Genomic DNA, 125,146 nt, shown 5'->3' on the forward strand with positions numbered 1-125,146 from the left:
TCCCGAGTCCCAAAGTGGTTTTCGACCAAATAGAGGCATGATGGACATGATCTTCACTGCTCGTCAACTCCAAGAAAAGTACAGGGAGCAAAATTTACCATTATACATGGCTTTTATAGACCTTACTAAAGGCTTTGACTCTGTGAACCGTCAAGCCCTTTGGCAGGTTCTTGCAAGGTTTGGATACCCAGAGAGGTACATTCGGGTACTGAGACTGCTACATGACAATATGTCAGCTACAGTCCTCAGTAGTAGTGGAGATGAAACAGAGCCCTTCAGGGTTGACACGGGAGTGAAACAGGGATGTGTCATTGCCCCAACCCTGTTCTCTATCTTCATTACTGCTATCCTCCATCTCACGAACAAACATCTTCCCCATGGAGTTCGGATTATGTACAGAACTGACGGGCGACTTTTTAACATCAACAGATTTAGGGCCAAAGGTCGAACGAACACCATATCCATTATGGAGCTACAGTATGCAGACGATAACGCCCTTGTAGCCCTCTCAGAAGAGGACCTACAGTGTACACTGGTTGCCTTCACGAGGGCGTACAAACAGCTGGGACTAACAATTAATATAAAAAAAACCCAAATCCTCCATCAATCACCACCAAACAGTACTCCATCGACAACGCTAGACTGGAAAATGTGGACCACTTCCCATACCTAGGTAGCATCCTATCATCAAAAGCCAACATAGATGATGAAATACAACACCGTCTCAGCTGTGCCAGTGGGGCTTTCTCAAGGCTAAGGAAGAGAGTATTTGAGAACCGTGACCTTCTGGCAAAGACCAAAATCATGGTATATAAAGCTGTCTTGCTGCCCACTCTTCTCTATGGATCGGAGACCTGGACCACATACAGGAGGCACGTAAAAACCCTGGAGACGTACCACCAAAGATGCCTCCGAAAAATCCTCAGAATTAGTTGGAAGGACCGACGCACCAACACCAGCGTCCTGAGTGAGGCTGACATTCCCACTATCACCGCTACTGTTGCTCAACGCCAGCTCAGATGGACTGGTCATGTTGTCCGAATGCCGGATCTCCGCCTCCCAAAACAGATTTTTCACTCTCAGCTTGTTGAGGGAAAGCGTGCCCAGGGTGGCCAAAAGATGAGGTATAAGGACAACATCAAAGCAAATCTAAAGCGGTTTCACATGGACCTTGAGACATGGGAGGACGTGGCTGGGAACAGGTTGGCATGGAGGAGTGCTGTCCACAAAGGTGCTGCGCTTTATAGTAGTGACCTAAATCAAGCTGCTGAGGATAAACGCAAGCACAGAAAGGACAGATTATTAACCAGACACACCCAACCCCACCCCACCACCACTACCTTTATCTGCCCAAATTGCACAAGACAAATTGGGTCTAGGATTGGGCTCTATGCTCACCTGAGGACCCACAGAAGCCACAACGGAGGACAGTCTTACTCGGACACGAGTGACCGCCGATGATGATGATCCAGGCCTCCATAATCTAAAGTATCATTTTTTTTTTTTCTTATTTATTTATTTATTTTTTGATTTCGCTATGCAAATCTATAGAGGGATATAAAAAGTTGGAATTCAGGCACTTTTCTTATAGCAAATTATCCTGAATCTTATTTAGAGGAAAAAAATATTTGGTTTAAGAACCTTTAAAAAAAAAATATATATAATGTTTTATCGATCGAGACAAAAATGGCAGTGAATGGTGGTGGGGTATTTTTTTTTTGGGGGGGGGGTGGAATTTAAAATTGAAAATTATTAAAAATAGTAGAAAAAGTTTTATATTATTCTGCTTTTCAAAATCCAGGCTTTTATCTTTCTAGAAAAAAAAAAAATTTGCTCAAGAATAATGGATTTTAATTTCTTTTAAAAACAACTATTTGTTTATTTTTCCATTTTGTTAGCCGTGCCCAAAACTTATCACTGCCATCTTCGTGGTTTTCTTCTCTTGACATGATCCTAAAATTTGTGGAATGTAGCTCAGACTCTGTTAATTAGATCGATTTTTTTTTTTAACCTATGACTTGCCATTGGAGCCAGGAAGAAATTTAAATTCTTCTTCGTATTTGTAGCAAAAATCGAAAATTGAAAAAGTAAATTTCAAGTCGAAACCAATGGTATCTACTGAATTGTCATGTCGAAGTAATGAAAATATCCAAAAATTACGAAAAACGATAAGATAGAAAATTGATTATATTCGTAACACCCTCCCCCTGACTAGAGAAACAAAACTAGAATCAGACGACCAGGCCTTTATGTGCGTCAGACTAAACATGCAACAAAATATTAACTAATTGTATTTTCTCTACCGCTGTCCCTCAACCCAACTGAGGTAATTAAATGTTTTTTATGTAATGAAGGAGACAGTTCTATGACTGAGGTATTAAAAGTTCTATATGTGTTTGAACATGTTTTTCTTCACATATACACACCCACATGTACGCACACACACACAGACGCATATACACATCCTCATACACACACCCACATGTACGAACGCACATACGCACAGACACGTACATATACTCACGTTCACGTACATACACTCACATTCACGCGTGCACACACACACACGCGCGCTAACATACATGCATATGTGTGCACAGGCGAAACGTACGTCACTTCCTTTCAAGTGAAAACCAGACATGCGCACCCAGAACACTAACTCCAGTATAAAAGTCAACAAAACCTGTTAACTTCCCTTTTTTTCGTCCGGATCAGCGTTCGAGCTGCTTAGTCGACGAATCGACCGCGGGCTCTAACGTCACTCTATCTCCCCTTCGCTTTAGTCGATCAAAACAGACATGTGTGCAACGTTCTACTGAGCTTAACCTTCTCTTTCTACAGGCCAGCTTGCCACTTCGTGTTTCTCTATTGCATTCCCCCTTTCCTTCCACGCGCGTAGTCGTCAACGACTGAATGAACACATGTACACCGAAGACTTTCATTTCTCAACAGAAAATAAACGACATGTTTATTTTATTCCAGCATTTGAGTTCTTTGTTTCTTTCATTCAATTCGTTTCATTATTTTTTCTTGTAGCGAGTTAGGGTATTTTATATCCTGATCCGCAACATATGTCATGGAATAGAAAAGTCCTGTGACTGAGGTAATTGAATGTTTTTTTTTTTTAATGTAATTAAATAGCCAAGAAAAGTCGGCAGATTTGCCGTTTAGTTGTACAAATATCCTCAAACAAGGTAATCACTAAAAGGGACACGTAAAGGCCGACACCGGTATCTAGCAGAAGGTTTTTTTTTGTACATGTTTTACAAACTTTAAATGGGTAAAATATAATAAAATAATTATTGAAAATGTGATCATGTGATTAAAATTTAATTTAAATAAACCACGTTGTTTAACAAATGTCAAAAATAATGCAAGATGAAGTTTTAAAATGATTAAATATATTTTATTTTATAATTTAACTAGCATGGGTGCCCGGCGTTGCCCGGGTGTTTGGAGTTGTATGCTGATAAAAAAAAAACGTCTTTTTTTTTTAACTTTGTCCCCTATTATGACCCCTTAACATTTATTGTTTGGGGCTCAAATCCAGTTATTAAGTTAGATCCATGTCCACGGAACCTATATATAAAATTTCACGTGTTTTGACTCCAAATTGTAGGAGGAGTTTGGTAGAGTTTTCAAAGGTCAAATCGTAGAACTTTGACCTCTTAATCGGAGGTGTATGCTGTGCCAAAAAAGCAAAAAAACAAAAAAAAATGGTTAATTTTTTAAAACTTTGACCCCTATTATGACCCTTTAAAATTTATAGTTTCGGGCTCAAATCACTTTATTAAGTTAGATCCAGGTTCAAGGAACCTATATCTAAAATTTCAAGTGTCTAAACCCAAAATTGTCGGAGGAGTTTGGTAGAGTTCTTAAAGGTCAAATCGTTGAAATTTGACCCCTTAACAGCCAAATTTCTGGCTGACACCCGTCACATCGATTTTCCCAAATCTCAGTACCCGGTATTTCAAATTTCGAGGCTATAGACTAAAAATTGACAGAGTTATTGCGTAGGGAAATGTACACAGACGGACAGACACACAGACAGACAGACAGACAGACAGACACGTTCACTTTTATAGATATATAGATATTAAAAACATTGACCAATATAAATGAAATTTTGGGTACTTATGTATTTTTTGTTACTATGCTGAAATAATAATGTTATTATTTTGAAAGACATTCTTAACATGGGGAGGATGTTTTGTAACTATTCTGTGCTTACACCTTACAGTTAAAAAAAAAAGAAATAGATATTGTGAAACTTTAATTTAACCTGAAAAAAAAAACTATTTAAAAATAGCATGGCATTGAAAACGCATAAGCACCAAATTTTCGTATTTTACAGTAGATATTGTTCTTCAATGTATACGATGGTAGAGTGTACTGTGCTATCTATTTATTTATTTATTTGTTTTCAGTTTAAATTCAAGTTTCACGATATCTTCTTTTTTTTTTTTAATTGTAAGGTGGAAGCACAGAATATATATATTATTCCTTAATTGGAATTCATTTTTGAGATGAGCATTATATATATTAATTTATTTTTTATTTCGGACTATTATTCTCATCTTTATTAGTTGTTGTTTTTCATCTTTTATTGGTTTGCTTTATTCACAACGTTTCGGCCAACTATTCCTCTGGCCTTCGTCAGGTGGTAACCGCGACGGATAGGAACTTCGAATCTCCTAACTGCATTCTCAGCCATCACTGCCATCCGTAGTTGTTGTCGTGTCACCACATTTTGGCCAAGTAAACCTTTGGCATGCTTTGGGTGGGATTGAAACCGCTATCTTCAGACAATGTTCATCTGGAACTGTAGAGATTCAACATCTCTATCAACTGCGCCACGGTTCCAGATGAACATTGTCTGAAAATAGCGGTTTCAATCCCACCGAAAGCATGTCAGAGGTTTACTTGGCCAAAATGTGGTGAGACAACAACAACTACGGATGGCAGTGATAGCTGAGAATGCAGTTAGGAGATTCGAAGTTCCTATCCGTCGCGGTTACCACCTGACGAAGGCCAGAGGAATAGTTGGCCGAAACGTTGTGAATAAAACAAACCAATAAAAGATGAAAAACAACAACTAATAAAGATGAGAATAATAGTCCGAAATAAAAATAAATTAATAAGCACAGAATTGTTACAAAACACCCTCACCTCCTCATATTAAGAATGGCTTTCAAAATAATAACGTTATTATTTCAGCACCAAAACTACATAAGTACCCAAAATTTAATTTTTATTGGTTAATGTTTTTAATAAAACACATTTAATCATTTTAAAACTTCATCTTGCATTATATTTTTTTAATTTGTTAAACAACATGGTTAATTTAAATAAAATTTTAATCACATGATCACGTTTTCAATTACGAGGGGTGTGCAATAAGTAATGCCCCTGACCCACTTCCAGTTGTCTGATCTCGCTGAAATTTTGCACGTGCAATGATTTATACCTCTATGGGTTATGTGGCAAATTGGCAAATTACAGCTCTGAACTAATTGTGGCTTCTGTTTTACAGGTGTTTGAACTGACTCAGGTGTGAAATGGAGCCTGTTGAATGCCGAGCAGTGATCCGGTTTTTGTATTTGAAAGGACGCACATCACAGAAGACTTTTGATGAAATGAAAGAAACTTATAGTGATAATGCCCCATCATATGACCTTGTAAAACGCTGGTATCGTGAGTTCAAACATGGCTGGAAGTCTGTTGAAACAGCTCCCAGACCGCCCCCCCCCCCTTCTGCCATTGATGAGGCATCTGTCCGTCAAGTTGAGGCTGCCATTTTGGAAGATCGTCACATTACTATTCGCCAAATAGCCCAAGATGTCAAGATTAGTAGAGGGTCTGTGAAAACTATCATTCATGACCATTTGCATAGGCATAAGGTGTCTGCCAGATGGATTCCCAGGTTGCTCACACCATTCCAGAAGCGAGAACACGTCAAGTGCTTGAGGATGAATTTGGAGATGTGCTAAGAAGACTGATTACACAGGATGAAACCTGGGTCCATCTCTATGATCCAGAGACCAAAGCCTAGTCAATGCAGTGGAAGCATTTGGACTCACCACCTCCAAAGAAGGCAAGGGAGCAGCCCTCCACTGGCAAGGTCATGCTCACAGTCTTCTGGGACCAGGACGGAGTAGTGATGACAGATTTCCTAGCAAAGGGTACCACAATTACAAGAGCCTATTATGCTTCACTTTTGAGGAAATTAAAGGAAGCTATCAAAATCAAGAGGTGGGGCAAGATCAGCAAAGGTACCCTCCTCCTGCAGGACAACGCTCTGGTCCACAACTCGCATGTCGCCAGATCAGAAGCACGGGCGTGTGGTTATGAAATCCTTCCCCATCCTCCCTACTCTCCTGAGCTTGCACCCTCTGACTTTCACCTCTTCCCACCTCTATTGTTGACATCTCCCTAAACAGTAAAAACCACCATGCCATGACAGTGGAAGTAATTAAGGACCTGCTTATTGATATGATTCTCGGAAAAAACCTCCTAAAACAATATAAAACTGTGACCCTGAAATTCGATGGTCCTGGGTAAGAGGACAGTTTTCCATGTATCAAAATTTCTCCTCCTCCCCTTTTCTCTCATCTTTCTACACGGACGACTCCTATTGCCACCAAATCTCGTTGTCACTCATTCACTGACAACATATTTATTAGAGAGGAAACTGCCAAAATGTTGAGGGAAGGCATAATAGAGCCCTCTATATCTCCTTGGCGAGCCCAAGTGACCTCTAACGAGAATAAAAAAAAAAGAATGGTGGTCAACTACAGCGACACCATAAATAGATTTACAGAACTGGATGCCTATCCCATGCCTAACATTAATAAAATGGTTGATGACATAGCTCTATACAACGTTTTTACAACGCTCCTGAAGTCTGTTTATCATCAAATCCCAATTAGTCACGCCGATCGGAAATACACAGCATTTGAAGTGAATGGAAAACTTTACTAATTTACTTGTATCCCTCTTGGTGTCATTAACGGAGTAAGTGCCTTTCAAAGATGCATCGATGGCATTGTAGAAAGAGAAAAATAAACAGACACGTTTGTGTATGTAGACAATGTCACAATATGCGGAAAGGATCAAAAAGAGCATGACTACAACCTTCAAAGGTTTTATAATGTAGTGAAAAGATACAACATCACGATCAACCAAAGTAAGAGCATCATTTCTGCTACTTCTATCATACTTCTTGGTTACACAATCCAGAACAACCAAATTGCTCCTGATTACCTGAGGCTAAAACTACTCCTTGAAATGCCACCGCCTCTAGATTTCCGGTCTCAAAAACAAATAATTGGTATGTTCTCTTACTATAGTAAATTCATTCGAAACTTTTCTGATAAGATGCTGCCTCTTAACCATAACAAGGAGTTTCCACTGCCCCCATCTATTCTAAATTCTTTTCAGATGCTGAAGACCAACTTAAGAAATGCTACCCTTATAAATGTTGACTCGGATAAAGAATTTGTAGTAGAAACTGATGCCAGTAATTACTGCATTGCTACTACTCTAAACCAACAGGGTAGACCTGTTGTATTCTTTTTGCGGACACTAAACCCGAATGAGATTAGACATCATGCTGTCGTAAAAGAATTGTCAAAGCTCTCTGAAAGTGGCGGCATTTCCTACTTGAGAAACATTTCAAATTTATTACAGATCAAAAGAGCATCAGTTTTATGTTTGATAATAAGAGGAAATCTAAAATTAAAAACGATAAGATATGTCGTTGGCGGATCAAACTGTCACAATTCAAATTCAGTATTGTTTACCATCCGGGAATGGAAAATACAGTTGCTGACACATTTTCTCACATCTCTGCATTAACGCACACTTTGCAAGACCTCCGCGACTTGCATGTTACACTATGCCATCCTGGTGTCACGCGACTCAGCCACTTCATCAGGACAAGAAACCTTCCTTTCTCTTTAGAACAAATTATTAAAAATATAACAGACTCGTGCTCCTCCTGTCAGTATCTGAAACCTAAATTTGCCAGTTGTAACAAAGGAACACTCATACTACCTTTCCAGTGATTAAACATCGGCTTTAAAGGCCCTTTACCTACTTCTGTGCATGGTAACAAATACTTACTCACTATAATTGATGAGTATACTAGCTTTCCCTTTGCCTTCCTCTGTAAGGATATGACTAGCAAAACTGTGATCCACTGCCTATGTTACGTTGTTGTGTCATAAAATGAGCGTTTGTTGTATATTGATTGAAATTGGAATGGAGATGATATATTAAAATTTGTCTATTTATAAAAGATTGGTATGTTGCGTGTGTGTTCATCTAGTGGTCTTTCTATTCCATATGTTCATATGCTGTTAAGTGTGAATATGTGTGACATGCATTTTCACATACCTTTGCTTCTTCGTTGGTCCATCTGGAAATTCTCGTCTGGGAGGGAGACTTGATACCTGTTTTTGGGGACGAAGATTTATTTCACACCAAGACAAGAAATTGGTTCTATAGTTTATTTCACTTTCCCAGATATCTTGCAGAAGGTGGAAAGTGAATTTGGCCTGTGGTTTTTTCTTCTAGGTCTTATTTCTACCACGTCAGAGTTCGTTCCCCAACCCCAGCGAAGGGGAGAAGACAACGGCAAAGCCGTCCGTTCGGTTCTAAGTCCAAATCAAATCTCCTCGATTCAGCTAACCTGATCACATGACTCACATGCAATCCAATCAGCTGATCTTAACTTCCTGTCAACGTGTCTACACTATAATTCACACACACACTCTCTCTCTCTCTCTCTCTCTCTCTCTCTCTCTCTCTCTCTCTCTCTCTCTCTCTCTCTCTCTCTCCATTCTCTAACACCTAAACCAACTATTTTCAATTTTTGGTATGTCCGATATGATACACACTGACCGAGCTGCTGACTTCCTTGCAGGAGAAATCAAAGATTACTTATGTGGCAATACCTTTGCCACCTCTAAAACAAGTAGATACCACCCTGAGGGTAATGGACAAGTTGAGAAACTCAATGGAATTTTATGGAAGGTCATCCAAACGACCTTACACTCTAGCAACATGAAACTGCCCCTTTGGGAAGATATACTATCAAACGCTCTCCATTTAATTAGGTCATTACTATGCACTACCACTAATACGACTCCTCATGACAGAATGCTCAAATATAGTCGTAAATCTTCCTCTGGAACTTCTGTTCCCACTTGGGCGAAACCAGGCCGAATATATGTTAGAAACCATACTAAGTCTCATAAGCTCGACCCTCCGGTAACCCCTGCTACCCTATTAGACATCAACCTCTACTATGCTCATGCACGACTACCCTCTGGTGTGGAAACTACTGTCAATATCCGAGATCTGGCTCCTAACTCCTCAAATCAAGACGACCAACACAATGAAAACAATCCTGCAAGCCCTGAAGCCCATAAAGAACCGCCAACTGACGAAAACAATACCTACGTGAAGGAGAAGAATCCCTTACCTGATCCTGAAAATATCCATGCTCTTATAGATGTGGATGCTAAGGACCAAAATCCCTGTGAGTCAGTGCAAAGGTCGTCCAGAATGCGACGATTCCAAGTAAATATAAGAACTTCTTAACCTAGTACTGAACAGACTAAATTTAACTTCTGTAATTCCATACTTAATTATTGTTGAAGGGAAAATGTTAGAATAAATTGCTTTGATTCTTCCGGAAATAAAGGATCATAGTTATTCACCTAGGCCGGAATTAAGGATTCCGCCATATTGATTTCTCGAAAACACGTGTATACTTTTAAGTTGATAAAACCTTTACGAAAGCAGCTGATTTCTCGTATCTGAGAATTTTAAAGGGTGTCCCACTGGATGCGGCTTTCCAGTCAGGCACAGTTGTGACCTCCGATTTTTAGCCCACATATTCTAGGGCCTTCCGTATTCAGGGTGGGCAGCGGTTGTCCTCAATAGACCTGCCCAATCATAGATGCAGCACCGAACCTCCGAATAGTCACAGCTCCAAGAGAGGGCGACCATCACGCATCCACCACCAGTGTGCAGGTCCAGACTAGGAACTCCGAGTTTCACCAAAACCTGCTCCCTTCGCCCTTGTCCCGTCGCCACTGGACTTATCATAAAAGAGAGTAAAAGAGGGAGTTAAGCAGTAGAAAAGAGAGAAAATCAAACCAGAGGAAAGAAGGAAAAGCCATTGGCACATGAATTTGTTTAGGGTGGGCATCAACTTGCCAGGAAGAAACCCACATACTGTGGCTCCTGAACCTTCCTTCGCAGCACTTGTGAGGGTAACATGCGATATCAGGGAAAGAAGGTTGCAACGAACAGCCAGAAAAGAAAACAATTTATTTGTTTGTTAACCGCTTCATAGCTAGTCCGTTTGGCTATTGGGATTTTTTAAAGTCAGAGTTTTACTTCTCCTAGCCTTATCTCAGCCAAGGGACCCGCAAGGCAGCGGAGCAGGGGTTGGTGGTGTGTCAGGGCATGTCCACACGTTGGTGAGCGATAGCATAGCACCTCTGCAGACCCCTGCTACTCCAAAATCCTCCGACATTTAGCCTGGTGCTGCAAGGCAGCAGTATCCGTGTGTGGCCACAAGAAGGCATGTCAGAGGTCTTAACACTGGAAAGGCTAATTTTACTGGCAGAGAAGGCTTACGCATTCTGCTTCTTATTCACGGGAAGGCTAGTGAAAAGCATGTAAGCAAGAACTTAGCACTAACGCTGCTGCACTAGATGCATCACAGTTCCCTGAGTTTTTATACACGCACACACAATTAAGTAGATATCATTGATTTTAATTGAAATTGACAACAAAAAGTCAGTAGACATTGTTTCTTTTTTTTAAATCAATTTTTTCGTTTTCCGTTTTAGTGTAGTTGCACAAAAAAAAAGTAACATTGAAAAGTATTTTTTTGTTTTGAAAGTTTTATTTGTTGCTGGAAATGAAATCGAAGAGAAAATACTTTGTTCTCTTTGAACCTCTTTAAAAAGTTAAACCAAAGGAAAATATGGTAATGGTCAGATGTTTCCCTTTCGGGAGTATTCATGCGGCATTCGAGGATTTAACAGTGGTGTCCATGTTCTTTCCAAGTAACATGTGGTTAATTATATTTGCTGATTTCACGGTACCAAAGGGAGATAAGTCTTAATTCTATTAAAGCAAATCGGTGTTTCTGCATATAACGGACTTTCAGATGGATGCATTTCAAGTAAAAACACGATTACATACAAATCAGTATAAATTACAAAAACAATTACGAATAATGATCCTATAGAAGATGTGCTAGATCTATTTTTCACAAAAACTCATAGACCCTAGCGGTTGAACACTTTCTATTTTTGAAAAGGTGGATTTCAAAGAAAGAAAGCAAGGGAGATAAGTCAGGTTGTCATACAGAATTGGTTGCATAACTCTCCAACATTAAAACATACGATAGTTCGATAAATTATATTTTTTTATTGGTAATTATTTTGCTACTTGTAATTATTTTTCTACTGGATCATTTTATTCATTTATTTTATTTATTTATTTATTTATTTAATTTAAACTAATTTCGACGTATTTAATATGTAATGGTGTTGGTGGTCTGACTTGAAATGCATTTGTTCGAAAACCCACTGTACGAGGCAAGCAGTGGAAGCACCTGCAAATTTACTCCAAATTATTTCCTTCTTGTTTGGACTGGCGGAAAAGTGATTCTGAAAAAGCCAAGAATAAAATGCAATGTAAACAAATGTGTTTTTGGTACAATGTGTGTCTGCGTGATGGCGGTTAAGGTTGGTGAATAAAGAATGAACTTTGAGAGAAGTAAGCAGTCATATTTTGCCATCAATATTGTGAATAATGTGTTAAAAATAGATTACATAACTGAAGTTGTGGATATTTCTTTTAATGAAAATTGCGGTGCTTCTATACTTTATCGCCGAAACTGGAGACGCCATTTTATTTCACGCAGCTGCTGCTGAATCGTTCGACTGGTATTAATCGTGACACCTTGCACTGAAGATTCCCGAAAGGATGAAACACTAATGTCATTAGGTATTTAATTATTATAGTAAAAAATAATTATGACAGCCCCTTTAAGAAATTCGTTTCTTATCGTTGAGCACTTTCAGTTGAATTAAAGTCGGTCAATTTAGCTCTTATGCATAGATCACCGTATAACGATTAGATCACTGTCTGGTTGACGTAAATGAACATTTAAAATTAAAATGTTTAAATTTTAAAATTAAAATGTTTAAATTTTAAAATTAAAATGTTTAAATTCAGTGTTATTTGACGCGGTTAATGGTAGCCGAATTGATCCGGTCTTTGCTAATCGTTGCGGGATTCGAATCGTTCGACTGGTATTAATTGTGACACCCTGCACTGAAGATTCCCGAAAGGATGAAACACTAATGTCTGTAGGCATTTAATTATTATAGTAAAAAAAATAATTATATATATATATATATATATATATATATATATATATATATATATATATATATATATATATATATATATATATATTTGTGTGTGTGTGTGTAGGCTGCTTCTCTAGGATCAATGTATAGTATCTGTTCTTTCAGAGGAGAAGTAATCTTCTTAGATTAATGAAATTTTTAATTTTATCTCGAACCGGAGATTTTGTAAGTCACATAAAAACGAGAAACACGAAATGGTTGCAGTTTTATTAATGATATAGGGAATACTAAAACAGGGGAAGTAATTATGTTTAAAAAAAATAGAGTTGTCTTCCCTTGCAGTAAAAAAATACTGTTTTGAATCACTGTTAAAAATGAAGTCGCTTGACATTGAAATAACAATCCTCAAAAAGTGTAGTAAATACGATTCAGATTTCATCCTAACTTTGAATAATTTTTAAATGAGGCTAAAAACCAAGTTTTAAATGTCTCGTAGAGTATAAATTTATATTTTCTGATTATGTCGTATTCATATCGTACACACTTTTTCTGGTTTTGCTTTTATGTTGTTTTGCCACTATGACTTAGGATTCGTGGTAGGGGATCGAAAGGCATGTGATTTTATAATTTGTAAGTTTTTTTTTTTTTTTTTTTTTACAATTGAGTCACTAATTATAAAGACCCGGGGGCTACTTGAGGATAAAGGTTAACCGAAACAACAGAATAACGTAGTAATCGTTAGTGATGGAAATTTGGTATAATTTGATTATTTAAGGGAATGGCTCAACAAGAACTTGTTTGCATTGGATTTGAAGACGACCACATTGTAGTCAAGTGGAAAGCAGGCCAGTGGAACAGAATTCCACAGGCGAGCAGTTCATTGAATTTGTATGGGCACAGATAGATTTCTTTCAGTTTCAGTTTTTACATAAAACTCGAACTTAGTGGCCATTTTGTTTCTAGGACACTGTCTGCACGTTACTCTGCCGCCATATCTGGGAAGCTTCAGCTGATAAAACTCTTTCTTACCTCAACGGAGAATAAAATCGACTTCATAAACCAGTGAGAGTGGAGTAATCTCTTCTCTTCCTACAGTTTTTCTTTTTTCTCACAAAAGAGATGGGGCTAGTCTTTCTCTGCTCTAACTTTACGAGGGTGTGCAATAAGTAATGACCCTGACCCACTTCCCATAGCAGTAGAGCAACGAAACTTGGCACAGTTATTAGTCTTTCTCTACATAGGAACCACCCAGAGTTATGCATTTCTCCCATCGTTTGATGCAGCTCTGGAGACTGTTTTTGTAGAACACCCCAGGTTGATCCTCCAACCACGACGTAACTTCAGAAATCAAGGCTGCATCATCTGGGAAACGCTTTCCTTTCAAAAACAACTTTATGGCTGGAAGAGGTGAAAGTCAGAGGGTGCAAGTTCAGGAGAGTAGGGAGAATGGGGGGGCGTCATAACCACATGCCCGTGCTTCTGATCTGGCGACATGCGAATTGTGGACCAGAGCATCGTCCTGCAGGAGGAGAGTATCTTTGCTGATCTTGCTCCACCTCTTGATTTTGATAGCTGCCCTTCATTTCCTCAAAAGTGAAGCATAATAGGTTCCTATAATAATTCCTTTGCTAGGAAATCTGTCGACACTACTCCGTCCTGGTCCCAGAAGACTGTGAGCATGACCTTGCCAGCGGAGGGCTGCACCCTTGCCTTCTTTAGAGGTGGTGAGTCCAAGTGTTTCCACTGCATTGACTGGGCTTTGGTCTCTGGATCATAATGATGGACCTAGGTTTCATCCTGTGTAATCAGTCTTTTGAAAAATTTTGACTCATCTTCTTGGCACATCTCCAAATTCATCCTCGAGCACTCAACGCGTTCTTGCTTCTGGAATGGTGTGAGTAACCTGAGAATCCATCTGGCAGACACCTTATGCATATGCAAATGGTCATAAATGATAGTTTCCACAGATCCTCTACTAATCTTGACATCTTGGGCTATTTGGCGAATAGTAATGTGCCGATCTTCCAAAATGGCAGCCTCAACTTGACGGACAGATGCTTCATCAATAGCAGAAGAGGGGGGGGGCGACCAGGTCTGGGAGCTGTTTCAACAGATTTCCGACCATGTTTGAACTCACGATGCCAGTGTTTTACAAGGTCATATGATGGGGCATTATCACCATAAGTTTCTTTCATTTCTTCAAAAGTCTCCTGTGGTGTGCGTCCTTTCAAATACAAAAACCGGATCACTGCTCGACATTCAACAGGCTCCATTTCACACCTAACTCAGTTCAAACACCTGTAAAACAGAAACCACAATTAGTTCAGAGCTGTAATTTGCCACATAACCTGATAACCCGTAGAGATATAAATCATTGCATATGCAAAATTTCAGCTACATCAGACAGCTGGAAGTGTGTCAGGGGCATTACTTATTGCAAGCCCCTCGTATGTTTATAATGGGTTTTCAACTGTTTTCCTTTTTTTTTTTACAAGGGAGTCACCACTTATCAAAGCGCAAAGGCAACTCGAGGATAATGGTTAATGAGTGTACCATAGTCATCAGGATACCCGTGTAGTATTAGTGGGAATTTGGTATAATTTGATTATTGAAGGAAACGACGCAACAAGAACTTGTTTACATTGGTCTTGAAGACGACCATATTCTAGTCAGCTAGAAAGCAGGCCAATGGAACAGAGTTAACATGTGGACAGTTCTAGGAAAGAAACTTTGTTCATGGAGTCTGTGTTTAGATTTAGGCACAGATAGAAGGTAGGGGAAATTGTTGATAATGGTTTTAGCTAGACGTGTGTTTTTTGTGAAAGTTTGACAAGTGGGGATCATAAATTGAAACTCAGACGAGCATCTGCCATGAAAATAACAATAGAGCAGAGACATGCTAGCAACGTTTCTTCTGCGAGAAAGAAGTTGCAGGGAAGAGAAAAGAATATTGCCTACTGGGTTTCAAAGCCGGTTTTGAATTCTGTCAAGGCAAGACAGGGTGATCCAAACAGCTCCTGCCTATATGTAGCAACAGTACTCCATCCTAGGACATACTTGGCTCTTATACATTTATAATATACCATTTTTCTGTCGACCATTTCAATGGATTTGATGTATGTGTTCCATTTCAGATTAGGAGTGAAGGTCAGATCCAAAAGCTTGTCAAAATATGGAACCTTCCCAAGACGAGAACCATTCATTTAAATTGGGGCTAGATAGGGATCAGAGCGTTGATGACGTTTAGTTTTTAATGTATTAAAAGTAGGCTGGTTAAGCACCACGTTTTCAAGATCAGAAGAGAGAGAATCAGAAAAATCTTGGTCATTGCTGGCCTTTGAAGTGTTGCCATAGATTGTGGTGTCGTCTGCATAAATGTCTACGAATGATGTAAGAATGTGATTTGAGACATCATTGATGAAGATCAGGAAGAGCGTTGGAACTCTGAGGGACGCCAGGGTTAATACAATGAGCTTCTAATTTTTGCCCATCAACCACTACTTTTATAAGCCTATCAGAGAGAAAGGATTTAATAATTGAAAGGACATTTCCAGCTATTCTGTAGCTGGAAATCTTGTGAAGTAGACCTTTATGCCATACGCTATTAAAAGTCTTTGATATGTCAAGAGCAATTACCATAGAAACAAAGCCCCGATCAAGATATTCACTAATCCTGTGTGATATTACAGTTAGCACATCAGTTATATGTCTAGCAGAACAGAAACCATATTTCATGTCACTGAGAAGGTTATTTTTGCTGAGGTGGCTTGACCATTTCTCTATTTAACTTCCAGCTCATGACGCACAGGAGACTGATTGGTCTGTACTAAGAGGGAGATGACTGATCATCTGAACTTTTAAATACAGGGCAGATTGATGAGGTTTTCCAAGATGTTAGGAAGCATTTCTCCTTAAGACAACATTTAAACAGCTTTGTAAGTATGGAAGTTAGCTCTAGTTGAAGCTTTTTGAGTGCTATAACCATGGGCAGTTGCTTTATTGAAGTTAAGGTTTTTGATAAGCTTAGTAACATCATACACAGATATTTGCCTGTCACATAGCATGTTTTCAGACACAGGAGGAAATATGTAGGGTAGGCGGCCCTGATCACAAAGGGAAGAATTAGGTGCAAAGTTCTTGGCAGAGAGTTTGGCTTTGTCATGTGCTGACGAAATTACCTCAGGTCCATTGATGATGTTTAGGATAGAGAACATACCTCCACTCAGGACCTTGTTTATTATTTGCCAAAACTTGCGGGAATCAAGCTGCTACTCAGCTACTTTGGATTTGACAAACTGAGTATACAACTCTCTCGTGTACTTTATTACTCTTTTATAGTGGTTGCTGGCAGTCCTAAAGGTGGCTTTAGTTTCAGTACATCTATTTCATTGCAAGCAATGAAAAAAGTGATTTCAACTGTCATCCATTGTTCTCAACTCAAAACTGTCGCTAAACTAACTCCAAATATATTGTCCAGTCTTTTGTCACAGTTACTGCCACACCTATCTTTTTTTCTGCTGATCAACTTATTTTCTCTTTTTTTTTTTTTCATAGTTTTTCCTCTTTCTTTTTTTCACTACCTAACACTTTATATCACAGTAGTCTGAATAATCCAACAAATACAAATTATTAATCCTCGTCTCCAAAAAGCAGAAACATAATATGGATTTTGCCCTGCAAGATCAGCAGCTGATGTGCTGACTGTAATGAATAATGCAAACAAGATGTTCAATTGGCAATTATAATTTCCGATTTAAAAAAAAAAAATCTGTAAAAAACGTATTTTACTTACGCACGAGACAAAAAAACAGAACTTTGTTTCAGATTAGCTTGATTTGCCTATAAATAAAAACAAAATAATTAAAACATTTGTTTGTAGATGTGAAAGAGTATAAGAAAACTATAGCAATGCTGGAAAATGAGTGTTGAAATGATGTGATGTATGGACAAAAATGGACAAAAGAAAGGTCTCGTAAAGGTGTTTTTTTTTTAATTCTGGTTTTACAATATTTTCTATTTCTTTTTTTTTTTTAAACATCTCTTTTGGAGGTCTTTCTTTTTGAAAAAGAGATTATTTCTCGAAATATCAAAGATTTCTGCCATCCCGATTATCTCAAGCAGTAAGTCTATTTTATTGCTTTGTATCTATGACTGATCTGGAAAATAAATGAATATATGGATATATAAAAAAATAAAGAAGCTCTACAAGACCCTCTTTCATTTGTTCATTTTTGTCTTTACATAACATCATTTTAACATCCAGTTCTCTGCATTGCTATAGCTTTCTTATACTCTTCTATGTTTATTTGCCAGCAATGCTTCAAGCAAACTACCTTTCCCTCTTATTTGTTTGTAGCGTTTTTTGTTGTTTTTGCTGTTTAACGGCATATCAAACTTTTCTTCTTTTTTTTTTACTAATGCCAAAGCATGTTGATAGTTCAAAACAATTAGACAAACTCCACTCATAAATTTGTTCCACACCATTCATGCACGGCAGATTTAGAAAAAAATTAAGTACACTATATTTAAAAATACATAGAATAACTGCTTCATACCTGAGGTCACAAAGATGTCTTCAAATATGAAATAAATTGAAATATGTATACTTTATGTTGGTTAAGAAAAATAATTACATTAAACTGGCAAAGAGACCCGACGTTGCCCGACATTGAATAATGATCAATGAATGTTTCACACTTCCTTATTTTTATTGTCATCAAAATCGATGGAAACGCCAATTTTTCAATTAAATCGATTGCTTGCCTGCTCTTGTCGGAAACCCATCATGGTGCACTGGGAGGAAACTTCACATGCTTCACCACAGTGACTTAGTTCGCAATATATTGCACTGTAGAGAATCTACTGTTGATTTTATATATATATATATATATATATATATATATATATATAATAGCTTCACTTAAAGTTTAAAATACAAAAGTCAAGTATCATGGTCCAATTTTGAATATGCCTCCATCAATCTACTGTTGATTTTATATGTCGGAACCTTGGCTTGTGTGGTAATAAAACTTCTCAAATGCACTTGTGATGTTAGGCTGTGTATGGTGTTAACTTTGGTCACAATCACCTGTTCCTTCTTTCATCGGATTTTTTTTATTATCGATACTTATCGAAGACATTCCAGTACAAAGCCTATCTAAGAACACTGCCAGGCATATGAAGTACTTTTATGTAAAATTTCATAAAAATCTGCCCAGCTGTTTCGAGTTTAGAGGGAACGAGCTCACACACACACGCCCACACACACACACACACACACACACACACACACACACACACGCGCACACACACACACACACACACACACACACACACGCATAAGGTTTCTTTTATTTAATATTAAAGATATTCGTCCAATAATATCGTATGTATTACTTTTCCAAGAAGATCTTCATGCCAAACCTTGTCAAAGACTTTGGATATATCAAATTCTACGAATCTAGCTTCATCTGTTTCATCCAGTGCATGATATATGAATTCAGACATAACTCAGGATATCCGTAATAGAACGAATTTGTCTAAGTTCATACTGTTGGCCAGAAAGGAATTTAGTATTTGTTGTAGATAATCACTAGATTGATTAATGATTCAAAAAGCAGGAGGAGGTTGGTGGGGGATACATTTGCAGGTCAATTATTTCACCAGAATCATTTTTAACCCTGGTACCACAGAAGCAATTTTCCAATTATCAGCGAAGCAAGATTTGGCAAGGAATTTGTCAGAGTTTCGAGAGGACAGGAGCTAGCTCAGCTGGACATGTTTTTTTTTTTATTACTATAGCAGGGATCAAATCAGGCCAACTCGATTTGGACGTGTCAAAATTTTTTTAATGATATCCAGACTTGGGAAAGAGTGATGATCCTATTATTAAGAGTATTTCCTATCTTTAATATGAAATTTGGAAGGGAGTTTAAAGTGAACTGCTGGGCGGGCAGTTCATCCTGATTAGTTGCTGTACAATCGACATCATGATAGTTGAATTGTGGCGAATTGTTGATTTTCCACCGTTGACCACAATATTATTATAGGCTTTCCAGAAATTGTGAGCTACGAATTTCTGTGACTCAATGCATTTTCTCGTCATCTCGTTATACTTACCTTTAGTATCAGTTATCACAATCTTAAAATGTTTTCTTAATGTCATAAATTTTTGCCTATTTGGTGTTGACTTACGGCAGTGTAATCGTATAGTATACATGTACAAATTTGTGACCTGCAAATAATTTTGAAGATTGTATCATGGCATTCTATACTATCGACCACTTTGTGGCACATCTGAGAAGCACAACTGGACGCCTATTGACAAATGTTTGATTTTCATAAATTTTTTTTAAAGGAAATTACAGCAATTATATTTGAAAATACATCGGATAACATCATGACCTATAACTGATATGTTGGAAGATAAATATGAGGGACGTTCCCAAAGTAATACCTCCTATTTTTTATTCCACTCGCATGGATCAGAGGAGATTGCAAATTGCATTGTTATGATGACCTGAAAGTTTCATCTCTCTCTGTTGTAGGTATTGACGGTGTGAGACTCTAAGAAAGCAACCCTGCCATGGATGTGCGTCAGAAGCAGAGGTGTGTCAAAAATCCATTGAGAATTGTGATGACTATGTAGAAAAATACATTCTGGGGCAAAAAAGTTGCTTATTTTAATGATATGAGTCTCATTTTCATAGCTCATAAACTTTTTGGAGGAAAAAAAAATAGGTGGCTTTACTTTGGAATGACCCTTGTACATAGAAAATACATATTTTTTATTGCAGAAGCGGACAAATGTTAAACAAAACAAAAAAGTATTTAAAATGTCTGGTAAAAATATGATCCACACACTATTTTTTATTTCTCTTTCAACACATTTTCTCATTCTACAGTATGGGTCAAAACATTATCTCTATATTTATAAAGGTAAGCATATATATATATATGTATATATATATATGAAGAATAAAACATGTATAAATACATTTGAAGCCAAAACTGCAACGCAAATTTCTTTATAAAATAAACGGGTGTTTATTTTTAAAGAAATATATTTCGAAGTAAGACTCCTATATCAATCTTTTTTTTTTCTCTTCTTCCTCGACATGATGTAGTGGAAGATAGTTCGATGAAGAGTCCAGTTTTGGCTTCAAATATATTTATGCATGTTTTATTCTTCAAATTTCACTCAACGCTTCTAACGGATATACACAAAAATAACTACCCACATATATATATATATATATATATATATATATATATATATATTTTGTTATTGTTGTTTTTTGTTTTTTTCAAGCGATACATACGGTTAATATTGGCTCCGCCTCGGAGCTCATTTTTTTATTTACTTAGAAAGTCGCCCTTTTTAATTTGGACGTATATAACATTTTTATTTATTTTATTATTTTTAAAAACAGTAATCTACGTACACGCGTGTTTCAAGGTCGTTACCTCTCGTCAGCGTAGTTCAACTGTTTTTAGGGATCGAACCTCAGACCATGTTTACCACAGTCCGGTGCCTTAACCGTTAGGCCATAATCGCTAGATTAATTATACTGTTTATTTTTATCGCTTATAAATTTAGATTTTGTTATTGTTGTTTTTTGTTTTTTTCAAGCGATACATACGGTTAATAGAAATCAAAATTGCAATAAGTTTACCAAGGTAATCAAAATGGTAAACTTAAAATATATTATAAATATTAAAGAGTTAATATTTACAAGTAAAGTAATCTCAACCAGATGTAAAAGCTCAATAAAACCGAAAAGGAAATAGAGCTTATAATATGAACAAATGATTAATAAAACATGTTAAAAAACATCTTGAAAAAGAGTTAAGAAAATATTTAATTTTAAAAAGGAAACACAAGATAAGTGGATAGTCCTTAATCCGCGGAGTTTCGAAGAAATACTCTCCTTCTCATCAGAGGGCAGGAATTAGCAAAATGCGGGATCGAATTTTGCATGTAAAAGTATTTAATGAAACCACAAGTAAGTCACAGATCTTACTTGGTTAAAAAAAAGGGGTGAGGTAAGGGGAATAGGAGGTAAAAGAAAAAATGATGAAAAGATTTCACATAAATGGATAGTCTGGTGAAGGGGAAAAAATCCAAGAATGGTAAAATCCAAACATGATCGAATTAAAAACTTCCAATCCAACAGGTAAGTTCTAAAGGAATCGCGTAACTGGAAGATGGTCCAAAATGATCCAAAAGGCAGAATTCCTTGGAAAAAGTCACAAATGGAATGAGTTCAAAATCATTAAAAGAAAAGTTCAAATGTGCACAGAAAAAGCACTGGAGAGAATGTTTAAAACACGTCTGCCAAGGCCGGAAGAATCAAGTAAATTAAGGTTTAAAAAAAAAAGAAAAAAAAAAAAAAGGAAAAACGGTAAAAGTTTAAATTTGAAAAAGCAAGGTCAAAAAGCGCGAAAGTTTGCGTTAATAATTAGGTCAACTTAAATACGCACGTGAAAGTCCCAGAATGAAATTAAGAAACATGAGTTAGTGAAACAGGTAAATGGCTAAGTTTATGAAATGGAGCGTCTATTATATTAAGAAGAGTAAAAAAAGTGAATAAGTAATTAAAAAAATAAAATAAAACAATACAAAAATAAAAAAATAAATAAAAATGAAAATAAATAAATTAAAAATTAAATTTCACGTGCGTATTTAAGTTGACCTAATTATTAACGCCAACTTTCGCACTTTTTGACCTTGCTTTTTCAAATTTAAACTTTTACCGGTTTTTTTTGTTTTTTTTAAACCTTAATTTACTTGATTCTTCCGGCCTTGGCAGATGTGTTTTAAATATTCTCTCCAGTGCTTTTTCTGCGCACATTTGAACTTTTCTTTTAATGATTTTGAACTCATTCCATTTGTGACTTTTTCCAAGGAATTCTGCCTTTTGGATCATTTTGGACCATCTTCCAGTTACACGATTCCTTTGGAACTTACCTGTTGGATTGGAAGTTTTTAATTCGACCGTGTTTGGATTTTACCACTCTTGGATTTTTTCCCCTTCACCGGACTATCCATTTATGTGAAATCTTTTTATCATTTTTTCTTTTACCTCCTATTCCCCTTACCTCACCCCTTTTTTTTCAACCAAGTAAGATCTGTGACTTACTTGTGGTTTCATTAAATACTTTTACATGCAAAATTCGATCCCGCATTTTGCTAATTCCTGCCCTCTGATGAGAAGGAGAGTATTTCTTCGAAACTCCGCGGATTAAGGACTATCCACTTATCTTGTGTTTCCTTTTTAAAATTAAATATTTTCTTAACTCTTTTTCAAGATGTTTTTTAACATGTTTTATTAATCATTTGTTCATATATATATATATATATATATATATATATATATATATATATATATATATATATATATATATATATATATAATGCAACCATGAAGCAGAAGGAATGCCTCTTAGGTTTGAGCGTGATTAGTTTCTAGGATCTTCGAGTAATATAACGTTAATGCGTTTTTTTTTTGTTCCCCCTCGCCTATACATAATGCAATGTTATCTATACATAATCTTGATTCCCACTCGTGTCTCCCCCCCCGCCTTTTTTTTTCACTCAAATCCCCCTTTTTTTTTTCTATCTTCTCTTAATCTACTTTTTTATTTTATTACATTCCGAACTCTGTTCACTTTTTTTTTTTTCTTGTTCTGGTTATATTACACTTCGTGATTTTTTAATCGACTGATGTATTATTTATTTATTTTTATTTTTTAATTTTTTTTTTTAACATTCGATTATTGTTCATTTATTTCTCATTATTTTAAAATTTTGCTATTCAAATAAAGATATATATATATATATATATATATATATATATATATATATATATATTATGTACAGAAAGTTTTTAGATGAGACAAATCATTGGTACCGTCGGTTTCAAGCCCGATAATAAGAACCGTTTAAGGTATCCTTATCAAGCTCTCTTCAGACAATATTCGTCTATTTTACAACCGGAAGTGTGAAATATATATACACCTCGCGAGTTCACGTTTAAATCTCGTTTTGTTAAATCTCCCCCCCCACCCCCGCGTTTATTTATCAGATGATGATGATTTCATTAACTTTAAACTTTGAATTATTTAAATTTAAAATCAAATTTCGAAAAAAATTTTCCCTTATATAAATCGATTTTAATTTGAGCCCAAATTAATTTAAAAATCTAATTTTTCTTATGTATAAAAACCTTAAATTTATATTGGTATCGATTAAAAACTTAAAATTTCGTTTAATTATATCGAATTACGTTTTAAAATTTCTAAAATACGTTCAAAGTTTAAAAAAAATTTTAATCTTTCGTTTAATTATATCAAATAACGTTTAAAAATTTCGAAATACGTTTAAAAATCTTTTTTTTTAAAAAGTCCAAATCTTTCTGGATGAAGGCTCAATCTTCTGTATGGATGATACTAAGAATACAATTACAAATTTATAACTGGCTGATTGAACAAGGACAAGCTACCATCATGAGTTAAAAAAAGGTTCTGTCAGAAATTTTGTACAGATTTCTCTAGCTTGACATAAAGATTTCCGAGTTTTACAACATCCATCTGAAGAAGATAGAAGAATACATCGACCGAAATATTCGAGATGAGAGCACAAGTCTGAATAATACAAATAACCCAAATGATCAGTCTGTATCTAAAATATTTTGAAACAAAAACTAGGAATTACCGCTTTACGTATAATCCGTGAATGCTTTTCAATCTTTTCTTCAATGTCTTCTGATTCCAGTTTGGAAAGATTTAATACAGTGGCCTGGGAAGATGGAAAAATATAACTTATTTGTTAATCTTTTAGCAAAACAATGATTTTATTTTTCATATACACAGAAATGTGGAAGAGTTCATTAATGGTTTTGTTACATAACAGGCTGTGCGTTAAAATGGAAAAGATTGAGTGACACCTAAGAATTAGAGATGACTTCAGACAGAAGTTAATGAAACCATATGACTTCCGGAAATTTTCTATGTCCTTGTCTGGCGATACTTCAAATAGAAAAGACGTGCAGTCCCCAATGAGGAGGAAGCAGCACACATAGCTACCCGTCTCTCTCTCTCTCTCTCTCTCTCTCTCTCTCTCTCTCTCCCTCCTTCTCTCTCTCTCTCTCTCCCTCCCTCTCTCTCTCTCCCTCCCTCTCTCTCTCTCTCTCTCTCTCTCTCTCTCTCTTATGTGCACACTAATGGTTTGTCTCTCTGGTGTTTTACTATGACTGTGTCTCTTTTTTTAAATAAACCTTTTCTTATAGACGGTGGCGTCCGAGTGGGTTTATTAGCAGACAAATAAAACCTGGGTTCATGACAACAACAATCATGTATAACGATTTATATGTCTGTCGGCAAGTGAAAATTTAATAATGTTAGTGATAAGGGATCGAATACTATTACCATTTCTTGCTTTGACGACATACAAAATAGGTTTTCTAATAATTTAAAACCCAGTTTAAAAGACTTTCTATTTGCCAATTTAGATACTTTTAAATTCCTTTAAAATCGTTATGAAACTATGATTAATGTTTGTTCAGGTAATGTTTTAATCTCTATTTGTGGCACAATTAAATTTCTCCCTTTTGGAGGAGCTAGGGCTTCTACATTAATTAATCTTGTGCACAACTAGTTTTGTATTTGTGGGGAAGTACGCACATGTCATGCAGGTGATGTGTGATTTTCCAAATGTCAGATTATCAACCAGGTTTGCCTGACAGTTATTATGAAACTCGATTGTGTCAAAACGATATAAAACCCCAGAACTCGAAAGGTCAAACCTACAAGAACTTGTCATCAAAGTCTACAAAAACTAAACAATGTTCAAGTGTTATGCATATGTTTCTCTCTTACTCTCTTTCTTTTTTCACCATCTTTCTCTCTCTTTCTTTATTGAAATTGAGGAGAATTGAATTATAATTGTATTGTTTTAAAAAGTCGAAGCTCGGATCTTGCGGGCAACAGATGGTTGTATCTTAGCGACGCATATAATAGTTTGGTCTGGTCGCAAGTGACGACGGACGTGGGTCGACAATCACCTAAGTTCAGTATGTTTCTCCAGTGTTAAATAAAATAATTATATTTTTATAAAAATGTCTTTGTTCGCGATTTATACAAGCATTCTATTTGCAGCAACAACATTCATTACAGCAAAACGGTCCTGCTATTTACTGCCGACAATGGAGATGCTGCCTGTAATGACACAAAGACGACTCAAGAAGCGACCCATGTCAGCCGGTTATAACCAACGCTATAAATATGATATTTTAATTCATGCAGATTTCATATATATTATTATAGAGTTAATGTTCTATCGATTTTTATATATTATAAAGTTGCGATTTCAAAACTTATGAAGAATTCTTGGTAAAATTATTCATACAAAAAATAGATGACTTAAGTGCCATCAGCTATAATCGAAACCGAAACCAAAACTGTTGATATTCCTATCATCCATGTGGCTATCGTTTTATGTGATTTATTCCCCTCGGAGGTCTAGTGCCATTCCAAGGAGCCAAGTAACTCTCCCCGGGTAAATGATCAGATCACATATTTATGAAATGATTGGATGTGAATAACTTAAAAAATTTTAATCTTTTAATTCGAAATGATTTTTCTAATAATTTTAAAACCAGTTTAAATGACTTTCTATTTGGCAGTATAACTGCTTCTAAATTCCTTTCAATTTCGTGCAGTCACAAAGTAATTTATTCTTTTGTTTTACAGCTATAAGCAAAAGATTAAAATGCCTGATTGTTACATAATGAGGTCCATTGTTTAAATGGAAGAGTTTGGGTGACATCTTAAAGGTCAGAGCTGACAACAAATGGAAGTCACAAAATCATGTGACTTCTGGACAAAGATTTTCTCTCTCTTGGCTGGTAAGACTTTAAAAAGAAAAGATGTATCCAAGGGTGCCATCTTCAATAAGAGATATGTGCTGAGAGCCAATAATGACTTTTAAATTAGAATGTTACATACTAGTGACTAGATTTCAATGCCAATTCAATTGCCTACAATGAATTTTGACTAGGATCACACTTAGTGCATAATAATAACCCAGATCTATAAAACAGAATCGTTCCCAGGGTTGAATGAAAGATGTCTGATGCAAAGTTGAGGCGGGAGCAGAGATCAAATGCTGTAGACAAAAGAGAGAGATGATGAGAATGAGGTCACATTTTCAAGTGAAGAGAAAACTAAGGTTCTCAGATCAGTCCCTATTGATGGAAGCTGTGTGAATGAGACACCATCAATAATGTAGAAATAAGTGGAATGTTGCCTTGCCATCTCTGTCTGTATGCGTCACTCATTTCAGTTAAGTTAGGAAGTTAAGAAGTAAATAGTTAGCTGAGATAATATTAGTCTCTCTTTTTAGAGTCCATTCTATCCAAACAAGTCTTTGAAGAAAACTCAGCGAATGTCTCCTTATATCTTCTTTTTTCATGAAAAGAAGCTTATTTCTATAATAGCCACTAGATGAAGCTGTGACAAAAATGAAGTGGTGGCACCAGACAATAATGTATAAACAACCTCATCTATATATAAAAAATGTTTATTTGTTATTGAAAATATAATAAGAAGTTGCTAGAAAGCAATCAAGAGCAAGACCGATGATACAATTGACAGATGCTTGTGATCTCTGTAAACCAGCTTCACTGAGCTCAAGTCAGTGATCTTGACAAGTGGAGACAAAACTCCATCATTGTTGACCCTTGCCATAGCTTCTGACTAACGCAAAAGAAAAAGAATATCAATTATGATGATTAAATAAAAACATCCTTTTGATTTTTGATCAGTTATAATAATAATAATAATAATAATAATAATAATAATAATAATAACCACTATTAAATACTTTTACACTTCTTTTTTTACAAAGGAGTCACCATCTACCAAAGCCTAACAGCTACTTGAGGATAAAGATTAGTAAGACAACAGTATAATGATCGGTAGTGGTGTAAATTGGATAGAATTCTCTTATTTAAGGGGACAGCTCAACAAGAACTTGTTTACATTGTACTTGAAGATAACCATGTTGTAGTTAGCTGGAAAGCAGGCCTGCAGTACGGAGTTCCACAAATAAGCAGTACTAGGAAAGAAACTTTGTTCATAGAATTTGTGTTTAGATTTAAGCACAAATAGAGGATGGATGAAATTGTTGACAGTGGCTGTAGCTAGACGAATGTTTGTTGTTAATGTTTTGCAAGGGGGAATTATAGATTGAAACTCAGTTTGGCATTTTTCTATGAAATTAACGATACAGCAGAGGTAGACTGGCAACATTTCTTCTGTGAGAAAGAGTTGGCAAGGAGGAGAAAAGGACATTGTATATTTGGTTTCGAAGCAAATTTTGAACAATTTGTCAATGCAGGAAAGGGTGCTCTGAGCAGCTTTTCCCCAGATGTGGCAACAGTACTCTATCCTAGGATGTATTATGCTCTTATGCAGTTGTCTTTTGGACTCCAGGAAGCAGTGCCAGAGATTGTTCTCGTACCTTTTGCCCGGCATAGCTCGGTCGTAAAGTATGCTTAAATATGATATTTTAATTCATGCAGATTTCATATATATTATTATAGAGTTAATGTTCTATCGATTTTTATATATTATAAAGTTGCGATTTCAAAACTTATGAAGAATTCTTGGTAAAATTATTCATACAAAAAATAGATGACTTAAGTGCCATCAGCTATAATCGAAACTGAAACCAAAACTTATGAAGAATTCTTGGTAAAATTATTTATTACAAGAAATGGAAGTCCATAACAATTAAACAGCAGTCACTCGGATGTAAGCATCGCACACAAAATAAGTAACACACACACTATCCTATTAATGATGATGATGATGATGATGATGATGATGATGATGATGAGTAAACAATGTTAAATACTTACTCTCCAAATTATATAATCATAACTGCAAGAATTATGGTTAATTGGTAATCCAATTCTAACCTTCAGCAATTTATGACAATCTGTTGAGAGAAAGAACAAAGAAAATCAAGTAGTAAAATATTCAAAGCATTATATATATATATATATATATATATATATATATATATATATATATATATATATATACACACATATATCTTTTCAAATTATCACCTGTGGTCGTTTCCAAATTCAATGTCAGTAAATATCTACCAAGTTGTTGTGCCAATTAATCAGCGTTCTCGATTCTTTTGATAAGACTATTCCATCATTCAACTGAAAATCACACTAACCCTTAACTTGGAGTGGCTTTTGGCCATGGTGAGTGGTGAACCATTAGTATAAAAAGAAAAAAAAAGAAAAAAAATCGCCGTTTGGTAATCATTGTCAGCTCATATCATTTTACATGTCCATTGCGTGCTCTCAAACAGACTTTTCCTTTTTCTCCCACACTCTCTTTGAGTCATGTGATATCTTATCCGTTTCCTTTAATTCCTAGCAATCTGAGCCTCGAATCCAGCGAGTTTGACCCCATCTGATCTTTCATTTCCTCAACCGGCCATTTTATTTACTAGTAACCTCTACTCGCCCAATATCAAACAGAATCATCATTGTCTTTGAGAGTTTTTGGTAGCAGGGAAGTAAAAAGATACAAGGCATATCATAAATCTTCTAAGGCACAAGGTAACAATCTGAAGTAGGCATAATTCCTTGGTTTCTCTTCTGGTTCGATGAGATATCCGGTAAATATTTTATTATATCAGTGAAGATGTTTTTTTAATACACATATAACTCTCACTTCAGGATTTACCATAAAATTTGGATATGAAGTTCAATATCCTTTTCATTTTGAACAAATATATAATTTCCCTTACTCTATGATTTAAAAACTTTAAAAACTTTTAATTATGATTTTCTATGTTTATTATATTTAGCAAATTAGGTATAAACCCTTATAATATTTGCTAATACTTTTTCCTCTGAGGAGATGGGTAAACATCGAAAGCCTATAAGTTAAGTAAATATACTTATTGAAATGTATTCTTTGTCTTGCATATAATAAAAATTCTAGATTTTAAATTTAACCATTTCGCATCATAAAATTAAAATTACTAAATTATGATATATATATATATATATATATATATATATATATATATATATATATATATATATATATATATATATATATATATTTAAAAGAGTGTAACCATCAACAATTGTGGGTTTTCAGCCTTTTATCATTTTTTATTTTAAAATATTTTTATAATGAGTTTCAAGCTTTGTACAGCTCTCTTCAGATATATTTTTATATAAAGTTTTAAGTGAAGGGTTGAAATGTTATTCTGGAGAACATTTTGCATCTAATGACTCTGAGTGTGTTTTTCAGAGAAATGTCAGTCTTAGACTTTTTGCCGCCAATGGTCAGCGTGTTGTGGGGTCCAATCAGAGTTAAGTTCATTTGGAAGGGAGGGGCTTTTTCCTTTTGGTCCATTTGGTAAAGATTTTTATGTTTTTTTATGACTTTCTTTCTTTTTTGATATCTATGCACACACACACACATACATACATACGACACACATATATATGTATATATATGTATATATATGTGCACCCCCCCCCACACACACACGCATACACATGTAGGCACATACTTACATAAAAAAAATATGTATACACACAGGCATATCCACCCACTAACACATCCCACACATATATTGGTTAAAGTTTTCTTTGTCTTTCTCAATCAAAATACACATGCATACATGTATTTAGTCCCCTAAACATAAGCATACGCACACACATGCAAGATGGAATATAGGTAACAGATGATATATACACATTCACGCACACACACAATCACACACACATACATATACACACACACACACTTATATATACCTATATGTATGCATATACACATACACGCATATGCATGCAGGTACATGTACACATATACACACACATGTATATATAGAGAGACATATGCAGGGGCACACATATACACACACACATTCATATACACGCATATACATATGCATACATCCACCACCCATATATATATATATACATAAAAATACACACATACATATACATAGGTGCATACACCCACCCACCCATATATATATATATATATATATATATATATATATATATATATATATATATATACATGCACCCACAATGACACACACACATACATATACATACACATACACCCCACATACATATTGGGTAAAGTTTTGTTTGTCTTTTCCAATAAAAGCACATATGTATATATGCACTCAGTCACCAAAACATAAGTACAAGCACACATACAAACAGGATGAAGAATAGATAACTGATGATACATATGCACACACACACGCATACACACATACATATACACCCACACGTACACATATGTATGCATACATACACACATACACACGCATACGCATGTAGGCTCATATACACATACATACACGTACACATATAGAGACATGTAGGGGCACTCACTCATACGCACACATACATATACACGCATGCATTCATCCACCCTTATATATACATACATATATACACACACATATATACATTCGTGCACACATCCACCCACCCTTATATATACATGCATATATACACACACATATATACATTCGTGCACACATCCACCCACCCATATATATATATATATATATACACAGGGTGACCCCAAAAACGGGCCCCAACTCTAATTAGACCTCGTTTCTTAGTGTTTTGTCCGAATGAAATGAAACTTTGGTCATAACTAGTTTATTATATTCAAAACATCACATCAAAACACTAGGGTCTTTGGCCTTTTTTTCTACGTTCTACAGCATATGTTCTAGATGGCCTCCATTTAGCTCCGTGTATTTCTTGAGGCGCAGCACAAAGTTGTCCATGACGTTCTTACAGACTGAATTGGTAATGGCTCTCATCTCCTCCCTGATGGCTTCCTTGAGTTCCGTGATGGTTCTGGTTTTCCCTGCGTAAACTCTGTCCTTAAGACAGCCCCAAAGAAAAAAATCTGGGGAGCTTAGGTCCGGGCTATGGGGTGCCCACTCAAAATCAGTCTTGAGAATGATCACTCGGCCTCCAACGTTCTCTTTCAGCCAATCTCGGGACAGGTTTGAGGTGTGAGAACTTGCTCCGTCCTGCTGGAACCAGAACTTTCTCATGAGCTATGGGTAGATGGTCTGGAGCTCACTCTTGAAGGTTTTGAGGACCTCCACATACCGCTCCTTGGTGACTGTCACTGCTGTGCCAGATTCATCGATGAAGATTGGTCCGATGATGCCTCTGGCTGAGATTGCAGCCCACACCGTGCACTTAGGAGAGTGCAGGGGCTTGGTAGCTACTTCATTGGGTCTGGAGGACCCCCAGAAGACATTTGTCTTGGAGTTCGCCTTTCCATCAAGATGGAAGTGGGATTCATCTGAGGTCCAACGGAGGTTAAGGAAACTTGGTGTCTCCTCGATCTTCTTGAACATCTTGACTGCCATAGCCCTCCTCTGCTTCTTGTCTGAGGCTGTAAGGGTCTGCAGCGTCTGTATTCTGTATGGGTAAGCACTGATATCGTTCACCAGCACTCTCCTGCAAGTCTCACGGGACATACCGAGGGACTGACTTTGCTTACGCACAGAGCGTTTCAGACTCTGCTGGAGAGACTCTCTCACTCTTTCGACCAGCTTGGCTGTTCGCTTCTTGGGACGTCCCGACTGGCTTGGACGGTTCTCTCTAGCAGTGTTCAGGTTCTCCACGGTCCCATACTTCTCGAAGTAGTCCACCCAGTTCTGAATTCTGCTTTTGGATGGAGCCTTTTCACATTCGAACTGACGCATGAAACTGTCCTGGGTTTTCTTAAAAGAGCATGTCTTGTAGTAAAATTTAACACAGTGTAGTCTTTGTCTCAGCTCCCACTGGGGTCTTGGTGTACTCATGGTCATTGATTCTGCCATGTCCTGTAAAATAAGGGCAATCGGTGAATAAATAAAGGAGATATCACACAAAGTGTACACGGGGCCCGTTTTTTGGGGGGTCACCCTGTGTGTGTGTGTGTGTGTGTGTGTGTGTGTGTGTGTATATATATATATATATATACACATGCACTCACACCCACACACCCACGCACATACCATACATCTATTGGTTAAAGTTTTCTTTGTCTAGAAGGATTTTCTTTTATTAGGTGTGGGTAGAGTGGTGTATTTTGTTTCTAATTGTTTGTTTAGTTTAGGATAATGGTATTATACTGGGTATGGATGTGTGCACCCGTGAAAGTGCGTGCATGCTTTATTGTGTTTATTTTGTTTCATATGTGAGGGTGCGCAGTTGTCTAAACATGCATGCGTGTAAGTGTATTTTGTGTTTTGCCTATCTATGTGTATAATTATTGGGAGATGTTTAAAGTGGAGTTGAACTTTGCTATGAAGTTTTTTTCTTGTGTTAGTAAGTAGAAGTAGTTGTCAATTTGGAAGATTGGCATTATTTCGAATTTGCCTCCACTGCATGTGTGTATGTGCTGTGATACATGCAGGTGTCTATTTTCTGCGATTTTGATGTTGGATCGGTGTAGGGCTACTCTATTACTTAGGTTTTTTGTGGCGCCTATGTAGGATTTATTGCATGCTGCACATTTATTACATAGACCACATTTTTTGAGGTGCAATCTAGGTCTTTTTAATTTTGAATGTTTGTATAGGGTTCGTGAATGTGTATGTGTTTCCCTCTAATACTATGTTGCAGACTCCACATCGTTGTTTGTTGCATTTTGTGACTCCTTTTGTTGTGTCTTGATTGAGTTTGGATGAAGTAAGTATGTGTTTTAGGTTGGCATTTGCTTTTTATTATTTTTATTATTTTAAGGAAGTTGTTTAATTTGCTGTTTTGGTTAAGTAGGATGAGGTTTTTCATTATCTCTGTGAAGAGCTCAGGGTTGTTTATGTTGTGTGTGGAGACGTATGTTAGGATTTGTTTCGTTCTTTAGGGATTCTCAGTTGGATCTCTTTGTCTATAAGTTGTGATGGGTATTTTCTTTTTCTTAGATTCATTCGTAGTTCCTGGAGTCAGATTGTCCGAAGGTTTTTGTCCATAACTATGGTGCAGATTCTACGTGCTAGTGTGTAGGGAATGACTTTTATGCAGCTTTTAGGGTGGTGAGTTTTAAAGTGTATGTATTGTTGGGTGTCTATGGGTTTGCGGTACATGCATGTGATAATGCTATTGTCTTTAATCTTTATCAGTATATCTAGGAAGGCTATTGTGTTGCTTATTTGCCATATATATTTTCATGACTTACTACCTAGCTCTATCTATGTATTGAGGACTGATGAAGTAAATACTGAAAATTCATGCATAAAATTATACTTTGTATATTAATTTATGTAATTAAATGAAGTAGTCATTCATATATATGTGTGTGTGTGTGTGTGTGTGTGTGTAATATATGTATAATTATAATATATATATAATATATATATGTATATATATATATATATTTAGATATATAATTCTTGACTTCATATAAAACTATATATTTTTAAGTATATCTCCAAATTGTCGCATAGTTACATAATGTTACATAATATATATATATATATATATATATATATATATATATATATATATATATATATATATATATATATATATATATATATGTAAAGGTACAAAATTTTATTAAAGTTTTAAAAAGATTAAATGGAGTCATTATTAGAATTTGGAGGAAGATCGATGCGGGGAGAAAAAAATAGACACGAAAAATAGTCAAAAAGCCTATTCGACTAAAAAACAAACAAACCTTGAGGTACCTTTCATCCGACACTTGTCAATAGATTACGTCGGCAGCGATTAAAATAAAACAATTTACACATAATTGAAAATGAAGGCGAAGGGAGGGATGACCCCCCCCCCAATATTTTTTCTAATTATAACTTTTTTTTGGGGGGAGGGGTACCCCTCAATTCGCCTTCATTTCCAATTATGTGTAAATTGTTTTATTTTAATCGCTGCCGACGTCATCTCTTGACAAGTGTCGGACGAAAGGTACCTCGAAGTTCTTTTTTTTTCTTCTTTTTTTTATTTTAGTCGAATAGTCTTTTGACTATTTTTCGTGTCTATTTTTTTCTCCGCATCGATCTTCCTCAAAATTCTAATAATGACTCCACTTATCCTTTTTAAAACTATATATATACTAGCTGTACCCTGCCACGCGTTGCTGTGGCTCAAATTGGTGCAATGGAAAAAGTTCCAAAATGAGAAAAAGCATGTTTCTTATAGGTTTAGATTTCCATTTTGCATGGGTACACAGTTTTTGTTGTTCCATTTTCTTAGCTGATATAGAGATTTTCCGGTTTGGTGACTCTTGAATATGTAACATAAATTGTCCATGTGAAAAAACAGTCAGTGTGTAACTGTAAGGCCCACAATTGTAAAGATTGTTCCCTGTGCTTTGTTGATGGTTATTGCAAATGACAATAAAATTGGAAAGTGCAATTTGCTAAAGTGTAATGATGTATCCGGTGGAATCATAGGAATGCATGGAATGAAGATATATTCATCTGTGAAAGGTCCTGTTAAGATTGTTGTTTCTATGATATTGTTTGTTAATTTTTTTTTTACTGCAAGCTATGTGCCATTGCAAAGCTTGGATTGGTTTATATTTCACAACATGATAATTAGTACACCAAATTTCAGTTGCAATACATGTGGTGGCATCCCTGGCAAATATAACTGTTGGATAATTAACCACTTTATCTGCTTTCACAACAGTGTCGATGGAGTTGTATTTGACTACCTCACTTGGAATTTTACATTTAATTATAGCGTTAAGTTCATGAGCATCTTTGTATTGACCTGCAAGAATAGCTCATTCACTCAGTCAAATGGAATTCTTATAATTTGAATATCTGCAAAAACCTTTTAAACTAACTATTCTTCTGATGAAATAAAATTACAGAAATTACAGAAGTTAAAAGTCAAAGAATTTTGCCCTTAACTCTGATCAGCTGGTACTTTTTCGTACCCAATTTCCCACAAGTGATGCAAAAGTTTTTGTGCGGATCGAACAGTCTGCAACTGTACATGCATATTTTGAGTTAAGTTTAATGTCTTCACATGGAACAAAAAAGTAGAGTATTTTAGGCAAGCATTTATTTTATCTGCTGGTGTTGATTGAAGAATAACAGGTAACATTTGTCTGAAATCTCCTGCAAGCAATATTACTGCATTCCCAAATGGTCTGACATTTCCATGGATCGAGCAAGAGCCTCAAGTGATTTTTTGCGTACCATTGTGCATTCATCCTAAACAATAAGTTTGCATTTTTGCAATATTTTCCCCCATATTGGATGTTTTGGAGATGTCGAACATGAGATTTTTGAAAAATTGAATGTTTTAAAGTAGAATAAATAATTCTTCTACTTGGCAGCAAGGTCGCAGGTATTCCTCATGCAGCAAGGGCTAAGGCTATGTCATTTTGTTACCAAATGGCTGCCAAAATCAATTTAATTAGAAAGGTTTTACCAGTTACTTCTGGTGCTGTTCAAGGTAGCAGTAATTTCCAAATAACTTCTATTCTCACAGTCAGTAAATTAGGTGACTAAAATAGGATTTATCCATGTTTTGACAATGCCTTATTCACTGTAATTAATTTAGGAGACTAAAATAGGATGAGGGATTAGAGATGGACAGATAGAGAGGAAGATATATAGATAGAAAAGAGACAGTGAGAGGAAAATAGAGAAAGAGAAGGAGATAGAGAGATAAAGGGATTGATAGATAAACAGAGAGAGGGGGAGAGTTAGAAACAGAGAGGGATGAAACAGAGGAAAGGAGAGAGATAGAGGGAGTTAGAGAGAGAAAGGGGCTCAAAGAGAGATGGAGAGGGTGATATAGAGAGAAAGATAGATTGAGAGAGGGAAAGGGAGAGATGGATAGAGAGAGATATTGAGAGAGGGGGAGAGAAACATAAGGTGAACTACACTTCACCGTTTTTTTCCTCGGTCAGTAGAAAAGAAATCTTTCGAGACTGAGGCAATTTTAATGTTTTGTTATTATCCAGAGTACCCCTTTTTTTTGGGGGGGGGGGGGAGGGTAGATTTTCCTCGCATTAGAAACCGACCGGGTTATTTGTACTTTCACTTAACAAATTAATAAAAGAAAAACATATTGTAAAATTTGAATTTAACAGGAAAATACTATTTTAAAAAATAACACGGTAACATAAGTACATAAGTGCCACTTTAGGTACTCCTTGGGCGTTGAGTTCCATGGCGACCAACATAATTATTTAATGGTCGCTCCCTTAGCCCCCCCCCCAGTCAAGGCTAATGCATGCGCACGTAACATTTTTTTTATTTACTGACGTTGGCTTAGTAACTAAACGATTTATTGATAATTTCGTAACCCTTAAACGCATGCCGGAATATTTAAATTGGTTCATTATTGTTGTAATGAAAAAAAAAAGTTTCATTCAACACAAAACCAAAAACACATATTAATGATAAATGATTTATTATTCTATTCATTGAAATTTACTAATTTTTAAATAAAAAAGTAAAAAAAAAAAAAAGTTAATAAAAAAATAGTTGCTTATGTGCGCATAAACAACTTTTTTTTTTTTTAGATTAGGTCCAGCTTATAAACCCCCCTCCAACCTCCTCTTATTAAGAACAGCTTCCGGAATAAACACCACTTTTTGAGGGGGGGGGCTATTTGCAAAATTTAACTGATATGTGTTGTCAGCATACCCACCCGAAAATACTATTAAAAAAAAAAAGCAGTGGCAGAGAAGTAGATTTATTTATCAATAAAAGTTGCGGAGAAGTAAATTTATTTATCAATAAAAGTCGTCATTTAAAAAAGAAAATTGTGGAGGTGGACCTAAATGTTTTGTTTTCGCACTATTCAACAATTTGTTCATCCGCGCATGTAAATTAAAAAATATTGGTAAAAGTGAGAAGTTATCAGTAAATGATTTAGTTTTTTTTTTTAATTTATTTATTTATTTTTTTCTACATTAGGTCCACCTCCACAAATGTTAATAATGGCTTTCAGAATAAACACCGTCAACCTCTCCATGTTAAAAACGGATTTCGGAATAAACACCATTGGGGGGGGGGATATTTAAAAAAAAAAGTCGATAAAAGTCGTCATTTAAAAAGAAATTTAAAATCAAATGTTTGTAAAAGTGAGAAATTATTAATAAATGTTTAGTAACATTTTTCGGTGCTAATGCAGAGAGTGATCCGCGCTATTTTTTAAATCGTGTTTTTGTTTTTTTAATCAATTGCAAGGTTAAAGTACAGAATAGGTACAAAACACCCTCCCCTCCCCATGTTAAGAATGGCTTTTTAAATAATAACGTTATTATTTCAGCATGGATCACTCTCTGCATGAGTACCCATTTTTCTTTTAATATTCATAAAAAAGTAAAACTTTTTTCAAAATAAATAAATAAATGTTTGTAAATGTGACAAATAATCGTTTAGTTACGGCAACGTCAGTAAATAAAATATGTTACGTGCGGGGTGAGGTGGGAGACTAAGGGAACGACTATTATTTTTTTTCTACTGGTCGCCATGGAACTCAACGCCCAAGGAGTACCAAAATGTATTCTTTTTGTCAAATAAATAAATTTCAAGCAATTTTTGCAATAAATAATAGATAGCAATTTCGTTAATTTTACGACTTGCCCCAGCATATTATAAACACCCTAACTTCCCCATGTAAAGAACGGCTTTCGAGGTTTATGGAAGGGCGTTTTTTTTTGTTTTTTTTTAACATGGGGGGGGGGTTAGGGTGTTTATAATACGTTGAGGCATGTCGTAAAAATAAAACAGTTTAGAAAAAGTTAAAACAAACTTTTTTATGTAAACAATGCCGTGAAAATAAAATAAACAATTAAAACGTAATGTTTCATGAGTAAAAAGCCTTAACATAAATAAAATTTAAAAAATTGGTAAGTACATAAATGAATTTAAATTTTTAAAATATGGGATTATTATTATTTTTTTTTGTGTGTGTGTGTGCTAATGCAGAGAGTGATCCGCGCTATTTTTTAAAAATCGTTTTCCACGTTTAATTAAAGTTTTATGATGTTTTTATTCAATTGTAAGGTTAAAGTACAGAATAGGTACAAAACACCCTCCCTTCCCCATGTTAAGAATGGCTTTTTAAATAATAACATTATTTCAGCACGGATAACTCTCTGCATGAGTAAGTTTTTTTTTTGTTTTTTTTTTACTTATCGAGTTAACAGAAAATGAAATCTTTCGTCAATTCGTGGCTGTGAAATTAATCGAACCGGAAGTTCAGTTTTATCAACAGATCAGATTCGCAGTAACGGTTAAAAAAATATATTTATTTTATTTAATATTTTAATAATTCGCGAGGTAAATTTATTTCAATAACATAAAAACATACCTCGACTCTAAAGATGGGTTGTCTGAAAATTTCAAATAAATTGGTAACGTAGAAATAGGGTTTTATTCGTTTAGAACGAACCAACTTTACATTTTTATATATAAAGATATATAATGTAACACATATATTGTGTAACATACATGATGTAACATCATGTTACATATATTATGTAACATAATGTTACATAATATAGTCTGAATTGTTACAAATAACAAGTTCAGTGAGTGCTTGAGAGCATATATCTTGGTAAATTACATTCGAATGACCAAAGGAAAGAATCACTGAAAAGACACAATTGTTTGTTTATTTTTTATTTATTTATGAAATTTTTTTGTTGAATTTTGAAAATTTTAGCGAATGCCAGCCTATATTTTCTTCATTACTGTCTTACGTACGTTCTCCCGACTACGATGGAAATTTACTTTTATTTGCTGTATGAGTTGACACGTCCTCTTTTAAACCAAATATTGACGGTAGTAGTTTGTGATCCATTTGTAAGAACAAATGGTCTACCATGAATAAACCTGTAAAATTTTTAATGGTATACACAATTGCCAAACTTTTTTTTTTTTCTATCGCACTATAATTCCTTTCTAGCTGGTAGTAAGGCTATTGAAGCATGGAAAATTGATTTATTTGATCCATCTTCAAATCTCTGTAAAAGCATATTTGCTTGCGTTTGATACTACAATTTATTCCTTTTGGGGAATCGTTATGTGCCAGAACTAGATTCGATAATAAACACTTTTTTTTTTTTGAACGATTCTTTGCATTCTTTTGTCCATTACTATTTCTTACCTTTCCTTAGAAATTCATTTAAAAGGTGCTCTCAATTTGTACATTTTTGGAATATACATACTCTAGTCATTTGCTAACCCTAGGAATGGCTGTAATTTTTATATATTAATCCAGTCTAGATGTACCTTATAACTTTCGTTCAATTTGGTTTAGGTTTTCTTCCTCTATAATCCAGTATTTGACCCAAATATTCGATTTTGTTCATGCTGAATTCACATTTTTTTCAAGATCATTTTAATTCTGTAATTCTCTATTCTCTTGAATACTTCTCAAATAAGAATTTTGTATTCTTCCACATTTCTGCTTTTTATCAGAATGTCATCTAAGTATGCCACTACAAAAATCCAAATCATCTAGCATCGTATCCATAATTTGTTGAAATAAATTCGGGGCTACTTTCAAACCGAAATGCAAATCTTCTAAGGAAAGTGATTTGTTATATGTGTTGTTTATCATTTCTAATGATGAAAATGAGACTTTTATTTTTGGTTTGAATCCTGGTCTTGCATTGGTTCGTTAGCTCAAATTTTACCCCAGTATTTGTACAACAACCCAGTCCGTCAGAAAATACACCCGTAAATTCATTTTTTAAAACTCTCTAACATTTTTTTATGGACGTTTAGATTTCTTTATCTCTGACACATTTAAATTCCTAGAGAAGGCATTTCTTGGTTTCTGTTTTTTTCCATAGCTTTAGTATAACAATAGGTGTATGTGTGTATGTGTGCATGCATGTGCGTGTGTGCGTATGTGTGCATGCATGTGCGTGTGTGCATGTGTGTGTGCGTGTAAATAATGACATTATCATGGTTGGTTATCAACTCACATTCCTTGTAAGAATCCTGGAAATTCATGATAAGTTCATACAAAGTCTGAAAGTAAAATGCAAGTCTTGATTATTATGAGTGAGAAAATGCATGGTTTTTAAGGTATCACTTTCTCTATAAAATAAATCTTGATATGATCATATCGATCTTGTAAGGAGAGATCTCAACGGCATACTCCAATCCCTGGGGGTGGGCAATGCATTCAGACACTTACGTATAAAACTCCTTACAGAAATAAAACTGTAAATGATTGATAGCGTTAAACATTATCTAATACATATATCTATTTATCTATAAATATAAAAGCGAAAATGTATGTATGTGTGTATGTGTGTTCGCTTTTTCTGTATGTCTACAAAAGGCTTTTTTCAGAGAAGCGGTCAGTCGCTTAACAACTTTTTAAAACTTTTTATATCACATGTAAATCGTAATATCTCAGAGTTAACAATGGAGCTCGCCTGTCTATTTAATTTGCTCGACTTCGGGAAGATAAATATTCAACAGTTTTCGCTCGCCGTATGTAAGTTAGGCCTCTTCCTATAATGTTTCCCCCTACCCCCAATGTCTTGGGGGGGGGGAAGCATTCCCGCACTAAATGAAATGCTACCCCACAGTCAAAAGTTGACCTCATTAAATCATTAAAACGTGCACCTGCCAATTTAAGTAATTAAATAAATTCAAAGTGTTTCTGTCAGTATGCCACGTTGGCGCAATGGTTAACGTCGCACGTTTTTGTTTTTCACACTTTCATTTCCATCTTTGCCTCAAGGGTTCGATCCTCATACTTACCTACCAAAACTTTTTTTTTATTTTACCCCCCCCCCCTGGAGTTTTGATTTACCCAAAACCACACACACCTCCAAACACCCGGGCAACGCTGGTTACCCCTCGCTAGTCTATAAATATAAAAGCAAAAATGTATGTATGTGTGTATGTGTGTTCGCTTTTTCTGTTTGTCTACAAAAGGCTTTTTTCAGAGAAGCGGTCGGTTGGTTCACAACTTCTTAAAACTTTTTATATCACATATAAATCGTAATATCTCAGAGTTAACAATGGAGCTCGCCTGTCTATTTAATTTGCTCGACTTTGGGAAGATAAATATTCAACATTTGTCGCTCGCCGCATGTGGGTTAGTCTTTTTCCTATAACATCTTGGGAAAATAAAAATTAAAAAAAGCGTTCTCGCAGTAAGTGAAATACTATCCCGCAGGCAAACTTGACCTCATTATGTCATTAAAACGTGCACCTGCAATTCCAAGTAATTGAATAAATTCAAACATGTTTCCGTTAGCATTTTGCGGTGGCCCAATGGTTAAAACCGTTGCACTCATTTTTTTTCACACTTTAATTTACAACTTTGCCTCAAGGCTTCGAGTTCGATCCTCATACTTACCTACCAAAACTTTTTTATTTTACCCCCCCCCCCGGAGTTTTCACACACACCTCCAAAAACCCGGGCAACGCCGGGTACCCCTCGTTAATCTAGATATATAAAAGCAAAAATGTATGTTCGCTTTTTGTGTATGTCCAAGAAAGGCTTTTTTCAGAGAAGCGGTCGGTCGCCTAACAACTTTTTAAAACTTTTTATATCACATGTAAATCGTAATATCTCAGAGTTAACAACGGAGCTCGCCTGTCTATTTAATTTGCTCGACTTCGGGAAGATAAATATTCAACAGTTTTCGCTTGCCGCATGTAGTTTTGATTTACCCAAAACCACACACACCTCCAAACACCTAGGCAACGCCGGGTACTCCTCACTAGTCTATAATATAAATCTTACCTGGCTGTTTAAATGTATGTATGTATGTTTGTATGTCTTGCAAAAACTTTCGACAGAGGGGACGGATTTACACGAGATCGGTATCATTTTGAAGCTAGACTCTTCAGACAACAAATATCGAAAAATTGGCTAAAAACATTAATTCCTTCACCCGCAACTGAGAACTTTTCTTCAGGGAAGAGGGAGGGATCGCTTTTTTCGAAAGTCATCCCCTCTTTTCAATTGACTAGCCTTAATGTAAACATACGTCAGTTCTGGTTTGGCGATGAGCGCAACAGCAAAGACGTCACGTTTTTTTTTCATATTCTCTTCCTCCTTCGCGATAGGGGTTCGCACCTGCCTGCCTACTACCACTTTTTTTTTTTGCTCAACACACCTCCAAACACCCGGGCAACGCTGGGCACCCAGGCCAGTCTATTAAATAAAGGGCAAACGTCTGTGTGTATGTATGTGTGTTTGTTTGTATGTCTTGCTAAAACGTTTGAAATCCAATTTGAATAAGAATGCTTCCCGGTACTGTCTTGTACGACAGGGATTCGGATGCCTAATATGTGAAATTTAGAACAAAATATTCATTTTTTTCTACCTTAACGACTATAAAATCGTCTTTTTCTAAACGATTTCAACATCTGCGCATGTGAACTGTTCATCTCTCAGATACGTTAAGTAAAGAAATTTGAATGACCATCACCGTAGACAAATGGGTTAGTGAGTTGTCTTATAACTATTAGTTAAGCGAACGTTTTCTTTTTTTATTTTTAACATATTTTTGAAAATGTTTATTTCGGTAAGCTTTTTCATTTAAACAGGGTTAAAAGATTTTTTTTGTTGATATTTTTGTTTTGTACTTTGTATTATTTACTTGACATTTTTTTTCTAGGTAATTAATAAAATTAAAAGAAAAATCATTTTTCTTATTTCAAATTCATTTAAAACAAAAATCATTTTTCTTATTTCAAATTTATTTAAAACAAAAATTATGTTTATTATTTCAAATTTATTTAAAACAAAAATCATGTTTGTTATTTCCAATTTATTTAAAACAAAAATTATGTTTGTTATTTCAAATTTATTTAAAACAAAATATATGTTTGTTATTCCCAATGTATTTTTAAAAAATCATGTTTGTTATTTCCAATTTATTTAAAACAAAAATTATGTTTGTTATTTCAAATTTATTTAAAATAAAAATCATGTTTAAAATAAAATATGCATCAAGTGCGTTTGAAATCAAATCACAACGTAATATTAGGAAAATAAACAAATATTTTACTTGTTTGAAATTTATCACAAATATATTTCGTAAATTTATCAGAAATATATTTCGTAAATTAATCAGAAATATATTTCGTAATTTATCAGAAATATATTTCGTAAATTTATCAGAAATATATTTCGTAAATTTATCAGAAATATATTTCGTAGGTAGATTCCATCTTCAGTGTGTTTTTTTTTTTTCTTCTTCCTTGCCATGTTATAAATTTGGAGCAAGAAGTCTGTTTGTATAGAGCCGCACATTGTATTTGGCGGTTGTATTTTGAAATGTTTGAACTGTGCGTAGGTAATGTGAGAATAACGTCAAGAATGAGAGTTCAACAGAAACGGTGTTTTAATTTGAATAAAATAAAATCCGCATCAAGTGCGCTTGAAACCAAATCACAGCGTAATATTAAGAAAACGTTCAGTTCAAACATTTCAAAATACCAGATACAACGCGCGGCTCTATACAAACAGACTCCAAATTTACAACATGGCAGGGAAGAAAAAAAAAAAAAAAAAAAATACAACGCACTGAAGATGGAGTCTACACCTCCGAAATATATTTGTGATAAATTTCAAACAATTAAAATATTTGTTTATTTTCCTAATATTATGTTGTGATTTGGTTTTCAAGCGCACTTGATGCATATTTTATTTTATTCAAATTAAAACAACGTTTCTATTGAACTCTCATTCTTGACGTTAAAAATCATGTTTGTTATTTCAAATTTATTTAGCCAGGGGTTGATTTAAAGATTCGATTACTATTAAATGCATGATTATTACTTATGTAAATGACAAATATTTTTTTAATCGTAACCGCTTAATACTTTTTATACGCTCACATAAATGGTAGCATCGTATGCATAGATGCCGATGAATGAACGAACAGTGTGTTTTGACAGGTCGTTGATAAAGATCAGTAAGAGAGTTGGGCCAAGGATAGATCCCTGAGACATGCCCGTGTTAATACTGTGAGCTTAGAATTTATGTCCATCAGCGACTACTTTAATAAATCTTTCTTATATTATTGAATTTTGATGCCATAGTTTTTTTTATTACAACAAATTCTGCCACCCATGCAATGCCTTGTAAGGACGGTTAGTTAAACATATATCGTTTTTATAAGGATGTTGTAGTTTGCTTGAAACATTGTGCATAGTATATAAGAATTTGAATTATTTTTAAGGAGATACCAATGCAATTTGGTTGAAGACACCATTTGATATGAGACAATGGTAACTAGATGGAATGGCAATATTGAGGAATCCAATAATTTTCAAGTATATATATTTTTTACTAATGTGGTATATCGAATCAGGGTGGTACGGTGTCATATTTTATTATTTTATATTTTTAAAATAATATTTCGAGGTATATCTTCTTTTCAAAAAAGAAATCTCCACTCGATGTGATATACTTTTTGTATTGATATTTCCAACAAACTCAGTTTTTAAACATAAAACAAAATGCTACAGCACAAAGACTAGTCAACACAAATATTTGAACAGTATAAAATAAGCCTTGAAAAACATGCCCATGTCAATATTAAAGCATACAGACAAAGATGAAATTATTATGAATTATTTAATACAAAAAGTTTTCTCAGTGTACATGGGTAGCAGTGATAATATATCTGAGTGTGAGAATTAAAATTCCTCCAACTTCCTGTGTATACACACAGGAAATTGGAGGGATTTTCATTATCCCAGATTTTAACAAAAATGAAGCAGGACTAAATATTAAAAATTAGAGAAAGTGAGTTAAACTAAAAATTATTTTTCTATATGTAGTGGAAATCATGATCATCATCATAATCATCAGTTTAACATTTGTTTTACATGTTGGCATACATTGGACGGCTTTATTTAAATAGGATTATAATATATTACAAATTCTTTTATTTCATTTTATTTTACAAATAATAAAATCAAACAAATTTAAATATATTACAATTATTCTTTTTTTTTCTTCAAAAATATAATGTTCCATTAATTACCATTTGGACATCAAAATAAAGTAAAGCTAATTTCCAGCCTCGAGACTGATCAGTCCCCTCCCCCCACTGCGAAAAAAACATGTCAAAGGAATGTACTAATATAAAATCTACTGTGGACTAATTCATAAGAATTAGATAACAAATTAATGAAACAGAAAAAGCTACAATATTTGTAAAATAAAACTGAAAAAACGGCATATTTGCAAAAATAAAACAGAAAAACTGCAAAATTTGTAAAATAAAAGAAAAACTGCATTATTTGTAAAAATAAAACAAAAAAATCTGCAATATTCGTAAAATGAAACAAAAAACCGCAATACGTGTAAAATAAAACAAAAATGCAATATATATGAAATAAAACAGAAAAACTGCAATATATGTAAAATAAAACAGAAAAACTGCAATATATGTAAAATAAAACAAAAATGCAATATATATGAAATAAAACAGAAAAACTGCAATATTTGTAAAATAAAACAGAAAAATTCAATAATTACAAAATAAAACAAAAAAAACTGATATATTTGCAAAATAAAACAGAAAAAAATCGATGAAGTAGGAAATATGAACCCCAACCTACTTCCTTGCAAAGAATGAAAAAAAAAGACTGATTTCGGTTGACACCAATTTGATCTTAACTTTCGTACACATGCACATACATGGTCTCTGTAAACAAATATAAAATAACCAACTTGTTCAAGCAGATTTTCTCAACCACGAGTGTGTTTTTTTTTTATATGTTTAGAAAAGTTTTAAATAAATTATTTAAATCAAACATTTTAAGGGCAGGCATTCCAACCACAGAATCCGCCCGAACAAGTTGGTTAGTTTTATTTGTCTGCAGAGGTCATGTGTGTGCGAAGGTCAAGGTCAAACCAGTGTCGACCAAAATCTTTTTATTTCTTTCTTCACAGTGAAGTCACTTGGGGTCCTTATTTGCTACTTTGTCTGAAAAAATTTTGCATTTTCAAGATAAAAATATAAAATCAGCCAAAACTGAAGAGAACAAAATAATATGGTGTATTATTTTTGCCTTTACACTGGTTGCAAAGATGAAACTAATCGCAAACATTTGGCAGTCATTCCAGAGCTTAAATGTTTAAGATAACAAGATTTTTTATACGTAAGTGAAGAAAAATTATTTACCTCATATATTAATGGTTTGTACATAAGTTCCTTCCTGCGACTCAGGCCGAGAGCCCCATACTGGCCATTGCAGTAAATTCCGAGCACAACATGTCGATGAATAACTTCTTGGAAAAGTGAATTGAAACTTAGGGCAAATCTCACAACGTTACGATAGCCGTTTGTTAAATATCTTTTGACTGTTTAAGGAATTTGAAACAATAAAAGTATTTGTGTGTCAGAATTTGGGAATGAGGAGATGAGGATGATATGATGCAGCATTGCTGTGCAGCTGCAAATGCCGCGCCGATTCCAAAGATGTATAGTTTTTAAATAATTGTTATTTTAGTTTGCACATTTTTATGATCAAGCATTTTATTGCTTTTTCAACTTATCCCACCGCACATAGATAGGAAAATAGGAAAATAAAATTACAAATTAATAGCATTAATTTATTACAAACTGTTTAAAAAATAGTTATGCAAAGTAAACATACAAGTAGTTGTGATTGTTCTCTAGTATATCTCTATATTTCACAAGTCTTGTATTATTGATTTAAATAATAGTGAACTGTTTGGATGGAAATATAGGCACAACACGAGGGGCGTGCAATAAGTAATTCCCCTGACCCACTTCCAGCTGTCTGATCTAGCTGAAATTTTGCAGGTGCAATGATTTATATCTCTACGGGTTATATGGCAAATTACAGCTCTGAACTAATTGTGGTTTCTGTTTTACAGGTGTTTGAACTGAGTCAGGTGTGAAATGGAGCCTGTTGAATGCCGAGCAGTGATCCGGTTTTTGTATTTGAAAGGACTCACACAACAGGAGACTTTTGATAAAATGAAAAAAACTTATGGTTATAATGCCCCATCATATGACCTTGTAAAACGCTGGCATCGTGAATTCAAACATGGCCGGAAGTCTGCGGAAACAGCTCCCAGACCTGGTCACCCCCCCACCTTCTGCCATTGGTGAGGTATCTGTCTGTCAAGTTGAGGCTGCCATTTTGGAAGATTGGCACATTACTATTCGCCAAATAGCCCAATATGTCAAGATTAGTACAGGGTCTGTGGAAACTATCATTCATGACCATTTGCATATGCATAAGGTGTCTGCCAGATGGATTTCCAGGTTGCTCACACCATTCCAGAAGTGAGAACATGTTGAGTGCTCGAGGATGAATTTGGAGATGTGCCAAGAAGATGAGTCAAAGTTTTTCAAAAGACTGATTACACAGGATGAAACCTGGGTCCATCACTATGATCCAGAGACCAAAGCCCAGTCAATGCAGTGGAAGCACTTGGACTCACCACCTCCAAAGAAGGCAAGGGTGCAGCCCTCCATTGGCAAGATCATGCTCACAGTCTTCTGGGACCAGGACGAAGTAGTGATGACAGATTTCCTGACAAAGGGTACCACAATTACAGGAGCCTATTATGCTTCACTTTTGAGGAAATTAAGGGAAGCTATCAAAATCAAGAGGTGGGGCAAGATCAGCAAAGGTATCCTCTTCCTGCAAGACAATGCTCCGGTCCACAACTCGCATGTCGCCAGATCAGAAGCACGGGCGTGTGGTTATGAAATCCTTCCCTATCCTCCCTACTCTCCTGACCTTGCACCCTTTGACTTTCACCTCTTCCAGCCATGAAGTTGTTTTTGAAAGGAAAGCGTTTCCCAGATGATGCAGCCTTGATTTCTGAAGTTACGTCGTGGTTGAAGGACCAACCTGGGGTGTTTTACAAAAACGGTCTTCAGAGCTTCATCAAACGATGGGAGAAATGCATAACTCTGGGTGGTTCCTATGTAGATAAAGACTAATAACTGTGCCAAGTTTCGTTGCTCTACTGCTATGGGAAGTGGGTCAGGGTCATTATAAACCACCCTCATAAGTAATCAAACTTTGTTCAATCCATTATCATTTTCAATCCTCTCATAATGTTCATCATCATTCAACATCTATCTCATCAACGTTTATTCTTGAGCGACTTTTCGTGTTGTAAATGGTGACATATTAATAAAAGATAAAATAAAAATAACTTTCTTTTGTGTTGAAATGATAGCAATAAATGCAAATTTAAAAAAAAATTGTTTTTCTAATAAAAAAAAAAATTTTCAAAACATTTTTTTATAAAAAGGATACATAGCCAAGATGACGGCTTCCAAACATTTAATGGGAAGAGATTCCTGTATAATTTCTTTTGCTGTCTCCATCAACCTAAAATTTAAAAAATTATATTTAAAAAAAGAAAGAAAATTATCTTTTTTTTTTGGAGTGAAAGATAAACATTTATTGTATTAATTTGAAAATATGAGAAAAAATGTCATGAAATATTTTATTAAGTGATTAAAATATTTTATTAAATGATTAAAATATTTTTGAAATGATAAAAATATTTTATTAAATGATTCAAATATTTTAGTACTGATTAAAATATTTTATTAAATGATTCAAATATTTTTTTTAAATGATTTAAATATTTTATTAAATGATTCAAATATGTTTTTAAAAAATATTTTTCTGAGACTTTTGGTGGAATACACCTTTCTGAAAGAAGACTCTTTTTTTAAAGTTTTTTTTTCTATTCATTTTTCTGGTGGTATTAACCCTGAGGGGTCAGCTCCTACACCGAAAGTCTCAGAAAAATAATGATCCTCTTCAAACTTACAATAACCATACACAACACCTGACGTATCATTTTTCTGCATGATGTAGAACACTTAAGGTAACAGGCCCAGTTCACATTTATCATTTAATCATTAGTCCCAGCATTGGAAAATTAAGTTAAAAAGATATTAAAGGAATCCTTTTTGGAATCGGAAATTGAGCTAATTATTTTCTGATTCTGATACCCTGAAAAATTTCAATTTTTCTGCTTCCTGATTCTGATTTTGCTTAATCATCTCAACATTAACCCCTAACTACTCACCGCTGGAGTAAAATGGATTTACCAGTGTTACTTGTATGAAATCAATTTTGTCTATAACAAGTTGAGAGGCTTGTCTAAAGATGAAGTCATTTGAAATACTTCTTGGTGGATTTTTGACGTACAATAGAAGGCTTGACATTAACAAAAAAACAAAAACAAAAAAAATGTCGTTCATATTTCTCACAGTAATACTGTTATTCAAGCAGCATCCATTTTTCTTTTTTGATGTATTTTTCCTTTTTTACTTTTTTTTCACCCCAAACAAGGTGATACATATAATATAATTTCGAGATATACCTCTCCTTTTCAAAAAGAAAACAAACCAAAGATATGCCGTAAAACGGAACAAGGAATACAATCATCAAATATATTTTACCATCCTGATTATATTTAACAGCAAGTCCATAGTTACTGATTTATATGTAAAAAATTTTGGGGAAAAAAATATGCAAAGATTTATAATTTAAATGTGACCTTTGTTTTTCTGGGTTTTTTTTTTGTTCATATGTCATGTCACTTCACCATCCCAGTATCCTACATTGCTAGCACCCTTCTTATACACTTACATACACATAGCATTATTTAAATCATTCAATAAATAATAATAATAATAATAATAATAACAATAATAACAATAATAACAATAATAATAATTGGAATCCAAGTGACGGACAAGTGGTCCCAAGCGGTAGTAGAAAAATAAGGACGTTAAGATTCTCTGGGAGTTCATGGTTTGGTGTGACAGAGAGATAACTCACAGGAAACCGGATATGGTAGTTGTGAACAAAAAGGTTAATGAATGCCAAATTATTGATGTGGCTTGGCCAAACAACATAAACTTAGCAGGCAAAAAGAATGAGAAACTATGGCACTACCAGGAACTTAGGGTGGGTATTGCTAGATTGTGGAATAAGAAAACTTCCATCGTGCCAATCATCATAGGTGCGCTTGGCTCAATTCTAGATGATCTTTAGAAACAGTTGAACTCCTTAGGAATCAAGTACAACATCACCATACTCCAGAAGTCAGTTCTGCTTGGCATAGCAAACATCTGTGCGCCAGGTGCTTTCCATCTAATTGAATCTTTGACTATGCTCACTAGCTTCGGCGTAAAATCCCGCTTTTGCGCGAAAATAAAAAAACAAAAACAAAACAGTGTAAAGCATCACAACATTGTGAAGTTAATGAACGTAATAATAATAATAATAATAATAATAATAATAATAATAATAATAATGATGATGATGATGATGATGGTGGTGATGATGATGATGATGATGATGATGATGATGAGGATGATGGATATATATATATATATATATATATATATATATATATATATATATATATATATAATCTGGGATACTTTTTAAGTAAGGCAAATAAAAACTGTTGATTACAACCAGATTGGCTGCGATATTCATTGTCAGTCATGAAACTATAATAAAAACCTACTCACCCACAAAGTGGCCGGTTCTTCTTGATTTCAAAAAATTGTGTTCCGGTATAATTATAGCTGAGCTGAGTCAAGTCATAATAAGAATATGTATAAGTATACTTGAAGAAAAAGGACGAAGACCATTTATAACATTTATATCAACGTTATTGACCGTCTTCATTAACATGTCGCTAATAGAGAAGGTATTAGTAATAATGAATAAGTCTATGGGCAAAAATAAAGGTTGGGGAGTCCACATATAGGATAAATGTCCCGTTTTTTTAGGGAACAGAGAAGAGTTTGTAGCAGGAGAATATCTTAGAAGAAATTTCATACATACGTTGCCTTTTAAAAATACTCAAATCTAATAGGTTTTGCACTGTCAACTAAGCTCAAACCTCTGTCCCATCACCACAATGTTGCATCCCTGTGCCTGTTTTACAAGCACTTTAATGGAATGTGCTCTGATGAACTCATAACATTTGTGCCTCTTCAATGTATATACTCCCGACTAACCTGACAAGCAGCAAAATTCCACCCTTTACTGTAGAAATACTTCGATGCTAAAAAGCTTTCTATGCTAACAGATTCTTCCTTCAGACTGCTAGACTTTGGAATTACCTCCCTGTTTCTTGTTTTCCTGACTGTACTAACCTGCAGAAGATTAAATGTAATGTGAACAGACATCTCGCTGCTAAATTACCACCAGTCCCCTGTTAGACATGATCCCAAATAATAACCGCTTACGTCTAAGAGGCAATATGCCTTGTTTGGGGTAAAAAAGAATAAAATAAAAATTTACAGCTTATCATGCTCTTAATGATCTTTTTTCTTTTTTTTTTTTTACAAGGAAATCACCACTTATCAAGGCCACTCGGGGATAAGGATTATTGCATGTACAGTAATCAGTGGGATGATATCGTAGTAATCACTAGTAATGGAAATTTGATAAAGTGTCTTACTTAAGGAGGCGGTTCATCAGGAACTTGTTTATGTTGGACTTGAAGACATCCAAGTTGTAGTCAGGTGGAAAAAGGCAAACAGAAGAGAGTTCCACAGGCGTGCACTTCTAAGAAAGAAGCTTTGTTCATGGAATCTACGTTTTGATTTAGGCACAGATAAAGAGTGGGGAAAATTAATGACGGTGGTTTTAGCTAGACGGGTGTTTTTCGTGAAAGATTGGCGAGGGAGACCAGAGATTGGAGCTCATACGAGCACTTCCCATGGAAATAACGATAAAACACCGACAGGCTTGCAACGTCCCTTCTGTGTGAGAGAGGTTGCAGGGAAGAGAAAACGGCATCCCCCCACTGGGTTACAAAGTCTACTTTGTACTCTGTCAAGGCAAGATAGGCTGTTTTAGCAGCTCCTGCCCAGATATGGCAGCAGTACTCCATCCTTAGACATACTTGGCTTTTATATAGATAGAGAATTGCATCAGCAGTGAGATATCTACTGGAGTGGTAGAAGGATCCCACAATTTTTCCAGCAACCTTGGCAACAGATTTGCTGTACATGTTCCATTTCAAATCAGGAGTAAAGGTCAAGCCCAGAAGCTTGTCAAAACATGGAGCCTCCTCAAGACGAGAGCCATCCATTTCAATTGATGCCAGATGGGGATCAGAGCATTGATGATGTAAAGATAGAAGCTTGGTTTTAGATGCATTAAAAGTAACCAGCCACTTCTTCCCCCATTGTACTACGTGCTCAAGATCAGAGGAGAGAGAATCGGAGAGAACTTTGTCATTTACGGCCTCTGATGCGTTGCCATAGATGTTCGTGTCATCAGCATAGATGTCAACGAATGATTTAAGTATGTGTTTTGGGAGATCATTAATGTAGATCAGGAAGAGAGTTGGGCCCAGTATGGACCCTTGAGGGACACCAGCATTAATACTGTGGGCTTCTGATTTCTGCCCATCAACCACTACCCTTATGAGCCTATCAGAGAGAAATGATTTAATAATTGAGAAAATATTTCCAGTTATACCGTAACTGGAAATCTTGTGAAGTAGGCCTTTATGCCATACCTTATCAAAGGCCTTTGATATGTCAAGAGCAATTGTCCTAGAAAGGAAGCCTTTGTCAAGAGATTCACTAATCCTATGAGATATAACCGTTAGCACATCTGCTGTAGATCTAGCAGAACGGAAACCATATTGCATGTCACTAAGAAGGTTATTTCTGCTGAGGTGGTTGACTACTTCTTTATTTAATATGGATTCTAGCAACTTACTCATGACACACAGGAGACTTATTGGTCTGTACTGAGAGGGAGATTACCTGTCACCTGAATTCTTAAATACAGGGCATACTGATAAGGTTTTCCTGACTGTTGGGAAGCAATTCTCCTTAAGATAATGCTTAAGCATTTTTTAAGTAGGGGGCAAGTTCTGGTTGAAGCTTTTTCAGCATTATAATTGGAATGCCGTCAGGGCCAATTGCTTTACTGGAATCAAAGTTCTTGATTTGCTTGGCGACATCACGCACAGATATTTGTATGTTGCATAGCGTGTTGTCTGTTATAGGAGGAAATATGGAGAGTTGATGGCCTTGGTCGGATAGGGTAGAATTAGCTACAAAGTTCTTGGCAAATAGCAAGACAATCTACCATTTCTTTCTTGCAATAATTTTTTGGTTATTATAGATCAGGTCTAAAGTGTGCTGATCAACTGGTGGCCTTAAACGTCACACAAAAGTCCACAATGATGAGGAGAGAAGTTGAATGCCTATTGGAGAGAACTGGAATGACTACTGGAGAGAAGTTGAATGCCTACTAGGTCCTGTTCTCGAGTGTCTAATGTCTCTCTGTCAGGACAACCTTTAAATTTAAAATATTTAAAATCAAATAGTATTCACCACCCAAATATGGTCTTTGCTTTTACAAGGAATGGTGCACCTTCTCCAAGTGATGTTACCTCAAGTAACAGCATGAAGCTGGATACTCCAACAGACTAGATGAATTCTTATCCTGGGATCCAGTAATACCAATAGACTACAAGAAAAGCATTCTATAACATATTTAAATGGTCAATTGAGGAGAAAGGAATAATCCTCAACTTCTTTACTAACTCAGTATTTGAATGGTAAAGAAGAATTTTAATGGAATATTTGAATGTCTGCGTATCTCCTTTTTTTTATTGCATCTTCACCCCAAACAAGGCACAGTGCCACTTTGATATGGGAGACTACTATCTGGGACATATAGAGATCAAGTGTTAACCTCAAGAAGGGACCATTCTTTATTTAAGAAAACTTCGCTTGAAGTGAAATGAAACATACCAATAATCGACGTGAATTTTAAGTCTGCTCAAAGATATGCAATTTGTTTGTGGAACTAATAATCCATCTGCAGGACCATAGACAGTCAATAAATGAAGCAGTTATCATGTATGTATCATGCAGTTATATATTTATGCATGTATGTATGCATGAATATATGCATGTAGGTAAGTATGAATATATGCATGTGTATTTGAAACCAATTCCAAAATTATAAAACACCATTTGCTAATTTGCTGATATGAAAGACAAAGACAAAACTGCCTTCATTCAGTTTTGTCATGACCCAGTTAATGGATGACCGAATTTGTTATATTCCTAAATACTTAGGAAATAAAGACAAACGTGAGTTACACCGAGTGGTATGGGTAATGGGGTTTATTTATAATACAGAAACGTAAGGCTGCTCGCCTAAGGTAAATAGAAGTACATAGTAACAAGTATGGGGAAGAAAGTCTGATAATCAACACGTAAGACTATCCGTTTTACTGCGACTGCTTGTCTGCCGCTGTCTGCCCAACAGTCCAATATATATATACAGTTTGTAACCGGTGTATAGCCAGCTATGTTCCTTCACAACACCTCCCCCTGAAGCTGAAATCTTCCTGATTTTAGCTTAAATACCTCTTCCTTTTAGGGTCAGGGCTTAATCTCCTGGTAACTTTTCTCTTTCTTGCGCTTTTCCTTCTGGTCAGCGTTACCCGGGGTAAAGGTTTCTGTCCAGCCCGTATGGTCGGTTCAGGCGAAATATTCATTGTTTGCGGTACATACGCTGGTTTTGGTATATCAAAAATATCGCACAATGTTTCCATTGGTGTCTCTTCCACATTTGGAGACAGTCTGGGACGTATTTGATTTCTGTGTCTTTTGCAGACAAAACTTAATCCTTGGATGGTATAGACCATGCTCCCAATCCTTTTTTTGATAATACCTTCAACCCACTGATTTCGTCCATTTTGAAAATTTTTGAAATATACATTTTCACCTGGGGAGAAGCACTTGGTATTAAGGTTTTCTTTTCTGAAAACTTTCTTTTTCTCTGGTAGCAGCCTATCGAAGACAGATCTTATCTTTCTTGCAAACATTAGCTCAGCCGGGGAAGAATTGACATTATTATTAGGATTTGGTGTCACCCTGTAAATTGCTAAAAATGTTTGAATACATTGTTCGTCTGTGTCCGTAGTAAGATTTTTCTTAAGTGCCCTTTTAAACGTATCTACAAATTTTTCGGCCAACCCATTCGATCGTGGATGGTACACAGGTGTTGTCATATGTAGAATATTTAGTGAGTCACAGAATTCTTTGAATTCATGAGCAGTAAATGCTGTTCCATTATCGCTCACTAAGGTTTTTGGCACTCCAAAACGGCTAAAAATTTCATTAAGCGCACTCACAGTGTTTTTTGCTGTTGGATGTCTAAACTTAAATATTTCTGTCCATTTTGAAAAAGAATCTACAATAATCAAGTAAAAATAACCATTTATAGGTCCCGCATAATCAATATGCAGACGTGACCAGGGTATGTCCGTCTTTGGCCATGGCGTCGTTTTTACTGGAGGATCTCGAGCTGCTAATTGACATCCTCTGCATGTCTTGACACATTTTTCAACTTCCTTGTCCATACCAGGCCAGTACACATATCCTCTCATAAGGGATTTCATTCTCGAAATGCCCGGATGACCTGTATGAAATTCCTTCAGAATTTTCCTCTGTAACGTTAGTGGAATTACGATCCTCTCACCATACATGAGCACATCTTCACAGATGGAAAAAGGCGTTGTTTGATCTACCTTTTTATTTTTTTTTATCCATCCCAATTGATTTTTCATTTTCTTAATGAAAATGTCATTTACTGCCTCTTTTTTTATTTTTTCGAAAGTTACCGGAAGTTCACGTATCATATTACACATTGAACTTGTACATTCACTTTCGTCTTTAAGCGCAGCAATTACCGTTTCTTCGAAACTTTCGCTTCTTTTAGGGATCAACCGTGATAATGCATCTGCGTGTCCTAACTTTTTTGAGGATACATGTTCCATCTTAAACTGATAGTTTAAGAGGGTTACAGCCCATCGCTGTAATCGATTCGCAGTATGTGTGGGAATGCCTTTCTTTGATCCAAATATGGTAAGTAGGGGTTTATGGTCGGTTTGCAAAATAAAAGATCGTCCATGGAGAAATCGATTGTACTTTGTAATTCCAAATATTATCGACAGCGCCTCTTTTTCAATTTGGCTGTAATTTTTCTCCGCTGCAACCAACGTTCTTGAAGCATGGGCGATAGCTTTTGTCCTACCATCCTCATACTTGTGAAGTAATACAGCGCCAACACCGTAATCACTGGCGTCCGTTGCTAGTATTAGTTCCTTTTCTGGATTGAAATGTGCCAATGCTAAGTCTGACAGTAGACATCTTTTGATATTTTGGAAAGCAGATTCACATTCCTTATTCCAGTTCCATTTAACACCCTTTTTCAGTAACTCGTTAAGAGGAGCTCTTAAATTATGTATGTTAGGGATGTAAATTGCATAGTATTGAACTAATCCCAAAAACGATTTTAATTTTGTCACTGAATCTGGAGCAGGCATCTTTTCAATTGCTTCAGTCCTTTGTGGATCCGGTCTTCGACCCTCTTTGTCGATTATTTGACCTAGATATTTAATTTTTTTCATAAAAAAATCGCATTTTTCTGGGCTCAATTTAAAACCAAATTCCTGTATTCTTTTGAATACTTCTTTTACATGCTTCTTATGATCTTGCAAATTTTCACTTTTAATTAGGATATCGTCAAGGTAGGCCATTGAAAATTCCAACCCTGCCAGCATCGTGTCCATAATTTGCTGGAAAATAGCAGGAGCAACCTTTAATCCAAAAGGAAGCCTCTTTAGCTTAAAAATGCCCTTATGAGTATTTATGCCTAAGTATTTGGAGCATTCATCGCTGATCTTAATTTGCAAGTAAGCATCTGAGAGGTCTATCTTAGAAAAAATTTTTCCTCCGTTAAGCTTAGAGAACAGATCTTCTGCGGACGGAAGGGGATAATTATGGTCCAATAGACAGTCATTTAAACCCGTTGAAAAATCTCCACAGACCCTTATTCTGTTATTTTTTTTCTTTACATACACGGTTGGACTTGCCCAATCTGTGTGGTTAACTTTTTCAATGACTTCCAGTTGTTGAAGTCTATCCAACTCTTTTTCGATTGCGTCCATCGCTGAAAAAGGCACATTCCTTTTAGGTTTGAATACTGGAGTGGCATTTTTCTTTAATTCAAATTTTGCCTCTGTCTTAATACAGAGTCTTAGTCCTTCGGCAAAAACATTGGGAAATTCAGTTTTCAAATCCTTCAGGAAGTCTTCCCTTTGGTTTGCTTTTTCTGCAGTTAAAACGTTACAAAACGAATTTATGGGTTTCTCCCATAAATTAAACAGGACAATCCAATCTACCCCAAACAGGCATGTATTCTTTCCTGGTACGACGTACACTTTGGATTTATGAGTCTGGTTAGCGAATGTCACTTTGCATTTTAATTCTCCCTTGAACTCTAATCTTTTGCCGCACACACTTCTCGCCGTCTTTCTGGTTTTCGTTAATTCAGGTCGACCTATCCTTTTCCATATATCTTCATTTATAATACTAATATCTGCACCGCTATCCAGAAGCAATGTAACCAGATGTCCATTTATCCGAACATCAACATATTTCCGTCTTTCGCAGCTTTTTTCTTTATTCATGCGAAGCGTATTTACATTATCGGTCCCTTGTCTTTTCTTCTGGGCACAGTATGTTCCCTTGTGACCTCTGAGACCACATTCATAACATATTTTGTTCCTAAACTAGCAGGTCTTATTGTTGTGTCTTAAACTACCACAACATTTACACTTTAGCTTTGGGTCTTTGTATCCTTTAAGGATCCTGTGTTCTTGGAACCTGGACTTTCTTGTGGTCCCTTGCCTTTTTACTTGCTGCACCTTAAAAATATTTTTCTCTTCAATGCGAGTGTTGTCTTTCTTTATGTTAATCAGACGTTGACACTCTTCAGTGACTTTTTGCAATGTTATGTTAGGATCCGCCTCCATAATTGTTAGGATCCGTGAACGTATATCTTTGTCCCTTGGTGCTGTGAGACCTTGTACAAAGATTAAACATTTAAATTGGTCTGCGGAAATTTCATTCAATTTAAATGATTCGCATAAACAGTTCACAGTGCAAGCATATTCTAGATAGTCTTCAGCTTCTGCCTTCTGAATGTTCAAACATTTGTATCTAGAGTGAAATAGTCTATCCCTTTTATCAAATATTTTCGACAAGGTACTAATTGTTTCCTCGAACGAAACCTCCTCCAGTTTTTTTGGTAGAATTAGATTTGCATACTTGGTGTTTTCATCAGTACCCAGTTTTTGTAGTAGCAGGGTAACTTTTTCCTCGTCGGTCCAGTCTAAACATCTTTTCGTAAAAATTGTTTCGTATCTTCTGTAGTATGCAGGGAAAGTAACACCAGTATCCGGGGAGTAACGAAATTCCGTTAGTGAATTTGAAATACCCTCGGCAGAAAAATTAGTCTTCTTCCCGGTCAACGTTAGAATTAGCTTTTCTAAATTCTTTTGCTGTGTCGACATTTGTCGTTGTAGTATGTTTGTTTGTTCTTGTTGTGCCTCTAAAGTTTTTTGTGTTCTTTTTTGTTGTTGTTGCAGCTGTTGCTGTAGCTGTTGTTGTTGAATTTGTTGTTGTTGTTGTTGTTGCGCTAAAAATTGTTGAGTCATTTTTGTCTGTTCCTGGATGCTAAGGGCTAGAGCCTTAGTTAACTCTGCTAATTGTTCCATGTTAGCTTCTAGTACAAAAATGTCTTTTCGAATTCTACACAATAATTCCAAAGAAAAAATCGTAAATTTACGTATATCGTAAATTAGTAGCAATATGCAGACACAACACGTTTCAACAAAGTTCATCCATAGTAATTCAACAGGCTTTGTAAAATAATTCTTTTTTTTTTTTTTTTTTTTTTCAACAACGTAAGTTCATACACAAAATATTTCTTACTTCCCACGACAAATAGTTCCAATTATTTATATAAAGGCAATAACAAACAATTAATTTTCCAAAAAAAAAAAAAATATATGGCTGCCGTTCCCACGTGGCATAAAATGGTACAATAGTCGTTGTATTTATATTTTTTCTTTCGAAACTCGTAATCCTTTAGTGTAGTTTCGAATTCAACTTGCGACCATTTTTTTTTTTTTTTTTTTTTTTTACTTGTCAAAATAAATATAAATTCCACTTTACCTTGAACATGTTTCTATAATTTCTTGTGAGTTCTTTACGAAGAAAAATCCGTACTTTTCGCTACTTTAGGTAGGAAAAATTTTTAAATTCATTGACGCACGTGGTCAAAAATCCTTGTGTAGTTTGTTTTTTTCGTAAAACAAAAAATCCTTGCATTGTACACAGTCCTTGGTACGGTAATTTATCTCTGTTAAGAGAAAGAACATCCTTTCGTCGCCATTGTTATATTCCTAAATACTTAGGAAATAAAGACAAACGTGAGTTACACCGAGTGGTATGGGTAATGGGGTTTATTTATAATACAGAAACGTAAGGCTGCTCGCCTAAGGTAAATAGAAGTACATAGTAACAAGTATGGGGAAGAAAGTCTGATAATCAACACGTAAGACTATCCGTCTTACTGCGACTGCTTGTCTGCCGCTGTCTGCCCAACAGTCCAATATATATATACAGTTTGTAACCGGTGTATAGCCAGCTATGTTCCTTCACAACAGAATTGATTGGCAATCAGATCGAGACACATAAATTTATTTTATTTGATATCCAATGGCTCATCACTTATCTTCGGTTAATCGTCGGATGTCGGATCAACCAGCGAAATATATCATTAAGGAGAATGGAACAACAGAGCAATGAATGACGAAACAAACACTCAATCAAAGTTTAAAATTCAATAAAGACTTTTATATACAAAAAGGAAGAAGAAGAAGCCACGATAAAAAGAATGAGTGAGATAGACGTATCTTTGGAATGTTTGCCAGGTATGCGACATGCAATTACAATATAATATGTAGAAAAGTTTGTGGATAAGAAAAGATATTGGCATGAGATAGGCCAAACTTAGCTGCTTTGTCCGTTAGGGTAAAAACGGATCATAAGTTCACAAACATGATAACCAAAAAAAAAAACAAAAGTTGAGATGGCGAAAGTCTATCTTTTCCTCGAATCATAATTCCAAAGAAGAATAAATGTTGAGTTCAATCGGCAATACGATCGTATTTGAATAATAATCCGCAATTCAATTAATTCAAATCTCAATCTTCGATGAGGTTCGATTCTCGGAGATAATGTTTACACACCGGGCTGTGCCGCTTTCTTTACACCAACTGCCGTATATCTTCCTATTTTCAAGTCCCCTCGTGTTCAGCTTTCCCGCCTCAAATGTTCACTGTCTGGTTGCCATGACGACGTATTTCCGTTCGTTACGGCGCTTGTCACACCACACCTCTGCCTTACTTTCCCCAGCCAAGTGACTGCCATGACATATCTTCACAGAGAGAGGAGGTTGTCTGGCTGATTAGGTCTTAGGAAGAGAGGGAGATAGCGAGATATATAGAGAGTAAGTATTAACGTCAGATAGATAGAGAGGTAGAGAGATTGAATGTTCGCTTTGCTCTGACGTCACAGTTTGACTTCAAAGATCTTTTATCCATCTTTAATAAAAATGACAACTAGTGACACAACATGTAAAAATCGCAAATGATGGTCTAATTTCTGCTAAAAATCCTTTATTCAACAACGACAAATTGAACAAAAAACAAAGCAGCTTTTTTGATGTCACCATGGGAAGTTGTGATGAATCTTAAAAACAATGAATTGGTAGGTATTCTCTTATGCTATCTCGCAAAGCTAAAATAATTATGTAGAAAATAAATAGATTTCTACAGAAACGATGGCCTAATCCTAATAAGAGAACTCAGCAGCACAAAAAGTAAACAAACTCATTACATTAATAATCAACTCAAATCAACACAATAGCAGTTTCAATAAAAATGAATGAAAATAGAAATAAAAGTTAATATATGTACATTTTTAAATAATAACATTTAAAGGACTTAACCCACTTTTGTCAGAACCACAATATTCTTTCATAACAACAATACTCTTTTCCAAAATTATAAAACTCTAATATCGGAAGAGAGACAAACTCAGAACATGTATACTATTAACATAAATATAAAAAAATGAAAAATACTAAAACAATAAACAAAACTTTAAAAACAATTCCTGTTGAGAGCTCTACTTCTTTATATATATATATATATATATATATATATATATATATATATATATATATATATATATATATATATATAAGACGAATGTTGTAGTTTGCTTTAATCATTGTGTGTAATGTGAAAAGAGGTTGTGTTTGAAGGCTATATCAATGCGGTTCGTAAAAATACATACACGCACACACTATATATATGCATAGAGAGATATATATAAATACCCATTCACATACACTTTTTCATGATAAAGCTAGAACCCAGAATTAGATGGACTCGAGCAATTGCATCGACAACGGACAATGCCAGACCCAAAGTGGGTTTTGATTTACTGCATCTCATCAGTGATGTGCTCCGACATAGGTGCAAACCCAGGTCGTCGCACGCATGAAGTGTGCAATACTGACGACCTAACCATATGAGTCACGGTGCAATCTATTGGCTATGCCTCGATTTTAATTTTTATATTTTATCTAGTTCTACGTCTACTATGTGACAAGTCACGCATCCTATACAACTAAAACAGTTACTGCTGGTATGCAGGCGGTAGATATCACATCTACGAACATTAACTGAAATTATTTCGGAACAACCTATTTGTTGAGGAACATCACGTCTCTACAAAGGATGAGCTGCTTTTTCTACATATACTATGAAATAGATAAAATATATGTTGGAGCACGTTACTGATGAGATGCAGTACATCGAAACCCACTTTGGGTCTGGCGTTGTCTGTTGTCAATGCAATTGCTCGATTCCATCTAATTCTGAGTTCTAGCTTTATCATGAAAAAGTGTATGTGAACGAATATATATATATATATATATATATATATATATATATATATATATATATATACACGATCAAGCTATATTCAGCTGAACAATGGAACATGCGCATTTCAGGTGAGAAATCTACATGACCTTATAAACCCCTCAACACTCCACCAAGAATCAGGGAAATATCAAAATCCATCATATCTGAGAGATTTTCTCTAGTTAATATTTTAAGAAAGACATCTTGCAACGAAACATTAAAAGATGGTAGGTAAACCAAAATAGTTTTTGGTAATTTCCTTCTAAATAAGTTATTGTCGGTAATAGTAATGATTATCAGATATAGTTTGTGTGTTTTCAACTGTTCTTAACTATTGCCAATCTTCTTACTTTGTTAAAAAAAAAAAGAAAAAAAAACTGACTCTCTCTTACTTCTCATAATTTGTCACTTCTCAAAGATATTATTGAAGTAGAGACCGGTGTGGATAGAAATTTTTTTAAAATGAAAAACTAAGTCAGACAAATGTTAATTGAGATGACTACTATATCATGTTTCAAAAGTTTTTTTTAGATGAAGATTGATGAATTATTCGGATTACAATTCTCATCTTGGTCATTAGGTTCACAATGGTCAAATGATATAACTTTTAATCTTTGTGACTTTTCCTAAAATAGACATTGTTAAACTCTAGAAATCTTTGTCAAAATATAAAACTGAACCATATATTTAATTCATAGGGGAAAATTTTATCGTTTCATCCTCTAGTAGATACAAGCAACTACAAGAGTACGCTTTACTAAAACCAGAAAACAGAAAAAGAAGCATAATCTGATTCAACTTGTTTTTTAGCACAAACACCAATATCGGCAGATCATTATTTAAATTAGTAAATACAGTGACATTTCCAAAATATTTAACAAAAATAACTTCAAAATCAGCTACTCTTGCATGAAATGCCTTCATATCTATATATCTATAAAAGTGAAATTGTCTGTCTGCGTGTGTGTCTGTGTGTGTACATTTCCCTACCTAACTACTCAGTCAATTGTCGGTCTACAGATTCGAGATTTGACATAAGAAGTATTGAGATTTGGGAAAATCTTTTGTAATCGGTTTTCGGACAGAAATTTGGCTGTCAAGTTCAACGATTTGACCTTTGAAAACTCTACCAAACTCCTCTGCCAATTTTGGGTCTAAACACTTGAAATTTTAGATGTAGGTTACTTGGATATAGGTCAAACTTTAATTCGGTTTGAATTCAAAACAATAGATGTTAAGGGGTCAAAATTGGGGTCAAAGTTTAAAAAAATTGACCTCTGTGGTCTCCACCAATTACTCAGCCAATTTTTGGTCTAAACATTTGAAATTTTACATAAAGTGTATTCAGACATAGGGCAAGCTTTTTAATTGGTTTTTGGCCGAAAATTTGGCTGCCAGGGGGGTCAAAGTTCAAAAGATTTGACCTTTGTGGTCTCTAGCAAACTATTCAACCAATTTTGCGTCTAAACAAATGAAATTTTACATAAAGGGTATTCAGACATGTAGCAAGCTTTTTAATCAATTTTTGGGTGAAAATTTGGCTGCCAATAGGTCAAAGTTGAAAGATTTGACCTTTAGAGACTCTATCAAACTCCTCCACCAATTTTGGGTCCAAACACTTGAAATTTTAAATGTAGGTTACCTGGACATGAGTCAAACTTTTCTCAGACAAATTAGCACGACAATTATTAACTCAACTCAAATTTTGTTAAAGAAAAAAAATAAAGGATACTGCAAAGACTCAATGTATTTTTGTATGGCTATAATTTTCTTTTCTAGGCTCATCTGGGCTTTCACTGCTAACATAGGAGTCGGAATCTGCAAGAGAAATAGCAAGAAGAAAACATATAATCTTGTGCCAAACAGAAAATAAAAAGAAATTTTGTAAAATGAATATTTTAAACTGATGCTTTGCATTGGCGAATCGGCGCTATGTTATATATTAGGACTGTGCCTGTAACTAGCAACTAAGTAAACTAGCATGAATTTTAGTATTTAGTAGTGTTGGTACGATTAATTGGAATCGAGAATCGGAAAAATCAAAATATTTGAGAGTATCGGAATCAGAAAAATTTGTACCGATTATCCGATGCCAAAATGATTCTGTTAATTGTCTTTTTTATTTGATTTTATTTAAAGCTAAATCTTCCATTGCCAGTATTTTTATTTATTTTAAACGACCAGTTAAGCTAAAGTCGATAGACCGTTCCCCTCAATTATATTTTTTACGTTTAGGAAAATATTTGCACATTTTACATGTGTGTTTCTACAGTAATCAGAGAAAAATACTACTATATAGTTAAACATTTAGAGATTTATAAAGAATCGGAATTGAAATCGGTAATTGTATCAGAATCGGGAATTTAGAACGGAATCAGTAATTGTATCGGAATCGGGAAAAATATTGGAATCGTCCCATCACTAGTATTTAGTATATGTCAGGTTAACCTAGCATCAAATGGAAATATACCCAGCTGCAGGTGGCATGATTAAAACGAGGGTCAAGGGTTTGCTCCTTAGACAAAACACAAAACATGCTAGAAATGCAGGTGTTGAATGACATGATATAGAAAAGTCGTCACATATTTGAGAAAGAACAGTACGATTCTAGTTCATTCCTTGTTGGTTGCGGTACAGACAAGATGCATCCAACAATGTAAAAATTTAAGTGAATGTTGCCTTGAGACTCTGCATGTGCATCACCATCATTAAGAATGTTAAGAAATTAAATAAATAAGTAATTAATTATATGGTCTCTCCTCCTAATAAGTAATCTCTCTAAATAAAACCTTTGAAACCTCAGCAAGTTTTCATTGTGTTTTCATGTATGAATAGTTTGTTTGTCTGGCTAAAGAAAGGAGGCCAGAGGTCAACAACCATGAGAAGATCATGGTCCACACGTGGAAAACTGTCTATGTTTTAGGTAGCCCTTGCTACCTGGCGACCCTTCTATCAGGTTGACAAGAAAGTTCTTGCTTTTTTTTTAACTTTTAAAATAGATGAACATATCTCGGCTCAAACAAAAATTTATTGATCAAAATAAGCACCACCAGAATCAACACACTTTTGCAAACGCTAGTAATGTAAAAATATTGCATTCTGAAGGCGTTTTGATATCGCTTAGGTTTTTGAAGCATTTCTAAGCTGAAAGTTGTTGAGATGCTTGAAAAAAGGGGAAGTCGGTAGGTGAGAGGTCTGGAGAGTATAGCGGATGAGGCAAAGTTTCATAGCCCAATTTGTTCAACTTCTGCAAGGTCAGTTTAGCAACGTGCAGTGGGGCATTGTCGTGGAGGAGAATTGCGTCTTTTTTATTGAATAATGCTGGGTGTTGTTGTTGAAGTTTCTGATGCATTTCATCCATTTGTTGACAGTACTTCTACGGTGTCATGGCTTTGCCTGCATTCAAAAAACTGTAATGGATGAGACCAATCGCAGATCACCAAAGAGTCAGCATGATTTTCTTTTGGTGCAACTCTGGTTTCGAGAAGTGTCGTAGAGCTTCGTTGGCATCTAACCACTGAGCTGAGCATCGCCGGTTGTTCATCACAACCTATTCTTGTTGTGTAAATAAAAGGAAGATGACACTTCATAAGGGAGTTTCTTCTGGTTGTCATTCAATTCGTGAGGCACCCATTTATTAAGTTTTCCAATCTCTCTATCAATCTAAGTGGTTGGAAATCATTGTATACGTTACGTTTAATTCAGAAGCAAGTTCTCAAACAGGTGTGCATGGATTGGCTTCGACTTTTTTTTTTTTTTTTTTTTTTTTTTTTACAAGGGTGTCACCACTTATCAAGGTCCAGAGGCCACTCAAGGATAAGGGTTAATAGGTATACATTAGTCATTGTGATTTTAGCATAGTAAACAGTGGGGATTTTGAAACTTGGATTACTTAGGGGGACGATTCAATTAGAACTTGTTCACATTGGACTTTTTCTTTTTTTTTTTTTTTTTTTTTCATAGGTATCAACTCATTATCAAGGTCAAAGAGGCAACTCAAGGATAAGGGTTAAAGAGTGTACAGTAGAAATTGGACAATATAATAATCATTAGTAATGAAAATTTGTTAAATTTGATAACTTATATGGAACGGCTCATCAAGAACTTATTTACGTTAGACTTGAAGACAACCATATTGTAGTCAGCCGGAAAGCAGGAAAACGGAAGACAATTCCACAGGCGTGCAGTTCTAATAAAAAAGCTTTGTTCATGGAATCTACGTTTAGGTTTAGGCACAGATAAAGAGTGGGGGGAATTATTGATAGTGTTTACAGCTAGACGAGTGTTTCTTGTGAAAGTTTGGCGAGGGGGGACCATAGATTGAAGCTCAGTCGAACACTTTCCATGAAAATAACGATAAAGCAGAGACAAACTCGCAACATCTCTTCTGTGAGATAGAGGTTGCAAGGAAGAGAAAAGGACATCTCCTACGAGGCTACAAAGTCTATTTTGAACTCTATCAAGGCAGGCCAAGTCCTTTCTAGCAGCTCCTGCCCAGATATGGCAACAGTATTCCATCCTTGGACGTACCTGGCTCTTATATAGATAAAGAATTGCATCAGCAGTGAGATATCTACTGGATCGATAGAAAGATCCCACCATTTTTCCAGCGGCCTTGGCAACAGATTTGATGTACGTGTTCCATTTAAGATCAGGAGTAATGGTCAATCCCAGAAGCTTGTCAAAACTTGAGGCCTCCTGAAGACGAGAGCCATTCATTTCAATTGATGCCAGATGTGGATCAGAATGTTGATGATGTAAAGAGAGGAGCTTGGTTTTAGATGCATTAAAAGTAACCAGCCACTCCTTTCCCCATTGTACTACATGCTCAAGATCAGAGGAGAGAGAATTGGAGAGAACTTGGTCGTTTACTGTCTTAGATGTACTACCATAAATGGTAGTGTCGTCAGCATAAATGTCTACAAATGATGTAAGGATGTGATTTGGAAGATCATTAATGTAGATCAGGAAAAGAGTTGGGCCCAGGATGGACCCCTGAGGGACACCGGCATTAATACTGTGGGCTTCTGATTTTTGCCCCTCAACTACTACTCTTATGAACCTATCAGAAAGAAATGATTTAATAATTGAGAAGACATTTCCAGCTATACCATAGCTAGAGATCTTATGAAGTAAACCTTTATGCCATACCCTATCAAAGGCCTTTGATATGTCAAGAGCAATTGCCCTAGAAAGGTTGCCTCCGTCGAGAGATTTGCTAATCCTATGAGATATAACTGTAAGCACATCTGCTGTAGATCTAGCAGAACGGAAACCATATTGAGTGTCACTAAGAAGGTTATTTTTGTTGAGATGGTTGATTACTTCTGAATTTAACACAGATTCCAGCAACTTACTCATGACGCACAGGAGACTTATTGGCCTGTACTGAGAGGGGGATGAGCGATCACCTGAATTCTTAAATACAGGGCATACAGATGAAATTTTCCAGGGAGATGGGAAACTATTCTCCTTAAGACAACGTTTAAATAGTTTTGTAAGTATGGGCGCTAGTTCAGGTTGAAGTTTTTTGAGTACTATAATTGGACTTTACTAAAACATAACTTAATTGATTGTTGTCAACATCTGATGGCTGCCTATTACACTCATTGTCTTCCAGACTCTCGTTGCTGCCACAAAATTTCTTAAACCACCATTGTGCTGTGAGTTCAGTAGTGGTTCCTGTGCCAAACGCTTCATTGATATTGCTTGAATTAAAATAATAAAATTGTGCAAATTTGCTTTTTTTCCATCTTGTATTCAACGTTCTGATAATTGTTGGAAAACGATTGTAATTTAAACGATTAGGTCGAGCGAAAATCGCTCTTTAAAATGATATATAAAGTAAAGGTATTATAATGAAAACGTATTTGAAAATACATCATTTGAAATTAAAATTAAAAATTCCGCAAGAACTTTCTTAGCAACCTACTATTTCTTCAATGTTCCATTTATTTCCATTGTTCTTTTCATTTTTTTTTTTTTTTTTTTTTGCTTTACTAAAACATAACTTTCATATTTAATTGTTGGTATGGTTTTTAGCTATCTTCTAAGACACCATCATAATTCAAAATGGCCGCTATCAAAGCGAGAGATCATGCCATAGATTGGTAACCCAGACGTTTGACGTTCAGGTGGTACACTACATAAAACTATTCAGTTCATTACCTGACGTATTTATACTAATCATGTTTATTTGTTTGCTTTCTAATTTCAGCTTATCCTCATCATTTAGCTTTTAAATAAAAATATAATTGCCGATGAGTGATCTGTTTTAAAAGACTTCAACACAGACAGTTTGTCAATACTTGTCTTGATTTTTAATCTTCTTATATATAAAGTCTTTCCTCTTTACTTTTGTGATCAACAACTTTTTTTGGTTCCCCGACAAAAGGAGGGTGGACCTGTAAATTCACTCTTGTCCGTTCATCCATTCGTCTGTCCGCATTTTTTTCAATAACTATGCCTTGGAATTTTTAAAAAATTTTGCTCAAACATTAAACTAATTTAGTTAGAAAACAGTAGAACCTTATTTAAGTATGATACTTATTATCTTGCAAACCATACAAGTGCGCTTCTGAGCCTGGTCTGGAACCCCGACGCATAACTTACCTTTTCTAATCTGATTGCCGAGTATAACTTGTAAATTCACTAGGTAACCCCTCTGTGAGTGAATGACTGTAAAGAGTTTTTTTTTTTAACACATTGTCGAAACACTGGAGCAGTTGCAATATGTGAGAATTAATTGAGTCGACCTTTGTCTGGCCTTTATTTCTGACTAAATCAACGAGCCCCAACTCCCTTATCTATATTTCTTCCACAAGAGCAAAATTTTATTTGCATACTTCTTTTATTCACTATACTGGCCTAGACTATTTTAAAACTGATGCTAATGCACTTAAATCTAATTTTTTCAATCTTTATTCCCTAAGACAGACTGTATCCCCTAAAGCTGAAATTCGGCATCCCCCCTCATATGGGCAAAACACTGATTCACTCTTATTATATTCCAAGTAAACTAGCATAAAAAAAAAGCCTATGCAAAGCAAATTCCAGAATTTATCACAAACTTGGTTTTATTTTTTCCTACATTAGAAGATAGGACTTTATTAAGTAATATACTTAATATCTACAATTACTATAAGCTCGTTTGTATTGAAAATGTGACTTCCTTGCTATATATATCAAACCACTGAATATAGTTTGTCTTACTTTCAATTATATTTGTACCTGAAATATACAGTGATCTTAGATAAGTCACTAAGACTATTTCTGAATAGATACACAATGCTTTATGCCTGACCTAATTGACTGTCTCTAACTACGAATTCCGATGAGCCATGTACTAATAGTTTCTCTCATTATGGTACAAACACCCCATCTTGCTTGCTACGTATATCCAAGATATACTTTACCTCCAAGACGACTGCCTTTGTCTGATTTGCATGTTAAACAAAAAAAAAATTTTTTTTCTCTGTAACTAAACTTTTCTTGACTATAAATTCTAATAATTAATTCTACTGTATTCTGTAAGTTAATCCTCTTCTAAAAACTAACAGTCTACTCTACTCCCCTAGCTGCCACTAACACTTATACATTACACACGCCGTGGAGGGGGGGGGTCCTTAGCTTTCAGTCCTTAAGCTGTGCATGCTGACCGATTGGAAGTCATTATCATTAAACATCTATACATTTCTACCGCTAAGGCATGCATTAATTTATTCTTACTAGGTAGATACTTACTAGCTATAGTCTGTACTTCGATTTACAGCTATCTACATTACATAGCAATAGCTGTCTCTTCCTTACTTCTGCAATGATAAATACAAATACTGAACTGCTACTCTGTAATGCAAAATACAACTTCATGGTTTTTAAATGAAAGCTGAAGATATCTTCATTAGAAGTGGACTCATACTTAATACCTACAACTTCCATATATTCGCATCTGCTGGAAATCTGCCCATATATCTATTTACTTTATTATACATACTGAATACGCCATAACTTATAATTTTACTTCCAATTATACCTGTACTGTATTGTACACCATATCAAAAATGACGTTACATTGAATATACATCTTAACCCTCCTGCCATCTAAAATACTCAGAGCCTGGGCAACACATTTTTAGTTAATTCTTAATATCAAGCCATTCTGTAATGCGTTATCCTATTCCTAAACCAACATAAAAAATAAGAAAAAAAAAATTTCTAAATTTAAAGGAAAAATATTAAATCGTATATTAACTCCTTCCAACAAACTTGTTGCAAATATAGCTGCTTCCACTGCATGAACTTTTACTCACCCCCTCTTTCCAGTAACAATGAAATAACAATGTCCCTTAATCACCTTGAGGCGCGTAATTTTTCAGTAGATATATAACATTTACATACTAACCAAGTAACATTAACTACCCATGCGGGGCCGCAGAAATACTTGGATTAGGACCCAGGTGCGGGGCGAACCCTCTCAGTGGTGATGAACCTGTAGATCTTCCCAGGTCATTTGTCTAGGAGAAGGAAAACTCTGAAACTAAACCAAAGGGGAGGGAGGTCTCTCCAGTCTTGGATGACAACTTTCCTAGAGCTGGTGACTCAAACAAATTACCGGTCTGCAAACCTAAACTGCTTAAGGAGTAGATAGGCACTGTCTATCGCCTGGCTTCCATACTCCTTCTTTGCTTATTAGCCAGGCGTAGAGGTCGAATCACAGAGATTCGACAGAAACACTCAATGGTCGATTTTGTTTCTTGACTAGGCAATAAATGCCATTTTCCCCTCTCCCAACACATCCCATCCCTCTAAACTGGGCACTTGGGAGTGCTTAAATGCCATAATGCCAGTACAAGCAGATTGGGTTGACCATCGTCTGATGGGTTGAGGGTACCAGATTGACAGTTCCTGGCTGCTGTTCCTGACTGGTAGTACAGGAGGCCTAACTCTTTGGTAGTGCTTAGAGCAGCTGCTCCATTAACAGTTGAATAATATTGGGATGTTTGTAGTGCCATGTCGCGCATGGAAAGGGACCCTGAACTCATCTCCGGTGGGCTTTCCTGAGGCCACAATCCTAGTAGATGGAGGGTCAGCTGATAGTCTACTTGTGTTGCATGTCTGGTATTCTGTATGACCACTTGTTCAGCACCCCTTACCTAAACTGAAACTCTTAAAAAAAATGATGACAGTACAATTTAAAATTACGCTTAAACCAGGACAAAACTCAAACAAAACCAAATTACCTCCTCCCTTGAGGCTTGCATTTACAAACATCCATGGGCTTAGAACTAATTTAAATGATGTAGAAGCATTTCTCCTAACAAACACCCCGGATATCTTAGCACAAAGTGAGACTAACCTACACTCCCCCATCCCCTCTAACTACTTTAACATGTCCGGATATCTCCCACTCTGCCGTAAGGACTCTGAGAGACATATACACGGGCTTGGAGTCTATATTCAAAACACCCTCCCTTTAACTAGAGAAACAAAACTAGAATCGGATGATCAAGCCTTTATGTGCTTTAGACTTTACATGCAACATAACATTAGTTACTTTTATTTTCTCTACCGCTCTCCCTCGACCCAGACGTGTATCCTAATAAATAAAGTCTCTGACAGCATAGATACAGTACTTTCCCTCGACACAAGTGCATGTATTTGGTGACTTCAATGTCCACCACAACAACTGGCTTGGATTTTCTACTTAGATGGTAGCACAACACATAGCTTCTCTATATCTCATTCCCTATCACAGATGGTTACATTTCCAACCCGCTCCCTGACCAGCAAGAACAACACGCATCACTTTTAGATCTGCTTCTGACCACAGTTCCCGATGATTGTGTTACGAATGCCCACAGCCCATTTGGGTATGCTGATCATGTAATGATAATAATTGAAATCGCCTTAAACTCTAGAGCCAAAACGGAAGAGCCATTGCTCAAAACAACGAGATATTATAAAAAGGCTGACTAGGAAGCCATCAGGGATCTCATCAGAGACACCCCATGGCGAAATATCTTTTCACTTCCTGCTGAACAGTGTGCAAAAGAGACCACTGAATGGTTCGAAACAGCAATTGAAGCACATGTTCCCATGCAGAAATTTTATAGCACGCTCCACTTTCCTAATGGTTTACTTCTACTTGTGCAGCTGCAATTGTTCAAAGGCAGCATGCATACCGCAGATTTAATAGACATAAGTTCAGTTCAAACAGACAGAAATATATAGAAGCCAGAAATAACTGTTAGAAAGAAATAGCGACAGCTAAGAGAGAATTTACTAAAACCACCAAAAAACGCATTGCAGCACAGAAATTAGGAACCCGAGACTTCTGGAAAATCTACACCAGTGTAGTAAATAATGGGCAATCAACAATTCCTCCACTATCCAACAATCATGAGGTTGTTTGCTCAGCAACCGAGAAGGCTAACATGCTTGCCAGTCGGTTTGCCTCCAACTCCACACTGGACCCTCTCCCTGACTTTCCTTTGAGAACAGACGCCATACTAAATGATCTGAAAATCACCTCTTCTCAGGTGTATGCTATTATAAAAAATCTTTACATTTCAAAAGCATGTGGACCTGATCTCATCCTGGCTGTGTTATTAAAAAAGTGTTCCGCCGAAGTAGCTCCAGTTCACCCCAAACTTTACAACAAATGCCTTAATGAATCTTGCTTTCCTGCCTGCTGGAAAACTGCTTCTGTGGTACCAGTTTTCAAGAATTCTGGTGAAAGAACTGACCAAGTAAATTACCGCCCCATTAGCCTCCTCCCACTTTTCGCCAAAATATTTGAGTCCATAATTAACCAACCTCTAGTTCAACACCTTACAGATGCTAAACTTCTGACCGACCAACAATATGGATTTAGGCAAGCCCGCTCTACAGCAGACATCCTAACTGTAATCTCTGAGCATATATACCATTCACTTGACAAAGCAGGCGAGGGTAGAGCGGTAGCTCTAGATATATCTAAGGCTTTTGACAGGGTATGGCATAAAGGTCTTCTCAGGAAAATCAGATCATACGGTATTACTGGAAGAATACATAACGTAATTAAATCCTTCTTAGATAAGAGAAAAATCCAAGTTATCCTCGATGGTCGTACATCTAAACAATATGATATAAATGCGGGAGTGCCTCAGGGGTCTATCCTTTGATCTCTATTATTCCTAATATTCATAAATGACCTCCCTGACAAAATTGTCTGTGAGATAGGTATATATGCTGATGATACCATGCTCTATAACAGACACAACAGGAAAACAAATGAACACATATCTAAAGAAATGGCAGAAACACTAGAGGATGACCTCCAATCTGTAGTGGAATGGGGACAAAAATGGATGGTCACCTTAAATGCTGCCAAGACTAAACTTGTTTCCTTCAATAAGTACAAGAAACCTTCTCTACCACCAATAGCAATGGCCAAAGACTCTTTATCTGAAAGTACATCTTTTAAACTCCTCGGCCTAATATTCACAGGAAACATGAGTTGGAACAATTACACTTAGAGCATTGCTAGGACTGCTGCAAAAAAGGTAGGTTCTCTCTACCATGCTAGAAAGCTATTAATGCCCGAAAGTATCCTGTACCTCTATAAGGCCACCATTCGCCCATGTATGGAGTATTGTTGTCATATTTGGGCTGGTGCATCTGCTTCTAGTCTCTCGCTCCTAGACAAGGTTCAAAAGAGAGTCGCCAACCTAATAGGTCCTGAACGGCCATCTAAACTTCAGCCTCTGTCCCATTGACAAAATGTAGCATCCCTCTGCTTGTTCTGACTGGCTAACATTCCCACAAGACTTTTAGGGAGCAGATAAATCAATGCGCCCTGTTAGCTGATAGGTCAGCCTGTGACTGAAGAACTCAGAGGGGAGAGGGCATTGATTCACCAGAGAAAATAGTTAATGGTGAATGCTCCAAAGAACTGCAAGCACTTGTACCCCCTCAACGTAAATACTCCCGACAAACCCGACAAGCAGCTAAATCCCACCCCTTCACAGTAGAGATCCCTAGATGTAAGAAAGGCTTCTACTCCAGTAGTTTCTTCCCCAGGACCGTTAGACTTTAGAATCTCCTTTTGGGTTCCTGCTTCCCCAACTGTACTGACATGCAGAAGTTCAAGTGTAACGTGAACCGACATCTTGCTGCCCAACTCTCCACATAGTACCCCTGTAGCTTATGACCCTGATAGTAGCCCCCTACATCAAAGTGGCAATGTGCCTTGTTTGGGGTGAAAATGTAAAACAAAAAAAAAAACATGATATGAGTAAAAAAAGGATTTTCCGGGAAAAGTCTGGTTGCCCTCCTAAGGGTGCCTTTTGGATTAAAATGGCTAAAATTGACACTTTTGTGCTTATTAAAAAAAATTGATACCTTGGTATTTTTATAAAACTTTCTGAAAGGTTTTAACCAACTGATTTCTATATAATTTCGTTTGTCTATACTTTGCGATAACTCTTGGGTGTGCCCTAAGGGCTCTTTTAGGGCTAATAAAAACACTCCATTTTTGGGACAATTTTACCATATTTGTCCAAAATTTTCTGTGTATTTCTGTGTAATTTTCAGTTTTGCATGGTGCTGAACTCAGATTTAAATATGTTACGGCTTTGGGGACTTTTGGGGCTAAATGGGGAGGGGGCAAATGATGGACTTAGTCATATCCTTTTTTTGCAGGGTACAGAACTTACATATGTTAAGGCCTAAAACTGCACCGTTTGCACCGTTTGTTCATTTTCACCAGAATTTAACGTCCCTTGGGTAACCTTTGGGGCTAAATGGGGGTGGGGGGGGTGCTGAACTTAGTCCTTTTTTGTGCCTTGTTCACTGTGCATGCTTCACTTGTTTATATTAAAATCAGTTTCATTGTTCAGATGATCCAGGTATGGGTCAGTTCTGTTAAAATAAAAAGTCGCATTGTACTACACAAACACTGTCGTTTATTTGGTCCCTCTACCTGAACGTTGTTTTGTTCTAGAACTGTTTGAGAATCAATGAATGTTATCTGAATTCTAATTTATAATGTTTATATGTTGATAAGGAAAATCATTAAGTTCTTTAAACTTTCCTGTAATGTACTTATTTACAATGCCTCCCCATGGGACAGAGTTAGACACCAGGGTCGTTTTTTAACGTGGAGAAAAGGTACAAAAATAAAAAAATTATCTCAGTCGTGAAGGACTGCTCCTCCACCAAAAGAGAACAAGAAATGGAAGTGCAGCATCTGAAAAGTGATTTTTGGGAACCACACGTAAATATGGACAAACACTGTTGTGATTTTCGGAATTTGAATACAATATTTAAAATTTTAATCAATTATATCATGAATGTTATAATCTACTGAATTTGGTTATGAATGCTGATATATAAAGTTTTTTCCGCTGTACTTTTGTGTTCAACAACCTTTTCTAAACTAAAATCTGTTTCATCAGTCATAAGGACCAGACATTGGTCCGTATTGTTAAAATAAAAAAGTATTATGAATCGATTTCATCGATTCTAATATTTAATTCTGATCAGTATTTTATGTTTGATTATTATCTATATATATAAAAGGCAAAACGCATGTGAAAGTTTTGTATGCCCAAGAAAGGCTTTTTTCAGGAGGTTCCCGAGGGGGGCGGTAATATCGCTTAGAACTTCTTATATACACTGTAGATCATAATATGCACAAATTGTGAATGCACATCGCAGCTAGATTTATTTACATCAAGTTTTACACAATTCTTGCTATTTCGGCCCCTCTTGTGTTGACTCTGCTTTTTCGTATAAAAGCGAAACTGGTGAAATTAAGGCGCGATTTTCGGCCTATGGGCCGGTAGCGTCCAGTAAGCAATAGATGTTTGGTCAATATCGGTTTTCACCGTCATATCAGACAATTGCTTTCATTTGGATACTCCCCTAATAAAGGGGGAGCTGGTTTTCCCCAACACATTGGGGAAACAAAACCAGACAAAGTTGGGTAAAAAGAACTATCCCACAGTAAAATCAAGTGCGGATTGGACCTCATTACATACGCACTTAAAAACTGTCTTGCAAGCGTGATGTTTGACCTCAATTTGAAGTCATTCACTTTTTAACCGTTAAGTTTAACGCCTTACGTTGCTTCTGTCACCATAGGGAGGGGGGAGAGAAGATAATCAGGCGTGTTTACTTGCGATGATAACGTCATTATCGTATGTTATAAAAGATGTGTATATTATATTTATGATATACTACAGTAACATAAGATGTCATATTCCAAAAATCACATGGCTGAACTGCTGATTCCAAAAACAGGTAAATAAATCAGTGCACGCTAAGGGCTTATTTGTAACATTCCAAAAATCACGTAAATATATCAAGTAATACTGAGTTAAGGAGAAGGGGGAGTAAAGTCACTGGAATGCTAAGACTAATACAACACTCAGGAATTCATGTTAAAGTAATGATTGCCTAATCCCTAACTGTGATAATGTTTTCATGTATTAATTTCGAAAATTAGTATATTTAAATCAGTGGGGTGGGGGATATGAAATCAGTCCCGGAAATGGCTGAAACCATTTACAATTAAAAAATTACTTTATTCATGTATATTTTTAACTGTGGGGTGGAGGGATATAAAGTCAATCCCGGAAATGGCTGCAACACTTTACGTTTTAGACATGACTTTATTAAATGTATATTTTTAACAGTGGGTTGGGGTATAAGAAGTCAGTCCCGGAAATGGCCGAAACCGATTACAATTTAAACATTACTTAATTCCATGTATATTTTTAACAGTGGGGAGGGTGGATATGAAGTCAGTCCCTGAAATAGCTGAAACAGTTTACGATTTAGATATTACTTTATTTCATGTATATTTAAAACAGTGGGGTGAGGGATATGATGTCAGTCCTGGAAATGGCTGAAACAGTTTACAATTTAAATATTACTTTATTTTCATGTATTTTTTTAACATTCGGATGGGGGATATAAAATCAGTCCTGGAAATGACTGAAACCGTTTAGGATTTTAACATTACTTCATTTCATGTATATTTTTAACAGTTGGGTGGGGTATATGTAGTCAGTTCCGGAAATGGCTGAAACAGTTTACGATTTAGACATTACATTACCTCATGTATATTTTTATCAGTGGGGTGGGGGATGTGAAATAAGTCCTGGAAATAGCTGAAACCGTTTACGATTTAAACATTACTTTATTTCATGTATATTTTTAACAGTGGGATTATGAAAAATGATTTTCTAAATTAATAACATATCCAAGAATTATGAAAAATGATGAAATGTGAGGATTGGTCTGTTTGTAATGAAATAATCGGCCCAGACAATATATCAAAGTTATTATTTTAGTAAAGGGTGAGGCGATAATGTGGGTTACAAATATCAAAAATGATTGTCGAAATTAGTAACATATCCAAGAATTATGAAAAATGATGAAATGTGAGTAAATTGATTGGTGCATTTGTAATTAAATAATAAACCCAGACAATATATCAAAGTTATTATTTTTGTAAGGGGGTGGCGATAATGTGGGTTACAATTATGAGAAATGAATGTCGAAATTAGTAACATATCCAAGAATTATGAAAAATAATGAAATGTTAATTAATTGAGTGGTGTGTTTGTAATAAAATAATCAAACCAGACATTATATCAAAGTTATTATTTTCGTAAGTTGGGGCAAGATGAAATAAATGAAAGAAAAGAAAAGAATTGCTTAACAAAGCCAAGCAAAATAGATATTAAAAAAGATTTTGTGATTAAAATTATGTTTATGAATCATAATTATAAATCAGCACAAGTGAAAAAATTATCCAATTGAATTCTTATTCTAAAATTTGGAAAGGTGATAGTCGGAGATTCGAATTTGAATGGATGAAGAAAAAAAAAGAAACGAAAAAGGAAGAGGGAGAGATAGAAACAAAGTGTGTGGGGGGGGGGGAGAAAAAGAAAAAGAAAAAAAGAGAGATATAGCAACGAAACCTATTAAAACCCAGACAAATCTTCCTTTTCTTTCATTTATTTCATCTTGCTTCATCTGTCTCCGGAAATTGTTTTTTATTCACAAATTTAAATTACATTGAAATGGATTATGAAACTTATATATCAAAAAACTATAAAATTATATGTTTATTAAAGAAAACATCTTCACCAGACTGATATAATAAAATATTTACCAGATATCTCATCGAACCAAAGGAGATACCAAGGAATCCTGCCTACTTCGGATTATTTCTTATACTTTGGAAGATTTATGACATGCATTGGATTCTTTTACTTCCCTGCTACCAAATACTCTCACTTCAGGATTTACCATTCAATTTGTATATGAAGTTCAATATCCTTTTCATTCTGAACCAATATATAATTTCCCTTACTCTATGATTTAAAAACTTTTAATAATGATTTTCTATGTTTATTACATATAGTAAATTGGGTATAAACCATTATAGCATTTGCTAATATTTTTTTCCTCTGAGGAGATGGTTAAATATCGAAAACCTATAGGTTAAGGAAATATACTTATTGAAATGTATTCTTTGTCTTGCATGTAATAAAAATTCTAGATTTGAAATTTAATCGTTTCACATCATAAATTTTAAATTACTAAATTATGATATATATATATATATATATATATATATATAAAGAGAGGGGGAGAGAAGAAAACAATTTAAGACTAAAGTATACTTTACATGAATTTATTGTTTGACAGGATACTAAAATAAGAAATATTAAAATTTCCTTAATTTGCAAAGTTTCAAAGACGTGCCTCTTCTAATCAGAGGAAAGATATTAGCAAAGGAATATTATAGTTGTTATATTCCTAAATACTTAGGAAATAAAGACAAACGTGAGTTACACCGAGTGGTATGTGTAATGGGGTTTATTTATAATACAGAAACGTAAGGCTGCTCGCCTAAGGTAAATAGAAGTACATAGTAACAAGTATGGGGAAGAAAGTCTGATAATCAACACGTAAGACTATCCGTCTTACTGCGACTGCTTGTCTGCCCCTGTCTGCCGCTGTCTGCCAAACAGTCCAATATATATATACAGTTTGTAACCGGTGTATAGCCAGTTATGTTCCTTCACAACACCTCCCCCTGAAGCTGAAATCTTCCTGATTTTAGCTTAAATACCTCTTCCTTTTAGGGTCAGGGCTTAATCTCCTGGTAACTTTTCTCTTTCTTGCGCTTTTCCTTCTGGTCAGCGTTACCCGGGGTAAAGGTTTCTGTCCAGCCCGTATGGTCGGTTCAGGCGAAATATTCATTGTTTGCGGTACACACGCTGGTTTTGGTATATCAAAAATATCGCACAATGTTTCCATTGGTGTCTCTTCCACATTTGGAGACAGTCTGGGACGTATTTGATTTCTGTGTCTTTTGCAGACAAAACTTAATCCTTGGATGGTATAGACCATGCTCCCAATCCTTTTTTTGATAATACCTTCAACCCACTGATTTCGTCCATTTTGAAAATTTTTGAAATATACATTTTCACCTGGGGAGAAGCACTTGGTATTAAGGTTTTCTTTTTTGAAAACTTTCTTTTTCTCTGGTAGCAGCCTATCGAAGACAGATCTTATCTTTCTTGCAAACATTAGCTCAGCCGGGGAAGAATTGACATTATTATTAGGATTTGGTGTCACCCTGTAAATTGCTAAAAATGTTTGAATACATTGTTCGTCTGTGTCCGTAGTAAGATTTTTCTTAAGTGCCCTTTTAAACGTATCTACAAATTTTTCGGCCAACCCATTCGATCGTGGATGGTACACAGGTGTTGTCATATGTAGAATATTTAGTGAGTCACAGAATTCTTTGAATTCATGAGCAGTAAATGCTGTTCCATTATCGCTCACTAAGGTTTTTGGCACTCCAAAACGGCTAAAAATTTCATTAAGCGCACTCACAGTGTTTTTTGCTGTTGGATGTCTAAACTTAAATATTTCTGGCCATTTTGAAAAAGAATCTACAATAATCAAGTAAAAATAACCATTTATAGGTCCCGCATAATCAATATGCAGACGTGACCAGGGTAGGTCCGTCTTTGGCCATGGCGTCGTTTTTACTGGAGGATCTCGAGCTGCTAATTGACATCCTCTGCATGTCTTGACACATTTTTCAACTTCCTTGTCCATACCAGGCCAGTACACATATCCTCTCATAAGGGATTTCATTCTCGAAATGCCCGGATGACCTGTATGAAATTCCTTCAGAATTTTCCTCTGTAACGTTAGTGGAATTACGATCCTCTCACCATACATGAGCACATCTTCACAGATGGAAAAAGGCGTTGTTTGATCTACCTTTTTATTTTTTTTTATCCATCCCAATTGATTTTTCATTTTCTTAATGAAAATGTCATTTACTGCCTCTTTTTTTATTTTTTCGAAAGTTACCGGAAGTTCACGTATCATATTACACATTGAACTTGTACATTCACTTTCGTCTTTAAGCGCAGCAATTACCGTTTCTTCGAAACTTTCGCTTCTTTTAGGGATCAACCGTGATAATGCATCTGCGTGTCCTAACTTTTTTGAGGATACATGTTCCATCTTAAACTGATAGTTTAAGAGGGTTACAGCCCATCGCTGTAATCGATTCGCAGTATGTGTGGGAATGCCTTTCTTTTATCCAAATATGGTAAGTAGGGGTTTATGGTCGGTTTGCAAAATAAAAGATCGTCCATGGAGAAATCGATTGTACTTTGTAATTCCAAATATTATCGACAGCGCCTCTTTTTCAATTTGGCTGTAATTTTTCTCCGCTGCAACCAACGTTCTTGAAGCATGGGCGATAGCTTTTGTCCTACCATCCTCATACTTGTGAAGTAATACAGCGCCAACACCGTAATCACTGGCGTCCGTTGCTAGTATTAGTTCCTTTTCTGGATTGAAATGTGCCAATGCTAAGTCTGACAGTAGACATCTTTTGATATTTTGGAAAGCAGATTCACATTCCTTATTCCAGTTCCATTTAACACCCTTTTTCAGTAACTCGTTAAGAGGAGCTCTTAAATTATGTATGTTAGGGATGTAAATTGCATAGTATTGAACTAATCCCAAAAACGATTTTAATTTTGTCACTGAATCTGGAGCAGGCATCTTTTCAATTGCTTCAGTCCTTTGTGGATCCGGTCTTCGACCCTCTTTGTCGATTATTTGACCTAGATATTTAATTTTTTTCATAAAAAAATCGCATTTTTCTGGGCTCAATTTAAAACCAAATTCCTGTATTCTTTTGAATACTTCTTTTACATGCTTCTTATGATCTTGCAAATTTTCACTTTTAATTAGGATATCGTCAAGGTAGGCCATTGAAAATTCCAACCCTGCCAGCATCGTGTCCATAATTTGCTGGAAAATAGCAGGAGCAACCTTTAATCCAAAAGGAAGCCTCTTTAGCTTAAAAATGCCCTTATGAGTATTTATGCCTAAGTATTTGGAGCATTCATCGCTGATCTTAATTTGCAAGTAAGCATCTGAGAGGTCTATCTTAGAAAAAAATTTTCCTCCGTTAAGCTTAGCGAACAGATCTTCTGCGGACGGAAGGGGATAATTATGGTCCAATAGACAGTCATTTAAACCCGTTGAAAAATCTCCACAGACCCTTATTCTGTTATTTTTTTTCTTTACATACACGGTTGGACTTGCCCAATCTGTGTGGTTAACTTTTTCAATGACTTCCAGTTGTTGAAGTCTATCCAACTCTTTTTCGATTGCGTCCATCGCTGAAAAAGGCACATTCCTTTTAGGTTTGAATACTGGAGTGGCATTTTTCTTTAATTCAAATTTTGCCTCTGTCTTAATACAGAGTCCTAGTCCTTCGGCAAAAACATTGGGAAATTCAGTTTTCAAATCCTTCAGGAAGTCTTCCCTTTGGTTTGCTTTTTCTGCAGTTAAAACGTTACAAAACGAATTTATGGGTTTCTCCCATAAATTAAACAGGACAATCCAATCTACCCCAAACAGGCATGTATTCTTTCCTGGTACGACGTACACTTTGGATTTATGAGTCTGGTTAGCGAATGTCACTTTGCATTTTAATTCTCCCTTGAACTCTAATCTTTTGCCGCACACACTTCTCGCCGTCTTTCTGGTTTTCGTTAATTCAGGTCGACCTATCCTTTTCCATATATCTTCATTTATAATACTAATATCTGCACCGCTATCCAGAAGCAATGTAACCAGATGTCCATTTATCCGAACATCAACATATTTCCGTCTTTCGCAGCTTTTTTCTTTATTCATGCGAAGCGTATTTACATTATCGGTCCCTTGTCTTTTCTTCTGGGCACAGTATGTTCCCTTGTGACCTCTGAGACCACATTCATAACATATTTTGTTCCTAAACCAGCAGGTCTTATTGTTGTGTCTTAAACTACCACAACATTTACACTTTAGCTTTGGGTCTTTGTATCCTTTAAGGATCCTGTGTTCTTGGAACCTGGACTTTCTTGTGGTCCCTTGCCTTTTTACTTGCTGCACCTTAAAAATATTTTTCTCTTCAATGCGAGTGTTGTCTTTCTTTATGTTAATCAGACGTTGACACTCTTCAGTGACTTTTTGCAATGTTATGTTAGGATCCGCCTCCATAATTGTTAGGATCCGTGAACGTATATCTTTGTCCCTTGGTGCTGTGAGACCTTGTACAAAGATTAAACATTTAAATTGGTCTGCGGAAATTTCATTCAATTTAAATGATTCGCATAAACAGTTCACAGTGCAAGCATATTCTAGATAGTCTTCAGCTTCTGCCTTCTGAATGTTCAAACATTTGTATCTAGAGTGAAATAGGCTATCCCTTTTATCAAATATTTTCGACAAGGTACTAATTGTTTCCTCGAACGAAACCTCCTCCGGTTTTTTTGGTAGAATTAGATTTGCATACTTGGTGTTTTCATCAGTACCCAGTTTTTGTAGTAGCAGGGTAACTTTTTCCTCATCGGTCCAGTCTAAACATCTTTTCGTAAAAATTGTTTCGTATCTTCTGTAGTATGCAGGGAAAGTAACACCAGTATCCGGGGAGTAACGAAATTCCGTTAGTGAATTTGAAATACCCTCGGCAGAAAAATTAGTCTTCTTCCCGGTCGACGTTAGAATTAGCTTTTCTAAATTCTTTTGCTGTGTCGACATTTGTCGTTGTAGTATGTTTGTTTGTTCTTGTTGTGCCTCTAAAGTTTTTTGTGTTCTTTCTTGTTGTTGTTGCAGCTGTTGCTGTAGCTGTTGTTGTTGAATTTGTTGTTGTTGTTGTTGTTGCGCTAAAAATTGTTGAGTCATTTTTGTCTGTTCCTGGATGCTAAGGGCTAGAGCCTTAGTTAACTCTGCTAATTGTTCCATGTTAGCTTCTAGTACAAAAATGTCTTTTCGAATTCTACACAATAATTCCAAAGAAAAATCGTAAATTTACGTATATCGTAAATTAGTAGCAATATGCAGACACAACACGTTTCAACAAAGTTCATCCATAGTAATTCAACAGGCTTTGTAAAATAATTCTTTTTTTTTTTTTTTTTTTTTTTTTTCAACAACGTAAGTTCATACACAAAATATTTCTTACTTCCCACGACAAATAGTTCCAATTATTTATATAAAGGCAATAACAAACAATTAATTTTCCAAAAAAAAAAAAATATATGGCTGCCGTTCCCACGTGGCATAAAATGGTACAATAGTTGTTGTATTTATATTTTTTCTTTCGAAACTCGTAATCCTTTAGTGTAGTTTCGAATTCAACTTGCGACCATTTTTTTTTTTTTTTTTTTTTTTTTACTTGTCAAAATAAATATAAATTCCACTTTACCTTGAACATGTTTCTATAATTTCTTGTGAGTTCTTTACGAAGAAAAATCCGTACTTTTCGCTACTTTAGGTAGGAAAAATTTTTTAATTCATTGACGCACGTGGTCAAAAATCCTTGTGTAGTTTGTTTTTTTCGTAAAACAAAAAATCCTTGCATTGTACACAGTCCTTGGTACGGTAATTTATCTCTGTTAAGAGAAAGAACATCCTTTCGTCGCCATTGTTATATTCCTAAATACTTAGGAAATAAAGACAAACGTGAGTTACACCGAGTGGTATGTGTAATGGGGTTTATTTATAATACAGAAACGTAAGGCTGCTCGCCTAAGGTAAATAGAAGTACATAGTAACAAGTATGGGGAAGAAAGTCTGATAATCAACACGTAAGACTATCCGTCTTACTGCGACTGCTTGTCTGCCCCTGTCTGCCGCTGTCTGCCAAACAGTCCAATATATATATACAGTTTGTAACCGGTGTATAGCCAGTTATGTTCCTTCACAACAATAGTGAATCTATGAATTTGCATATGAATCTGGCATAAATCGAAATAGTATTATATGAAAACTAGTCACAGATGAAAAAATAAAAATAGTGCAGAGTTCATGAAATGGAGAAAAGAAATGATAAATAAAGTGAATTAAAAATTGAAGATTAAAAACACAGATGAAAGGATATGGAGTAGTTAAGTATTTTCAAGACTCTGTTTCCTATTATATATATATATATATATATATATATATATATATATATATATATATATATATATATATATATAATAAACAAAATAAGGAATATATTGATGTATATGAATTTGTTTATCAATTCAATAAGAAAAGCATCAAAGTGGAGAGATTATAAATGCTCTTTATCCTTATGCATTTTTCCTTTTCTGATGAGAAGCATTAGGCTTCGAAATACCTAGTTACAACGAGCATTTATAATTAAAATATATAATATATAGTATTAATATTAATATATATTAATATTAATACTATATAATTAATATCCCATTGATATTTTTCCTTATTGAACTGACAAAATATAAATTATTATATTTTGCCTATGCTGCTAGTATAAAAATCACATTGTACTGCACAAAGACTGTCGTTTATTTGGTCCCTCTATCTGGACATTAAACCTTATGTATAGAATCCTTATTTTAATTTTGGTAAAAATCCATCATATGGTTTTGATTCTTAAGGCTTAAGGTGTTATAAGAAGAAATTGAAACGCAGAGAATATAGTATAATTGGCGTCTAATGACTATGGATAAAATCTGAAATATTTGAATTTTCTAATGAGAGACGGTGCCTCAAAACTTAAAAATACTTTGAAAATTTGGAAACATTTATTTATTAATCTCTTATAGTGCTGCGACTTTAAAAAGTAATAAAAATCATACACAAGAATTTATTAAACTCTCTTGTAATGTCATAAAATGCCCTCTATCTCCCTTTCTCTCCACTTTTCTCCCCCTCCCTCTTTCTTCCCTTCTTTCTTTCTGTCTCTTTTAACTATTTACATCATCCGCCTCCTTCTACTACCTCTCTTATCATTCGACTCTTATTCATACCACTCGTCCTATCTCCTACCATCTAATACAGTTATGTACAAACTGAAAGTACACAGTGAAAAGCGATCAAGAAAAAAGATTTTTATATTATTTGTAAGTTAAATTTAAACATTATAAAAATAGAAAAACTAAAAACTTCCCAAAATGGAAAAAAAATGTTAAGATACAAGCAGTCCCCCCCCCCACTCCGAGTGATTAATGCAGATTTCGTATTTATTATTACCTTATATTGGACCCAATATATAGTAATGCTTTAAAAAGTAAAAAAAAAAAAGAAAAAGAAAAAAAAATTGACTCGTGCATTAGGTGTGTCAGAATTTTGGGGGAATTTTTGACACCTCTAACACAAAACTGCGAATAAAATATAAAAATACTCGTAATTTCTCCTTTTAAAGTGGGTTGTTTATTTTCTTTATGGAATATACTTCCAAAATAAACTATTAAAGTTGTTTAAAAAATAATAGAAATATTATTTTTTATTAAAAAAAACAAACAGTGTTTACAAAGTGCCTGCGCGTTCATGTAGTCATTTTTTTATGCAATCAATTGAATTTTACGAGTTAATTTTTTTCAATTTTTAAACTTTAAAAATCTATCAAAATTTTTCTAATGGTTCAATTTTTACGATATTTTCAGATTCAATGTGAAATTTTATGCTCTTTCCAATAAACCGCATATAATATTCTGGACAAGCGTTTTTTTTTTGTAAAATTCACCCCCACCTCCATTTTGAAATGTCTATTAAAATGAAAATAATTAATTTTCTCACCTTAAATTTATATATCACAAAATGAAGATAAAAGATCAATAAATAAAATAAACTAATTTAAAACAAAAAAAAAGAATAGTTATTTGCAAATTTACCTGTAAAGTCTAAAGTTTAAAACCCTTTTTTAAAAAAACACGTTGAATTTTTTTTTTAAGTGAAACCTTGTTATATTGTCTAGAAAAGTTCGTACAATTACGACAATTTTTTCTATTTCATTCAATGTTTTTTTTAGATATTTAAAAAAAAATTCACTCCATAAAGAAGTAATAAAATATATTAAATCAAAAACTCATATATTTCTTTGAGAGAAGAAAAAAAATCGAAAATTCGTCGAGTGTTTTTTTTTTAAGGTAAAAACTGATAAGTAAAATGTGATCATTTTCCACCTATTGTGATCCATTTTTTTCAAGCACAAGGCTTGACGGCTCACGCGTATGTGTTGTTATTTTACGTTTTATAGCCCTTTTATTCATCCGTATTTCAAAACAGGAATAAAAGCAATAAACACCGGCTTACTAACGTAATGGCGGTCTTTTAAAATGGTTGTTAAAAAAATTATTTTATTTAAGAAATACATGGAATATAAAATATGAATATGGATAAATTCTGATAAATGAAGAATGGAGGTATTTTATATAAGTAAGTGATTTCTTTTGAATTTATATATATTTATTATATTTAGATTAAGTTAAAATTCGTTGAATTTCGTGAAATCTTTTTTAAAGAAAACCGATTAAAAAAAATATTGTATCTTTTTCGATAAAACCTTTTATTATTTTAAAGTTTGGTCTTCACTCCTTTTATTAAAAAAAATTAGAGTTTAAATTACATTATTCATATTGTTATAAGCTTCGAAAGATAGCGAGTCTATTAGTCACTCCTTTTTTTAATGGCGACTTCTGACACTCCTACTCGTGTACCACTACCGAGAATCGAAACCAAAACGTTTAGCTTATGAATAACTTTTTCCTTTCCTGAACTATGAGGACATGTTTGCTGCAAGGCTAAAAATTAAAACATGAACCAGTACGTTACGCCTGCATATTTGTAATGCCGTCGTTCAACCTTCACTTGGTAAATTTAATTTTTTTAAATTTCACACTTTTTGCACCGATTTTCCCGGCTAAAACCCAAATATAAAGTTTCGCATGGGTTCGAATACCCTATATATTAAGTTTCATGTCTGTAGACCAAAAACTGACAGAGGAGTTTTGTAAGCAAAATTTTTTTAAACAAATACCATTTAAAAAGGGAAAATTTTTCCGAAATTAATAATGGAATACATTGCATGAATACAAGTAAGACATTTTACCATACAACTGAATAAATATATATATAAAAAAAATAAAAAATAATAAAATATATATATATATATATATATATATATATATATATATATATATATATATATATATACTTATTGATTTGTAAATCGCCACTTGTTCTCGTCTCCTCTTACCAACAGCGACTATAATTCATTCCTCGCATTGTGACAGCCTTCTAAATCTCTTTTACATACCTATCCCACACAATGCTTCAAGCAAACTACATATCAATCCTAAATATATATACGCTTACATAAATATATATAGAAAGAGATTTGTGTTTACTATAACCTTTTTCCGCAAATATTATGCAAGTATTTTAATGGTGGAAGCTCCGACGAACTACAAGCTCTTGTACCCCCTCGACGTAAATACCTTTGTCAAACCCGACAAGCAGCAATGTTCCACTCCTACACAGTAGAAATCCCTAGATGCTAGAAAGCCTTCTACTCTAATAGTTTCTTCCCCAGAACTGCTAGACTCTGGAATTCCATTCTGGGTTTCTGCTTCCCCAACTGTACTGATATACAGAAGTTCAAGTGTAATATGAACACACATCTTGCTGCTCAACTTCCTACATAGTATCCCTGAAACTTATGTCCCTGATACTATCAGCCTCCTACATCAGTGACATTGTGCCTTGTTTGGGGTGAAAATGTAAAAATAGTATAAATCATGTAGAATATCTGCATGAATATAATTACACGTAATAATTAACTAAAGATGATCACCCCCATAAGAAAACCGAAAAAATTAATATGGAATTAATTAAAATGAATGTTTAAAAGAATATGCAAATTAGCTAGATCTTTTGCAGATGAATACAATTCTACGATCCATATATAAAAGGGGTATTTTCTTCTTAAATAAATAGAAAAAAGGGTTTTTAATATGAATATCAATACACAAAAAAAATCACAAATTTATAGGAGCATAGATTTAAAACGGAAATGTCGACATATGGCATTAATATTTTCCTTTTTTTTTTTAAAAAAACGTTTGTAATATAATGTTAACACTAGAATTTACAGGAATAAGATAAAAGAACGCCATTAAAAAGAGTGTTTTTAAAAAGATGTCATTAAAATGAATACCATTAAAGAAAGGAATGTTAAAAATAATGTTATTAAATAGTATGCCATTAAAAAGAATATTGCTAAAGAACGTTAACATCAGTAAAAAGAATGCTATTAAAACGAATGCCATCAAAGAAAGGAATGCCATTAAAAGAATTTTATTAAAAATATCTAATTAAAATTAATGTGATTACAGAAAGAAATATTAAAAAGAATGTGATTTAAAAATAAAGTTATAAAATTATGACATTCATCTTAATAACATTCTTTTTTATATTTGTTATTAAGATGAATGTCATAATTTTATATAATTTCTTTAATTTTAATCACATTTTTAAATGTGATTAAAATGAAAGACATTATATAAAATTATGTTATTAAAATGAATATTGTAAAAGAAAGCAGTGTAATTAAAAAAATGTAATAAAAGATGTGACACCATTAAAAAGAAATGCCATTAAAATAATGTCATAATGAAGATCATCAGAGAAAAGTATGCCATAAAAATGAATGTCATTAAAAAGTTCATTAAATGAAACATTAAAGAAAAAATGCCATAAAAGGAATGCAATTAAAAGAAAATGCCATTAAAAAAGAATAAAGTATGAACAATGAGCAAATAGTTTCCTCCGTTACTTACATAAGGCAGAGTAGATCTTCGTATATTACTGACAACATTATTAATGTGCGGGTGCTTCTTTATAGCATGATCCCACATTCTTTCCCAAGTCTCGTTATCCAGGGGAAATCCATGTTTGTTTATCCAGAAAAGAACGCCGGCGTTCGTTTCTGCTTCATCGTCATCCTCGTCGTTTGAACTCGATAAAGGCTTCATTGCTTGCTTAGTGAATGATTCGGGCAATCCTCGTTGTTCCCTTAAGTGCATGGAAAGAAGAGGTAGAGAAAATATAAATCAGATTTAATAGCAAACTGATTTTAGCAAAAAATAATAAAATAAATAAATAAAAATAACAAAACAAACAAATAAATAATCTGATGAAAAGATACAACACAATATTATAATATACTAGCTGATCCGACCCGGCGTTACCCAGGATGCAGTGAAATCATTTTAGGTTTAATTTAAATAAAGATAAAATTTAAAATGATTTCACTGCATCTTGGGCAACGCTGGGTCGAATCAGCTAGTATATTACAAGAATATCTTGTTATATCGCTTTTACATAAAGTATATTCAGACATAGGACAAGCTTTTTAATCGGTTTTTGGCTGAAATTTTGGCCACCAAAGGGTTAAAGTTCAAAAGATTTGACCATTGCGGTTTCTCGCAAACTATTCAACCAATTTTGGGTTTAAACATTTGAAATTTTACATGAAGAGTATTCAGACATGCAGCAAGCTTTTTAATCAGTTTTAGGACGAAAATTAGACTGCCAAGAAGTCAAAGTTGAACGAGTTGACCTTTGCAGACTCTACCAAACTCCTCCGCCAATTTTGGGTCTAAACACTTGAAATTTTAGCTGTAGGTAACCTGGATATGAGTCAAACTTTTTAATATACATATACATATGCACATAAAGTTATGAACAGTACAAAACCAGGCTGAACTGAATTTGAATTATTTTACCCAGTGGCCGCCAGCAGTCGACTGTATTTAATTTAGTCGCTTTCAAACCAATGTAAATAATCGCACAAAGAAGAAAAAATCGAAAATTCAAATTACTTAATGAAAGTAATCAAGTAAGAATTCCAGAAAATTTTAATACATTTTTAATTATTAAATTTTACCTGAAAAAGTTTTATTATTATTATTTACTCACTAGGAGTATTCACACAAGCCATTATCAAAGCTTGCTCTTTGAGAACAACTTGTGGTGTTCTCTAGAGTCTGAGTGACAAAAAGTCTCCCCAGATTTCCAGTACTCTCCACCTGTTTCGAGAACCTTTGCAAAAGAATTTGCATTATCGCAACAGCCGCCTACCATTGATTTCTCGTTGGCAGTGACCAGTGGTCTTCACTGGAATTTGGGTGGCAAGGTTCTAATCCTCTTTGCACTCAACCAGCGGAGGTCTGGCTAGTTCTTTTTCTCCTCGGTCGTTCCATCCTCCTTGACCCTCCTCATTTAATTGGTGTGGCGTCAGTTTATGGTCTCTCACACACACACACACACACACACACACACACACACACACACACACACACACACACACACACACACACACACACACACCATCCCTTTTGTGTGTGTGTGTGTATCATACACTTATTATTATTATTATTATTATTATTATTATTATTATTATTATTATTTGGAGTTCTCATACAGGTCTATAGCGGACTAGTGGATATATTATATATATCCCCCAGTCATACAAAATAGGAAAAATGAATTGAATTGAGAAAGAAACGACCAACGCGTTTATTGGAATAAACGAACTAGAATTTATTTCATGAAGAAACAAATGAAAGAAAAAGGTACAGCATGTGTTTAGTTTGGCGTGCGTCTCTCGCTGTTAGCTGGTGAGAGGGAAAGTCTATTGTTGTAGAGAAAGAGAGAGAGAGAGTGAGAAAGTCAATCCAGTTTGGCGTGCGTCTCTCGCTGTTAACTGGTGAGAAGGAAAGTCTATCGTTGTAGAGAAAGAGAGAGAGAGAGAGAGAGAGAGGGCGGGAGGGAAGGAGGGAGAGAGAGAGAGAAAGTCAATCCAGTTTGTCGTGCGTCTCTCGCTGTTAACTGGTGAGAGGGAAAGTCTATTGTTGTAGAGAGAGAGAGTGAGAGAGAGAGTGAGAAAGTCAATCCAGTTTGGCGTGCGTCTCTTGCTGTTAACTGGTGAGAAGGAAAGTCTATTGTTGTAGAGAAAGAGAGAGAGAGAGAGAGAGAGAGAGAGGGCGGGAGGGAAGGAGGGAGAGAGAGAGAGAAAGTCAATCCAGTTTGTCGTGCGTCTCTCGCTGTTAACTGGTGAGAGGGAAAGTCTATTGTTGTAGAGAGAGAGAGTGAGAAAGTCAATCCAGGACATGGAGAGAGAAAGTGTGTAAGGTGTACATACTGTCTGTTGGCTCTTGCCCCACACGTGACGCGCACGGATGCGCGCCCCGAAAGGGAGCAGTTGGTCCGTCGACCGCTCAACTCGGGAACCGAATCGAAAAGAAGGAAACAGCTCAAGTCTCTTGCTTTTGTAGTTGTTTCAGGTGGTCTTTTGTGCATGTGTGGATTTCCTTTAAAGGGAAGTGACGTTGTCCGTGTGTGCGTACGTGTGCGCGTATGTGTGCGCACATGTGTGTACGTTAGCGTGTGTGTGTATGCACATGAATGTGAGTGTATGTACATGAACGTGAATATATATACGTGTGTGTACGTGCGCACGTATGTTTGCGTACGCGTATGTGTATGGCAAGAAACATGGTTTGAAATGTGAACGCGTATTTTTGTGTGAGACTAGAAAAGGCTTGCACAGATCATCATCAGGAAATTACTTGCTGACAACAACCGGTGGAGTCTGGGTGACAACAAGTTTCCCCGGATTTCCAGTACTCTCCACTTTTTTCAATAACCTTTGCAAATGAATTTGCGTTATCGCAACAGCTGTTTATCATTAGTAATGACCGCTGGTCTTCACTGGAATTTGGGTGGCATTATTATTATTATTATTATTATTATTATTATTGTTGTTGTTGTTGTTGTTGTTGTTGTTTTGGTTGTTGCTGGGATCAATTGTTTACCATGTTATTGTTATTATTACTACTGTAGTCGTAGAAGTAGTAGTAGTAGTAGTAGTAGTAGTAGTAGTAAGTAAGTAAGTAAGTAAGTAACAACACCGTTTGGTACAAGAGAAAAACAGTCTTTTGATGGCGGCTTACACCCATGACTTCAAAATAGCAGCGACTGCAAACGAGTGAAATAATTCCATGTTACCAAACAAAACGATCGCCCAAAAAACCATGATGCGGCCTCTGTTTTGAAAGCTCTGCCCGAGAATTTTCTTACGCGCTCTCGCTGTATCAAAGAACTGGAGGAGAAGAAGACGAAACTTACCTCGTTTTGAAGTCCGGCTAAACAAATAATAAATCGAGAGTCAAGTTGAGATTGTAATAATTGTTGTTATTTATAGGTCGTTTATATTGACCCGTCAGCGTTGCTATTGGCAACACTAGTAGAGCAACGGACAGGAGCAAAATCACCACTTCCTTATTTATAAATACTTTTGACTCTGCTTGACATTATAACTAGCGAAATGATATGATTTTCCAGAATAACCAACCTAGCAAAAAAAAAAAAAAAAGAAAAAAAAAAGAAAAAGAAAATGGTTAAAAAATAAATACAAAGGCCAGTTAATTCATTCTTCTATTTACCTGGATGTGATAGAAACATATTCGATAAATGTCACCAAGCGTACAAAAAGTGTAATCTCCTCCAGTATTTTGTTTAATTTTCTATTTTTTTAGCAAAAAATCGACACTCCAAAGGTTATTATCGGGCACACTATTGTTTGCTTCCTCCCGCTCGGTGTATAAACGGGTTGAGGGGTCATTTTTATCCTAGGTGCCGACCCGCCAGCATTTTTTTATTATTTTATTCATATTTTCTTCTTGTCTATGTTTTTTTTTTTTTTTTTTTTTTAATTTTTTATTAAAATTAAAATTTCCACTCCGCAACCAGGACATATACACACACGCATACATGCACACACACACACACACACACACACACACACACACACACACATATATATACTAGCGTTGCGGGGGGGGGGGGATTAGCCTGGTCGTAAAATACGCTTAAATATGATCTGTTAATTTGCCCAGATTTCGTATATATTATTATAGTCGTGATTTCAAAAGTAAAATAAAGTATTTGGGTGGCATCAGTTAAAATCGAAACCGAAAGCAAAACTGTAGCATTGAAAGCTGGTGACGTTACAACTGTACCAACAACACACGCATTTGAACTGATTAAAAATAAACTAAGATGAATGTACAAAATGTATAACAATTTTTTCAATTTTGAGCCATTTTTGACTCCTTAAAAACTATTTTAACCCGGCTAATAACCAATAAAAGAACGGCCCATAAAAATCCAATGATTTGAGGGCCCTATCGTTGCTCTGCGCTTTTTAGTTCCGGAGAAAATAGAGTTTGAAAACTTGGAGACAGACAGACATTTATATAATATATATATATATATATATATATATATATATATATATATATATATATATATATATATATATATATATATATATATATATATATATATATATAACTGACTGAAGGCCAGAAAAACATTGGTACCGTCAGTTTTCTGACTTTCTATACAGTTTTAAATAAATAAATATTAAGCTCTTATATTGACAATTTTTTTTATTTAAAATCGAGCAATTTTCTGGAATTATTTCCCCAAAATTGTGAACATCTTAACATAGTAGCAGTTCAGCCCGGCTTTGCTAAGGTCCTATGTATTGTTCATAACTTGCTCTACATGTGAATACACTTTATGTAAGATTTCAAATATTTAGACCAAAATTTGTCCGAGTAATTTCGTAGAGACAGCAGAGGTCAATTTTTTAAAATCTGACCCCAATTTTGACTCCTTAATATTTATTATTTTGGTCTCAAATCAAAATTAAAAGGTTTAACCATGTGCAAGTTACCTACATCTAAAATTTAAAGTCTTTAGACTCAAAATTGGGGGAGGAATTTGGTAGAATCTGCAAAGGTCAACTCTTTCAATTTTGATCTTTTGTAGCCAAATTATCGCCCCCAAACTGATTAAAATGTTTGCCACATGTTTTAATACCTATTATGTATAAATTTCAAATGTTTAGACCCAAAATTGGCTGAGTAGTTTGCTAGACATCGCAAAGGTCAAATCTTTTGAACTTTGACCCCCTTGGTAATTCAAATTTTCGACTCAAACCAATTGAAAAGCTTGCTCTATCTCTGAATACACTTTATGCAAAATTTCAAATGTTTAGACCAGAAATTGGCTGAATAATTTCGTAGAGACCGCTGAGGTTGAATTTATTTTAACTTTGACCTCAATTTTGACTTTTTAACATTTATTTTTTGGTCTCAAATTAAATTAAAAAATTTGATCCATGTCCAAGTAACCTACATTTAAAATTTCAAGTGTTTAGATCCAAAATTGGTGGAGGAGTTTGGTAGAGTTTTCTAAGGTCAAATTGTTGAATTTTGACCCCTTGGCAGCCAAATTTCTGACCGAAAACTGATTACAAAGATTTTCCCAAATCTCGCTATCCCTTATGTCAAATCTCGAATCTGTAGACCGAAAATTGACAGAGTTATTTGGTAGAGAAATGTACACAGACACAGACACACACACACACAGACATTTTCACTTTTATAGATATACTAGCAGTTCCGTTTGGCTTTGCTCGGGCCCTATGTACTGTTCATAAATTTATGTGCATATGTATATATTAAAGTGTGAATATGTACGGTAATGCCTTTCTATATAATCGGCTTCCTTAACTACTATAGAGAAAATTGGTAGATACCGCAGATTTCAATTTTTTTTTTTTAACTTTGACCCAAATTTTGACCCCTTAACATTTATTATTTTGGGCTCAAATTAAATTAAAATGTTTGACCCATGTCCAGCTTAAAATTTCAAAATAGGCGGAGGAGTTTGGTAGAGTCTGCAATGGTCAACTCTTTCAACTTTGACCTCTTAACAGCCAAATTTTCGCCCAAAAACTAATTAAAAATCTTGCTGCATGTCTGAATACCCTTTATGTAAAATTTCAAATGTTTAGACCCAAAATTGGCTAAATACTTTGCTAGAGACCGCAAAGGTAAAATCTTTTGAACTTTGACCCCTTGGAATCCAAATTTTCAGCAAAAAAAAAAAAAAGAAAAAAACGAATAAAAAGCTTGAATACACGTTATGTAAAATTTCAAATGTTTGGCTGAATAATTTGGTAGAGTCCGCAGACGTCAATTTTTAAAAAACTTTGACCCCTATTATGACCCCTTAACATATATTGTTTTGGGCTCAAATCAAATTATAAAGTTAGATCCATGTCCAAAGAACCTATATCTTAAATTTCAAATGTTTAGACCCAAAATTGGTGGAGGAGTTTTGTAGAATTCTCAAAGGTCAAATCGTTGAACTTCGACCCCTTAACAGCCAAATTTCTGGCCAAAAACCAATTAAAAAGATTTTCCCAAATCTCACTACCCCTTATGTTAAATCTCGAGTCCGTAGACCGAAAATTGACAGAGTTATTTGGTAGGGAAGTGTACACAGACAAGCAGACAGACAGACAGACAGACATACACACACATTTTCACTTTTATAGATATATAGATATATAAATCAATAAAGAAAAAAAATGACGATATAAAATATATATAAATTTATTACGTTATTCAATAAAGGTGATACATCAGTTAGAGGTGTAGAGTAAGTACGAACTCTTTATACCATGGTATTTTGAAGCCTAATGCTTCTCATCAGGAAGAAAGAAAAGATGCTAGGTAACATAATAGGAATGCAACGTCTAGTGATAGTTACATCAGGAGCGAATTAATTGTGCAGTAAGAGATAAAATATTAAAACTGTTTTGGGGGTGAGAGAAATAAATTAATCTCTGTTATATAGGAGTATAATCATTTGTGTGTGTGTGTGTGTGTGTGTGTGTGTGTGTGTGTGTGCACGCACACATAATCTAATAAATCTTTAAGTATTTTATTTTTAAAAAATATTAAAATGGAATAAAAAAAAATACAGTTTGAATTCCTATAATTTCTAACTAAATTTAACACTTTGCAGCTTAGCATTTGCATATAAGCTGACTTTTCATTAGAAAATCCACAACTACAAAAGAAGATTCTAACAATATAATAGTGGGCAAAAGAAAAACCCAAATAAAATTGTTAAATTGAAAACGGATATAATCATAATTATTATGTAACTGTTTAGGAGGTTTAAAAGCACGGCAATTGTTAAATTCACGACTCTCTAGTGGAAAATACCACTTCCCCAATAAGAAATGTGGACAAAAACAAAAACACACACAAAAAACAATTCCAACATTTAAAAATAATTTTTTTTTATATATTATTTTTATTGTTTTTCCTTTCTTAAAATAATGCATCCGTATAATTTTCAATAAGTTCAGATTTTTTTAAAAAGTCTCACCCAAAAGCATCGAATTATACATATATAAAAAGAGTTACTTCCCTTTGTCTAACTATTGTGAGATGAATTACTTCCCCTTAATTTTAAAATGGTACCATCTGACTAGGCAAGGCAATCTTCTTTGAATAATTAACGAGCACTTAATATTTTGGGTGAAGGCGAAAATCCTATGTTCCCCCTCTTTTGAATGCTGTATTCGTCTGGACAAAACGCTAAAGGAAGTTCGCTTTAATTAGCCTAATAATTTAGCTGCAAACACACTTAGTTTTACAAAAACATTAAGTGATATATATTTCTAAAGCCACAGTTCACCCATGAACTTATTTGTTGACATTACATTTAAATTTCTACAGATTAGTACAGCCAGGAAAGCAGGAAAATTTGGAGTGAATTCCAAAGTCTAGCAGTCTCAGGAAAAAACTATTAAAATAGAAGGTTTTCCAGCATCTATGGATCTCAACAGTGAAGGGTTTGAATTATGTTACGTTAGTCAGGAGTATGTATGTTGTGGGAACATGCCAACTGGATGCTAACGTCTCCAGTATAAGAGACAAAATAAAAAAATCGTCGTTTGCACATGGCTCCACGCATCGCTTCCGTTTGGAAAAAGAAAAATAAGAAACCGTAAAAGAATTATGAACCAATGGCAGAGCTCCCCGCCGAAAATAAAGGCCTAAATTATCACAGCCGCTGGGAGCCGGTTTACGACTATAAAAGGAAGGGACCAGAAAGAAAAGAGGAGAGATTCGCCTAGCTGCGTCAGTGAACGCACGGACAGTCTTCCACCCGACCTAAAGAAATGAAGAAGAAAAAGAAAAGAAAAAAAAAGATTCGCCCAGCTGCGTCAGTGAACGCACGGACATTCTTCCACCCGACCTAAAGAGATGAAGAAGAAGAAGAAGAAATAAGGCACCAGTGAACTGAAGCCAACTCCGCTCTCACGTTATGAGCCGAGACGCCTTCAATTCTAACAATGCCTATCTTACACAAACCAAAGAAGAAAAAGAAGAAAAACACAGGAGGCAAAAACGCCGCGCCGCTAGGTTGATAAATGTAGTCGTCGCTCTCCAGTTAAAAGCCTGACACATATCACCGAAGTAGCACGACTGGCCACCACTTACCACCCCCGTCGTCTGAAAAGATAAGTACGCTTTGTTTAATTATACTACCCTACTCAAGTTCATTCCGTATCAATGCATACACACGCTGGACTACCCTTCTCAATTTTCCTACAACAATTATTTCTCTTCCCACGCGCGAACAAACAATAGTGACCCGAACTTGAGATGAAAACACATTTCCTTTCTTGCTACAACACCAGTCCTGCAACGAACATTGGTTATATATGCGCGGATATATCCTAACTAAAATGTTCATTCCTTCAACAGCAAATAAACCACGTTTATCTTATCCATTAGTTGAGCCTTTGTTTCCTTCAATTCCTCATTCGTTTCATTATTCTCTTGTAACGGGATTTATCTATCCTAGTCCCCTACAATGTCAAGAGGCACAAGTGCTGTGAGTTTATCCAAGCACATCATTAAAATACTTGTGAAACAGGCACAGGAATGCAACATTATGGTACAGAGGTTAGAACTTGGCCGATAGTGCAGGACCTATCAGATATGAGACTCTGTTTTTGAACCCTCTCTAAGAGTGAGAGATTAGAGGTAAAAGCACCATCCCAGCACCAATACTCCATACATGGGCAAATGATGGCTTTGTAGAGATATAGGATACTCTCTGGTGTGAGTAATTTTCTAGCATAGTAGAGGGAGCCCATTTTCTTGGCAGCAGTCTTGGCAATGTCTCAAAATGTATTTGTTCCTATTCCTGTTGCCTGTGAATGTTAAGCCAAAGAGTTTTAAGGATGTGATCTCAAGTAGGGTGTTATTTGTCATGGCAATCGGTGGTTGAGAAGGTTTTTGCGGTTGTTAAAAGAAAGCCGCTTAGTCTTAGTAGCATCAAAAATGTCACTTTCCATCCACAACTCAATTCCACAAGACTCCACAGATCTATGCACACACTAGCTAAATGACAAGAATTTTCTTCTCACATCTGAAACTCAATAGTCATTATTCATGCATACAACTCATCACATTGCTGGGACTGACCAAAAATTCTTCTCTCTTGAGATGCAACAAAAGCCCTCTCAGGACTCTGGCCCTGGATTCAACTTTGATAAGAAGATCCAAGAATTCAATATGGCAACCGAAGTGCTCATGTGAGCATAACACACAAACAATAACTGAAATGGAAGACTGATATGTTATGCGAAAGAGATGTATTTGTTTGAAGTAGCTGAGTGATCTTGGCTTCTGTATTCGAGTAATAATCTAGTAAATCGCTTTACTGAACGGATGTTTGTGGTTAGAGATTGTAATATCCTTAGCGTGAGGCTTTCGGTGTGTCTTTCGATGTCTCTTTTATATTTATGGATTGACTATCCAACCATTTTCTTGTAAGGAAATCCCGGATGCACTCATATTCATTACATCAAAGACATCAAATCTGAGTGCTTCTGCATTTACCAATCTATGATTTCCACAAAAAATGGCAAGTGCTCGACTGAGCTTCAATCTATGGTTCCCTCCCTCGCCAAACTTTCACAAGAAACATTCGTCTAGCTGAAAACACTATCAATAATTCCCTCCACTCTTTATCTGTGCCTAAACCTAAACGTAGATTCCATGAACAAAGCTTCTTAGAACTGCACGCCTGTGGAACTGTCTTCCGTTTTTCTGCTTTCCAGCAAACTACAATCTGATTGTCTTCAAGTCCAACATAAACAAGTTCTTGATGAGCTGTTCCATTTAAGTTAACAAATTTACCGAATTTCCATTACTAACGATTATTATATTGTCCAATTAACTACTGTATGCTCTTAACCCTTATCCTCGAGTGGTCTCTGAGCCTTGATAAGTGGTAATTCCTATGTAAAAAAAAAAAAAAAAAAGAAAGAAAATTTGGCTTGGTACAGCAGACTGAATGAAAACAGTCCTTATTCTTTCTCTTTTGTGAATGGGAAGCTTTACAGTCTACAAGTAAGGAAATCTCTCTCTCTCTTTCTCTTTCTCTCTCTCTCTCTCTCTCTCTCTCTCTCTCTCTCTCTCTCTCTCTCGCTCGCTCCTTAATTTGAATGCTACTATTTAACTGATGTGCTCAGCAGCTGACGGAAATAACCGGAAAAGGTCGACTGAGCTTTCCTCAATTTTTTTTATATATAAACTGAAAGAAATTTTTAAAAAAAGTTAATTTTAATCACACATTTTAGGGTTAGGTTTTAGGGATGGGTTAGATACATGTTTTTAATTTTATTTACTGTATTCCCATGATTTTCCTGTTTATCATTATAATTTTCTCGTAGCGGTATAACGTTTCGCAATCGTCTGCTTCTGGTTATTTGCATCAGTGGCCGGGCACACCCGAGAAATTTTGTGGAAACTGTGGGTCAGTAAACGCAGAAGTATCCAAATCTGTTGCCATGGTCACTGGAAAAATGGTTGGATCATTCTGCTGCTTAAAAAAAAATAAATAAATACAAAAATATCGCTGCTGACACAATTCCTCACCTGTATAAGAGTTAAATATGTCCTAAGGTAGGGTACTGTCGCCACATCTCGGGAGGTGTCACTTGGAGTACTGTCTTCTGCCTTGACAAAGTACAAAACCGACTTCAAAATCTAGTAGATAACGTCTTCTTCTCTACTTTTCAGCCTCTTTCTCACTGAATACATTGCTAGTCTCTCCCTGTTCGATCGTAATTTCCTTGACAGATGCTTGGCTGCTCTTTAATCTATATACCCCCTATATAAAACATTCACAACAAAATCTCATCAAGCTACAACCAATGTCAATAAGTTCCCTTTCTCCCTCTGTATACATAGAGCTAAGAGAAACTTCCACGGGTAAACTTTCTTTTCTAGAGTTGTCCACCTGTGGAACATAATATCACCAGGCTGTTTTCCCAGTTGATTATAACATTGCTGTTCAATGTAAACAAATTTTTGTTGACTCGTCATTTACTGGCCAGTTTCAGCTATCGTTACTAATCTTCTAAGCATTTCACTGTCCACCTGTTAAGCTTAATTAACCTTTATCCTTGAGTGGCCTGTGGGGCCTGATAGGCGATGAATCGATTGTAAAAGTTTGCTAACAGGTGTGAAAAAGATTCAAACTTTCAAATTTTTATGACGGTCATATCTCCGGAAAAAAATGACTTTTTTTCTTGAAATGGAGAAGGAAAATTAGACAATTAGTCTATAGAAAATGATTTTGGCTGGTCAACGCCGGTTGTCAGTTAATATTTTCATGGGCTAATAAACTGCAGTGACCAGCTAAATCACATCGCTCGTCACATAAGCTGAGAAATATTTTTCATTGCCTTAGAAAATGACTGTGGTAATTTTATGAAGGTAGTCCAAACATGCATATTTTTTATTCTCCTAAAGAGAAAAAAAATTCTCCATTTGCATAATTATATAATTTTTTGAATTTTTTTATCCTATCATAAGTTGCTTGCTTGGTTAGCATTGTTGGATGGCATCGTCCTTTCGAGTTAAAACTCCTACTTGTAAGACATCGGCTTGGGGTTATTAGTTGGTTGGATAACCGCGTCCCTTGTCGAGATGAAGTAGGTTCATTTCACAATCGGATTTCGGTGCGGTTTGCTTGATCTGTGTTGGTTAATAGAAATTCTAGTGTGCGGGGCGTTTGCTCAGTTGGTAGAGTGCTTGCCTCGCATGCAAGAGGCTCGGGTTTCGAATCCTGAGTTCGGACTTGTCTAACTGATGATCCCAAATGAGGGCGAAACATGAGTCTTGGACTTCCGGTTTGTTGACTATCATGGCTCTTGTGGGCTGCGACGTTGTTTGGCTGTGGAATTTATTATATACAATCTCTCACATTCTGAAAATTATATAATTGAAATTGAGATGATTTTAATCTAACAAAATATAATTAAAGTGGACTTGTCTTTTTAACTTTTATTTCTATTGAAGAATGGCGAATATTTCATTTTATTTATGCTTTTAAACTGCAAAACAACTTTTATGAGAAGATTTTTCGGTCCGTTATAATAAATAATAAATAAAACTTTTCATTGAGTATTTCCAAATATTTTAAAGTATTTTTCACAACAATTTTTTTTCTTTTTCTTTTTTAACTAAAATGATCAATGAATTCAATATTTTAGCACCGGGCGTTATTTATTTCTTTGAAATATTTAAAACTTAAAATTTTTGTTTGTCTGTCTTATAACATTTTATCTGTAAATAATTTACATGATTAAAATGGGAAGAAATAGGAAATTTTCTATTCTCTCGAGACATACGAACAAACATTCATCTTAAAAATTCATTAACTAATCAGTTTTAATTAAAGTTTTGATATGAACTAAAAATAAAGAGTACATTAAATTTGAGTCAAAAAAAAAAAAAAAAACGGCCAAAAGCATTATTTGAATAAAATAAATGTTACAAAAAATAAAAATGTTTAGTGTGGAAAATATAATAAAAATAAATTAAAATAAAATAAGAATAAAATAAAAACGAGCACGGAATAAAAGTATGAATCAAATTTAATTAAAGAAATAAAAATATTCAAAAAATAAAATAAATACATGCTCGATTACAAAAAAAAAAAGTGTATGAGATATATACGGAGAAAGTGAAAGAAACCCTCAGGGAGCAACCATTAAATTAAAACCCGTTTATGTAGGGTCCAGTTTACCGTGAAGTGCCAAAAAAAACAAAACAAAAAAACAAAAAACAAAACAAAACTGTAGATGACATTGACTGGCGCCACGCTAACTAGTTGTGAAGTGTCAGGGAGGATGAAAAGTCTGAGGTGGGAGAGTACTAACCAGATCTCCACTGGAAGTGTGTAGTTCAAATCTGGTACCTTGGGGAGGCATTTTGTCACCCAACCCCCACGAAACACCAATAGCCGATGCCAACTAGAAATCATTGGTAAACAGCTGTTGCGATAACATGCAATCATCTGCACGAGTGGTCAAGAAATGGAGAACACGAAATCTGATGAGATTTGTTGTCACTTGGTCTCCAGCGAACACCACAGGTTACTTCCAGTGAGCAGTCACTGATGATAGCCTGTGATACAACTCCTACTGAGTGAAATAATAATAATAATGTCCCCTCCCAAATTAACCACCCTGATTTAATATTATAGATGTTTACTGTATTTTCTTAGTTTTTAACCAATGTTCATATTATGGTATGATTGTTTTTTAGTAGTTATGTGAACCTCATTTCCGTATTCACGTATTCTGCACTGATATAAAAATGAAGACTATAGCAGGGTATAGGATTCCTAACCAGGTAACTGATGAAAATACGCTACACATTTTGATGAAAAACATGGGGAAAAAATGGACATAGAAAAAACAGAAAACCAAAACTTTAAATATAATTTCTGTATTAAAAGTAATAGTTATTTAAATATTTCAACATATAATCTTTGTGGGGAAAATCCAGCTCCCCAATTATGTGCACTCTGGATAGGAACAAAAATCAAAATTGTCTCAGTCATGAAGGATTTCTTCTCCACCGGCAGAGGACAGAAAAGGTGAATTGTAGCATCGGAACAGATACTACATTGTGATCTTGTCCCGAAGGCCAAGAATTGTTTGTGTTTTATGTTTCTTTAATTGTTTGTTCCCTAAATTCATAATTCTGTTTTATCAGTATCAGACTGCATGTTGTTTTAAAATTACGTAATTTTACATAGATAATATTTATATTTTATATTGAATAAAGTTCAGTTTTATTATTAATCGAATTGTGTTCCTTTCTTTTCTTTTTTTACATGTATTAATGCTCGTTTTAAAAATGCCTTCATATAGTATTAACAGTGACAGTTTGACAAATCTTACCTACATTGCCTGCGGGCGTTTTTCAGTTAACAGGCCTTCTATATCTCGGTAGCCGTGGTAGAATCGTGGTGATGACACAACCTTTTCACACACAAATCCATGGCACTTATGGCCCGTATTTTTTTTGGTTGGTTTATAGATCGAGAAGGGGTGAAGGAAATGAGGCCATAGAGGTCACAACAAGGAATACATTTAATTGACAACGTTTGAAGTATGTAGAATCTGACTCCATGCAATTAAGGACATACGAATATTGAAGTTGAGAACCGGTTTTATTTATTAATGACAGTTTTAATTAGAAGAGGTAAAGTGTTCGTAGGATGTTTGCATGTGTATGCATTGATAAGGAATGAACTTTTGTAGGCTTGTATAATTAAACAAAGAATGAATGTTCGTAAGCGTACTTATCTTTTCGGACGACGGGGGTGGTAAGTGGGTGGCCGGTCGTGCTACTTCGGGGATATGTGTCCAGACTTTTAACTTGAAAGCGGCGACTACTTTCATCAACAACTAGAAGCGCGGCGTCTTCCCCTCCTGTGTTTTTCTCCTTCTTTTTCTTTTTGGTTTGTGTGAATTAGGCATATTTGGAATTGAAAGCGTTTAGGCCCATAACATGAGAGCGTAGCCGGCTTCAGTCCACTGGTGCCTTACTTCTTCTTCTTCTTCTTCTTCTTCTTCTTCTTCTTCTTCTTCTTCTTCTTCATCTCTTTAGGTCGGGTGGGAGAATCCGTCCGTGCGTTCACTGACGCAGCTGGGCGAATCTCTTTTTTCTTTTCTTTTTCTTCTTCATCTCTTTAGGTCGGGTGGAAGAATCTCTCCGTGCGTTCACTGACGCAGCTGGGCGAATCTCCTCTCTTTTTCTTCCTGGTCCCCTCATTTTATAGTGGCAAACCGGCTCCCAGCGACTGTGATATTTTAGGCCTTTATTTTCGGCGCGGAGCTCTGCCATTGGTTGATAATTCTTTTGTGGTTATCTTATTTTTCTTTTTCTAAACGGAAGCGATGCGTGGAGCCATGTGCAAAAGACGACTTTTCATTTTGTCTCTTATGCTGGAGACGTTAGCATCCGGTTGGCATGTTCCCTATATTCTTGTCTATTCGCGCATATAGACAGTGAAAAGGCCAGAACATTCTAGAAAATCAATATAAAAAGCCTGACGTGCGAAAAACAAATCAGTTCCAAACAACGTCCACAAGTTACTTCGCCGCTGCCTGTGATTATCGCATGTGTGTCTGACTCTGTCCCAAAGATGTAAAACTGCACCACAAAGAATACTAAGCTGCAACAGATAAATTACTCACTCCTTGGTACTTGTACAGTTTAATCAGACATTAAAAAAATGAAAATATTGAAAAAAGAAAAGTTATATTATACGTATCCGTTATGAAATGAAGTTCTCCAAAAAAATAATTTCACTTAATTTGATAAAAAAAATTTTTTCTTCTTTTTTTACAGCGAAAAAACAATTTGTTATGATACCGAGCAAAAGGTTTCAATTCTTAGGAAAAAAAGCTAGTATTAAAGATGGGGAGGGAGTATCGGCGCTTTAAACTGAGTTATTTCCCTGTGGCATGTTCAAAAAATTGAAAGACGGCTACCTTCATTGCGCTCTCATAAAAAAGGTGTTTTTACGCTGCAAAAAAAAAAAAAAATAAATAAATAAAAATAAAAAAAACTACTTGATAAGTGAAATTCTTTTTCAGAGATCTTCAGTCTAAAACGGATATATTTTTCGATATTTTCATTTTTTAATGTCTTGATTAAACGGATAAATTACTCATTCCTTTACTAATGAAATTCACGCAAACAATAAAGAAAGAATGAATATTTTTCCTCACAAAACGCTTACCTTTCTGGTATACCTTTATTCGCGCTGTTTCTTCATAAAATAGGTTGACAATAACACTTTCCTAAGTCGCGAATGATTTTTTCAGTCGCAAAAGATTTCCAGCTAATACCCTTACAATTACACAAACAATTATTTTTTTCACTCGAATTATAATCCTGGACTTCGTTTTCTAAAAATGCACATTTACCCACTTTATTCATGGATTTTAATATTGTTGATTTCATGCTCGTGAGGGGTCACGAGCATATAGAAATGAATACAAATTAAACTACTTCTGGTTAAATAAAATTTATTATTTTTAGTGTTAGAATTTGCTATGATGTTTTTTTTTTTTTTTTTTTTTTTTTTGCAGTTAAGGAAAGGAGTTTCCACCTGCTCCTATCACCGCCATGAAGTCGGACGTCGGTCGTTTACCCTTTTCCCTACAAAACAATTTTGATTGGTCCTTAGACAAATCGTATCATCTTTGACCTCAGAAGATTTTAGGTAATCTAACACGAACAGGTGATCTTATCTGAAGCGTGAAAAGCTCGGATGTATTTCTTGTTTTAGATTTCGATGTACCAACGGAACAAGTATTTCAAGTATTTTAGTTTTTGAGGACCTCTCTCTTTAATTTTATTTTTGAAGACTCAGAACAGATCTGGAATAATCTTGCTCATTTTGTTTTTCACACACATTCGCGACGGTTGTAGGTTCGATCCACGGCTGGGGAAAAGTTGTTTGTTCTAGCCGCACTGATTAGTTGTGATACAACGAAACAGTACTGTATGTGGATGACAAATATATATATATATATATATATATATATATATATATATATATATATATATATATATATATAGAGAGAGAGAGAGAGAGAGAGAGAGAGAGAGAGATTATAAGAGAAAACTAAAAAGAAAATTGATTAGTTTTTAAGTTAAATGAACCTGAAAATAACTATAGATATAAATCACAAAATCGTGAACTTTCTATACTTAACATTTAACATCGACAATTGCACAGAACCAGACTTTATTCTATACAAATCCAATCATCCTAAATCTATGAAAAAGGCAATTATACCTAACAGTTCAAGAAAAATGTGTAAACCATCGAAAAATTAGCAACTATTTAATAAAAAATGAGCAACTATTTAATAAAAAATGAGCAACTATTTAATAAAAAAATAAGGAATACTATAACCAAGCATTAGCTAGATCATGATACAACGGGGGAGGGGGGGGAGAGGTAATAAAGTTAAAATAATGAAAAAAAAATCTAATATATAACATGGTGGGCGGAAAAGGAAGTATATCAGACAATTGCTAATTTTGACCCTGCCAGAGTGCCCCTTTCGGGGAGCTGGTTTTTCCTCCCCACACTAAAAAACGGCCTTGTGCCTAATTTGTTCAGTAAGGAAGCAAATAAATAACATGGTGGCCATAAACAGATCTGGAATAAGAAATAGTAACACATTAGATTTGGGAAATAAACGTGAAAAACAGCAATACAGAACCATGACGTATGTGTATATATGTATGTGTGCATATATGTATGTGTCTATATATGTATCTGTTGATTTTTGTTGGTTGTTTGTTTTAGGGCATATCAACCCTTTTCAGATTATTTAATGCCGAATCCAGTGATTTTGAAGAAAATTTCTTTAATAGAATATTTTTGTTTTTTTTCAAACTGGTTTCTATTTAACCCATAGTTGGGACCATAACAGATACTACCACTCCAGATCAGAGTGGACCTGGGATCAATGGCAATGGCAGTCAGAGCTTTGCGCTGAGAAGCGAAGATGGGGTATATATATCAGTGCGGCTAGACAGATATATATATATATATATATATATATATATATATATATATATATATATATATATATATATATATATATATCCTGGCTTGAGGATGTTGCCTGTCTAGCCGCACTGATGAGCTTTTTTGATTCATCCAGCCTTGACAGACGTGTTTTTAAATATTCTCTCCAGTACTTTTCTTTTAATGATTTGGAATTCATTCCATTTGCGCTTTTTCCAAGGAACTCTGCCTTTTGGATTATTTTGGACCATTTGGAATTTACCTATTGGATTGAAATTTTAAATTCTACCGTTTTGGATTTTTACCCTTCACCTGACTGTCCATTCATGTGAAATCTTTTTATTTTTATTTTTATTTTGCCTCCTGTTCTCCTTACCCCACCTTTTTTTTTTTTTAACCAAGTAAGATCTGTGACTTACTTGTAGTTTCATTAAATACTTTTATATGCAAAATCCGATCCTGCATTTTGCTAATTCCTGCTCTCTGATGAGAAGGAGAGTATTTCTTCGAAACTCCGCGGATTAAGGACTATCCACTTATCTTGTGTTTCCTTTTTTAAATTAAATATGTTTTTAACTCTTTTTCAAGATGTCTTTTAACATGTTTTATTAATCATTTGTTCATATATATATATATATATATATATATATATATATATATATATATAGCCAGCGTTGCCAGAGTGTAACATATTGTGGGCAAAGTGTTTAGTCACATACTATTTAAAATAAACCCAAATTTCTAACTTCTTACAATTTTCCTGGAAGTGAATCACATGGTTTATTTATGGAAACATAAAACACATCCATTTTCGTCTATGAAAATTAAACAGGAAATAACTGTCATAGCTTATTCAAGCTATGAGGTTATTTCTTTAATATAGATTTCTTTTGAATAAATAGTATATATAGAAATCATGTTGGTGTAAATGTCCGTTTTCAGTATAAAAATTAATGTGAACCAGTCTACCTTTTGTACACATTAAACCAATTGTGAACAAACAAACTGTTGTGGTTGCAAGGTTGAACAATAATTAGTAAGGAAATACAATGAAGACGCAAACAACAAGATAACGCAATAATAAGTGTATTAAAGAAAAGGTATATTTACAATATGTACAAATGACGGTGTCGAGTCAGAGAGTCTTGGTGGGAGGACATGTACGCTCTTCGGCGTCACTTCTGGTGGCATTTGAGTAAGACACACCAAAGCCAACCTAGGCTTGCCATTTATAGTGTTATGTTATTCGCATATGCAAATAAGTGGTTGCCACCACAACACAAACAAACAGGAATACGACTTTATTATAATAGATATTTTATTTACAAATAGGTCACCACTTATCAAGGTCACTTGAGGATAAGGGTTAAAGTGTGCACGGTAGGCATTGGGACAACAGTATAGTAATCGTTCCTAGTGGAAATTTTTGGTATAATTAGATTATTTAAGAGGACAGCTCAACATCAACTTGTTTACGTTGTAGTTGAAGACGACAATACTGTAGTCAGGTGGAAAGCAAACCAGTGGAACACATGCTGGTAGTTCTAGGAAAGAAGTTTTGTCCATTGAATTCCCGTTTAGGTTTAGGCATCGATATAGCGTGGGGGAAATTATTGATAGTGGTTTTGGCTAGACGAGTGTTTGTTTTGTTTTTTTGTTTTTTTTTTTGTGAAAGATTGGAAAACTCGGTATTGTTTATGTAAGTTGTGAAATATTATAGGATACCAATTCATAAAGAGTACCCATTTTTTTTTTTTTACCAGTATTGTTAGACACATCAATAGCCGCTGTCGTCGCCACTGCGTCTTCTATGCATATACGCAAAAAACTAAAACAAAAAACAAACAAACAAACAAACTAAAACATACATGTACATTAAATGTACGTATGAGTGGAGTGGCTAATCTAACAAACGGTAATAAAAAAAAATGGTCAACAAAAGTTCAAACTCAATACCAGATGAACGACCATAAGATGCTAATATCGGTCTCAAGTTAATATCTTCATTTTCATCGGATTTTTCATTCAAATTTCAGTAAAACTATATAACTGCACCACTGCACCAGTGCACCATTTGCTAATTAATTCACACGCGCGATCGCGCGCACACACACACACACACACACACACACAATGAGATTCTACTTTTTAGCCGATCACGTGTAAGCAAATTTAAAAAGTTAGCGGTAACAAAAAATAAAACAAAACAAAAGAATATTTTACACTTTAGAGTAGGGATCACTTTCGCATATAAATTTAAATGTAAAATGATCGCCCACGTTCGGACCAGGCAGCGCTTTTACTGTCCTTTAAAACGCTATTTGGTTGGGAAGTGCGTGGTGGTCATTATAGCCTAGTGTAAATTTTGTTAATAATAATACTAATAATACTAATTCTACTAATTCTTCTACTACTACTACTACTACTACTACTACTACTAATAATAATAATAATAATAATAATAATAAGAATAAGAAGAAGAAGAAGAAGAAGAAGAAGAAGAAGAATTATAAAAAAAAATTTTTTAAATAAAATTAAAAAAAAAAGAAATTTAATAACAAGAATAAATAAATTATAAAATATTTTACGTACATTTCTTACCGCATTTATTTGTACCGTTCTTGAAAAAAAAACGTAGAAGCAGACACGATTAAATATTTCGAATAACTTATTCTTCGAAATGCCAATATTTTCACGTCATTCTTATATTTGTGTGATGTCATATTAAGCATACCAAAAATTCTAAGAATAAAATATTAAGAATTTATTTTTAGGTTTCGTAATTTTTTAGATGAGGGTAGCTAATTTGCATTGCTTGGAATTAATCGGATAACATTTTTCACTGCGGTTGTTGCAGAGATGTAAGACAAACTTCTATGTACAAGTAGTAAAACTATCAGGGAAATCCAACGTTACCCGGGATTGAATGATGATTAACGAATATTTCACACTCCCATATTTCTATTTGCATCGAAATCTGTCAAATCGTCCATTTTTCAATCAAATCAATTGATTGCCTGCTCTAGTTGTTGACTCATCGCGATGCACCGGGAGGAAGTTTCACGTGCCTCCCCACAGTGACTTAGTCCACAATACATTGTAGTCTACATTGCACTGAACCTATTGTTGAGTTCATAAAATTATTTTTATATATAGTGGCTTGAACTCAAGTTTAAAATGCAAAAGTCGAGTATCATGTTTCAATTACACCAGAGACATTAAAATGGATAGATAAGGAACATTTCAGTTACGCGTACATTCGTCGTATCCTCCCACGCAAATTCTGTAGAAGTAAAAAGTAAACACTGTTCTTCGCGACAACGTAGGACAAGACAATACCACGTGACAGGGTGTTCATTTTTTATCCAATCAACACTCGAGAAAACACTTTCTAAAATCAAAGGCACTGCGCGCAAAATCCAAACCACTTGAGTCAGATTTTCGTTCAGTCCAGCCCTTACGACTATTCCTGGTTCTAAAAATCTAACATTTATTTCCAAGAAACTGTTTTCAAGAACTATGAATATCTTGTAAATCATTTAATGAATTAATCTTTCTCTCGCACGTTGACGCGGCACACGCATATAAAAATACAACAAAAATGATTTTTCGGGTTTGTATTACTATACACATAGATTCGAAAAAGTTGTCAAAAAATATATATATATAACAAATAAATGTTATCAAAGGCAAGATAAGTTACTTTTCTACCTAACTGGATATGTTTTTAGTGTCTTTTATTTAATGTAACATGTTTATTCAGCTCCAAAAACACACAGTGTTTATCGATGTACTGGAAAATTCAAAATGGCGCCTAACTCTCTCTTTGACACAGTAAGTTTGGGAAAAGGTGTTAAAAATAAAAAAAACTAGACAAAATACTGTTAGAAACTCGCTCAATATATGTTACCGTGACATAGGCTGACATATATTCCGTGGGTTTTTAACAGTATTTTGTTTCGTGTCTTATTTTTAACTCATTTTCCCAAACTTACCGTGTTTAAGTTCGGTATAGATGGAAGGAAGTTGGGCAGTGTCCAAGTGAAAAAAGGAAAGAGAGAAAATCTGTCAGCAGTTATCTTCAGGCGAAGAGGGGGGCAACTTGTGGTTTCCTGAGGATAGGCTATTTCCTTAGGGATAGTAGTTTCTGCCGGTTGAAGGGAAGCATTTTATATATATAAGCATTAATATATATATATATATATATATATATATATATATATATATATATATATGACTTCGAATTTCTTTATAGAAATATCTGTTTCATTCTGTCTAGACAATTTCCGGTCACAGTAATGCGAGCTTTCACGTTTTTTTTAAATCCCCCCCTCCGCTTGAAATCACTTTTTCTTTTTAAGCCAATAATGAAGGTTCTCATTTTGGATTTCTCTCTTCTTGCTATTAGGTCCCATTTGACTAGGGACAGACTTCTCTTTGGACTACTGCACTGCCCAGAAAAAAAACCAATTTTCATTATTTCAGCTGTTTTGTAAACTTTCCAATCGGATTTTTGAAAACTTTCCAATCGGATTATATGCATCGTCACGTTGGACTTATTTTGCAATACATTCTATCTAAAGAACTATTTTGCATTTTGGATCAACTCTAGAGGAGTCTCCTTCATTATGCGCAGTTTGTTTTTATATTAGTTTTTTCATTTTTTTATTTGGTAATTTATAACTACAATAAATTGCGGTTTCACTTAATGCCTTAACTAGCAAATTCTAGCATTGCTACAAATATAATTTGCTGATTTCATTATGTCCTCTGATGAGAAGAATAATAAGAATAGCATTCTTTGAAACTCTGCGGAATAAGGACTTTGTAAATTGTTTTTTGGAGTATTCAATCGAACAATAAATTTTGATTGTAAATATAAACTTACAGTTTTAATTGTCTTTCTCTCTTATATATATATATATATATATATATATATATATATATATATATATATATATATATATATACAGTCAATGTTGCAGCTCACAAGAGCCATGACAGCCAACAAACCAGAAGTCCAAGACTCGAGTTTTGCCCTCATTTGGGTTCATCAGTTCGACATATCCAAACTTAGGATTCGAAATCCAAGTCTCTGGCATGCGAATGTGGGTTGCAAATCCCAAGTTTGTATATGTCTAACTGATGAAATCAAATGAGGGTGAAACTCGAGTCTCTAGTTTGTTGGCTGTCATGGCTCTTGGGAGCTACGATGTTGTTTGACTGTGAAAATAATTATATAATCTCTCACATTCTTAAAATTATATATATATATATATATAGTGACGGTATGTCTCGGTTGAGAAATCCCCAAAGGGAATTTATCCCTGAAACATATCGTAAAATAAAAATGTGTATGTGTCGGCCATAAAATTATCACGACCAATAAAAAGCACTTTATTCAGATTCTGGACTGTAATCCCATCATGGAATGTTCTTATGAGATTCACGTTGACGAAATACCAGGCAATGAATAACAGAACAACACAGTTATATATATATATATATATATATATATATATATATATATATATATATATATATATATATATATATATATATATATATATATATATATTATACACATGTCATTTATTGTGCAGTAAAGTTCAACAGCCTAGACAAAATATTAAAAGGAAATAATAATAAAAGAAAGCATGCAGACAATGTCCAATGGGTCAACAAAAGGGGTGGGGGAGTAAAGAAAACTGTTCAGATAAACATAGCCTCTTTTCTTTCCTTCCTTTTTTTTTTATCTTTTTTATGTGAAATAGTGATTGAGTCATATGAGGCAGTAGAAATTATTCAAAATAAGAAAAATCAATTCCGTCCAGCAAGTCGACATTTATGAAGAATAGGGGGGGGGCTGAGACGATATTGAACAATGCTTAGCTGCGAGGATGTGCATCCGATGGTTAGATATCCGATAAAAGTCAATGTTCCGATGTTTATAGTGTGAGTCAGTCCCGCTTCGCCGACGTGTGATTCGATGTCCTTTAAAGTTCGTTTATCCACTTGTTTTCCCTTATTTTTCTTTCTCGCTTATTTCTCAACCACCGACGTTGGGACGTCTCATTCCTACATATCTGAGCCAAGGTGCATTCATAGTTTTGACGTATTCCCTTTTTGGTTCGAGGAAGATTTAGTTGAGAGAGTCGCTATTTCACCGTATAAATCACGTTGATGATGTTCATTGTATGCTTTTGTTGTCCTCCCCAATCAGGGAGGTATCCCATTCCAACATCTCTGAGCCAAGGTGTATTTGCAGTCTTTGACATATTCCCTTTTCGGCTCGAGGAATGAGATTAAAGTTGAGTGAACTTCGTTGACATTCATTTGGCGATGTGATCAGCTCCATTTCCTTAGACTGACTCACTGTTTTTTTTTCTCTCGCACTTCATTCCCATTAAAAGTTTTTCTCATCTTCTTTTTCCCTCACGCTGCTTCGTTTGGAGTGGTGGTAGGGTGTCTGGATGATTTCTACGCGTGGGCTTGGCACATGTCTTGACGAATGACTTGAGGAGGGTGTCTAACTCGCTTCCTTACATGGGTTCACGCATGGATATTTCATTGCCGAATGTCTCGATAGAAATGGGGTAAAGTGGGGGCGTCTGAGCGATAGATATTCAAAATAAAATTTAAGGAAAAATGGGGGAACAGCCTCTTCTGTATTATGCCCTTTTTTCTTGTTACAATATATATATATATATGCCTCTGACTGAGGCAATCATGTTTTCAATATATATATATATATAGTCTTGAAAGTTTTTCAACTTTTTAAAACTATATATAAAATATATATCCGGTTCCTTCATTGGAAAATTATTTTGCCAGTAAGTCGATTAACCTGCTGCAATCACTATATTAATTTACTTTCAAGAATCCACTACTTCTAATGTTATTTAAAGAATCATCAGTTGTTTACCATAAAACACTGTTTCGAGGATTTAAAAACCAAATAGTATATTAGATAATGGTTCCCCAGCAGTTTTGATCATACACCACCTCCTTAAAAATACAATAACAAAAAGTTCCAGATTTCGGATGTAGTATCTTGCTCCAGATTATTTTGCCTAATATATCCATGTTATAAAACAATATCTTCCTTACTTGTATAGTTCGTTCTTGCTTCCAACAATGAAAGTGCTTGTTATTTATTTGAAGATAAAACTAAAATTTGAAAGAAAACACAAACATTTATTTGATACTAGCTAAACCTATCCGGCGTTGCCCATTTAATTGCATTAAGTGTAAGTAATTCAAAAATGTGGTTGATACGATGCGGGTGTAAATATGTTGCATGTAAAAGTTAAAAAAAAGGAAATGTTATTAAAAAATGCAAAACTCATTCAATTGAACATGATTTATGTAACTGAAATAGTAAAGGTCTGTACATGCTGTTAAATTATCAGTGACTATCAGTCTTCTTTCAGTTATAAAATAAATAGCCATACGGTAAAGATTTAGAGTTATTTGCTCTTAGTTCCTTTTTGTTTGCTATAAATTCCTGTAGGGATTATCTTTTCGTGCCTCTGTCCCTAATGTAAATAAAGTGATCGCCTCGTATGGGTATTAAGAAAAAAAAAAAACATGTATATGTGGTTTTATTGATTTTGTCTTCTACTCCGGATTATCAAATCTATTTAAAATTAGGTATGTTTTGATTTGATTGATTTTTTACTTTAGAATTAATCATCAAATGGTTATGGGTCCAGACGATATTTCAAAGCTATGTGGGGCCTGTAGCAACAGCGCCAGCGACATGTCACGGTTTGATATTTTAAAAGTGTTTGGTCTATAACATAATTGCTGATTGGTTATTACAGCAAACTTCCTTTCTGGCTTGTCCAATCAGAGGTCAGCTCTCAGGCTAGCTGAGCACGTGACTGAGTTTATAGAGGGTTAAATACATTGCAGTTCCATCTCTTTTTCTCCCTGGATCTTGGACTGACAACTCCACGTGACTCAGATCATCCCCCAAACTCCTCTCTTGGAGCACAACAGAATTCGCCTGGGGCTTTGGCCGTGGGTCAGCAAGAAGACAAGTCAACATGGCTACCCCCACACAGGGACTTCAAAACTGTACGCACATGATCTGTTTTATTGTCCTAAAGGACTGTCTCTAATCTTTTGTCTACGTTCGTACGCATAAACTCCTTCCAATGCGAACCTTTTCTCTATACAAGTCATACTAACGAAGATAATCAATAAAGTTATTAAATGTAACAATGGTACTTTACAGGCCTTTATTTCAGTCATCCTGAATTCTCGGTTGTAGTAAAAGCTTTTGTTCACTTTATAATGTGTAATAGCTACGGAAAAAAAAACTTTATAATGTGTAATAGCTACGAAACAAACTTTATAATGTGTAATAGCTACGGAAATAACTTTATAAAGTGTAAAAGCTACGGAAAAAAAAACTTTACAATGCGTAATAGCTACGGGGAAAACCCCTATAATGTGTAATAGCTACGGAAACAAACTTTATAATGTGTAATAGCTACAGGGAAAAAACTATATAATGTGTAATAGCTACTGAAAACAAACTTTATAATGTGTAATAGCTACGGAAAAACTTTATAATGTGTAATAGTTACGGAAACAAAACTTTATAATGTGCAATAGGTACGTGGAAAAAATTTATAATGTATAATAGCTACGGGAACAAACTTTATAATGTGTAATTGCTATGGAAACAATCTTTATAGTGTGTAATATCTACGGAAAAGAACTTTATAATGTGTAATAGCTGCGGGGAAAAACTTTATAATGTGTAATAGCTAAGGAAACAAACTTTATAATTTGTAATAGCTACGGAAACAAACTTTATAATGTGTAGCAGCTACAGAAATAACTTTATAATGTGTGATAGCTGTAGTGAGTTTAGAGCGCTAGTGCGCATGCGCACCAGATGTTTACAAATAGAACGAAATTGGCGCCTTTTCCCAGCTTAGTCGTTCGTTACCGACCATATTGTTGTACCTGCTGAATTTTATGTTGAATAAAACCTTTCTAATATCTTAAAAGGTCTTTATTTTTCATTACAATTTATTCAACATAAAATTAAAAATTAACAGCAACAATGGATGCTATACTGAGACCTGGTAAATTCGAAGGATCGTCAGATACAACCGCTGACGAATGGAATCATTGGTATCATACCCTCATCAACTGCATCGACTCTCTCGCAGTCGCTCATCCTCAAAATCCTCCGAATAACTTAAGTATTCTGATTAATTTCATCTCACCGAAGGTCTATTCTCTTATATCTCACTGTTCAACATTCGAGAGGGCTATTAGCATCCTTCAAGCAACCTATGTAAAATCGGTAAATTCTGTGTTTGCTCGTCACCTTCTCGCCACTAGGAAACAAAATCAAGGTGAATCTATTGATCAGTTTCTCCTAAAACTAAAGAATCTTTCTAAGGATTGTAAATTTGAAGATGTTACTGCCTCTCAACATGCGGAGCTAGCGATACGTGACGCATTTATCACAGGTCTCACTTCCTCAACTATTAGGCAGAGATTACTTGAAAGTTTTGAAATTAACCTAGATCATGCCATAGCAACTGCACGAAGTCTAGAAATGGCCCAACATAATGCAGCAGCTTATGACACATCAATTGTAGCAAAGGCATCTATTCATGCAGATGAATCTGAAAATAACTTTAGTTTGGAACTAACTAATTAATGTGCTGCTGTTTCCAGAAATAATCAGGCGACTCACTTCGCCAGATGCCAATTCTGTGGACGAGAAAATCATTCTCGAAATATTTGCCCAGCTCGGAATGCTGACTGCCTTAAATGTGGAAAGAGGGGCCACTTCTCTAAAGTCTGCCGATCTAAAATAAAACAAACAACTTATAATACCAGGACTAGTTCTGCATATATTGCCCTCACTGCGTCATCCCAATGCACTCCATGCACACAATATTCTGTAGTAAATGCAACAATTAATAGTACCTGTTTGAAAGCTATGGTAGACAGTGGAAGCACTCATAACTTTATACGAATGAACATCGTGAGATCACTCGGCCTTAGTATATTACCTTCTAATGATACGGTAAGCATGGCTTCCTCGAATCTCACGAGCAAAACCTTAGGACATTGTGTTGCGTCCATCGCTGTTAATGGACAAATTTACACTAATATGCGTCTATCTATCCTTCCCAACTTGTGTGCTCCAATTATACTAGGACAAGAGTTCATGCAATTGCATAACCGGGTGGAATTCCGTTATAACGGAAAGATACCATCTTTACAGATTTGTAACGTCACTCAGATAAAAATCGAGCCACCGTCTCTTTTTGCTAATTTAGCAAAGAATTGTAAACCCATCGCAACAAAAAGCAGAAACTACTCAGCATCGGACTGCGAATTTATCCGGAATGAGATACAAAAATTATTAAAAGAAGGTATCATAATCAAATCGAATTCCCCATGGAGAGCCCAAGTACTAGTAACTAGAAATGAAAGACATAAGCGTCGCATGGTCGTTGACTATTCTGCAACTATAAATCGGTTTACACTTTTGGATGCTTTTCCGCTTCCCAAAATTTCGGATATCATACGCCAACTATCACAGTACAAAATTTTCAATAAGTTGGACCTGAAGTCTGCATATTATATTTTATAGAGAATTTACACAGCATTTGAAGCTGACGGAGGACTATACGAGTTTTCTAGGTTACCTTTTGGGCTAACGAACTCAGTGTTTCAACGTATTATGCATAATCTGATTCAAGAACATGAATTCAAAGGTACATTTGCCTACATTGATGACATTGTCATCGGAGGAAAAACTAATAAAGAATTAAACGAAAATATGGAAGCTTTTAGAAAGGTTATCAACCGTCTTAACTTGCAACTAAACCCTGTAAAATGTGAATATGGTATAACCAAACTAAAGTTTCTAGGGCACTTATTGTAAAATAGAACAATCAGTCCTGATCCAGACAGACTTACACCACTAAAAGAATTACCGATTCCGAACTGCAGTAAGTCACTCAGGCGGGCTCTAGGTCTCTTCTCATACTATTCACCATGGATAGAGAATTTCTCAGATCGGATTTCACCTTTATTAAACATTACGTCCTTTCCTATCACTGAGAAACTCAAAAATCAATTTCAAGCCATGAAAGATGAAATTTGCAAGGCTTCGGTTGCAGCCATTGAGGATGAAGTTCCTTTTACGATAGAAACTGATGCATCTGCGACAGCATTAGCAGCCTGCATTTCCCAGAATGGATGTCCAGTAGCATATTTTTCCAGAACCCTAACGCAGTCAGAGCGTCGACATTCAGCAGTGGAACGTGAATCGGCAGCCATTGTAGAATCTGTATGTAAATGGCGTGACCTCTTACTCGGTCGACACTTTACCATTATTACTGACCAACAGGCTGCATCATTTATGTTCAACACGCAGACACCAAATCGTATTAAAAACGATAAGCTGCTTCGGTGGAGACTTGAATTTTCAAACTATTCTTATGAGATAGTATATAGACCAGGTTCTCTTAATAACTCTGCAGATACCCTTTCTCGATCATGCTCTGCTTCGCGCTCATTATCACTAAAGGACCTGCACGCAGCACTTTGTCATCCTGGAGTAGCGAGACTCTATCACTTTGTGAGGCAGAAGAATCTACCATTCTCCATGGAAGATGCTAAGCGCACCTGCGCTGAATGTCAAATATGTGCTGAACTAAAACCAAGGTTCTTCAAACCTCCATCAGGTCGATTAATCCATTCCCGATCCCCCTTTGAACGTCTTTCAATAGATTTCATGGGACCGAAACCATCTACGAATAATCTCAAATACCTACTCGTGATTGTAGATGAATATTCACGCTATCCTTTTGTCTATCCATGTCAGGACATATCAACAAAAACTGTTATAAATTGTCTCCAGAATTTATTTACCTTTTTTGGCTGCCCAGATTCCATCCATAGTGACCGAGGAAGTCAGTTTATTTCATGTGAACTAAAAGAGTTTCTCTGGCAACATGAAGTTGTAATTACCCACTCAACTCCATACCATCCAATCGGCAATGGACAATGCGAGAGAGTAAATGGCACAATTTGGAAAACGATCAAACTTACACACAAAACCAGGCAATTGGACGAACGTCACTGGCATGAAGTACTCGACATAGCTTTGCACTCTATTCGATCGCTACTTTGTACAGCAACTAACTCAACCCCACACGAGAGAATGTTTCACTTTTCCAGAAGGTCAGGCACCGGATATACCTTACCCGAGTGGCTGCAAGTCAGATCCCCTAGTGGAACCAGTAGATATAATATCTGCAACTCCAAACTTTGCCAGAATTCGTTTCCCTGACGGCCGTCAGTCAACAGTCTCAACAGAAGACCTAGCCCCCACTCCTGTCACTGACCCCTCCTCTACAAACTTGGAATCTCCTGTCTCCCCTGATCATGGTACATCACCAGATTCTACTACTCCATCAAACATCCGCGAACCAGAGTTGATTGATCAGCAGGAGACCCCAAAGAATAATACCTCACCAAATGAAGAATCTTTCTCTTCAGTCGACAAAACAAAGTGTTTAGAAATAGAAGAGCAGCAGCAACAGTCTGACTCGAAGAAGGGCCTTTTCAAATTTCTTCCAGAAGCAACAAAAAGGGGAAGGAAGATCACCTGCAACCTGAAATATAAATAAAATGTGGTGGAGAGTGTTGTGAGTTTAGAGCGCTAGTGCGCATGCGCACCAGATGTTTACAAATAGAACGAAATTGGCGCCTTTTCCCAGCTTAGTCGTTCGTTACCGACCATGTTGTTGTACCTGCTGAATTTTATGTTGAATAAAACCTTTCTAATATCTTAAAAGGTCTTTATTTTTCATTACAATAGCTACGGGGAGAAAACTTTATAAAGTGTAATAACTACGGAAACAAAACTTTATAATGTGTAATAGCTACGGAAACAAACTTTATAATGTGTAATAGATATGGTGAAAAAAACTTTATAATGTGCAATAGCTACGTGGAAAAAACTGTATAATGTGTAATTGCTACGGAAAAAAACTTTATAGTACGTAATAGCTACGGAAAAAAACTTTATAATGTGCAATAGCTACGGAAACAAACTTTATAATGTGTAATAGCTACGGAAACAAAACTTTATAATGTGTAATAGCTACGGAAACAAACGTTATAATGTGTAATAGCTACGGGGAGAAAAAATTATAATGTGTGAGAGATACGGAAACAAAACTTTATAATATGTAATAGCTACGGGGAAATCCCTATAATGTTTAATAGCTACGGAAACAAACTTTATAATGTGTAATAGCTACAGAGGAAAAAACTTCACATGTAATAGCTGCTGAAAACAAACTTTATAATGTGTAATAGATACGGAAACAAAACTTTATAATGTGTAATAGGTTCGGGGAAAAACTTTTTAATGTGTAATAGCTACGGGGGAAAAAACTTTATAATGTGTAATAGCTACGGGGAAACAAACTTTATAATGTGTAATAGCTACGGAAAAAAAACTTTATAATTTGTAATAGCTACGGGGACAAAAACCTTTATAATTTGTAATAGCTGCAGAAAAAAACTTTATAATGTGTAATAGCTACGGAAACAAACTTTATAGTGTGTAATAGCTACGGAAACAAAACTCAATGTGTAATAGCTACGCGGAAACAAAATTTATAATGCGTAATAGCTACAAAGGAACTTAATAATGTGTAAAAGCTACGATAACAAAACTTTATCATGTGTAATAGCTACGAGGAAAACCCCCCTTTATAATGTGTAATAGCTACGGGAAAAAAAACTTTATAATGTGTAATAGCTGCGGAAACAAAATTTATAATGTGTAATAGCTACAAAGGAACTTAATAATGTGTAAAAGCTACGATAACAAAACTTTATCATGTGTAATAGCTACGAGGAAAACCCCCCTTTATAATGTGTAATAGCTACGGGAAAAAACTTTATAATGTGTAATAGCTACGGAGAAAAAACTTTATAATGTGTAATAGCTACGCGGAAAAAAAATTATAATGTCTAAGAGCTACGGGGAAAAGACGTTATAATGTGTGATAGCTACGGAAACAAACTTTATAATTTGTAATAGCTACGGGGAAAAAAACTTTATAATGTTTAATTGCTACGGAAACAAACCTTATAATGTGTAATAGCTACGGGGAAACAAACTTTATAATGTGTAATAGCTACTGAAACACACTTTATAATGTGTAATAGCTACGGAAACAAACCTTTATAATGTGTAATAGCTACTGAAAACAAAACTTTATAATGTGTAATAGCTACGGAAAAAAAAACTTAATGTGTAATAGCTATGGAAACAAACGTTCTAATGTGTAATAGCTACGGGGGGAAAAAACTTTATAATGTGTGAGAGCTACGGAAACAAAACTTTATAATCTGTAATACGTTCGGAGAAAAATCTTTATAATGTGTAATAGATACGAGGAAAAAAAAAACTTTATAATGTGTAATAGCTACGGAAACAAAACTTTATAATGTGTAATAGCTACTGAAAACAAAACTTTATAATGTGTAATACGTTCGGGGGAAAATCTTTATAATGTGTAATAGCTACAAAAAAAAATTAATAATGTGTAATAGGTACGGAAACAAAACTTTATAATGTGTAATAGTGTCAGAAATTTATCCTTTCAGATGAATGCGGCGGGAAAATAACTAGCCTGTGAAAAAAAAAAAAAAAGAAAAGGATGGAATAAAAAGGGGAGGGTAAAAAATAAAATGTAAAGGTTTTGTTTCAAAACGAAGAAAGAATTTTATTTACAATAAAGTTGGTTGCAAATTTTTCCCTTTGCCAGCATTAAATTCAAAAACAAAGAACGCCAAAGTAACAACATATCATACAAAAAACACGCCGGTTCTTATATTGAAAATATATCAATGAACGAATACAATATAATTCAAATAGTAGTTTCTAATCACATTCTCATATGCAATAAATTTTAGGAACATACTCACAAATTGATGACGGTCAGGCACGTGTTTTTCTTTTCTCAATGTAAATTTTTTTTTAAATTACACTCCTTCCAAATATGTGCAAACCGTAGCCACATAAATAATCTTCAAAAGTTCGCTTCGTCGAGTCCCAGTGTTCTGTTGCCGGGTATTCTTCTTTGAAGGAAGGCTCGTCAAAATTCCATATCAGTGCCGGGCAATAAAACCACATCCAATATCCACGTCACTGGAATCCAAAAGAGGTCGAATTTCGCACTGGGCTTCTCTTTTTACATCATCAATGTTCTGATCCCCATCTGGCATCAGTTGAAATGAATGGCTATCGTCTTGAGGATGCCTCAAGTTTTGACAAGCTTCTGGGCTTGACCTTTACTCCTGATCTTAAATGGAACAGGTACATCAAATCTGTTGCCAAGGCCGCTGGAAAAATGGTGGGATCCTTCTATCGATCCAGTAGATATCTCACTGCTGATGCAATTCTCTATCTATATAAGAGCCAGGTACGTCCAAGGATGGAATACTGTTGCCACATCTGGGCAGGAGCTGCTAGAATGGACTTGTCCTGCCTTGATAGAGTTCAAAATAGGCTTCGTAGCCTCATAGGAGATATCCTTTTTTTCTTCCCTGCAACCTCTATCTCACAGAAGAGATGTTGCGAGTTTGTCTCTGCTATATCGTTATTTTTATGGAAAGTGTTCGACTGAGCTTCAGTCTATGGACCCCCCTCGCCAAACTTTCACAAGAAACACTCGTCTAGCTGAAAACACTATCAATAATTCCCCCCACTCGTTATCTGTGCCTAAACCTAAACGTAGGTTCCATGAACAAAGCTTCTTTCTTAGAACTGCACGCCTGTGGAATTGTCTTCCGTTTTCCTGCTTTCCAGCTGACTACAATATGGTTGTCTTCAAGTCTAATGTAAACAAGTTCTTGATGAGCCGTCCCACTTGTTAACAAATTTACTGAATTTCCATTACTAACGATTACTATATTGTCCAATTTCTACTGTACACTCTTTAACCCTTGTCCTCGAGTGGCCTCTTGGCCTTGATAAGTGGTGATGCCTATGTAAAAGAAAAAAGAAAGAGAGAAAGTAGCATCCCCTACTAGGCTACGAAGTCTATTTCGAACGCTGTCAAGACAGGATAATGTCTTTCTGGCAGCTTCTGTCCAGATGTGGCAACAATACTCCATCCTTGGACGTACCTGGCTTATCTTATTAAGTATGTCTAAAGCTGCCAACTCTGGAAAAATATGCATATTTACTGAGTCAGTTTGTCAACTTCTGGACGAAAAACAGAAAATAGTAACTACAGGTTAAAAAATTGGGAACACATACTATTTAAACTACAGTAAAGTAAAGGAATCAGCTCATGCAGCAACTACCTGCTCAGAAGAGGAGATTTGGCATAGGCGTTTTGATCACCTTGAAGCAAAGACTTTACAGAAACTAGTAAGAAATTAACTTGTAACTGGTCTTGACTATAATGTAATCAAGGATATCAACTTTTGTGAGCCATCCTTGGATGGAAAACATCACCGTTCCTCGTTTCCAAAGTCGTGTAGAAGGCGAACACCCAACTCCTCAGAATTGCATATAGCAATATTCATGGAAGATTAGAGGTGAAATCGCTTGGTGGAGCTGAATATTTCGTCACATTTATTGCCGATAAATTAAGATTCGTGTGGATACATATGCTCAAACACAAGAGACATGTTTTCAAGAGGTTTGTGGAATGGAAACTCATGGTGGAGAAATAACTGGAAATATGTTAAGACCCGAAGTAGGGAATAGTGATAGAACCATTTCAGTATTCTTTCTAATTTCAATACAATTACTGATTCCCTACTAAATTCCCGATTTTGATTCTTTATAAATCTCTAAATATTTAACTATCGAGTTTTTATTTTCCCTGATTTTTGATTTTTGTAAAAAATATGCAGATATTTTCCTAAACGTAAAATTACACTTGTGGAGGATGATCTATATAGATTTTAGCTTTACTGGTATTTTAAAATCAACAAATATTTATTATTTTATCATAATTACCAGCAATGGAAGATTTTGCTTTAAAGAAAATCAAATAAAAAAAGAACAATTAAAAGAATCGTTTTGACATCGGAAAATAGGCACCAATTCTTTCGATTCTGAAACAGATTCCAATACCCACAAATTTGTTGATTTTTCTGATTCCGATTAACCATTCCAACACTCGTAGGGAGTACACTTGAAGAGAATTTGAAAAATTTTTTATAGAAAAAGGATATACAACATTAATATACTGTTCCTAAAAGACCAGAGCAAAATGAAGTAGCTTAAAGAATAAACCAAACATTGGTGGAAACAGTGCGAGCAATGCTATCAGATTCAAAGCCGCCTAAGAAATTTTGAGCAGAAGCTTAATCTGCTGTACAAATCTTCGAAATCAGAGCCCAACAAATGCAATACAAAGTATGATGCCATATAAAGTATGGAGGGACTACAAACCAAGCATGAACCATTTATGCATTGTTGGAATACGATGCTTCTGTCCACATACCAAATGATTTAAAATGGATTCTAAGGCAAAAAAAAATATATTCCTTGCATATGGCATT

At 35.1% G+C, this 125,146-nt stretch overlaps 1 protein-coding gene across 6 annotated transcripts; it reads right to left on the bottom strand.

The window, feature by feature from the left end:
- Positions 1-10,902: 10,902 nt before the first annotated feature.
- LOC145260509 (tubulinyl-Tyr carboxypeptidase 2-like) lies at positions 10,903-110,819 on the bottom strand. 6 transcript variants are annotated; one of them, XM_080118631.1, is made up of 11 exons: positions 110,144-110,819; positions 89,521-89,755; positions 64,077-64,162; positions 50,976-51,032; positions 48,730-48,804; positions 46,608-46,779; positions 40,419-40,464; positions 28,328-28,407; positions 24,121-24,204; positions 17,197-17,243; positions 10,903-11,696 (listed from the first exon to the last, which is right to left on the bottom strand). In XM_080118631.1, coding segments are annotated over exons 1-11 (921 nt in total). In that variant the 5' UTR covers positions 110,146-110,819; the 3' UTR covers positions 10,903-11,659. The 6 variants fall into 6 exon arrangements, with proteins under 6 accessions (XP_079974757.1, XP_079974756.1, XP_079974759.1 ...); XM_080118630.1 differs by having other exon boundaries at positions 110,153-110,192; XM_080118633.1 differs by lacking the exon at positions 110,144-110,819 and adding an exon at positions 93,190-93,211.
- Positions 110,820-125,146: the final 14,327 nt, after the last annotated feature.

This window comes from Euprymna scolopes, chromosome 36, assembly GCF_053919585.1.
Source record: "Euprymna scolopes isolate OS-2025 chromosome 36, ASM5391958v1, whole genome shotgun sequence".
Taxonomy (NCBI): Eukaryota; Metazoa; Mollusca; class Cephalopoda; order Sepiida; family Sepiolidae; genus Euprymna; species Euprymna scolopes.

What these genes read in the sequence shown, in the direction of transcription:
- LOC145260509 (XM_080118630.1), bottom strand. An exon ending in AAATACATTGAGTCTTTGCA is followed by an intron (nt 51,033 to 64,076) that starts GTATCCTTTATT and finishes GACTCAGCTCAG; the next exon opens with CTATAATTATACCGGAACAC. An exon ending in ACAAACCATTAATATATGAG is followed by an intron (nt 40,465 to 46,607) that starts GTAAATAATTTT and finishes TTTTACTTTCAG; the next exon opens with ACTTTGTATGAACTTATCAT.